Source organism: Macaca mulatta, chromosome 8 (assembly GCF_049350105.2).
Source record: "Macaca mulatta isolate MMU2019108-1 chromosome 8, T2T-MMU8v2.0, whole genome shotgun sequence".
Lineage (NCBI taxonomy): Eukaryota > Metazoa > Chordata > Mammalia > Primates > Cercopithecidae > Macaca > Macaca mulatta.
In genome coordinates, this window is record NC_133413.1 from 87,933,445 (window position 1) to 88,077,623 (window position 144,179).

Consider the following 144,179-nt stretch of genomic DNA (forward strand, 5'->3'; position numbering starts at 1 on the left):
AAGCTGGTCTTTTGCAGGCACACAAAACCATCAAAATCAAAGTGTTTAAGGTGAAGCACCTTGATGGTGTGGTCAAGAGACTGAAGCAAGTATCCAGTATACACAGGGAAAAAAGCATCTGACAAGCAATCGGCATCATCAGAGCAGCCAGAAGGAGACTTGCAGAATCTGCATGGAGCAGGGCTTTGGGAGAGGTGATAGTGCAGCCCAGATTGGGAATTAGGATGTGAATCTGTGCTTGCCTTACAGAAGAGAATTTCACATTAGGGATATATGATTAAAGGCTCAAAATAGGAAATGTGGGTCTTTTCAAGCTTTGAGGAAGATGCTGCAAAGAGTCAGCATCTTTAGGAGAACCATAAAAACAAAACTGTGAGTTGTTTCCACACACAAAGATCTTAGCAGAAAATGTTTTTAATGTTTTTTGGGTACAGAACTGCATATGTTAGCTCTTTCCCTGATGTTGCAAATCTTCATTTTATTTTAAAAAATGCTCGAAAGAAAAGGCTTATTGTATAGCGGGTTGAACAGTTCAAACTCATATCCAATCTAGAATTTTACCATTCTAGTAAAAAAGTAAATAAAAGTAGTTGAAGATATTAAAGTATTTCAGAGACAACAGTGTTTACACAGCTTAGATAAAATAAAAGGAGAATTGTTTTCATAACATAAATAAATAATCAATATTGCCTATAATTTGTGGTACATAATATTCATCCAACATTGAATTTCTATTGTTTATATCCATATGTTTCTCAAGGTTTTTTAAACAACAAATAAATGGCATAAAGCCATGGACATTATTATTATCTTTGAGCTATTGTTTGACTAAACTTTGTAGTGTAATACTTTTGTGAAATAAAATATTAATGAAATCACTGGATGCATAATAGACGGTCTTTGTCAACCCGTTAATTTTTTCTTCCTCTATTCACAACGTTGCCAGATACGTGTTTCTGGATAAAACCCCCTAGAGGCCTCCTGCAAATTCTTTTTCAATACAACCAGATCATTGCAGATAATTGTATTACACAGGGTATCGATCCAAAATCGTTGTGCACCGGAAACATCTGAAAAAACATGATTATAGCTTTCTGTTTATTGTTCGTACATCATATAAGTAGGCTTTTGTGTGAATCACCTGTAAGAAAGGCAAGGTGGAAACATCAGAGAAATTACCTCTTTACAAGAATCTATTGATCACTTTAAATCAAAGAAGTATGTTTGACATAAGATTACCTGCCAGTTTGAACATTAGGTACACTATGTTATAGCCTGGGGCAGTTGTAAGTCTGACAAAGGGATTGTAAATAAAGCATGCAGCTGTGAGCGCCTCTGGCTTGGGATCAACTCAGGCTCAAGTCCAAGGCATAGGTAAACTTAAAATAATTTACCCCTTTTTAAGCAACACGCAATGAATTAGAGTAGACTCTGAGGAGAACTGTGATGCATAAATCTCTTAGTCATTTCGAAATGGCAAACTTCATAGAAAATTCACATCATATGTAGCTGATAAAAGATCTTTTTGTGTATGTGCCACAAGTTGTCTCAAGTAATCTTGAAGTCAGTCTATTGGTATAAGTAGAGTCTTCAAAAACTAAACTTCCTGGAACATTCTGCTGTCCATAATGGTTTGTATGATACATTATTGCTCAAGGTTCTTTAAAGATCATTAACCTCTCAGTTTCAGTGTCTAAAACTTCTCTTCAAAACTCATTCAAAAAGTTTTAGTGTAGTTTTCTTCTTTTAGAAGAAATACAGATTGTGAAAGGTGAAAAAGTGTTTAAATTGCACTTGTTTATGCAGCCCTATTAACAATGCTAAAACAATATGACCATAAAATATTAATTTACTTTATTTGTTTACATTTTCTTATTGGTTAAGAGAAGCGAAGGCATTAGTGCCTTTACACATTTCTTAAGCTTAATTTTTTTTTTTTTTTTTTTTTTGAGACAGAGTCTCACTCTGTCACCATGCTGGAGTGCAGTGGTGTGATCTCGGCTCACTGCAACCCTCCGTCTCCCAGGTTCAAGCAATTCTCCTGCCTCAGCCTCCTGAGTAGCTGGGATTACAGGTGCACGCCACCATGCTCGGCTAATTTTTGTGTTTTTAGTAGAGACAGGGTTCACCATGTCGGCCAGGCTGGTCTTGAACTCCTGACCTTGTGATCCACCCACCTCTGCCTCCCAAAGTGCTGGGATTACAGGCGTGAGTCACTGCATCTGGCCAAAATATATATATATTTTTTAACTTTGAAAGCAAATCTGTAAGATCAGTATTGGATTTCTTTCTACATTTCAGCATGTGTTGAAATTGTAAGATGTCTAATTCATTTATTCAAGTGAGATTCCGATGTATTTAGAATTTAATAAAGATGAGCCCTGGATGATGCATTCTTCCCTGTTAAATATTTAGCTGTTTGTGTTAGTTCTGTGGTTTCCTGAGGCAAAAATTTAAACTGTTAATATATAGAAGATTTAAACTATAAAAATGGTAGATGCTTTAATTTCTTCTGGGGCAAAACTGGTCACTTTGAATACTTGCAAGAAAACAATGCAAATATTCATGCAGCATATATTTATTGAAAAATAAGCTCTGTGCTTAACATCTATACATGAGAAGCTGATAATCAGATAAATCTATATCTAATTTTTTAAGGGAGACATCAATAAACTTTAAAGATGAGTGACAGATGCAGAATATTTATACAAAGTTACTTCTTTATGAGACTGCCTATAAAAGTAACCTTTGATGTAAGACTATAATATCTTGGTTAACAACTTTATTGAAGCTGAACATTAACACAATTTCTTGGATATAAAATGAGAATCATTAAAAGGGAAGATAAGCTTTTTATGAAAATATGCCCTTCCCTTTTGCTGTTTCTGTTGATTTGAGAATCATACAAGTATTTATTTTTTTCTTCATTTTGTATTGTTAAATTGAAATTAATGATTTTCATAAAATATCATTTTATTTAATGCAATCGACTAGATATACAATTTAACTTCAAAACCCCTCCAACAATTGACCGTATAAGACAATGTGAATAAATATATATTAAGGCATATGATTAAAAAAATAAAATGCCTGATAGCATTCCCATTTGACGGTATATATTAGAGGCCATAGAAAAGTGATAAACACTTTTATAAAGGAGAAATATTTGAACAAAATGTACAGATATATCTCTCTAGGAGTATGGTCAACAGAGAACAAAGGAAAAATGTCTTTGTCTTAAATCACTTATTTTTTTGAGAGCTTGAACATCCCACGTCTGCTTTGGTCTAATGAAAGAGTGCCATCTATTGGATGACCTTGAAAAAGTACTTAAATTTCATAAATGTTGTATGGGAAAATAAATCAGTGGAGAACAGTTATTTTGGAAAAATTTATAATTGTATCAGTCTTTGTCTATGTGAGTGTATAAGTTACCTGAATCTTATGCTAAGAAAAGAAGAAGAATCTGCCCATCAATGTTGTTATTTTATAGTACATTTATGCAGCAATAGAAGTCTCAAAAACTCAGCAAATTTTCTGATTAAGACATGTAATTTTTTAATTCAAATGTTTTATAAACTTGAGATCACTGACATGCATCCCATATCACTCATACATACTTTTGTTTACTTGTGATTTAAATAAAGGAATCTGAGAATTGGACTCTTGAGCTTGTATTTTGACAACAAGGATCTGTTTAAATCTTTCTCAAAGTTACATTGCATTACATTTAAACTAAAAACAAAAGGAAAACAAGACACATTAGCTTGGTTTTTTAAAAATGCAATGTTCTTGTTTTATCTTTCAGCCCCAGAACTTGCCAGTCAAGATGAAAAACTTCTTCTAATGTAATCCAGCTTGAAAGCTACTCAAGAGCAGCTAACTGAGCAAATAGCAGAAACAGTTCGCCAAGAACAGAACAGTAGAAAACCCCAGGCAGAGCTGAAGACAGTGACAGAAGGGATTATTGCTTCTGAAGAAGAAAAAAATGATTACAAGTGAGTTGTTTTTTAGTATTTCAGAAAGTTTTACTTTACATACTGAGATCAAGTCAGTCCTTTTGACTTTAGTTGCTAAATGTTTAACTCTCTCTGTCTTGCAAAAGGTTATGAGTGTATGTGCTAGCTTGCATAATAAATTATTGGCTCCAAAATACGATACAGACTTATCTAAAATGGCACATGTTAAAAATTGTAACAGCTCTATTCCAGATTCTAAATAATGATGTCGTGGTCAACTTTGTTTTAAACTGTCAAGAAATGTTCAAGGTAGATGTACAAGAGAAAGAATACACTGTGTTTCTGTAACACCTATCTGCCAATGGCATTCTCGTCTTTCTCCTTTTGGAGTCCAAAGGTTACATATGGCTCTGGTTGGCTTTCTTTTTTGTAAAAGTATCTGCTCTAAGCAAGACACTATTAAATTGAGAGACATTTAGAGTAGAATTTTTGGTCAGACCATCAAGGCATGTAAGAAACTGTGAAGAAAGCAATAAAAATCTATGCTAATTTTGAAATATCCATGGAAACTTCTTAGTGAAACATCTTCTAGTATTGAATTTCTGCTTTGATCATCTAGGTATTTATGTAATGATCATACCTAATACAATGCTTTTAAATTTTATTATTTTTCAAATAAATGTTAGAGAATTTCCATTTTGAGTGTTGTCATTAAATCTTCTATACTTTCTGTCCTTCTCTTGGTTTTCTTAGTCTACTATTAAAAAAATAATGAAAATAATATAGTCAACATGAATACCTATGTCGGCCCCACTCTGTCTTTCCCTTTTACTCTGTTTGTCAAGAATTACACTTTGCTCATTGAACTTTGGTTAAATTTAGTAATCACAGTCAGAAAAAGCATACACATCTAAACTTTTTTTTCTCCTGTCACTCATACCTTTGAACACAGTCCTGAGGCCAGAACTAAAATGTGCATTTGCTATTAACTCATCTTTGGAAATGAAATTTTAAACTTACATGACTTACAGAATATGTTGATATTGTCTATCAATATCATTTCAATATATTACATATGATGAATGTTTAAGTAGCCTTGTGATTTATAATTTATAAAATTATGTTGAAATATATTTTTATATTTGACTAATTTATTTCTGTTTTTCAATCCAAAGTTTTAATATTACAGGCATTAAAAATAATTCTACAGACTAGACTGACACTTTACATGCTTCTAAATAAAGATAAACACTCAGATAAACTGTTTGCTCTTCATGTACCTTCAGCCAGATGCCTTAATTCAGACAACAAAAAAGCTACCTTTAGCAAATATTAAAAGTAGAAATTGATATTAAGAATTAAAAGCATATCAGGTGAAGTTTCTTACTGAATTACTAAGGTAATGTACTACTGTTATAAATATTATGATTTTTAAAAATAGCTAAATTATATTGGGGAATTAGATGCTTACAATACAGAGAACAAGAAATGTATAAAAATGATTATAAATATCTAAAGCTAATTATAGTGTGTGATGTTAAGTTAATGTTATAAAATAATGACACTTTTTAAAAAACTTAGATGTCAACTTAAAGGCACATTTTTAGTACACTCACAAAAATGTTTATTTTTGATCTGGAAACCGGCATGTAATGACCTGCTTCTAGGATTTGATTTTATAAGAAAATCATGTTGTGATTCATCCAGTTAAAATGCACAGAGTGATCAAACTTCAGCTTTATGTGCTTTATCTATATTTATCTATTTTATTTTCCAATATTGCTTGAGTATGAAATTAAGTAGGATATTCTTTTTCAATGTGAAAGCATTGGTGAGGTATACAAATATCAGCTACAATTTAAGAAGGGTAGAATTGCAACAGTATTTTTAAGTCTATTTGCAGCAGTTTAACAAATATGTCAAAAGTCATAAATTAAAAATATTAATATGCCCTGTTATCAGAAAATGTTACTGACTGTTAAATAGACTGAATAATGATCATAATCAAAATGATGATTTCTTTAGAGAAGCAAGATCACTTTTCCTTTAAAAAATAGCCTTAATATCATATTGTTGTAGGATATACTTACATGCGAGATGTTTGTATCTAAACATGAAAAAATACGCTACTGTGTAAGTGTGAAACAAAGTCAAATTCTTTCTGGCCTAAAAATAGATTTCCTTTTGTTTATTTTTCTCCTCTGAATAGGCAGGTGGCATGAATTGGTCAAATTAACCAATTGACTTGGTACTGGGCAGTGCCAGATACTATGGTGTTCACCAGTCGGTAAAAAGACAAGCCACATATCATAAGACATTAAAGCATTATAGTTATTTCCCTTAACCAATACTCCCCTGTTTGGCAAAGACTGGAGTTTGACAAAGCGTTGCGGGGTGATATGTATAAAGCATAAAGGTATGGTCAAAGACTTCAGTAGTTTAAGGGTTTGCAATGATAATAGAATTTTGCTGCAGAGATAAGAGGATCTCACTAGAAAATAACACTCTGGGGCAATTGTTTTTTCAAATATGAGAAACACATTTATGAATTTTTTTTATTTAAGCAAAAAAGAATACAGAAACTGAAATATGATTTTTTAAATGTGTTGGAATTAGTCATAAAAATAAGAAGCATAATTTGTATTTTAAGGGATCTACTATAACTTAAAATATATGCAGGTTTCTACATGTATTTTCCTAATAATGGTAATGAGTCTTAGGAATTTTTTTGGGGAAAATAATTACCTCAAAATAATTTCCTTCATTCATTGACTTTGAAGTAGTCATTCAGAAACACCCGTGTTTCTATACCACCAATATCTATTACTAGGCTGTAATTTCTTAACTAAATATAAAGTTCAAAAAGAAACATGTAAAAAAAATTGGTAATCAAAAGGAAGACATTTGAGTTATTAAAATGTGACCCTCAAGTTTTTGGTTCCATAAAGTTGAATTTTGAAGAACACATTGGATTTAGGTTTTATTTTTCCCTCCGCTTTTTGAACTAAATGTAGAGAACACACACCATACACTCAGTATAAGCCTGTTACACTTGAAAGATTTGTTCTGAATGTCCAGTGGGAACCTGGAAATCGTAATAATTTGTAGTATCGATTGAGTGAAGCTATGCAGCTGGGGCCTCCAGTGAATAGACAGGAATAGACATTTTATTGATTAACTTTTACAGTCATATTTTCAAGACTCCGCTGCAACATAATTTTCACTTCCCAGCTTTGTGTTGCTGCATCATGAAACTTGGATTCTTCTCCTTTAACATTTACCCACTTGAGGAAAAAAGTATGGACATGTCTTGCCAGGGTTGTATTCTGCAGAGGTGTGTAACTTTCTGGGAAATGATTTCTCTAAAGTGATACTCTACCAAAAATAGTAAAAAGAAACTATCTGGTTATAACAGTTTTGGAAATATCATTATGGCTGCTATTTGGTAATTAAATTTCTTCATATTTTTCTCATTCTTTTCTTGCTTAAGGATCTTAATTTTTCTATTTCAAATTCTTGCATGTAACCATCAAAATGAATTATTTTGTGCTGGCTTTGTTTTTAATCATTTATATGTTATATTTTATTTAATATGAGCAGCAAGAGAAAAATTATGATTATAATAGTCTATAATTTAGTATGAAATGAAAACTATTAAATACTAAATCATTTTGGCCAACATTTCAAAGTATGAAATGTGAATATATACATATTGAATATATGTGGTATTTCTATAATTCAGTGAAAGTTTTCTTTATTTATCTAAGCAAAGTATGTTGCATTTGCACAGATAAACATATTGCAAATATTTTGTGTATAATCATGTTTATTTATCTCAAGTTCTTTACTACTTTGCATTTTTGGTCACTAGAACAAATGGCATATTTTTATACCTATGTATATGGAAAAGATTTCATATAAGAGCTGATGACAAATAGACATTAAATTAGGTTTGAAAATGGAATTTTTAAAAATGTTGCATCAATTCCTTTTTAAAAACTCATATCTCTGAATATCTTATATTTCTGGCTTTGAAAAGTCTAGCAGCTTCATATTACTACACAAGTCTAGAACAGATAAAATACAATTAAATGATACCAAATTTAACAACAAGTTTTAACAGTTAAGTAAGACAATTTATATTCTATAAAGTTTATACCTGATTTAGGTAATTTCAGTTTATTTTTATTTAAGATTGATAATTAAAGTAGAATTTCGATTCTAAAATTCATAATTTAAAAAGTATTCAAAGCATTTTAAGTTAGTAATTTATTGTTCATTTAATTGAAAATGATAAATTGAGTAAAATATTCTTTCTTATTAGTAAAAATGTGAAACTGATATATTTTCTCACTTCATTGAATAACTTTTATAATATTTAATACTTTTGTAGTTGGTTGTGTATATATTTTCAAAGATACAACTATAGAGAATGTGCTGTGATTTTTCATCCGTAGAGCTTTAATTTATTGTATAATAAGTATTATCAGCACCTTTATGTACAATCTATATGTAAAGACAGCAGTTGTTGAAGTTCCACAGCTACTATAATTAATGGAGCACACTGATGTGTTGCAAAATTAGTTACTTGCATATATGTAAATATGTTTTTTACCCTAATGGAATACATATTTTTTTACATAAAGCCAAAATGACTGAATAAAATATTTCGAAATTGATTATTTCCTTCTTCACATTAAAAGAATGAATAAAATAATATATAAATAATATAGGTATTTTCATAACTTACGTGGCTTTTTAATAGAAGATTCTTACTTGCATAATGAAGTATGTTTTGACCTTATTTATCAGAATAAGAAACACATTTAAGACAGATCAAATAATAAGCATAAAATACAAAAGTCTGAATTGAGATTGATTTCAGCGTAATACTGTGGAGGAATCCCCACTTATTGATCAATTTTAAAGCCCATACATAGCACTTAGAAAGATAAAGTAAGCAAGGTCAGATAATCAAAGCATTTAAATAGTAAAAACAGCAACTGCCACTGTAGACTGCTAAAATAAATCCATAATACAAATTGCTTTAGCAAAAAGTGGATGAGCAGCTGATCTTCCTATTGAACTCGGATACTGTTCAGTGACTACACTGGGAAAAGATTGGGAGAAATGCCTTCAAGATCAATATTGAGTGAGATGTAGCAGGGATTCATTTTGAACCTGCAAGCATTACAGGTGTGAGAGTATAGACATCGTCAGGAAATGTCATCAGGGGGAGATTGTTTAATGCAGCTAAAAAGTGCCATCTATGCATGATACTGCCAAATAACAGTAGTAGAAATGCTTTCTTAATTATTTCAATAAATTGTTTAAATGGGTTTAAGACAGGCCTAGCATGTGAAAGTTTACTTTATATTAAAATAGTAATGCAAATATTACCAAAATAAATTAATATCTCTCCATCAATATATTTTACACAAAATTATATCACTAATAGTTGTTTAGGATGTCAAATAATTATGTGATGGTATTCACTGCAGAAGTATAAAACTTAATTATAAAACAGGTGATGGAAAGATCACTTTTTGGAATGTTATAGGAAGAGAATACACTTATGTTGTGACTCCTTTTTAAAACTTGTTGGAATTTGGGGAGTTCTAATTTAATGAAAGTATTTGAATTCTACTGGCTCACTTTATATTCTTGGCTTTAGTGAATTCCAGTGGGAGTTTTCAGTATGTGGATTTATGACCAGCAGAATTAGTTTTAACATTTTTAATTTCTTTTCTTACAAAGTTTGAATTTAACTTCTACTTGATGAGACATCTTCATGACTATAATGAAGTTTTGTGGGAAACAACATAATTTAGCATAAATACTTGTAGTTTTATTATGTTATATTTTAGAACAAATTGATTCTTTGGACACAATGGACAATATTGTGATTTAATTACTCCTTTCCTTTTTTCAGGGTGCCATAGGTGTCATCTTCATGTCATTATCTGTTTTCATAGCTTCTAAATTTATGTACATACTAATTAAACAAACAGTATTGTGTCTTGACAAGAGGATTTCCCACACATACCTTTCCAATGGAATATAACCATAGTCTCCTGGTAATTTCAATCTTTACAATATTACGGATTGGGAGATTTTACTTTATTTACAAAAACCTCTCTAAGTGTAACTTCTTAATTAAATGACCTAATTTAAAACATTGAATTATTTTAATCTGTTTCCTTCTAGACCAGGGAAGAAAGAAACAAAATGGAGATTGGTTACATTTAAGACAGAATTTCTTTTTTTTTTTTTTTTTTTTTTTGAGACAGAGTCTCACGCTGTTGCCCAGGCTGGAGTGCAGTGGCGCGATCTCGGCTCACTGCAAGCTCCGCCTCCCGGGTTCCCGCCATTCTCCTGCCTCAGCCTCCCGAGTAGCTGGGACTACAGGCGCCCGCCACCGCGCCCGGCTAATTTTTTTGTATTTTTAGTAGAGACGGGGTTTCACTGTGGTTTCGATCTCCTGACCTTGTGATCCGCCCGCCTCGGCCTCCCAAAGTGCTGGGATTACAGGCTTGAGCCACCGCGCCCGGCCTTAAGACAGAATTTCTATAGCAAAAGAAAATACAAAAATCAGAATTGGGGCTTAAAAGTTGTATAATCTGGCCAGGCACGGTGGCTCATGCCTGTAATCCCAGCCCTTTGGGAGGCCGAGGCAGGTGGATCATAAGGTCAGGAGATTGAGACCATCCTGGCTAACATGGTGAAACCCCATCTCTACTAAAAATACAAAAAATTATCCAGGTGTGGTGGCGCACACCTGTAGTCCCAGCTACTCGGGAGGCTGAGGCAGGAGAATCGCTTGAACCTGAGAGTCAGAGGTTGCAGTGAGCCAAGATCACGTCACTGCACTCCAGCCTGGGCGACAGTGAGACTCTGCCTCAAAAAAAAAAAAAAAGAAAAAAAAGAAGTTGTATAACTTAGGCTTAGTTTTTTTCCATTCCCTTCTTACCGTAATGAATAGTTATTTACAACTATTGTAGTCTCCATGTTTACTGTATGAAATGCTGATAGCAGCGATTTTAATGGTAAAATTGTGAAACAATATTCATAGTTGTCAGAAAAAGGTCATTCCATTTGCATTCATTAGAAACCTGGAGGACCGTGCAGTGTGTGTTTCCTTTGGGATGGTGCAGCTATTGATTTATATACAGCTGGAGGAAAAATTAATTAGGATTATATTTCACTTATTACTGCGGGCTGTGTAATAAGAAAGAAAAACACTTTTTGTTAGAAAGTTGAACAGAAAATACCTATATGGAATCATTCTTTCTTAAATCACAACTACTTCATCATACAATTTTTTTTATAACCTAGTTAAAGGCTTAGCATTTGTGGCAATTTAATTAGCACCTTGAAAAATAAGTATTTTAGCACATATATTAATAATGATAATTTAAATTAAGCAAAAGAGACATTTTCTCCTTGTTAGTTGAAACTTTCCTTCTCTAAGCTAAGTCTTTGTATATTTGTCTACAGTGAGTTTGCAGGCTTGGGAGACTTTTTGACAAAAGAGTTAAATAAAAAACAAAACAGAGACCAGAATCAGGTGAATTCTCAGGGTGAAGAAACATATCCCACAAATGAGAGTTTCAGATCTAAGTATATATTTGGCTTCTTTCCATGAACATCACGCATAGTTTTTGTATGTGACACATGTTTGAGTTTCATCAAATTGTAGCTACTTTTAATTAACAGCAGAGAATAATTTCAAAATGGGGTAGTCAGATGATAAAAGGTAATTTTTGTGTGTTCAAGACATACTTCATGAATGGAAACATCTGCCTATTGTGACATTTCTAACATTAAAATTCTATAAACTCTCCTATTGTTTTTTAGATGAGTAGCATTTAATAGAAACCCACTTCCTGGCCAGTGGTGAGCAATGAAGTGTTGAATCAGCATTTATGGGAAATACAATATCAAACAGAGGCCTTTTGATGCCACTGTAATAATCTAAAAGTAAAGTATATAAACTCATTACTACTATTAGAAGTTCGTAGGCTTTATGAAAAGAGCTTATGAAAGGTCATCAAGAAAAGAGTATAAATCTGGGTTGCTAATATATTTTATAGATTAAACATTATCTAAGAAATGATGCCTAGGATTAAAAAATACAATGCGCCCCTCTCCAAACTTTTAAATATTTTTTCTCAACTATGACCATAAAAATCTATTTCTCGGCTGGTTACAGTGGCTCATGCCTGTAATCTCAGCACTTTGGGAGGCTGAGGTGGGTGGATCACCTGAGATCAGGAGATCGAGACCAGGCTGGCCAGTATGGTGAAACCCTGTCTCTACTAAAAAAAATACAAAAATTAGCTGGGTGCGGTGGCGTGCACCTGTAATCCCAGCTACTCAGGGAGATGAGACAGGGGAATTGCTTGAACTTGGGAGGCGGAAGTTGCACTGAGTTGAGATCACGCCACTGCACTGCAACGTGGGTGACAGAGTGAGACTGTCTCAAAAAGAAAAAAAAAAAGGCCTATTTCTGAATATATCTAGTGGAATATAAATTTAGTGAACTTTTTTCCTTTTCATCTCTTTTTCAAATACTTGGAGCTCTTTCAAGAGAAAGAAGTTTTTACCTTGAGTAATTTGGGACTTTGCTTTCTAGAGTGATTCATGATATTTTCCATGATGGCACATTTTGCATTCATTTGCAAAAATCCTCTGAGATCATTATATGAGATTCATTGCAAGCCCTTGGCTTTTGTAGTGAATCTAGCTTTTCAGCTTGTTTTGGGGGTCATGCTATGTGATAAATTAATTAGATAACTACGAATTATATAAAATCATGGAAGTACAAGGCTAAAATTTTGAATTACTTTCTTCACTAAAAAAAAATGACCAGATCTATATTTCTTAGGAAAATTTATTAATCAGGCTATATATTGGTTCACAGTTTATTGAAAAGGTAATATTTTAAAGATATTGATTTCTTAGGTTGTGAGAAACACAAAAGATAACTCAGATATGGTTCTTTACCATGAAGTGCTGATAAACTAGTAGGGAAAATTTCATGGAAAAAGTGGATAATATGTAATATGGATAATATTACAAAACTGAATAATATGCAATATGTTATTTAAGCATAAAAGAAAATCATGTATAAAACAATGAGTGACATCTTCCTTTCAGAATGATTATTAAAGAAGAAATAATTGGGAATTATATTTTCAAAATGGGTAAATATTTGACAGAGTATTTTACATGGACAAAAGGCTAAAGAGCAAAATCACAATGATGAGAAAGTATCTCTTTTTTGCTCTAGAAAATGGTAGATCATTTCCTAGAGAATATTTAAATGACTAGACAGGCAAGTTGAAACCACAATAGAGGGAGTCTTCTATAGGAGATTTAGGAATTTATATTTTGCTTAGATGTAATGGAGAGATTATGAAGAGTCATGAGCATGGAAGCATATATGAGCATAGTAATTCTAGAGAAGAAACAATCTTACTTTCTCTTTTCCCCAAACATTTCACCTGGCTTTTTCCCAATCATCCTTAGAAATTGACTGTTGGTTTGGCTCCCCCCTGTGCCTGACTCCTCACCCATTCCAGAATGAACTATTATCTCACATACTCCGTGCTTGCATGGCACCAAATGAATGCTCTATTATATAGTGTGTATCCCACCTTTCTATGCCTACTGGTATAATAATAAAGCTCATTTCCCCCACTGCATGGTTTTGAGTTCTTTATTATCTTCCTGAACCATTGTAGGCACTGACATCTTTTCTTAGAAGTTAGATTAGTAGAGTATGAAGAGAATGAATTTAGCTCTGTGTCTGTTCCAATCTGTTTCTAATCACTGTAAAACATACTGAAATGCTGGCCTGACCCCTAGCATCTTTTGAGAATAGTTTCAGACAATGCTTCTATGAGTGGGAGAAATGGATTGGGTAAATGGAAGCTTTATTGAGGTAGCCAGACATGCTAGATGGCAAAAAATTCTGAAATAAGTGTGCTTACAATTCTGTTTTCAGTATTTGGTGGGAGAAAAAAGGAAGAGAGATAGAGTATAGTAGTAAATGAAAAGGCGTGAGATCTCAAAAATCTTTTGAGATTTATTGCATGGCATGGTGACTATAGTTAGTTATAATGATTATACTTTCTAAATTGCTAAGAGAGTAAATTTCAAATGTTCTTACCACAAAAATGATAAATATTTGAGGCAATAGACATGTTAATTAGGTTGATTTAATCATCCCACATTGTATACATATATTATAGCAAAACTTTGTACCCCATAATACATACAATACTAAAAGGGGTGAGAGAAGACTAGGTCCTTATGTAATGTAGACTTGAACTTGAGGGTATACAGAAGATAAAGAGCTAGTGGGCATGGGCAAGAAGTAAACTAGGTAATTAATAGAGCAAGAAATTAAAAGATGTAGCAGATATGTATGATATGTAAAGACAGATACTTAGAGGGATATCCTTTACATTTGAGAACAGGCAAGGGTGGGTGATAGGGATGTGGGAAAAACTTGAGGGCATGTCAGGAAAATGAGAATGTCATCTGAAATAAAATCTTCTAATAAAACTAGTAAGATAGGGATTTGGAGTACTTTGAGCAGGATTGTCAAAAACTGGTAAAACTGTTGAGGGAAAGATGAGAAGGCAGCATTACTAAGTTGTGCTTAAGAAAAATTACATTCTCAATATGTTGAGCATTTATTGGACAAAGATAACCAGCTTAAAATGAATTTGAAAATGTTAAATTCATTTAACAACTATTTATTTAGGTCCTACTCTGTGCCTAACGCTGATCTAACCCCTATGTATGAACATCACATAAAACAACAAAGTTCCTGCCCTCAAGGAGGTTATATTCTAGTGGGCAGTCAGATAAATAAATATATATATATATATATGAAAATATGTTATATTTAAATATACAAATCATATATTGTGTTACATAAATTATACGTGTTACACTTAAATAATATATCTACACATATACATTAGTATAGGCTACATCTTTCATAGATTTTATCATTTTTTCATCATATTAAGAGACTTGGCTATCAAAAATGTGAAAGCACTTGGATGCCACAGCTTTCTCCAGGTCTGAGAACATTTTTTGTTCTGGAATCCGTTCTCTTTTTATGATTTGCCTGCTTTCTGAAGACTGGAGAAGGGGACATTTTAATGCCTGTGATAAGAACTCTGGGAACTTTATAACAATGAATGACAATATTACTAAAATACATGTCCAAATTACAGTTGCACTTTTCCTTTCAGATACCTTACATTCTTTCTCTTCTTTTAACTTTGAGTTTTGTCTTGGGTCTTTTCTTTTGGCCCTCCTCTTGACTCTTGATCACATTCACCGCTTCACTTACAGGAATGAATGAAGTGGGAAAGTCATTGAGCTATCTAATATAGGCAGCAAAGATCCACTCCCTCCCATGTTTGTTCTGCTCCTGGAAAAGTAAAATTAATCTAATGTATATGTTAAAATCAGTCTATCCTTTATCGAGGTTGCCGTTGAATCTCTCTACTTTCCTGCAGGCATGAAGTTGAGTTAGTGTCTCTTCCACTGCCATGCCATTTGGCCATTTTCACTTTATTCCAATAACACTTAGCAGAGGTGGATTCAAACTGGTGGTGACTTCCAGACATCTGAGCTATTCTTGATTTCAGTTAAGGTAAAAGGGAAGCCCAGGCTTATGTAGCATAATTAACTGGACAACACCTCAAAAGAATTTGGAAGTATACACTCAGAGATGAATTAATTTAATTTTTTAAAGAAAAACATATTTAAAAGACTAAAGCAAGTACAAATACAGACCTGAGAAAGACTTTAGACTGAATTATCACAGTCCAAAGTAAAGATTGTTACTATGACATATTGCGTTACCCATCTACCTAATTGAAGTCATTTTTTTAGTTGCTAATATACTGACTGCTGATGGAGAAATTTGTTTCTGTTTGCTTGTGTTGAGTTTGCTTTATCCTCCTCACTCTAGAGCCTGATGTGTCCTTTTTTATGACCTTGGATATGTTCCCGATTTCATCCAATCATTCACTTAATTGAACATTATCTGATTACCTCCCCACCTGGGCGGGAGACCTCCAAACACTGTAAATATTCATATGCTTCAAATGTAAGTGAAGGTCAAACTCATACATAACTGAACACCTTTATCCAGAGCATCACAGATGTCTCGATTCTACAAAATAGATGTTGGAAACTACAAGAATGAATAAATGAACTCTCCACAGCTTACTGCCACGTAAACTTGAAAGTCTTGTGATACTCAATGGCAAATCCAAGTGTGGAGACAAGAAATATGGTGATGACACTTGAGTAATCAAATAATCAAATATTGTAAGAGAGGCTATATCTCACTGAAGCCTGAACTAATGTGAAATTATTAGAAAAAGAGAGACTCTAATGAGAATTCAAAATAGCATAATAATGAAATATATGGCTTCTCATTTAGTGAGGACTCAATGTGTGCCAGGCTTTATACTGATTGGTTACCTACATTGTTTCATTGAGTAGTCACATCAACTGATCAAAATCAATATTATTGTGATTGGTTATTAGATAAGGAAGCTAAGGACTGTAGAGATTAGAGAATTTTCTGTTATATCGGTATCTAAGATTTAACCTCCTGCGTAGCTAGGCCCTGAAATCTATATACTCAGCTATTAAATAAACTATATAAATTTAAAGCTAAAATATGCATGGAAAAAAACCTTAGTTGATTGAGGGAGAAGATTCAGTGTCTATTTAAATAGATTTTGGAGTGAGAGCACTAATTTCAACAGCTATAGATTATATCAGTAAGCAGATCATAATGCTACAGTTATAATTTGTAAATGTGGCGATAAATAAATAATGAAATTATACAAAATAAGCCTTAAACATAAATAGAAAATTATAGCATGTCTATTAAAAATATTCTAGAAGAAAGCCTTAACAACAGATCAAGTTTCTGACCAATGGGCCAGATTGTGATATAATTAAAAATGTTTTGAACCATAATGATGAAATAATCCAACTTGCTTGATATATTTATAAACAATAACTATTATTAAATGTAAACATGCATACCTCATACAACCAAAATAATATAATTTTAATAGGGGAACTAGTGCAATTTTAAAAACTGCAAAATAACAAATTTTCCTTGATAGTAGAAGTAGTTCTCTCTATATTTACTTGATATTTAACAGAAATAAGTACTCTATGGTGGGTGCTTTGAAGAAAATTCTGAATATTCACCTTCAGTGAAGTGATGTTCACAAATGCGTGTGAAGTGAGTGAAGTAATGTTCACAAATGTGTTTTCAAAACATAAAACTTACGTTAATTCATTTGTTTGGTAAATCCAAAGAAGGATTGAGGATGATTGGAAATTTAAACTCACTTTTTCCAGTAGAAATAAATGACAACAAAACAAAAAGAACAAGGCACAAGTAGAAAGAAAGCACAGTAATTATGAGTGAAGCTGGCTATGGAAATCTCTGCATTTGAGCATCTGGCATCAGTAAATTAATACTTGGACTGAAATGCAGTGTAGCTGATTATTGAATTATATATGCTAGATTTTTACTTTGAGAAGGGACCCAGGGAGAACTTGGAATATTAAAATGGGAAAAACTTTAAGAGGAGAGACTCATCCTGTTCCACCATGCTGATCAGAAAGTGTACTTCTGAGGGAGCAGTGAATACATGACCTGTTTTGGAAAAAATAGGAACTCAACTGTCAGAAAGAGCCACAGAGAGAAATTTAAGAACCCTGAATAATTGTGTCAAAATATCAGCCTTAATTATTTTGGAGAAAACAAGTAAGTAGATCTTTATATCCTTGAAGTTCAAGTAGAGTTGTGCTTCCTTTATGACCTTACACAGCTGGGTTAGTTTGTTCTCTAAAGGTGTTTTTACGTAAACTTGCTTTTAGTCTCAAACCATGCATTTAAATAAAGATGAATTTAGTCAGGATTTCAGGTCTAATTTCCCACTCTGGAAGCATTGTGTCAAGAAACAAAAAGAAAATTTTGAAATAAAATCTCCCCTGTTGGAACAAATGGATTTCTCCTCTTCATGAAGTCTCTATTGCCCTCTGACCTTCAAGATTCTTTTTGCTAGTGAGACAATCACATTAGCCTGGTGTGGCAAAGAGGAGACACTTTGGGAAAACAGTATTTTGCATGAAACAACTTTTAATTTTTTCCCTGATGAGTCTGGAAGCCTATGGCTACTTTTAAACTCAACTGTATAACTCTAGAAAAGTAAATGTGCCACGGTACTAAGCCCATTGTTAAAGGGAACTTACAGTAGTATGTAACAAATGGGCACAAAAGGAAGAAAAGGAGGAAGTAAGGCTGGAAAAAAATCAAACAAAAATGCCAACTTGTATTTCTATTGCTTTTTTGCCTCCTATATCCATTGAAATTTTAGTTTGGATTATCCAAACAGAATAGGAATATATATCAATATTCTAGGCTTGCAGGAGATCACATTGAAAATAGAGAAAGTCTGTGAACTACAAGTATAGTGGTAGATCTGGAGCAGGAATACTGATTTCCTGACTAACCTGGGTATTCTTGTAATTAAGAGTTCTATTGAATGAAATCTGAGTTTTATAAAAGTGTCTTTAGAAAACGATTCCATATTTCCATTTCACATAACTCAGTATGAACGTGAGAATTGAGGTTCAGCAGATAAGCAGCAAGAAATGTAACATGCAAAACGATTCTTACCCCCCGGTGAATATTTCATGTATGCTTTTCTGTGCTTTAGGTTAAAGTAAATTTTTGCTCATATAAGAAATAAATTTTGCTTAGGTAAAATGTAGTGTATTATTTTTCTTCCTATAATTAGTAAGTGGCCTTGAGGGATCAAAATTGCTGAGTAGTATGATAAAGCACTTGTTAATGTAGATTTGTTTATCCAAAACATATTCATTTTTTTTCTGAAATAAAAACCTCTTTAGTCAAATGGTATCACATAGTTAATTTATTTTCCCCTTTTTAAATATCAGACCATGTAAATTACACTGTAACCCTCAAAACTGAGCTTGGCAGGGCTCAGGAGAAATGCTGCTCTGCACAAAAGAAGCTTTTAGATAAGTAGGCTCAAATGTTCTTAGTTGGATTTGACTGCATCAGATAAATGAACAGAACACTTTATTTACATAGGAAGTAGACTACAGATGAACAAAGTGTTCTTTCCAATAGTAATACAGGACCTATTCTTAATATCAGACCATGTAAATTATTTCAACAGCTATAGATTATACCAGTAAGCAGATCATAATGCTACAGTTATAATTTGTAAATGTGGTGAAAATAAAAGTATATTTCATTGTATATACTTGTAAACAATATGTATGGTTATCTCCACATAAAATTCAGTTTATTAAAAAGATTTAAAATTTTAATATTGAAAAACCAGTTTGTTTTCTTTAAAAACCATGGAGTAAGCACTCTTCTAATTGAGCAACACCTCTTGATGGGCTGCTGAGACAGAGAGACCTGAGTTTGAATCCTTATAAACTATTGCCACCTTGAACAAATTATTTTACTTCTAAGACTCAGTATTTTCATCTGTAATTTGGAGATAATAATGTCTTCCTTCTAGGGATGTTAGGAGAGGGCAGACAATTTTGTAGAGGGCATGCACTCTGCCTGACACGTTATGGTTCTCAATAATTGGTAGACATTATCAACCTAGACATTTTTTATTGTCACATAAAGGATGCTACAAATTTTCTAATAACAACAACTCCACCATTACCCTCTGTTTTGGGACATGATGGATACAAGATGAAACAGATTAATATATTTAGAGAATATTGCCCTTATTTGTGCCTTGATAAATGGATATAAGTAGTACCCGGCAACTACCAAAGGGAGATTTTTGTGGTAAGTTTCAACAGCACATGGGATATTGCCTGGCTCCAGCCCTCAAGAATACAGAGGATTTCCTCCAAAGCTCAACAGCATCATATCTGGAATATTATTAGTGTCTGTAGAGAAAAGAAAAATTTGTTTTGGGGGGATTGTCTGGAAGTATTCCCTTTAAATTTGTAGTCTCTACAAATTTCATATTTTTCAAACTACATTATGCATAGTTTTAACATAATCCCTGTAAGAAAAAAAGAGATTGATTAATTTGTTACTGACAGTTACATTCTTTTTGTTTTTCTCAGAGGATGCATCTGCTTTCTATTCTGAACATGGTTCTACTTACAATCTAATTTCCCTACTCTACACTGCTCTATTCTTTTCTGAGTCTGAGTCTGCATTTTAGGCCAATCATCAAATAGTACAGGAACAGAAGACTTAGAAATTGAAGTTTACAGACATACATACTAGTCTCATTATATATATGTGTGTGTGTATGTGTGTATATACATAACATGTGTGTGTGTGAGTGTCTATACATATATACACATATGTATATCAGGATAGGTGCTTCATGTTTTTTAAGCATGCAATTCTATGGTTTAGGCTTTTCCTAATAATTTCCTGAAATAGGTATGAGTTACTGCCTCCATATGAAGTGTGATGTTTGTCATCTAGTGACAAATGGTTGAATTATTTAAGCACTATTGTTCAAACTTTGCCCCTTTCACTTGGTCTTGGACTGTATTTTACTCAGATGCATGAATGAAGACTTTGAAGAAAAAAAACCATTCAGGCTGTGTTATGTTTAACTACCAAAATGTCAATGTGAATAGTTATTAAATGAAGATATATAATAAACAATATGCCATTTAAAGAAATATTACCTATGTTAAAACTAAATTCAAGATAAGATTCCATCTTCATGTTAACGTAGTGAGTTTAAGTTATCTTGCAATGTTATCCTATTCCCTAGAAAACCACCAAGGTGGTATTCGCATCATATTCAATAATATGTATATTCTATCATAAATTGGAGTTAGAAGGCTTGGGGAGGTTTAACTCTTGGAAGCAGCTCTATTTTTGAGGTTAGTGCATTTAGTTGAAGACTCTAGTTTCTCTTCTCTTTAGAAATCAAATCTTTAATAAGGAACTTAGCAACCTATTTTTTCTTAACCGTTTAGCATAGAAAACCTTAATGAAAAGATTAGTACAAGAGATGAATCATCATACCTCAGAACAGAATCATAAACCTAAGACTTACAAAGGGCAAAATCGATTTAGACTCATTTTTAACTGATTGTTTCTGAATATTATTTTCATCTATTATATTTTATTTATTTTGAACATTTATCTATTATATTTCTAGAATCAGTGGTAACATTTTAAATATACAACATTGAACGTGTATTAACATAACTATCTAATATGTCTTAACAGAATGCTATTGGAAACTTTCATACATCATATAACACAATCTTAATGTCAGCGTCTTACAATGAAACTGAAGTTTCAGAGAGATGATTCAACTCTGCTAATGTCACATAGCTGATAAACCTCAGGTTAGAATTTTAAATCCAGGATTTCTAACTGCAAAAGCAGCATTTATCCAATTTTGTGATGTTTGAATTTTATAATATTATGACATATCTCTTTATATTATACTTTATTTTTATTATGCTTTAAAGATTTTCATTTTTTAATAAATTGAAGTTTTATGGCAATGCTGCATTGAGCAAATCTATCAGTGCCATTTTTCCAACAGCTTGCACTCAAATCATGTGTCTGGCACATTTGGGTAATCTTCACTGTATTTCAATTTTTTGTTATTATTAAATCAGCTATAGTGATCTTTCATTAGTAGTCTTAGATGTTGTTATTGTAATTGTTTGGGGGCACCAGGAACCACACACATGTGTGATGGAGGGCTTAGTCAACAAATGTTTAATGGATGGTGTTGTGACTGCTACCAACCAGTGCTTTTCCTGTCCCTCTCTTATCCTTTCCAGGCTTTCTATTTTCTGAGACACAATATTATTAAAATTAGGCCTACTAATAATGCTACAATAGACCCCAAGTGTTCAACTGAAAGACAGAGTCAAATATCTCTCACTTTAAATCAAAATTTAGAAATAATTATGCTTAGTGAGGAAGATATGTCAAAAGCTGTGATCGCCCAAAAGCCAGGCCTCTTGTGTCAAGTATCTGAGTTGTGAATGCAAAAGAAAAGCTCTTCAATGAAATTAAAAGTGATATTCCAGTGAATACATGAATAATAAAACAGTGAAACAGCTTCATTATTGATATAAAGAAAGTTTGAGTGGTCTGCATAGATCCAAGCAGCCACAACATTCCCTTATGCTAAAGCCTAATCCAGAGCAAAGCCCTAACTCTCTTCAGTTCTATGAAGGCTGAGAGGCATGGAAACTGCAGAAGGAAAAGTGTGAAACTGGCAGAGATTGGTTCATGAGTTTAAGGCAGAAAGTTGTCTCCATAACATGAAAGTAAAAGGTGAAGCAGTAAGTGCTGATGTAGAAGCGGCAGCAAGCTATCCAGAAATCCAGTTAAGATCATTGGTGAAGGTGGTTACATTACAGAGCAGATTTTTAATGTAGATAAAACAGTCTTATATTGAAAGAAGATGCAATCTAGGACTTTCAAAGCTAGAGAGGATAAATTAATAGCTAGCTTCAAAGCTGATACTCTTGTAAGGTGCTAATGATCTGGTTATTACGGTAAGTGGAAGCCAATGCTAATTTACCAATCTCAAAATCCTAAGGCTCTTAAGAATTTTGCTCACTCTACTCTGTCTGTGCTCTGGAAATGCAACAACAAAGCCTGAGTGATAGTATGTGCATTTACAGCATGGTTTACTGAATATTTTAAGCCCATGTTTGAGAACTACTGCTTATAAAAATAAAAAGGTTCTGGCCAAGTATAGTGGCTCACGCCTGTAATTCCAACATGGGAGGCCAAGGCGGGTGGATCACTTGAAGTCAGGAGTTTGAGACCAGCCTGGCCAACATGGTGAAACCCCATCTCTACTAAAAGTACAAAAATTACCTGGGCATGGTGGCATGAGCCTGTCGTTCCAGCTACTCAGGAGGCTGAGGCAGGAGAATTGCTTGAACCTGGGAGGTGAAAGTTGCAGTGAGCCAAGATCGTGCCATTGTACTCCAGCCTGAGTGACAGAATGAGACTCCATCTCAAAACAAACAAACATTCTTTTCAAAATATTACTGCTTCTTTACAATAAACCTGGTCACCTAAGAGCTCTGATAGAAATGTGCAAGGAGAATACTGTTGTTTTCATGCCTGCTAATACAACATCTATTCTGCAGCCTATAGATTAAGGAGTAATCTAAACTTTCAATTCTTCTTATTTAAGAACTACATTTCATGAGACTATAGCTGCCAGAGATAGGAATTTCTCTGATGGAACTGGGCAAAATCAATTGAAAATCTTCTGGAAAGGATTCACCATTCTAAATGTCATTAAGGATATTATGATTCATGGGATGAAGTCAAAATATTAACATGAACAGGAGTTTGAAAGAAGTTGATTCTAACCCTCATGGATGACTTTAATGGGTTCAAAACTTCAATAGAGAAAGCAACTGCAAATGTGTTGGAAATAGCAAGAGAATTAGAATTAGGAGTGGAGCCTCAAGATAAGACTGAATTGCTGCAATCTCATGATACAATTTGAACAAATGAGGACTTGCTTCTCATGATTGAGCAAATAAAGTGGTTTCTGAGATGAAATCCGCTCCTGGTGAAGACACTGTGAATATTGCTGAAATGACAACAAAGGATTTAGGATATCCCATAAATTTAGTTGCTAAATCAGGCAGATCTGAGAGTATTGACTTCAATTTTGGAAAAAGTTCTACTGTGGACAAAATGATCTCAGACAGCATCATATGCTACAGAGAAATTTTTCATGAAAGGAAGAGTTCATTGATGAGGGAAACTTCATTGTTGTTTTATTTTAAGTCATTGCCACAGCCACCCCAAAGTTCAGCAATCACCTTTCTGATCAGTCTGCAACCATTAACCTGGAGGCAAAGCCCACTACCAGCAAAAAAACTAAGACTCACTGAAGGCTGAGATGAAAGTTAGCAATTTTTAGCAATCAAGTATTTTTAAATTTGCGATACATACCTTGTATTTTTAGACATAACATTGTCTACACTTAATAGACTGAAGTATAGTGTAAACATAACTTTTACTGAAGTATAGTGTAAACATAATTTTTATAGGCATTGGGAAATCAAAACATTTATGTGACTTGCTTTTATAAAACATTTGCTTTCTTGTGGTAGTCTGGACCAAACCCACACTATCTCTGGGGTATGCATGTATAAGATTCAATTGAATATTAAAAAAAATAAAACTGGTATATTCTTCATTAATCTTGGTAATCTGTCTCAATGGCTAAAACCAATTATCCATATTGTTATTAAACTCCCCAAGGACAGAGACCATTACTTTTTTCTCTCTGTATATTCTCAGCATCTAATACAGTGTTCTGCATAATTAGGCATGGGGAACTGTTTACTCAAATGGACAGAGACAATTCTTCAAACCAAATATACGACAAATTTCTGATTGTTGTCCCATCAGGCATAGCTAATATGTCTACTTTTTCCAGAAATAGAAGTGCTTATTCATTCTATTGTAGTTTCCTGTTTCTGTTTCATTTTAATATATCAGGGTTTTTTTTTTTTTCTCTTTTTAAATGATCTCACCCAGGATATACTTCAGCCAAATATATTGGACTTACTCTAAGAAATAGTAACACCAGTCATGAAATTTTTCTTGTGAATTATAATTTCATATTTCTTTCTTTACATGTAGAGGTCAAATTAAAAATATTAATAAAGCTATAGTAAGACTTGTGACAGTCTGATAAATAATGAAGAATGTTTATTCTTTGTCCTGTATTCTATGTACTATAGTGTTGTATGTAGTAGAATCTATGAAATGGAAAATTAGAAAACTAAAACTCACAATAACTTTACAGAAAAAAAAAATCTAAGGAAACAACTGACAAGGTAATCTTTAATTTTTACAAAATATATTCATTATATAAATTCCTCATAGCATTACTTTTCAGTATACTAGTAAATCACTGAGAAGCTTTTAGGACAGATGGGTCTAACATCCACCCGAAGATACCATAGATCCTGATAATTATAAAAGAATTCAGTTCATGCATAAACTGCTAAATGCAAGTGCCTTCTACTTTGAGAAAAAGGAAAATTCTTTCTGATGATATTTCAGGAGATTGGATTTTTCTACAAATTCAGATGAATTAGATACATTCTTAAAAGTAGCTTATTCACAACAATTTTGTCTCACAGTTGATAACCATATAAACATAGTTGCATCTGTTTATCTAAATACATGTAGGAAATACATATGCTACTGGGTTGTTGACATTATTAGATAAATCATAGCATCCCAATCAAATAAAGACCAGAAATATATATGTTGGTAAGAGCTAGGCTTCCTAAAAGAGTATCTGCAAATATTTATTGCCTCTTGCTATGTAGCAGTACCTTCGAAGATCATAGAGGGATGTAGCAGAAAACTAAACAGGCAAATTTTTCTTTTCCTTATGGAGCTTACATCAAACTAAAGAGAAAGATACAATATAAAATTATGTATTTCCATATGTGATGAATTTTTCAAGGGAAAAGCATGTTGTGTAGTAAAAGTCCATATAAAAAGAGCTTAAACTTGATTGGAGAGTCTCCTTTAATTTAAAGGAAAAGTAATAATAATTCAGATATAAAGTACAAGAAGTGCTGTTTCTTCAGGGGTCATCCTGAATACTGCTAGAATGAATATTTCTTTTTTGTTTGGAAGTTGTTTGAGGGTTATTGTCTCACATCCCTGACAAATGTTTAGATATCTGTTTTTAAAAATAAACTGCATAATATCCCATGTTGGAGACTGTAAAAGTGACTTTCAAATCCCTCTCTTTTTTCCATAGGAAAATAAGTATTAGCCTCGGCATGTGGATTCTGTACAGATTTGCAAGTGTAGACCAAAGAGTATTAACACAAATGGCAAGAAATATCTAAGAAAAGCTCATGAATGTTCATTAAGAAACATGGTCAGATAGGTCTTCTCATCTTTTGAATAAATAAAGCATATGAAAAACTGATGTATTAACCATATGAGTCAACATCACTCTAACCAGAAAAACTATATATAGCCTTCACATGTACTGATTATGCAGAGGAAATACTACCAAAATTTGCATGTGACTAGTATGTAGAATAAACATTTTATCAGTTTTTATTTTTCAAATGACTTAATTACATTGTATTTTGAAACCAGATTAAAGTGTATTACCCAAGATGGTATCTTTGCAAAAACAGTTGTCTTAAATTGGATTCTGAAATAGAGAGTTGTGTGTAAGTCTGTAGGGAGTGTTCTTGGGAAATACAGGAACGTGGGACTGGGGAGGGGTGAGTCCAGCTAACTGTAATCTTGATGCTACAAAAGAATCAACTGATCCTAGAGGAGCTCTGGAGTTGTCTCAAATTGAGGAAAAGAGACCCAGCCATTATAGCTCCATGTCAGCCAGGCATTGGCTCCTGAAAGGGGTAGTAATCTTACACAATTCCCAGTGAGGAGTCTCAACTGGGAGATGTCAGCCATTTATAAATATTCCTAGCAGCTGGAGGATGGATGCTGATCCCTGCAGAGGGGATTTGGTGGAGCACTACATTCTTCTCTATAATCGCATGCCATTATGAAATATAAAATCTAATTTAGAGGAAATTCTGTCACTTCAAATGCAAATACATTGCACGTATCAACTTTTTTTTTTTAATCTTCAAAGTTCATGTCTCATTTACTTAGATTTCTACCATAAAAAGATTTGTCTAAAAATGTTAACTATTAAATACTCTCACCTATTAGTAATAAAACAACTTAGGAAATTCATATTTAAGAAATAAAACATGCTAAATGGACAAAACTGATAGCATAATAGCTAAAATTCGAAGGAGCAGACAATTTCATAAAGTGCTTTCACTTAATAAAATATTATTTCATTTGGTACTCAAACAAAATACAGAATTTATATAGTAATTTCCATTTTTATAATGAAGACATTGAAGCACAAGAAAATAAGGTGACTTAACCAAGGTAAGCGACAGGAACTTGAATAAATCACGTATTTTGATATCAGATAACCATGGGAAGTATTAATTTCCTTTGATACGTAGTATTGAGGCAGAGGCAGGGCCAGTTGTATCAGGAGCCAAGTCTCTAAGTTTGTAGGTAGTCTGTTTTAACCTGTTGAATGTGAACACATTTTTAATGAATGCATATTCAGCTTAAATGTGCAAACCATGAAATCTAAATCTATCAATATTTTAAAAATGCCTTAATATCAACTAGATAATATTAAAATTTCACATTAAGTTTGATTTTTTTCAAAATCAATAAATTTTTCCGTCCCAAATTCTTAAAGACAGTTATATCCAGTTAGCAGTAAACTGATTATTATCATAGGCTTCAAAATGCTAACAACTGCTATTTGTATCTGCTAGGTAACACTGGCTGTTATAGGCATTGGAAAAACAGTGATTAAAAAAAGGAGTACCACTTTCTCTTCTCATAGAATTTACATCCTAGTGATAAAAATAGAAATAGAGAAGCTAGCTCATGTGATGATTTGAGATGGTAGAAAGGGCTTTGAAACAGGAGTCCACAAACACTGTTGTCCATTACTGGCCCGTAGCCTGTTAGGAACCAGGCCACACAGTAGGAGGTGAGCAGTGGGCAAGAGAGCATTATCACCTGAGCTCCACCTGCTGTCAGATCAGCAGCAGCATTAGATTCTCATAGGAGTGGGAACCCTATTGTGAACTGGGCATGCGAGGGATGTAGGTTGTGTGCCACTTATGAGAATCTAATGCCTGATGATTTGATGTAAAACAGTTTCATCCCCAAACCACACCCCTCACCAATATTATCTTACATGAAACTGGTCCCTGGTGCCAAAAAGTTTGGGGATCCCTGCTTCGATGGACAAAAAGCGACAAAATAGAGTGGGCTGAGGAAGTACTTTATTTTCCCTCTGAAAAGTTCAATTGGACCCAAGTGATGAGAACTGGCCAACCATTCAGAGTTCTATGGGAAGTACACTCTAGAAAGAGGAAGCAAGTACAACTTCTTTATATGGGGATGAGGTCGATGTCATAGGAAAGTTTGATTGAATGGTTGGGACTTTTTGAATAAGAGGCTAGTGCTGGAGATGTAACTTGGGAAGTAAACAAAGGCCAAATCAGGTTGAATTTTGTGGACCATTTGAGAAAAAAAGAGTATGTTTTGCATTCCAATTCCAAAGAGAAGACATTGGACTTAAGCACAGAAATAATATAATTTGATAATTCATTTTAAAATATTACTTTACTTGCTTATTGGAGACTGGATTAAGAGAGTGCAAAACTTTTTGATATACTGATTATGTGAAATCTAAAGTCTTTTGTCAAGGATGTATTTGATTAACATTTATTTCCTGATACATTGATCAAATTTATACCAAGCAAAATAAAATTAGCATATAAACACATAAACTTATCAGTTCTACCACAACTCAAATGAGAACAAAGTTAGAGTTATGAATTTCAGATTATTGTCTCTGTCTCTATTAAATGAAAACATACTCTGTGGAACTTCTACTGGAAAACATTTCCACATTACCTGTATTTTATATACATAGAGTTTTATGAGAAATTTTATGGTATATTTGTGGCCAATATATAAACAGGGAAAAATTGTTTGCCAAAATGTATTAATAAGTTTCAAATTTCACAACAAATATTATTAACAAACTGCAAAGCACCAGGACATGTGGTGAGACTCAGATATATTAAGGTTAGTAGGTTCTTGCTATTGTTTTAACTTAGAGAATTCATCTATAAATTTTATATTGCAAGATTATTCTATAAGAATTTATCTGTGCTTTTAATTTTTTCATTTTGTGCACTGACATTAAGTTCTATGAATTCAAAATACAGATCTATTTGTTCACTTAGTATACAGTACCTACTTGAAAGATAATAGTATTTGATTAATAATTTGTAAATGAGTGAATAAATGAATAAAATGAAAGTGTAGCCTAATGGGGTAATGGTATTTTTCTTTAATCAACATATCTCAAAATCAGATTCCATTTATTGTCTCAATCTTGTATGCTAGGCTTTAAGTCTACCTTGGGGAGATAGTGTCCAGATAAGGAAGTTTATCCTCAGAGAAATTGGTATAACTATTCTGTTTAAACTTGATAATTTAGAATTTGCCACATAACACACCCTTCTTTGGGAAAATTTACAGTGCAATTTGGCTGCAACATTTATTTTTTAATCTGTAATTACCATAACATAGCTCAATGAAATTATTTCTTAGTTTAACACTCTTCCACTATATTTTTCTTTGTTTCTCATCCATTTTCATTAGATTTGTTCAATATTTTTTCTTGAAACCAATTTCAATTAATTCAAAATATTTTTCCTATGTTAAAACATTATTATTCACCAGAGCTTTTGGTCATGGTATGATAAATCAACATAAGTATACTGATTTGGTCATGATATGATAAACCAACATAAGTACACTGAATTAAATACAACCTTGGTATTATGGTTATTTTACATCAATTTAAAATGTCAGATATATTTGCATTCTTTTCAGAATATTGAAAAGAGTATAGAGTTTCTTATCTTTACCTTAGAGAATGCCTTTGAGGGTCATATTGAGAACACTTTTCAAAGTTGAATTCAGTAATTAATATCACACTGTATACTCTGCAGGGGTAGGGACTGCATTTTCTTGGGTTAGCAGTTCGCACACTTAGTAGAAGCCAAATTATAAATATTTTAGGCTTTGTAGGCCAAGAAGCAAAGTCAAGAATATTATGGAGATTTTTATATAACAGAAGATAAATAGATTTTGACAATATTCTTATTGATGACACTCAAAATATAACAACAGTAATGCATGAGGTTTTTTTTTTTTTTTGTAAGATAGGTCAACTAATGAGAATGGAGGATTTTGAGATGATATTTTCATTAATTGGGGTTCAAAGTTAGTGTTCTCTATTACTAAATGATTACAAATGTTTGTTTGTAAAAAACTTCTTAGCTTGTGGATCATACAAAAACAGAGACTGAAACGGCATGAGCTGTGGTTTGCCACCTTCTGATACATAGGAACAAGAGCAGATAGATTCAGGTAGACAAATCTCTCGTCATTACTATTGCTACATCTTGTAAGTTTTTGCATGTTTTATCTTTATTATCCAGTTCAAAATATTTTGTAAATTCTGATGTGACTCTCTTTAATCCATGGAGGTTTTTATAAAGTATATTACTTATTTTTTAATTTTAGAATTAACTTATTATTCAGTGTGATTTCATTGACATGAAATAAAATAATGTTCATTAAAACTCACATCCAATTAACTTCTTCACTGTCTTCAAGATTCCTTGTTATCAGTTTTAGGAAGTATGACTTCTGCTTTTTAAACTGATTTTTAAGATAAAATCAAATTCATTTTAATGAACCATGGGAGTGCAAGTATCTCTTTGATATCCAGTTTTCAATTATTTTGGTAAATACCCAGAAGTGGAATTGCTGGATTATATGGTTGTTCTCCTCTTAATTTTTTGAGGACCACTCATACCGCTTTTCTTAGCAACTGCAACCTTTTACATTTTCAACAACAGCACACAAGGATCCCCGTTCCTTTACATTCTTGCCAACACTTGTTTTTTTTATATTTGTTGGTAGCAGGTGTGCAGTAATATCTCATTGTGGTTTTGATTTGGATTTTCCTGATGATCGGTGATGCTGAGTACCTTTGTACTCTCATGTTCATTGCAACATTTCTCACGATAGCCATGATCCACTTTTTTCCAAAATTTTTCTTAATTTCACTGAAATTCATTATTTTTAAGTATGAGTTTTTAAAATATAATCCCCATTTGCCTTAGTCTTATATTCTAACTTTCTTGATCATGTTAAGAAAACAACAATAAAAAAGCAGTATTTGTTAGCAACAATCACCTCTTACACATAGTTCAGAGCATGCCTTTTCCTAGCACATAACTATCATTTGCTAGTTTACCATATGTTGGCATAGGACTTTGCTTACAAGTGTCACCCAGGGACTCAGATTGACAGAGCAACAACTATCTGTATAATTTTTCAACAGGGCACACAGTTATTTAAATCTTATATCTCATTTATAAAATGAAGGGTTGCAATGAGATCATTTGTAAACATTTGATCCCCGAGACATTAATTACTAGATTAATGTCATAAATTACCTGGTCTCAGGTAGCTCTTTTTAAATTCTCATTTTGTGCACTCACATTAAGTTCTCCGGATTCAAAATGCAGTGTGAAAACGGACTAATACAGAAAATTGGTACCGGAAGTGGGGCTCTCCTATGAAGATAACGGAAAGTATGGAGGCAACTTTGGAACTGGGTAACAGGCAGAGATTGGAACAATTTGGAGGGCTCAGGAGAAGACAGAAAGATGCAGGAAAGTTTGGAACTTTCTAGAGACTTGTTGAATGGTTTTGACGAAAATGCTGATCGTAATATGGAAAATGAAGTTCAGGCTGAGATGGTCTCAGATGGAGAGGAAGAATTTATTAGGAACTGGAGTAAAGGTCACTCTTGCTACGCTTTAGCAGGGAGACTGGTGGCATTGTGCCCCTGCTCTAAGGATCTGTAGAACTTTGAACTTGAGAGGCATAATTTAGGGTATCTGGTGGAAGACATTTCTAAGCAGCAAAGTGTTGAAAAGGTGTCCTGGCTGTTCATAAAATTCTATGCTCATTAGCATTAGCAAAGGGAACCTATATTTATAAATGAGGCATAGCATAAAAGTTTGGGAAATTTGCAGCCTGATTATGTGGTAGAGAGAAAAAAAAAAAAAAAAAAAAAAGCATTTTCTGTGGAGAAATTCAAGCCAGCTACAGAAATTTGCATGAGTAAAGAGGAGCCAAATGTTAACAGTCAAAACAATAGGAAAAATGCCTGCAGGGCATTTCAGAGAATTCACAGCAGTCCCTCCCATCACAGGCCCAGAGAACTAGGAGGGAAATATGGTTTCATGGGCCAGGCCTAGGGCCTTGCTGCTCTGTGCAGCTTTGAGACATGGTGCCTTGCAGTCCCAGTCCCTCTAGCTCCAGCCCTACTAAAAGGTGCCGACATAAATCTCAGGCCCGTTGCTTCAGAGGGTGCAAGCCCTAAGCCTTGGTGGTTTCCACACGGTGTTGGTCCTATGGATGCACAGAAGAGTTGAGCTTTGGGATTATCCGTGTACATTTCAGAGGATGTATGGAAACACCTGAATGTCCAGGCAGAAATCTCCTGCAGGGGCAGAGCTCTCATGGAGAACTTCTTTTAGGGGAATACAGTGTGGGGTTGCCACACAGAATCTCCACTGATGTACTGCCTAGTGGAACTGTGAGAAGAGAGCCACCATCCTCCAGACCCCAGGATGGTAGATGGACCAACAGCTTCCCATGTTCCTGGAAAAGCTGTAGGCACTCAAGGCCAGCCCATGAAAGCAGCTGTGGGGGAATATATCATGCAGAGGCATGGAAAAGAGCTGCCCGAGGCCTTGGGAGCCCACCCCGTGCATCAGCGTGACCTGGATGTGATGCGAGACATCAAGTCAAAGAAGACTGGTTTTGGAGCTTGAAGACTTAATAACTGCTCTGCTAGGTTTTGGACTTGCATGGGGCCTGTAGCCCCTTCGTTCTGGCTGATTTCTCCCTTTTGGAATAGGATTACTTACCCAATGCCTGTACCTCCATTGTAACTTGGAAGTAACTAACTTGCTTTTGATTTTACAGGCTCATAGGCAGAAGGGACTTGCCTTGTCTTAGATGAGACTTTGGACTTGAACTTTAGAGTTAATGCTGGAATGAGTTAAGCCTTTGGGGGACTATTGAGAAAGTATGATTTGTTTTGAAAAAAGAAGGACATGAGATTTGGGAGGGTCAAAGGCAGAATTATATGGTTTGGCTTTGTGTTCCCACCCAAACCTCATGTTGAACTGTAATCCCCAACTGTCAGGGACTGGAGCTATTGGGAGGTGATTGACTCATGGTGGTGGATTTTCCTCTCGTTTTTCTTGTGATAGTGAGTTAGTTCTCATGAGATCTGGTTGTTTAAATGTGTACAGCACATCCGCCTTTGCTTTTTCTCTCTCTTTCTCCTGTTCCACCATCTATAACACATACTTACTTCCCCTTCGCCTTCCGTCATGATTGTAACTTTTCTGAGGCCTCCCAGTCATAATTCCTGTTAAGCCTGTGGAATTGTGAATCAATTAAACCTCTTTTCTTTATAAATTACCCAGACTCAAATAATTCTTTATAGCAGTGTGACAACAAATTAATACATCATTCTACCACTGATGGGCATTTAGGTTGATTCCATGTTTTGCTATTGTGAATAGTGCTACAATGAAAATACATGTTCATGAGTCTTTATGACATAATGATTTACATTCCTCTGGGTATATACCCAGTAAGGGGATTGCTGCCTCGAATAGTAGTTCTGTCTTTAGCAATTTGGATAGTCATCACATTGTTTTCCACAACTGTTGAACTAATTTACACTCGCAATAAGAGTGTATAAGCATTCCCTTTTCTCTGCAACCTCTTCAGCATTGGTTACTTTTTTACTTTTTAATAACAGATTAAAATTGGACTCCTTCCTTTAAACACATACAAAAATAAACTCAATATAGATTAAAGACTTAAATGTAAAACCTAAAACTGTAAAACCCCTGCAAGACAACATAGGCAATATCATTCTGGGCATAGGAAGTGGCAAAGATTTTGACAAAAACACCAAAAGCAACTGCAACAAAAACAAAAATTGACAATTGAGATCAGATTGAATTAAAGAGTTTCTGCACAGCAAAATAAACTATTAACAGAGTAAAAAGACAGATTACAGAATGGTAGAAAATATTTGAAACTATGCATCTGACACAGGTTTACTATCCAGCATCTATAAGAATCTTAAATTCACCAGAACAGAACTTATTTTTAACTTCTTACCAGACATTATGTTAGCAAAGTTAAAGCATGTTCAAAAACCAAGTCTATGCTACTATATAGAACATACTACTGATCTGAATTTCCTTTTTCAGTTAATGGTATCACCATGCACCAAAACAAACCGTTCAAGTACTATGAGTTGTATTAGGATTCATTCTCAAATGCAAAGAGTATGACCTTGGAATCGAACACACCTGGCTTCAAATAGGGCATCTCCATTTCCTTGCCATTTGACCTTGGGCAAATTAAATAACCTGCAAGAGTTCTATTTTCTATTTGTAAAATAGAAATAAATATGTGTATCACACAAGGCTATTACCAGGATTAAATGGTGTAACATGTAAAACACCTGACAGAGTGCTGGGCATATAAAACATATATGCTTCATAAATACACAGCAACTCATTTTTTTTCCCTCTCATTTCAAATAGATTAACATATCCTTTTGATCTGTGGCTGAAATATTTTATAAGTCTTTTCTTTCTTTCCAGTCTCTTGGAATAATTATTATTAATTTTTTTCTCATAACATTTTTCCAGAACAGATCAATATCTCTTTCCTAGTTCTCTTTTAGTAATCTCTCTTATCCAATCCATTCTCTAAATTTCTACAAAATAGCTTTCTAAAACATAGGTCTGATTCTGGTTGCTCACTTTTAGTACTTTATATTTTTCCTTTATAAGTATGTAACTCCGTATCTTTTGGTTCTAATTTGCATAATATATTAATATAAGTGCATCACAAGTGGTACAAGTATCCTTCTTCACCTTCTAACCTTGCATCTTTGGGGTCCATACCTTCTTAGGTACAAAAAACTCTCATTTATTAATAGTTATGTTCATAGCACATTTCAAAATTATGCAGCAAGGTATTCTCTTTTTCTGTTGGTAAATATTTACATGTACTTTGACCATTCTAGTATATTTTTTTATATATGTGTGTATAATTATATAGATACACAAAGTTTTATAGACATTGAAGTTTTATGTATATATGTGTGTGTGTGTATATATATATAAAACTTTGTAATCACCACCCAAAACAAGGTATAGAATAGTTCCAATATTGCAGAAGGCCACTATTAACCCATTCCCTGAGAAAACAATTCTGATTTCTATCACTATATATTTATGTTCTTGAACTGCACAGATATCAACTCACTCTTTTGGATGTAGCATCTTTTCCTAACTATTGTGTCTATAAGACTCATCTATGTTCCGCACATACAGTTCTCCCACCCCATTATATAAATGAGATACTCAAGAGCAGTGAAGGGAGAATGAAATATAATTTATGTCATTTTCAAAACGTATTTATCCATTATACTCTCGAGGTACATTTTTATTATTTCCAGTTTCATGCTATTAAGAATAAAAACTTTATGAAATGAAGATTTACACTACTTTCTTTTCAGATTTTACCTAAGGGTGAAATTGCTATATCATAAAATAGTACATGTTTAATAGACACTCTCTATACCAGCTTTTTCAAAGTGGCTACTAATCTATACACTTAGCAGAAATTTATGACAGTTTCAGTTGCTTCACAACCTCGGAAATACTTGATATTCTGGTTGCCATTCTGCTAAGTCTGTAGTGACATCACATTATGGTTGCACTTTCCATTTCACTGATAACTAACATTTTAAAGTATCTTTTCATATGTGATTATTAGCATTTGAATATCCTTCTTTCAAAAGTGACTTTTCAATATTTTACCCGTAATTGTATTAGGTCTTTTTTTTTAAATTATAAGGCTTTTTATATAGTCTAGAGTGAATCATTAGTTGAATATATATTTTGCTAATATATTCACTAAATTTGTGGCTTATTTTTCCCTCTTAATGTATTATTTTATAGTTTTAAATTTTCATGAAGTACAAAAACAGTCATTAGTTTTTGTTTGTTATTTGTGGTGTTATACTGCTTAATGCATTAAGTTCATAAAATATTTTGTTTCTTTTTTTTAAGTTTTATTGGTTTAGATTTTGCATTTATTTCTATGATATGATGCATCTGGAATTAATTTCTGTATATGGTGTGATGTAGGGTCAAGGTCCATGTTTTCCATATGGTTATTTAATTGAGCCACCATCATTTATTGAAAAAACAATCATTTCCCCCACTGAATTATGGAAGTGGCTTTGTCATAAATCAGGTTACTGTATATATGTGTGTCTGTTCTGAAATCTGTATTCCCTGCCATTGAAATATTTATTTATCTTTGTGCCCATATCACAATGTACAAACTGCTATATTTTAAAAATAAGTTTCGTAACTCATAGTGTAAATAATCCAGTTTGTACTTTTTGAGATTACTTTCCCGTTATAGACTCTAGGTCTTTTGAATTTTAACATGCATGTTGAAACCAGTTTGCCAATATATTTTTAAAATCCACTGGAGTGATATTGGAATTTCATTGAAGTTAAAATAGAATTTTGTGACAATCAACTTCTTAATAATTGAGACTTCCAATCTAAAGACATTGCTATACATTTACTTAAGTCATTTAATTTATTAGTTTTCTCTGTCGAAATTTTATGCATCTTTTGTTAAAATTATTCCTTGTTACATGGAGATTATTGATGTGAATGTAAATGGCATTGTTTTTAACTTAATATTCTTGTTTTTTTTTTCCTAGTTACATAGGAATAAAATTGATTTTTCTACATTGGTATACATAGAGCTATCTAGCTAAATTTTCTTATTAATTGCAGTAATTTACCTGATAATTCATTCAGATGTTTTTATACAATCACATGCTTTTTAAAAATAATGGCAGTTTTACTTTTCCATCCCAATATTCATAATTTCTGTTACTTTTTCTTGCCTTATTGCACTGGATAGAACTCCTAAGGCAATTGTAATCATTGCTATCTCATCTCAAACTGACATACAAAGCATTTGATTAATTATAATTTTTCTCTGGTTGTATTTTTGACACTACTTATCATATTAATGGCTTTTTGTTTCTTTTTAATTGATAAATGTGTCATAAATACATTTTGAGTTTTATTAAATGGTTATTTATAGTCTATTGATAAGATTGTATTGCCTGTCTTTATTCGCTTTAATATAGTCAATAACTGCCAGGTGTGGTGGCTCATGCCTGTAATCTCATCATTTTGTGAGGCAAGCTAGGTGGATCACATGAGGTCAGCAGTTCGAGACCAGCACGGCCAACATGGTGAAACCCTGTTTCTAGTAGAAATACAAAAATTAGCTGGACATGGTGCAGCATGCCTGCAATTCCAGCTCAGGAGGCTGAGGCAGGAGAATCACTTGAACCTGGCAGATGGAGGTTGCAGTGAGCTGAGATCATGCCACTGCACTCCACCTGGGAAACAGAGTGAGATTCCATCTCAAAATAATAATAATCAATAATAATAATATAGTTAATAACATCATTGTCAAGCCAAACTTTTCATATATCACTAGGTATAATTTACTGATATGTTGTTCAGGAATTTTACATAATAGATATTGACTTATATTTGATTTTCCTGAATGGTCCTACCACGTATTGCTATCAAAATCTGAAGTCTTCATAAAAGAAATTGGGAAGATTTTTATTTGTTCCTATTCTCTAAAATAATTTGTATGTTTTGTTTTTTAATATTTGGTGGACTTTGGGTGAATTTCACCTGGGAGTAGAATTTTTCTTGGAAGGTATTTTTATTATGAATTATTTTTAGACACATAGGACTCTTTAGTTCCTCTCCTTCCCTCTGTTTTTATCAATTTATTTTTTAAGAAATACTTCTGTAAGAGGAAATAAATTCTTTCCATAAGAACTTATTCCTCTTGTCTAACTATGATTTTGTTTCCTTCACCTAAATATTAGATTTCTCAGATCAAATTATTTATTATTTGTAGTATTGTATCTTCTTAAGATGTTTTATTTATTTATTTAATGGATACTGTTACGTGGCCCTTAACAATTGTTATACATTCTGAGAAATGTGTTGTTATGTGATTTTATCATTGTGTGAATATCATAGATTGCCATACAAAAACCTAGGGGATATAGTCTCCTACACACCTATGTTATAGGTACAGCCTATTGCTCCTAGGCTAAAAACTTGTACAGCATGTTATTGTACTGAATACAGTAGACAATTGTAACACAATGGTAACTGTAAGTATATCTAAACATATTTAAACATAGAAAAGGTATAGTAAAAATATGGTATTATAATTTCATGGGACCATGTTGTATATCTGATCCATAGTTGATAGAAACATTGTTAAGTGGCCATGACTGTTCTTATTTTTTATTTATTTACTAACTTTACCAATTAACTTTGGACATGAATAATTATAACTTAATCAATTATTTTATGAGTATGGAGGCAATATTACAATAAATGTGGTCTTTTCGTCAAGTAAAAATTGTTATATTTATCATGTACAACATGATTTGACATATGTATACATTATGAAATTGCTCGTTTGAGCTAATTAACATAGTATTATCTAAAATTATTTCTCCTATTTAACTAAGATTTTGTATTCCTTGACCAGCACCCCTGCCAAATCCCTGATATGGGGATCCCCAAATTCCTGATAGCCTCTAGTACCTAGCATTCTACTCTTCAGTTCTGTGTACAGCTTTTTTAGACTCCACACATAAGTGAGATCATGAGGTATTTGTCTTTCTCTTCATGGATTACTGCACTTACCATAATGTCCTCCAGGTTCATCCATGCTGCTGCAAATGACAATAATTCCTTTTTTAAGGTGGAATAATACTTTATTGTGTATAATATCCATTCATTCATTCATGGACACTTAGGTTGATTTCATATCTTGGCTCTTGTGAATAGTGCTGCAATAAACGTGGAAGTACAGATGTTTCCTCAAGATGCAGGTTTCATTTCCTTTGGACATATACCCAGTAGTGTGATGACTGGATCCTATGGTAATTCTACTTTTAATTTATAAGGAATCTCTATACTGTTTTTCATAATAGCTGAACCAAGATATATTCTCATCAGCATTGCATGACTGTTTCCCTTTCTTCACATCCTTACCGGCATTTGTTATTTTCTATATTTTTATTATAGCCATTCTAATTAAGATGATATAGTGAAATCAGATTGTGCTTTTAATTTGCATATTTCTGATGACTAGTGATATTAAGCTCCTTTGTCATATACCAGTTGGTCATTGTATGCATTCTTTAGAGAAATGCCTATTCAGACCCATTGCTCATTTTAAAATTATGTTATGCGTATTCTTGATAATGAGTTGTTTGAGTTTCTTATGTATTTTGGATATTAAACCTTTATTGGATGTGTCATTTGTAAATATTTTCTCCCATGTGATAGGCTGTCTTTTCACTCTGCGGATTGTTTACTTTGCTGTGCAAAGGCTTTTTAGCTTGATATAATCTTATTTGCCAATTTTTGCTTTTGTTGCCTGCTTTTTGGTACCATATTCTGAAATTAGTTCCCCAAACAAATGTCATAGAGCTTTTCTTTTCTGTTTTTTCTAGTAATTTTACAATTTCAACTGGGGGTTCATCCCGAATTCCCTAGGATCATTTAAAATGTTCTTAGTATCTGCAGAAACTTCTGATTTCTATTTCTATTTTATTTTATTAAAAAAAATTGACATATAATAATTGTACATATTTATGAGGTGCATAGTGATGTTTCAATACATATAATGTACAGTGATCAGATCAATGTAATTAGCATATTTATAATCTCAAATATTTATTATTTTTTGTGTTTGAAATATCCAATGTCTTACTTTTAGCTATTTAAAACTATATAATAGATCATCGTTAACTATAGTCATTCTATATTGGTATGGAACACTAGAATTTATTCCTCCTGTCTAGCTATAGTTTCATGTCCTTTAATAAACCTCTAATTATAATTCATTGCTAATTTTATTCATACTCGTAATTTAATTTGTATTTTCTCTTTCAAACTTTTTCTTGCTAGAATTTATTGATTTATTTTTTCATAGAAAATCCTCTGTGCTGATTTTTTCTATTGCAAGTTTTAAAAAGTTATTTATTCTTGTTCCTGTATTAAATATTTTTTCATTCTTTCTTCTGTATTTAAGTTTCTATTCTCTTTATAGTCTTATTGTTTTCAAACTTTTATTATTTTCAAGCTTTTATTATTTTTAACTTTCCTCTTTTCTAGTATATATTACACATTTTCTTTAGAGAACTACCTTTGACATATTTTGACATGACATATCTTTATTATTATTCACTTTCTATGGGTTAAATAGTGTTACCCCCTCAACTCACCTCCAACGTAATGGTATTTGGAGATGAGGCCTTTGGGAGGTAATTAGATTTAGATAAGACTATGAAAGTGAAGATCTCGTGATGAGAATTGTACCCTTATAAGAAAAGAAATCAATACAATGGGGAGTCTCTCTTGGCTCTAAGGCAATCACAGCTAGCCTTTTTTCTTCCTTGTCTATGCTTCTATGCTACCATCTCTATGATTTAGAGGATCTTTATCAGTTTCTAGCTGAATTCCTGTGTTCTCTCTTAGTACTCTGTTTGGCATGTGATTATCTACTTATTGTTTTGGTCTTTCTTTGTGGAGGAGGCCAGTGGCTATTTTGATGACTTGCTCTGGGCAGCCACAGTTTGTGAAAGATGCTCTTGCTCCAGCCCCTGCATCCCCAGTATGGACTACTTTTTATAATAAAGAAAGCTCAACTCATAAAAAGGCACCAGTAGACCAAAGGGCAGACACAGAAGCAAACTTAAACGGAGTAGAATTGAATACTAATTAAGGCAAGGCAACAGGTAACTGGATTTCAGAATTACTCTATATTGGTGAAGTATAATGTGCCTCCCATTCTCCCTATCTTTGAATGAGAGTATCTATCCCTCCCTGTATCATCACTGGGGAACAGATAACTGGTCTCTTGGATAAAACTAGCTACTGATGGAATGAATACACATAGACACACATGCATACGGTTATATATAATACACAAATATATCTGTGTGTGTATATATACATACATAAATATATTGCATTATAAGTTTATGAAGATATTTCCAATTTTAACTCAGAACTAAATTGATTTATATAATAAATGTGAATACTATTATTTACATAATAAATGTTATACAATATACTAACATACTATGTTACATCAGTATTTCTTCCCTTGAACATTGTGAATATTGGTTTTATAGGTGGAGAGAACAATAGATTTAGAATGTCATTGTATTAGTCGTTTTGTTTTACACAGACAGCAAACTAATGACTGTTGGATCTTCTTTTTCTCTGTCTTATATATGTTAACTTCTGTCAAATATTTTATCTTTTTCTTCATTTCTTATGAATTTTAAATTGTGACTTCTTTTTTATGGGTTATTACCATTAAAGCATTGTCAGTTATGTTTTTTGTTCTTAGTTTCCTTCTAGTTTAATTTTCATTACTGATTTTTTCTCTTTTTTCCTTTACAACTCTTATAAAGTTATATTTCTTTAATTTTAATTCTTATAAAATTATAATTCTTTATAATTCTATAACATAAATTTTAAGTTATATTATCATATTTTGGGCTTTTTCTGGTTTTGGTTTATGTTATTTCTTTCTTATAGCACTATCTTAGCCTTTTTATTGGTTTTGGAAAAATAGTTTACCGTTTTAAAATCTGTTTTACTTTGTATGAGAAAATGGAAATAGCTAGTTTATTTTTTTTAAATTTTTTTATTTCCATAGGTTATTGGGGAACAGGTGGTGTTTGTTTACATGAGTAAGTTCTTTAGCAGTAATTTGTGAGCTTTTGGTGTAACCATCATTCTAGCTGTATACATTGCCCCCAATTTGTAGAGTTTTATCCCTCACCCTCTTCCCATGCTTTCCCCCTAAGTCCCCAAAGTCCATTGTGTCATTCTTATGCCTTTGCATCCCCATAGCTTAGCTTCCACTTATGAGTTAATATATGATGTTTGGTTTTCCATTCCTGAGTTACTTCACTTAGAATAATAGTCTCCAATCTCATCCAGGCCGCTGTAAATGGCATTAACTCATTCCTTTTTATGGCTGAGTAGTATTTCATCATATAAATATACCACAATTTCTTTATCCATGCATTGATTTATGTGCTTTTGAGTGGATTCCACATATTGGCAGTTGCGAGTTGTGCTGCTATAAACATGTGTGTGCAAGTATCTTTTTTGTATAGTGACTTATTTTCCTCTGGGTAGATACCCAGTAGTGGGACTGCTGGATCAAATGGTAGTTCTACTTTTATTTCTTTAAGGTATCTCCACACATTGTCCATATTGGTTGTACTAGTTTACATTCCCACCAACAGTGTAGACACGTTCCCTTTTCACTGCATCCACACAAGTATCTATTTTTTTTTTTTTTGATTTTTTGATTATGGCCATTCTTGCAGGCGTAAAGTGGTATTGTGTTGAGGTTTTGATTTGCATTTCACTGATCATTAATGATGCTGAGCATTTTTTCATGTTTTTTGGCCATTTGTATATCTTCTTTTGAGAATTGTCTATTCATATCCTTAGCCCATTTATAATGGGATTGTTTGTTTCTTTCCTGGCAATTTGTTTGAGTTTGTTGTAGATTCTGCATATTATTCCTTTGTCAGATGTATAGATTGTGAAGATTTTCTCCCACTCTGTGGGTTGTCTGTTTACTCTGCTGACTGTTCCTTTAGCCATGCAAAAGCTCTTTAGTTTAATTAAGTCCCAGTTATTATTCTTTGTTTTTTTTTGTTGTTGTTGTTGTTGTTTATTTGTTTGTTTGTTTGAGACGGAGTCTTGCTCTGTAGCCCAGGCTGGAGTGCAGTGGCACCATCTCTGCTCACTGCAAGCTCTGACGCCCGGGTTCATGCCATTCTCCTGCCTCAGTCTCCCAAGTAGCTGTTACTACAGGTGCCCACCACCACGCCCGGCTAATTTTTTTGTATTTTTAGTAGAGATGGGGTTTCACCATGTTAGCCAGGATGGTCTCGATCTCCTGACCTCATGATCCACCCTCCTTGGCCTCCTAAAGTGCTGGGATTACAGGCATGAGCCACCAACTGCCCCCAGCCAACTCTGTTTTTATAGCATTTGCTTTGGGATTCTTGGTCATGGTATCCTTGCCTAAGCCATTGTCTAGAAGGGTTTTCCAATGTTATCTTCTAGAATTTTTATAATTTCAGGTCTTAGATTTAAGTCCTTGATCCATCTTCAGCTGACTTTTGGTATAGGTGAGAGATGAGGATCTAGTTTTATTCTCCTACATGTGACTTGCCAATTACCCAGACATCATTTGTTGACTAGGGCATCCTTTCCTCACTTTATGTTTTTGTTTGCTTTATTGAAGATCAGTTGCTGTATTGAAGATCAAGAGCAATAAAGTTGTTTGCTTCATTGAAGATCAGTTTCTTTATTGAAGATCAGTAAGTATTTGGGTTTATTTCTGGGTTTTCTATTGATTTCTGGGCCTATTTTTATAGCTGTACCATGCTGTTTAGGTGACTATGGCTTTATATTATATTTTGAAGTTGGGTAATGTGATGCCTCCAGATTTGTTCTTTTTGCTTAGTCTTGCTTTGATTATGTAGGCTCTTTTTTAGTTCTGTATGAATTTTAAGATTGTTTTTTCTAATTCTGTGAAGAATTGTGGTGGTATTTTAATGGAATTTGCATTTAATTTGTAGACTGCTTTTGGTAGTATGGTGATTTTCACAGTATTGATTCTACCCATCCATGAGCATGGGATGTGTTTCCATTTGTTTGTGTCATCTATGATTTCTTTTAGCAGTGTGTTGTAGTTTTCCTTGTAGAGGTCTTTCAGCTCATTGGTTAGATATATTCCTAAGGTTTTTTCTTTTTTCTTTCTTTCTTTTTTTTTGCAGCTATTGTTAAAGGGGTTGAGTTCTTGTTTTGATTCTCAACTTGGTTACTGTCGGTGTATGAAAGAGCTACTGATTTGTATACACTAAATTTGTATCTGAAAACTTTGTTGAATTTTTTTTATCAGTTCTAAGAGCTTTCTGGAGGAGTCTTTAGGGTTTTCTAGGTAAACGATCATATCATCAGCAAACAGTGACAGTTTAACTCCCTTTTTACCAATTTGGATGCCCTTTATTTGTTTCCCTTGTCTGATTGCTCTGACTAGGACTTCCAGTACCATGTTGAAGAGGAGTGGTGAGAGTGGGCATCCTTGTCTTGTTCCAGTTCTCAGAGGGAATGCTTTCAACTTTTCCCTATTCAATATTATGTTGGCTGTGGGTTTGTCATAGAAGGCTTTTATTACATTGAGGTATGTCCCTTGTATCCCAATTTTGCTGAGAATTTTAATTATAAAGCAATGCTAGATTTTGTCGAATACTTCTTCTGCATCTATTGAGATGGTTGTGTGATTTTTGTTATTAATTCTGTTTATTTGTTTTATCACATTTGTTGACTCATGTATGTCAAACCATCCTTGCATCGTTGGTATGAAACCCACTTGATCATAGTGAATTATCTTTTTGATATGTTGTTGAATTTGGTTAGTTAATATTTTCTTAAATATTTTAGCATCTATGTTCATCAGGGATATTGGTCTGTAGTTATTATTATTATTATTATTATTATTATTATTTTGGTTATGTTCTTTCCTGGTTTGGGTATTAGGGTGATATCTTCATAGAATAATTTAGGGAGGATTCTGTCTTTCTCTATCTTGTGGAATAGTGTCAATAGCTTTGGTACCAATTCTTTTTTGAATGTCTGGTAGAATTCTGCTGAGGATCCTTCTGCTCCTGGACTTTGCTGGTAATTTTAAAATTCCCATTTCAATGTAGCTGCTTGTTATTGGTTGGTCTGCTCAGGGTATCTAATTCTTCCTGTCTTAAGCTAGGAGGGTTGTATCTTTCCAGGAATTTAATCCATCTCCTCTTGGTTTTTTAGTTTATGCACATAAAGGTATTCATAGTAGCCTTGAGTAATCTTTTGTATTTCTGTGGTGTCAATTGTAATATCTCTTGTTTCATTTCTAATTGAGCTTATTTAAATTTTCTATCTTCTTTTCTTGGTTAATCTTACTAATGGTCTATCAATTTTATTTATCTTTTCAAACAACTACATTTTGTGTTTCATTTGTCTTTTGCATTGTTTTGTTTGTTTATTTCAATTTCAATTAGTTTTTTGGCTGTGGTTATTTCCTTTCTTCTGCTGGATTTGGGTTTTGTTTGCTCTTATTTCTCTAGTTTCTTCAGATGTGACCTTAGGTTGTCTGTTTGTGCTCTTTCAGTCTTTTTAATGCAGGCATTTAGGGCTACCAACTTTCCTCTTAGCACCACCTTTGCTGTACCCCAGAGGTTTTGATAGGTTGTGTCACTGCTGTCGTTTAGTTCAAAAAAGTTTTTAATTTTAATCTTCATTTCATTTTTGACCCAATGATCATTCAGGAGCAGGTTATTTAATTTCCATGTATTTGCATTATTTTGAAGTTTTTTTATTTTTTATTTTTCTGAGTTGGTTTTCTGTTTTATTCCTCTGTGGTCTGAGAGAGTGCTTAATGTAATTTCAATTTTCTTAAATTTATTGAGGCTCATTCTGTGTCCTATCATATGATCTGTCTTAGAGAAAGTTCCATGCACTGTCAAACAGAAAGCATATTCTGTGGTTGTTGGGTAGAATGTTCTGTAAATATCTGTTGAGTCCATTTGTTCCAGGGTGTAGTTTCAATCCATTGTTTCTTTGTTGACTTTCTGTCTTGATGACCTGTGTAGTACTGTCAGTGGAATATTGGAGTCCCTCACTATTATTGTGGTGGGGTCTATCTCATTTCTTAGGACTATTAGTAATTGTTTTATAAATTTGAGAGCTCCAGTGTTATAAATTTGGGAGCTCCAGTGTTAGGTGCATATATATTTAGAATTGTGATATTTTCCTGTTGGACAAAGTCTTTTATCATTATATAATGTCCCGCTTTGTCTTTTTAACTACTGTTACTTTAAAGTTTGTTTTGTCTGATATAAGAAAAACTACTGTTGCTATTTGTTGCCTGTATACCTGTATACTTTGGCCTTTTTTCTTTTTCTTTCTTTTTTTTTTTTGGATTTTTGTTTTATAGGTCCTGTGAGATTTATGCTTTAAAGAAGTTCTGTTTAGATGTGTTTCTAGGATTTGTTTCAAGATTTAGAGCTCCATTTAGCAGTTCTTGTGTTGCTGGCTTGGTAGTGAAGAATTCTCTCAGCATTTGTTTATCTGAAAAAGACTATCTTTCCTTCATTTATAAAGCTTCATTTTGCTGGATACAAAATTTTTGGCTGATAATTGTTTTGTCTGAGGAGGCTGAAGATAGGGCTCCAATCCCTTTTAGCTTGTAGGGTTTCTTCTGAGAAATCTGCTGTTAATCTGACAGTTTTTTTGTTTTTGTTTTTGTTTTTTAATAGGTTACCTGGTGCTTTTGCCTCACAGCTTTTAGGATTCTTTCCTTCATCTTAACTTTATATAACCTGATGACAATGTGTCCAAGTGATGATCTTTTTGCAATGAATTTCCCAGGTGTTTTTTGAGCTTCCTGTATTTGGATGTCTAGGTCTCTAGCAAGGCTAGGGAAGTTTTCCTTGATAATTTCCCAAATATGTTTTTCAAACTTTTAGATTTATCTTCTTCCTCAGGAACACTGATTATTCTTAGGTTTGGTCATTTAACATAATTCTAGTCTTCTTGGAGGCTTTGTTCATATTTTCTTATTCTTCTTTCTTTGCCTTTGTTTAATTGGCTTAATTTAAAAACCTCGTCTTTGAGGTCTGAATTTCATTCTTCTGCTTGTTCAATTCTATTGCTGAGACTTTCCAGAGTAGTTTACATTTTTTAAGTGCATCCATTATTTCCTGAAGTTTGATTGTTTTTTGTATTTATGCTACCTCCTTCACTGAAGATTTCTCCCTTCACTTCTTGTATCATTATTTTTTAAATTTCCTTATATTGGGCTTCACCTTTCTCTGTTGTCTCCTTGATTAGCTTAATAATTAACCTTCTAAATTATTTCTCTGGTTAATCAGGGATTTCTTTTAGGTTTTTACCCATTGCTGGTGAGCTAGTGTGATGTTTTGGAGGTGTTAAAAAACTTTGTTTTGTCACATTATCAGAGTTAGGTTTCTAGTTCCTTCTTATTTGGATAGGCTCTGTCAGAGGGAAGGTTGAGGGTTCAAGGCTGTTGTTCAGATTCTTTTGTCCCATGAGCTGTTCCCTTGATGTAGTACTGAAGATAGAGCCCCAATCCCTTTTCCTAGGGATGTGGCTTCCTGAGAGCCAAGCTGTAGTGATTGTTATCTCTCTTCTGGATGTAACCTCCCAGCAAATCTATCAGGCCCCAGGCTGGCACTGGGGGTTGTCTGCACAGAGTCCTGTGATGTGAACCATCTGCGGTCTCTCAGTCATGGATACCCAGCATAGTATTCAGTGTGTCTCTCGGGTCCTGCAGGAGCAACCCACTTCCTTCAGAGGATCTGTGGGTTCCCTCAGTTTTCCTAATGTATTCCTGCAGTTGTTCTGGAGCAAAAGTTCTAAAATCTGTTTTAAAAGCATGTTCTTCTGATGTGCTTTTGTTGTCCATGGGGGTATAATTTTTGTTCTTGTTCTCTTTTATCTTATAATAACTTTGAGATTTAACCATTATGCATTTATTTGGCTCATTTTTAATAAAAGTAAGTGTTCCTAAACTTTTAAAACTTGATGGAGTTCAGTATGAACTTCACAGTTATCTTTCTTCTCTTCTTGTTTTTATATTGCTTAAATATATATTGACTTGATTTCTTAAGTCTTATCTCTCTCTGAACTCTCCTCCTTTAATTTTTGTTTCTTAATTTTTCCTATTGGTCTATCTTGCTCAATTTTTTAACAGTTGTATGAAAGTATAAGTGACATACAATAAACAACATAGAGTTAAATTGTATAAACGTGTAAGTTTTGACATATATATATATATATAACTGTGAAACCATCATTGAATCAAGAGTTTCCTTATGATCTTACATCATAATTCCTACCTGATGTTTCTTCCCATGCTTCGACCATGCCTCTACAACCACTAATCTGTTTCATGTTACTAGAGATTAATGTGAATTTTTTTGAATTTTATATAAATAAAATCATATAGGATGTACTTTTCTGTATGGCTTATTTTTTCCACATAACCTTTTGAGATTTATTTACATTATATCATGCATCACTGATTCATTCTGTATTATTGTGGATTAGTGTAGAATTAAAATACCAGATTCTTTATCCATTCATCTGTTAATGGCCCCTTAGGTGTAGTTTTGGGCTGTTATAATAGAGATGTTCTGAACATTTGAGCACAAATCTTTGCATAGTTGATAGTTTCATTTATCTTGGGTAAATAACTAGGCACAGAATAACTGAGTTCTATGGCAGGTGTATATTTAACTTAAATAAAATACCTGCCAAACTGTTTCGCAAAGTGGTTGTACCACTTTTACAATAACATCAGTAGTATATGAGTGTTCTGTTTCTTTCACATGTGCAACAGTATTTGGTGTTAGGTAACTTTACAATTTTAGGTATTCTAATGTATGTAGTAGTAATTGTGTTTTTATTTTGCAATTCCCTACTGACTAGTGGTAAGAATATTTGTATGTACTTACTAATCATCAGTATCCATTTTATGGTAAAATGCATATTGAATTATTTTGCCTAATTTTATTGGGTTTGTATATTTATTACTAAACTGTCAAGAGTTTACATGTTCTGAATACAAATCCTTTATATAATGTATGCTGTGCAAATATTTTTTCCTGCTGTGTGTCATGTCTTTTTATCTTGATACTAATATCTTTTGAGAGCAGAACATCTTAATTTTGATAAACTCCAGTATATTACTTTTTTCTTTTGTGCCTTACGCTTCTGGAAAACCAAATTCGTAAAAATTTTTTTCTACGTGTTTCATAAGTTTCATTTTTAGGTTTATTTTTATTTTAAATAATTTTTGTATATGGTGTGAGAGGTTTCTTTTACTTAATAGACAACCACTTGTTCCAGCATCATATTAAAGATAATTTTAATGTTAAAGAAATTTTAATTTTCTCCATTGAATTGCCCTTGCAATTTTCTCAAAACCAATTGATTGTACGCGCACACACACGCGCGTGCGCACACACACGCGCGTGCGCACACACACGCGCGTGCGCACACACACGCGCGTGCGCACACACACGCGCGTGCGCACACACACGCGCGTGCGCACACACACACACACACACACACATATGTTCATGTCCATTAATCCATTGTCTGTGTCTTTAGTCCAATATCATAATGTTTCTATTACTACAGTTTTGGAATTCTTTATGTTTGTCTTTAGTACCATATTACAATGTTTTCATTACTGCAGTTTTATAATTCTTTGCATTTTATTTTGACATATAATAATTGTTCATATTTAAAGGATAATGTTTTAATACATGTACACATTCTGTTTTGATTAAATCCTAAAACATTTACGGATTTTTATGATGAAAGCATAAAAACCCTCTTTCTTTTTAATATAGTTATTTTAAAATGTAATTATATTGTTAACTATAGCTATTCTACTGTAAAATATAACACTGAACTGATTCCTCTAACCTATCTGTAATTGTGTTCCTGTTGACCAATTTACCCTCCTGCCCTCTTCTCCTCTAACGTTCTGAACTCCTGGTAACTATCATTCTACTCTCTCCTTCCATGAGATCAGCTTTTAAAAATTATACAAATGAGTGAGATCATGCAATATTTGTCTTTCTGTGTCTGACATTTCATTTAACATAATTTTCTCCAGTTCCATACATGTCGTGGCAAATGACAGAATTTCATTCTGTTTTCTGACTGAGTAGTATTCCATTCTCTCTCTGTCTGTACGTGGGGGTGTGTGTGTGCGTGTGTGTGTGTAATTTTCTGTATTAATCACTTTAGTACTAGTGATGCATTAAACATGAGAACGCAGATATCTCTTGAACATACTGATTTATTTCCTTTGGATATTTCCTTTGGATATATACCTGGCAATAGGATTTCTGGGTCCTATAGTGGTTCCATTTTTAATTATTTTAGAAACATCCACACTCCTTTCTATAATGCCTGTACTAATTTACATTTTCATCAAGAGTGCATATCTTTCTGTATATCCTTAGAGACATTTGTTATTTTTTGTCTTTTTGATAATAGTAATTTTAACAGAGTAGGTGATATCTCACTTTGGGTTTGATTTGCATTTCCCTGATTATTGATGGTGTTGAACATATTTTCCTACATCTGTTGGCCATTTGTATATCAACTTTTTAGAAATGTCTATTCAGATATTTTCCTAAGTTTTTAAAAATTCGGTTGTGTATTTACTATTGAGTTGCTTGAGTTCCTTATACATTCTGGATGTTGACCGTTTTCAGATGCATAGTTAGCAAATACATTCCCTCATACTGTATATTATCTGTTTATTGAACGTTTCCTTTGCTGTGTGCAGAAACTTTTTAGTTTGATGTAATCCTATTTGTCTATTTTTGATTCTGTTTTTTGTGATTCTGAGATCTTATTTAAAAATATTCTTGCCCAGTCTAATTTCATGAAACACTTCCCCTATGTAGTCTCCTAGTAGTTTCATAGTTCTGGGTCTTATATTTAAGTCTTAAATCATTGACCTTTGTGTAAAATGAGAAAAAGGAATCTAGCTTTATTCTCCTACATGTGAATATCCAGTTTGCTCAGCCTTGATTATATGAGAGATTGTCCTTTCCCCCATGTATGTTTATGACATCTTTGTGAAAATTCAGTTGGCTGTAAATGCATAGATTTATTTCTAGCTTCTCTATTCTCTTCTATTGGTCTGCATGTCTGTTTTTATGCCAGTGACATGCAGTTTGGGTTGCTATAGCTTTTTCACATATTTTGACATCAAATAGTGTGATTCTTCCACCTTTATTCTTTATTCTCAAAACTGCTTTGGCAATCTGGGGCCTTTGTATTTCCATATGAATTTTAAGAGATTTTTTTTTTCCATTATTTTCAAATGTTAAACTAAACTTGCACTACTGGAGTAAATCCAACTTAGTATTAATGTGCAGTCACTTTATACAAATAAGTTGCCAACATTTTGTTAGAAGTTTTTGTGTCAAATTTCATGGGAAACAGTGGTCTGTGGTTTTCCGTATTTGTAATATCATCAGTTTGGTATCAGGTTAATGCTGGCCTCAGAAATATAAATTATGAAGTATTTCTCCTTCAGTTTTTCTGGAAGAGTTTTGTAGAATTGATATAGTTTCATTTTTAATTAAGTACATTTTATTAAGGAAGCCACTTATAAGTTCTTTTGTTGGTTTGTTTGACAAATATTTCAACAATTTCATTTAATAGATACATAAAAGGCTGTACAGGTTATCTATATTTTCTTGAAGGAACTTTGGTAGTGCATGTCTTTCAACAAATTTTCTTATTTCTTCTAAATTTTTGAATTTATTGGCACAACATTTTCTATACTAATTTCTTACTTTCCTTTAAGTATCTGTAGACTCTCCACAGGTATCACTTTTAAGATTCATGGTCAGGTAATTTATCTTCTCTCTATTTTTCTTATCAGTCTGGCTAGAAGTTTGTTAATTTTATTGATCTCAAATAATTGTATTTCACTTTTATTGATTTTTCTCTCTTGTTTTTACGTTATTTATTTATTTATTTATTTTTATTATTATTATTATACTTTAAGTTCTAGGGTACATGTGCATAACATGCAGGTTTGTTATGTATGTATACTTGTGCCATGTTGCTGTGCTGCGCCCATCAACTCGTCAGCACCCATCAACTCGTCATTTACATCAGGTGTAACTCCCAATGCAATCCCTCCCCCCTCCCCCCTCCCCATGATAGGCCCCGGTGTGTGATGTTCCCCTTCCTGAGTCCAAGTGATCTCATTGTTCAGTTCCCACCTATGAGTGAGAACATGCGGTGTTTGGTTTTCTGTTCTTGTGATAGTTTGCTGAGAATGATGGTTTCCAGCTGCATCCATGTCCCTACAAAGGACACAAACTCATTCTTTTTTATGGCTGCATAATATTCCATGGTGTATATGTGCCACATTTTCTTAATCCAGTCTGTCACTGATGGACATTTGGGTTGATCCCAAGTCTTTGCTATTGTGAATAGTGCTGCAATAAACATACGTGTGCATGTGTCTTTATAGCAGCATGATTTATAATCCTTTGGGTATATACCCAGTAATGGGATGGCTGGGTCATATGGTACATCTAGTCTAGATCCTTGAGGAATCGCCATACTGTTTTCCATAATGGTTGAACTAGTTTACAATCCCACCAACAGTGTAAAAGTGTTCCTATTTCTCCACATCCTCTCCAGCACCTGTTGTTTCCTGACTTTTTAATGATCGCCATTCTAACTGGTGTGAGATGGTATCTCATTGTGGTTTTGATTTGCATTTCTCTGATGGCCAGTGATGATGAGCATTTTTTCATGTGTCTGTTGGCTGTATGAATGTCTTCTTTTGAGAAATGTCTGTTCATATCCTTTGCCCACTTTTTGATGGGGTTGTTTGTTTTTTTCTTGTAAATTTGTTTGAGTTCTTTGTAGGTTCTGGATATTAGCCCTTTGTCAGATGAGTAGATTGCAAAAATTTTCTCCCATTCTGTAGGTTGCCTGTTCACTCTGATGGTAGTTTCTTTTGCTGTGCAGAAGCTCTTTAGTTTAATGAGATCCCATTTGTCAATTTTGGCTTTTGTTGCGGTTGCTTTTGGTGTTTTAGACATGAAGTCTTTGCCCATGCCTATGTCCTGAATGGTATTACCTAGGTTTTCCTATAGGGTTTTTATGGTATTAGGTCTAACATTTAAGTCTCTAATCCATCTTGAATTAATGTTCGTATAAAGAGTAAGGAAAGGATCCAGTTTCAGCTTTCTACTTATGGCTAGCCAATTTTCCCAGCACCGTTCATTAAATAGGGAATCCTTTCCCCATTTCTTGTTTCTCTCTACTTTCTAGTTTGTTGATGTCTGTTCTGCTTTTATAATCTTCTTTCTTCCAATTATTTACACTTGCATTTACTCTTCTTTTTCTAGTTCTTAAGATAGAAAATGAGGTAACTGATCTGAGAACATTTTTTTCTAACATAGCTATTTAGTGCTATAAATCTCCCTCTAAATTTGGCTATAATTGTATTCCCCAAATTTTGACACATGTTTGCACTTTTCCTGAGTAAAAAATGCTTTTAAATTTTTATGCTTCTTTCTTGAATGAATGGAATGAAGAGATAATGAAATAAAAAATATTTATATATTTAGAAAAATATTTATGTAAGTATACACCTATGGCATATATATGTATGTACATACACCTACCTATATATTTAGCAGGGTATATATACACCTACATAAATGTATATATCTGTATACCTATATATACACACCATAAATGTATATATCTCCATATAGTAGGTGTGTATATATGCAGATGTGTGTATGTATATAGGTAGATATATATGTACATAGGTAGATATATATGTAGATATGTACACATACCTACATTACCTAACTACATACATACCTATATATTTATGCCTACCATATATATATTCACACACACCTACATAAACGGATATATATATATGCCTTCATAAATACACACACACACACTCTTACATAAATGGATATACTGGGTATACAGGTAGGTATACAGAATTATGGTACATATTTATGGTATATATATGTATGTATATATACACATTTGTGTGTGTGTGTGTGTATATAAACTGTTATTTCAGTTTTGAATCCAAATGAAGCAATTCACCAATTATTTTATTTTGACTCAAAACTAAAATAGCAGTTCATATAAAAATTGTTAGCAGCTGCAAAGAAACCACTTGACAAATAATGCTTCTCTCATCAAATTTAATAAGTTTTAAATTAACCTAGAATTCTATGTATTCATCATGCTGGCATAATATTTTCAATTACATATACACTGTGGGATGGTTAAATCTAGGTATATTAACAAATGGATTACCTCTCATAATTAGCATTTTTGTAGTGAGAATACAATATTCATTCTCTTAACATTTCTCAAGAACTCAATATATCATCATTAACTATAGTCACCATACTCTACAATCTGTCTCTTGAACTTATTCCTCCTATGCAAGTATCATCGTGTGTCCTTTGACCAATGCTCCTGAATAGCACTAGATATTAATAGGAGTTTCTACTTGAATTCTAGAAATGCTGGACTTCTCTCCTAGCTCTCTGTTCCAGAGTGGCTAAATAATAACAGCAAAATTTCAGTTGAAAACTCTTTGCCAAAAATCCGTGTATTCTTGGTGGGCAGAGATGTGTTCATCTTTGATTTCCACTATACCTATTTCAGTACCTTTAACTCTATTTTTGAAATTAGTTAGGATTGTGAAGTTGTTAAACAATTATTTTTGGAAATAATAAAAATGTCTTAAAAGGCATTTAATATGTGCAGATTATTGGGTTAAATTATTTGACAAGATTATTTTATTTACTCTACAGAGTGACATTATTGTGTCAGTTTAATCCTTATTTTCAGGTGAGAAATATGAAGTTTAATTAACTCATCCTATTTCACAAGAACTTGTAAATTTTGAGGTTAGTACCATAGCTAAGCAGGATAGATTCAGAGCTTGCACACCAATGCTGTGTTTTACTCTCTCCCCAAAACACAACATACTGTTTATTTCATTCATTTGAAATCAAATCATAAATTACATATCTAATTTTTGTTATATGCTAGGAGTTAAATTAGAAAATATATCAGTGGGAGAGAATGCATATTTGAGTTAGAAGTTGCTTTTAGGCCCAAAGTGGATTTCCACCTCAGCATGCACTTTCTGTTCTCTTCCCAGTAACAGTAAACAAGTTGTTCCTTGCCTCCTGCTGTTATTAACTCATCCTTCAGCATGGCTGAATGTCTACTTGGTTTAGAGTGTATGTCTTCGTCTCTTTTGTTTTCTTGTGTGCCGTGCCTCTTCTCTGTGCTCCAGTTCCCCCACTCCGATAGCCCCAGCAAAAAGCCCTCATCTCCTTCTAGTTACCATGACCATGAACTTATTTATGGCCAGATATAGTGTTGTGCCTGCCAGACGACTCCTTCAGAAAATTAGCTTGATTCACTCCCAAAGAAGAAAATCTAGCCAAAAATTCTGTCACTTCCACTCTTTCCCAATTTGCAGATAGCACTGAGATTTTACAGCTCATTCAGGATGGACTAGAAACTGCTCCTCAAAAGAGGCAAATGACCTACTGTTTAAAAGGGCAAGCACGCAGACAGTGGCAACCCAGCGTCTGAACCTATGGCTCTTTGTTAAACTTGAACAGATTAACAGTAAGTCATAAAATATATGATTCTATGTTATTTTGTACTGTATATACTAGAAACTAATAGTTTACTTATCTGTCCAAATGTACATTATACATAAGGAACGTCTGAAAAAGAGACCCAAGTAAACGTAAAAAGATATACCATATTTTCACAATTCAAAGATTATCTTTTTAAATATTTTAATATTTTTGAGGCTTACTGTAGTAAATATGTTTACTACTATTGCATTTTAGTTTATTTGTTTTTTCTTGAAGAAATAAATTAAGTGTGCTTGTCCAGGAAATGAGTGTCTATGAATTTGTCTGGATATTTACCTTTGTAACATCATAGACTGCAGACTTTTTATCCAACTTATACTCTTAGTACATAATAAAACCATTTTCTATTGACAGTCTTTGGTTGTAGCAAAACACAAGTAAGTTTAGAATAACAATCATTCTCTTATCTTTTCTCAAATGATAAATACTTTTGCTTTTAAAATGACTTATTTACAGTAGCACCATATAACATTAATTGTGTTAATGATCTTTCTATTTTAACTAATTGTAATAATGACATTTTGATTACAAATGATATATTTTTATTACAATTATTTAAAAATTATATATGAAGCTATGTTTATTTGAGCAAAATATTGATTTTTTTTGTATGCATATTTCATTGACACAGGTAAAGTAGGTCTAAAATGGGCATAAATTACTCAGAACATTTTAATTCAGTTTTTCATTCAAAGATTTGGAGACTTCCTTTTAGCCTTTAACATGGAAATGTAAAGATTCTTAGGATAACTGGGTCAGTTACACATGATGTTATGAGGAATTTGACTTGTTTATACTTGTTTAACTTACCTCACTCTTCCTATATAGGGCCTCGTCTCAGAGCTTTGTCACTTTCACAAAAAACTTCCTTCATTGACTCTGACAATTATATTTAGGCTTAATTTTGCAACTACATAAACTCATCCTGTAGTGGTAGGCCCTAAATTGTGGGTTCTTAAATTTGGTTCATGTGATTTTATTTGCTTTGTTTTTAGTAGTTGGTATGAAATTGACAATAGAGAATAAGTTAGTACGCACTTGCATTCTCTTTTCCATATGCTAGCTTTCTGTTGATGTTTAAATACTTTAGCCTGATAAATTGAAAGTAAAAAAACCATTTCTGTAGTAAACGTGTTAGAAAGTTACAGCTTATATTTCTTTATAAGTGAAAATAGAAAGTTTCCATGCTGAAAAATTGCCATGAATCAGATATTGCAAATTTGTAGTTTCTCCCTATTAAGCGAGCCAGAAATTAAATATACATGAACATTATAGGCTCACTATCTATTTCAAAGAGAGAAGAATAAAGAATAATTATCCTGAAAGGTATGTTAGAAAATGCATGATGTATCTCATATAATCTGGCTTAAATTTCAAGATAGCCAGGAATATGAATATTTTAAAATTAAATTTGTAATGCTTTCCATGTAATGTTTAAAAATCTACTATGCCAAGGACTTACATAATATACTAAACCACATTGTTTCATGTGTTGATGTAATGTTACATACTAATGGTTTTTTTTTTTTTTTTGCAAAGTTTTAGTTGTTTCTCTAATGACGTTTTAAGCACTTAATGTAATATTTTCCTAAACGACTACTCATCTCCATTTTCTCATTTTAGTATTTCAGTAGATCGCAGGAAGAAAATTTGAGTATTATTACAAGGAAACTCTGTTTATGTGACTTTTTAACTGATAATATTATGTATAGCACCAAAAACAAATACCGGAAAAAAGTTGTACACTTGACGCTATTTTCATTGTTACATAATATTAATAGCGTCCAGCCTGGGCTATAGGGCAAGACTCAATATAAAAAAAATAGTCAAAATATTTTAGGCACTGTTTTTGGGTCTTTAAATCACAGACTATGAGAAGATTATATTGTCTTAGTCTCCAGACTATTAACAGTGCCTAACAAACACTCAGCATATGTTAGAGGAAGGTTGCCAAAATCAATTTGTTTGCCAAGCACCATCAGTACAGATATTGCAATCAGGTCTTCAACATATATATTTTTTAAACTTAAAACCTATAGAGCACTATGAAACTATTAAATTATATACAGTATGAAACATAAACAAAAAGACATGGAAAAATGAAGATAAAATCAACATAAATGAACTAGGTTTTGCTGACTTTGCTTAGTAGATGACTATGCTAGATTAATAAGACCAGTCAGGTCTTCCTGTACACATGTCGTCGAAATCCCCACTTAGCCCAGTGACAGATCTTTCAGAAAACTGTAAATAAATAAATACAATTCCCTTTGCACTTCAAAAACCAGTCATTCTATTTCATTCTATTTCTGCGTGTCTAGAAATTCTATGAGGACTCAGAGTTTCCTCTCACTCACAATATTTTACCTTCATTACCTCAACATACTTCTCTAAATCTTGGTACCCATTCCACTCAAAAGGGATCTAATAATTAAACAACTATATAATGTTATATTCCAAGCAAGGCACTGTCAATAATTAATAAGTACACTAGAATAACAGGCATAACAATATTTTTTTACTGGAAAAATAATGTCTTATTTTTATCCCAGCAATAATGGTTATTATGAGGTATAAATAAAATAACCACCCTCTCAACTGCATATCACCTGATAGCCTTTGTTTATGCAAAAGTTACCTATACATAATTGCTTAAAGTTCCTACTAATTAGTATAGCACTGTCTTTATCTCACTAAAGTTCCTACTAATTAGTATAGCACTGTCTTTATCTCACTCAAATGTTTCTCAATAGAAACATTTGGTTTTGTCATTTTATAAATATTTTCATCTTTTTGAACTTTTTAGAAAAATAATTTATTTTTAATTGACATGACTGTATATATTTATTATGTACAACAAAGTTCTGACACACAATTGCATTACATACTTATCATTTTGTGGTAAGAACAGTCAAAATCCACGGTCTTAGTAATCTTGAAGAATACATGACATTGGGATTGACTATATTCGCCCTTTTTTACAATAGATCCCTTGAACTTAAAATCTTTCACATAATAACAAAAAACATTTTGAAAATAATTGAATTAAATAGGTCTTTTAATTCCTTGCGTTTTTGAAAAGTGCCAAACAAGAATTTGTGCAGAGGAGAATTGTGGAACATTAAAACAAAAAATCTCAAAAACACACCACAATAAAATTGCTAGTAGGGACCAGTTTAGTGAATAATTGCAAGGGAAATAATTCAGTGCTTGAGAAAATGAAGATTATTATTATTTTTTTTTTACTAATTCAATTAAATGACACTATAGAAACAAAAGAACTACTTTGTTTTTTCACTTTTATTTATGCTTCAGTTGTAACAGCGTTACATATAATTTTATTAGGCCACGTTAATGGTATCTGACACTGTTTAGTGCATAATCCTTGTAGTTTGTAATGTTAACTGCATAACTTCTTGGGGTGAGACGTGTATCAGGTCAGAAGACAAGACTTGGTTGTATTGAACACACTAAACTGAAATGAATGGGTTTTGAGTTATCAAGTATTAGAATATATTTAATTTAATTAATTTAAGTTTAAATTGAGTTCATTTCTCAGCAAAATTTTTAAGTGTATAGTTAATTAGCTAAGGTCCAAATTTGCCAGTTGATTCTAATTTGATGAGGGATTTCTTCCAGGCTCTTAATTGCTATATTTGCCTTTTGAAAATTATAAATTCAAAGTCTGAAGAAAGCCGCTAGCCAATTAAATAAATGCTTTACAGAGAAAACATGTATGAACGAGAAACATTATTGGAACTCTGTGTGTTATTTTTTAAAAAATAAAAATTGTGTGTGATAACAGAACTGTAGTTATGTTTTTCAGATATCACTGGAAGTTCAGTAGGAAAAAGTCTCTGCTTATTGAAAAAGAAGACATTCTATTGAATAAAAGTGTTACAAAATAGGAACATAATTCTTTATCAGAGTGGGAAATTTAAAGGATACCTTATCATTTCAATTCATAAAATGCAACTACTGTCAAAAATATCTTGCCTATGTAAAAGTTCTTCCTGAAAGATACATGGCAGAAAGCCATTTTAAACAGTCTCTGCTGACATTTAGGGAAAATAGTGCTCTACTAAACAAGGTAGTACATCTAGCTGTTTCAGTGTATTGTCTAAATTATCATAGTAAGACTAGAAAACTTTACAATTCTTTCCATGAAAATAAATATGTACCTTTACATTTACATTTATCCAGAAATCCTGTTCATATTTCTATGGGGAAATTTTGGATGAAGAACAATTTCCTTATTTGGATTATGTGAATTTGAAGTGAACTATGATGAATTTATTAATTACAAGCAATTTCTCAAGAAAATAAATCTTAAAATGAAGTATTGCCTTATTCTGATATATTCATTATTATTAAAATTTTAGGTTTGGAGCTGTAGCTCACGCCTGTAATCCCAGCTCTTTGGGAGGCTGTGGCGGGTGGATCACCTGAGTCAGGAGTTCAAGACCATTCTTGCCCACATGGCGAAACTCCATCTCTATTAAAAAAAAATACAAAAATTAGTCAGGCATGGTGGTGTGTGCCTGTAGTCCCAGCTACTTAGGAGGCTGAGGTAGAGAATTGCTTGAACCTGGGAGGCAGAGGTTTCAGTGAGCTGAGATCCTGCCACTGCACTTGAGCCTGGGCGACAGAGAGATTCCATCTCAAAAAAAAATAAAAAAAAATTAGAGTAACGGAGCTGATGCCAAAGGCATCTGAGTTATTAAAGATTGGAGAATTTGAAATTATTGTTCAAATGCAATGAGCTAGTGTAAATTATTAGGTTCAAAGTTAAATAATTTTGTATTTAAGTATCATTATTTTATTTGTAAATACTTTCAAAACCCTTCTAATATAAATCTATATATTATAGTGGTTGCTATTCTGAAATTTTAGTGAATTTTCCCCTGGTATATAATTTGCAATAATAATCTAAAAATACATTAATTGGCTCCTTAGCTATTTAAATTAAGATATGAAAGATAGTATATAATAATGATTAAGATTTTTAATTCTTAATTCGGACAACCTTTTTTTTTCCAGAAAATCTTAAAATCTAATTCCAACAATTTAGTATCTGTGTAAACTGAGGCAAATTTCTTAACCTTTCTGAATTTAAGTTTATCAGTAAAATGGGGCTAATGATAATGCCCAACCCAAATTGTTGCTTTGAGAATTTAAAAAAAAAAAATGTACACTTAGCCTAGTGTCTGACATAAACAATTCTAATTATCTTTATGATGTTCAATTTCTTTCTTTCTTCTTTTTTTTTTTTTTTCTTCCTTGAGATGGAGTCTCACACTGTCACCCAGGCTGGAGAGCACTGGCGCAATCTCGGCTCACTGCAACCTCCGTCTCCTGGGTTCAAATGATTCTCCTGCCTCAGCCATGATGCTCAATTTCTAATACTGTAAGTGGTGTTCTAGGTTCTTCTTTCATTCCTTCCTTGCTTTCTGGTAGGATTTCACCTTTGCTATCATCAGATGACTCCACATGTTTTTTATTCTGATACATCTCTAAGCAGTCAGCTGTCCCATGATTGTTTAAAGTTGCGTTGAAAACAACTAGTCTTTTTGGTTCATGGGGTGAAGAGCTATGAAGAGACACATTTAGACATAATGCCACGGACCATGCCTTTCTTAGAGATCCTGAACTTTGAGCTGGATACAGTGACTGGACGGGAATTGAGGTTCTGTGTCTCAGGAAGAGGCTGGTTGCATTCTTTACATGGGAGAAATTCGAGACATTTCTGATACTTGGTGCCAAAAAAGAGGAATGTGGCAGAGAATGATGACTTGTTTACTATGCCCATTGCCCTTTCTGTCTCATAGCCTTTCTTACAGATGGGAGTGGCCATGGACAGAATTTTGGCCCTTTCAATCTGGGTTAAGTTATTCTTAGGCTGGACACTTCCAAGTCTGACCCATAAATAATCTCTCTCTCTTCCCACACACTGACTGAACCTGTGAGTTCAGTGGGTATTAGAATCACTATTTGGAATGAAGTAGGTCAGCAAGTCACCACACACAAAGAGTCTTCCAGAAGAACTGTCTAATCTGGAACATATATGTTGGGTGACTTCATTATGTTAATCACTGACATCTTGGGGTTGTTTGTTACAGCATTGTAACTAATACACATTCCAAATAGGGCAACATTTACTCTGTGGTCTATAAAATGAAAAGAATTATTCAAAAGATATATAAATAACATGTGTAGAAGCAGAATATATAGTTTAAGACAGAGGGAGTAGCAAGTATAGTAGGCAAGAGGAGAGAGATAGAAAGAGATAGAGAATGGGGGGGGGAGAGAGACAGAGAGAGAGAGAGAGAGAGAGATGACCTATTTCAGCAACTGCAATAAGCAGTCTCTCTATACCCATATTAAACACCTTCCTACTTTCCTCTCGTTTACTGGAATCCAACCACAACTAGCACTCTCAGTTCCCCCAAGAAACCAATCTGTTTTCTGTTGCAGGACCTTCTCAAATGTTGTCTCTCCTGCCAGAAATCTCTTCTCCTGAATGTTTGACTAACTCCTATTTACCTCATGTATCTTTAGAAAAATATTTTCTGAAAATACAATAAAATTAGACCCTTGTTCTTAAATTCTTTCATAGTATCTTGTTATTTTCTTAAGTCATCACAATTTGTATTCATTAAATACTATGTATATTAAATTTTAATATATCTGTCTACTCTATCATGCATTAAACTGAATGAAGGTTTATTTATCATTGAAAAATACTTGGAACATAACATGTACAGAAATATTTAGTGAATGGATTTATATAACATGAAAATAGAAAGTAAATAAGGGAGAGTTTTTATAACTTGTTTGTTAGCACTTTATCTTGTGGACAATTGAGTGTTCTGAGTGGTTTTAAGCGATGGGTTGATATCATCCAATTTGCCTTTCAGAAAGATTACTTCATTTGGAAAAGGATTGAGCAAGGTAGAGTAGTGTGGTGTTAGGCAAGTGTAGGGACAATTGTCTCTGTAATTTATGAGATAGATAAAGATAGTATTAATCAAAGAAGTATGAGTGAGACTCAAAAGCAAAGCATGGGACTGAAAGATGCTATGAATGCCAGCCAAATGGAGAAGACAGTACAAGCTACTGATGAAACAATGTTTGGGAGAAACACCCAACATTATTCTTGGTTCCTTATAAGCTATGTAAATTTCATCAAATAGCTTAAATTTTCCGTAGTCTCAGTTTTGTCATCCAAATAAATATGTGTTTTCTTTGTCAGTTCTCAAACTTTTATGCCAGCAGTCAATGAATGAATAAAATTATCAGCAATACTATAGCTTCTTTGATTGAATCCATGAGTGGGGGAGTTCAAAGCCTCAAACCCCTAAAGTTCTGTTCTTGTTACTTTTCCTGAGAGCTCACATTGATATCTGAGGAACTTCTGGGATTTGAGGGCCAAAATGTAAAAATAATTGTACTCCTGGAGATCTACATTTGGATGACATGGATATATCTCTAATTGAACTGTTAATCATATTTCAAATCAGTTTTTCTCTAAGACTGTGCTTTTTCAGTTATCCTATTAATTTTTTATGCTTCATTGATCCACTATTTACTAATTGCTCCTAAATCTACTATCTCCTTCTCATATATTTTGTGTATGGTGTAGCCATCACCATTAAGATGGCCCACTAGGCTGTCGTATTTAGTAAGCCCCAAATTAAACTCCACATATAATCTCCATCTGCAAACCTTTTCCCCATCTTATATTCCCTCACCTGAGTGATTTCCATTAACAACTCTCCAGCTCCCTCTTTGAAAAACTCAAGAAAGTCCTAGACTCCTTTATCTCTTTTTATATCTCTTTTATTTATATTTAAGAGGTAAGACCAAACCTTATTCTCACAAAAATATCTAGATAGTAGTTATAATGATTCAACTAATCAATTAAGTAATCTTTAATGCTGCAAAAATATATTAAACCAATCAAGTAAAATAATTTATAAGAAGATAGGAAGACAAGAAGTTTCTTGTAAATCCATTTTAAAGACTAACAAAAGAACGACAAGAAAAATCAATCAATCAATAAGACCAAAGATAAAAGAAAGCCTGAGAGAACGTTAAGCTACAAAAGTCTGGAGAAGAGAGAGCAGTCAATTCTGTAAAATATTGCAGACAATGAGGCAGGCAAGGACTGAAAGGGAAACACTAATTTAGTAACAAAGAGGAGGTAGAATTTACTAGTGAGAGAAGTTGCTAGAGTCCTGGGCATAGAACTCAGGTTTCATTGGGTTGAAAGGCAAGCAGGAGGTGAGAATGATAGGCATCGATACCTCACAGGAGTCTTGGCCACAGACGTGAGGGTAACAAGTCACCGTATTTCCGAGCCTCACTTTTCTCATCTGTTCAATTGTTGTGATAAATACCTTGTGTTCTGCACAGAGATTTTTGTAGGTTGGGAGGAAAGTGTGGGTGGCACTAGACACTTTTCAAATCACTCTTAAATCCTTGAAAATAAGTAAAATTTCTATGTGAAGTAACCAACACCTAATAATTGTCAGTTACTTATGTTATAATATCTATTTTATATTTTAAAAACAGTGGTCTATTTGAAGCCAGGGTATCTCTTATTCATTTTTACATCTCCAGTCCCTAACACAGTACCCAGTACATAGTAATGACATAATAAATATTGCTTTGTGTCCCCCAAACTGAATTTTGGCATGTAACTTAAATTCTATGCAAGTAAGGGTAAGTGGTTTTAACTCCAAAAAAGATACAGAAGAAATAGAAAAATAAAAAAAAATAGAAGATATAAAAGTGGATGCCATTCAAAAAACAATCCAGCATGTCTTTTCCTTTTTTCTCCTTTCCACAGATAGAGGCTTAGTAGTTCACTAAACCCAAAACTAGTATATGATCTGTCTAGTTTTTAGTTAATTAACATTTACTTTGTGTAAAGGTATCTACAGGAAGACACTGTTAGACAGTTTCCTCAGTCTACAAACCAATGATTACATCTAATGAACAAAATACAGTGGTAGTTGTTTAAAGAAATATTCTAAAAACCCAGAATGATATTAGCACACTACTTGCTATATGAAGAATGAGATTAAAAACTCAGAACTAACCCGCTTCTATGTAACAGCTCTAATGGAACAGAGTATAAAAAGTAATCAAATTTGGAACATATGCAAAATCCTTAGAGTTCACTGGTTTCAGACATAATAATACATGCCAAGTTATATTAATGAGAGATTAAGTATTGTGTACTTGGATTCTTTAAATTATCCTTTGCCTAATTTAGTTTATGTTTGAGTTCCATTCCCCTGCTCATATAATTTCCCTTGTGCTATGTGGAACAGAATGGCCCAGGTAGATAGTATTTTATCCATCAGTAATATCGCATTAATCCAAATGAAACCCATTTAATCCCTAGGGTAGTGAGTCAAGTTTAAGGGACCATTGTGCATTGCTCAAATTAAGAGAAATAAAGAAGAGAGGTACCATGGTGCATAAAATTTGCTGAAGTCCTAAATGTTGATGGAAACAAAATACAAAATAATATTATTTTGAATCTGCACCAGCAGACCTGGCATGGCTCCTCAGTTCACAAATGGAACTTAGGTTTTTGCAGTAGTCTGCACGGATTTTGTATTAAAATTGCGCTTCAATGTTTATAGAGAAGCATATGGAATCAGAACAATTTTCCCTCCCAAAATAGGTGAAAGACAAGTTTAGGCATAAAATGATGGGACACGTGTTCTACAAAGTTTAACAGAAAGTATGTGATTAACTTTTCACCAAGGCAATGGAATTTCAGTTTATATCTTTTATAAAAAGAATCCAAAATATTCTAAGTATTTGTATTCAGTAACAGCTACTAGTGATGCTATACTTCAGTTGTCTTTGGCCATTTCTCTGTCCCTTTCTCATGGTTCTGGATACTAATAGTCCATAATTCTACTCCTCTTTGGAAGAACTGCCCTCCTTCGACTGGAGTCACTTTCCATACATTTGCAGAGAACTGGATGTGTCTGAGTTTTCATCTCTTCATTCAAGCTCACTTGCCTGAAGATGGGACAATGGACAATGCTTAGGGATAATTTGCACTTCACAGATTCCTTGTAAGATTAGGTTAAAGGAATGATTGGCCTGAAGTCACTTTCTTGCTTGTTTTTCTTTTTCTTTCTTTATTCTGGTTCTCTTTATTTCTTACCAGTTTCTCCTGAAAACATTTCCTTAATTCGTAACTTTCATACAAATTATCTCAAACCCATTTCTGGGGAATCCAACATGAGGAAGATAATGTGCAAAAACACTTCTGCACAAAAATTAGTTTATTTTAGAGTTGTCCAATAAATAATCTGTTTGCTGAGAGAAAATGTCTATATTCAGTGAATTCATTAAAAATACATTTATTGTATCTATGTGCCATATTTTCTTTATCCATTCATCTGTTGATGAACATTTAGGTTGCTTCCAAATCTTACCTATTAAGAACAGAGCTGCAACAAACCTGGAGGTTCAGATATCTCTTTGATTTATGGAATCCTTTTCTTTTGACTATAATAAATATAGTCTATATTTATAGTCTATATATATATAGACTATAATAAATATAATAATAATTGTACAAATTAAAATAACTAAGAGTGTAATTATATCATTTGTAACACAAAGGATGAATGGTTGAGGTAATGAATACCCCATTCTCTGTGATGTGATTTTTTTCACATTGCATGCTTATATCAAAACATCTCATGTACCTCAAAAATATATATACATACTAAGAGTGTATATACCCAGAACTAACCTGCTTCTATGAAACAGCTCTAATAGAATAGCATATAAAAAGTAATCAAATTTGGAATAGATACAAAATCCTTAGAGTTCGCTGGTTTCAGATATAATAATATAACCCAGGTTATATTAATTGGAGATTAAGTATTGTATATTTAGAATCTTTAAATTACCCTTTATCTAATTTATTTTATGTTTGAGCTTCATTTGGCTGCTCATATAATTTCTCTTGTGCTATGTGGTACAGAATGGCCCAGGTAGATAGTATTTTATTCATCAGAGATATCCCATTAATCCAACTGAGACCCATTATATCCTTAGGGTAGTGAGCTATGTTTAAGGGACCATTGTGCATTGCTCGAACAGGCATGCAACATGAAAAAAAAAATCACAACATAAAAATAAAACCACAAACATAAAAAAAAAGATTTATTGAGAAGCTATTGGGTGTCAAGCATTGGAATAGGAACTTTGAACATAGAAGAGACAAAGTCTTCTCCCTACCTTCATGGAGCCTATAGTCTACTAGTAGACACAAATATTAAATGTATAATATACTTAATTCGAGATGTGAATATTTTTGTGAAGGGAAAGTTAAGGACTCATGAAAACAAAGATAGGGGAGGGGCAAACTGTATTAGGTAGTCAGAGAAATCATACACAAAGAAATGATATTTAAGCTGAATTTTGAAGATGAACAGGTGAAAACCAGCTAAGTAGTGTGGGGGCATTTCCTCATAAGAGGGAGAAGTTCAGGAGAAAGGTCCAGAGGCAGGAAAAAAGGTCAGCTTGGCTGGAGTATAATGAGCACTTCCGAGTAACTTACAATGAGGAAACCTAGAATAGTCACCCAAAAAAGGTGGGAAGGTGAGCAAGTGCCAAATCATACATGTCCTTGTATGTCACAGTAACAGTTTCTACTTTATACCAAAAACCATTAGAAGAATTAAAGAGTTTGAGGAAGGAGAAAAAAACACATTATATTTGCATTTTAACTGATTGCTTCAAGTTCCAGTTCAGTCTGGAGAGGAGCAAGATCAGGAGGTGATTTTAGTAGGTCTACGTACAGTCCAGGTGAATAATGATAGGGGTCTTGGATGATGGGTGACAGTAGAGGTGGACATAAGTAAACAGTTGAATTAAAAAGATATTTAAAAAGAGAACCAAGTGAATAATTAGAGGTGGAGCAGAAAGGAGGGAGAGGTGTCAAGATAACAGTCTCATTTCTGTCATAAACCCCGGGGTATAAAATCATGTTATGGAGATGTGGACCACAGAAAGGAAAGTAGGTTTGGAGGTGAAAGTTTCAATGATTTATCCTCATTATGTCAAATATATACTACAAATACAGATATGTGCCACTCAGCCATATGCAACCATATGGATATGTCTAAAAAATGCATTGTTAGGTGATTTTTGTCTTGTGTGAACATCATAGAATGGACTTACATAAACCTAGATGGTGCGGCCTACTACACAGCTAGGCTAGATGCTATTGCTCCTAGGCTACAAACCTGTATAGGACATTATTGTACTGAATAGTGTAGGCAATTGTAACACAATGGTAAACATTTATGTATCTAAACATATCTAAGTATGGAAAAGGTACAGTAAAAATACGGTACTGTTATCTCATGGGATGACCATTGTATATTCAGTCTGTCTTTGACTGAAATGTTATGCCACACGTGACTGTATTATCAGGGAGAAGCACAGATTATATTTAATCTGTGTAAACATATTAAATATAAACATGTGATGTATCTTCTGAGTTTCTGATAATGTATTTAGCTTGATTATGACTTTCTTATATATATAACAATTCAGAATATAAAAGCATTGTGTAATTATTGTTAGTCTCCTATAAAATGAAAAGTATATAAAGTCTTACTGATCAAGATTGTAGGACAAGAAGAAAAAAGAATAAAGGGAGACATGTAAAGAGAAAATAAGAGAAAAATAAAGTGAAAAGATTTAATAGAGGAAAGAAAGAAAGAAAACATTTGTTCATTTTTTCTCCATTAATTGTCACAGTAAGATTCAACCTTATGCCAAGGTCATTCACTTGTTTATAATGAAGACAAATGTAAAATACTGCATCCTTCCTATATCATATAAACAACTATTTTTCAACTGAGGGTTGAGACTTTTAATTTGGTGTTTCATCTTTAAAAACATCTATTAAATTGAATTTGGTGTGCTTGTAAATTTGGATTAAGTTTAGTCTGATCTATTCTATAAACAAAATACCTTATTACTCTTGCAAACCATAAGGTGAGATCAAAGCAATGCATTTCCATTAGCCAGACAGTTCCACTAAAGGTAAGTCATTTCTAGTTTCCCAAGAGAATGTCTAAGAGTAATTTAGAAAGAAAATTCTCAAATGTTGTGTGGGATGAACTAGAATAATCACGCACCTAGTGTAAATACAATAGGAAACCTTTTCCATGTTTCTATCCCTGCAGTGTGGATTTTGTAGAGTGATATGTAGAACTCTCAGCTTGGTGTTATAATTGAAACATTGTTGTGTGTTACAAGATTCCATTTTTGATCTCACCACCGTAACAGTCACTCTTTAATCTTTTTTTTTCTCTGTTGCCTCATTTTGCCTTTTCAGAGTATTACGCATGCTGAATACCATTATTGCTTTTGGTTATTAACCAGGGGTGGATTTGGAAAAAGTAATTTTGTGCTGGCTGGATGTCGCAGAATAAGCTGTCAAACATCATAGCAGGTGACAGTGTGCTGTCCTTCTGTGGAGCTGCAGCACAGTGTGTGTTATAGCTGGAAGGTTATAGGTAATCAGAGAGGATTACTGACGGCAGCTTTATTAAATATCTGTGGAGGTCTACTGTGGCTGGGGCCAGATAATATGAGCTTCCAATATGAAAACAGGAAATTATTAATAAACTGGATTGGCTGTTCTGAATGCCCTTGCAAAAGTTTATCTAATTTTATTTTCCAGGGAGATGAATGTCAAGTATTAGATTTATTATTACTTAAGGTGTAGGCCTTTTATTCTTTGAAGTGATTCTCTTTTAATTTGTTATATTTCCCTGGATGTTTGATGATATTAACATTGTTTAAACCAGAATGTTTCCATTCTCATTTTGTAGTAAGTAAATTTTGACAGTTCTGAACAGAGCAGGCTTTATGTGCATTTTCTGATACTATATGATAAAATACAGTTTACCAGGAGATTTAAGTCAGCATAGAAGTTGCGTGATGTTTTTCTACATTCTAATAAAGCGGTTTTATAAATTTCCATTAAATACAATTCTTTAAACTTTTTTGCAGATTTTTCTAAAAGCTAATAATTTGTTTTGCTCATCCTTTACTGAAGGAGAAATTGTTGATTTATTTTTAATTGCAGTACAAAATAATAAGGTAAAGTATTTTAAGAATTTCTACAACCACTTTGATGCACCTTTATCTACTCAGAGAGATGAGAAATGCAGCACTTTACGTTTAACACTGTGAAGTTTGACAAGCATTGAAACGAAAAAGGAAGTGTAAATTTTACTAATCAAAACATCTGTACTGTGCAGCCATTTACATTTTCCTATCAAGACATGAGAGAAATGTTAATTTTAGACGACTCTTTTCATGACCTATAATTACTGTCATTAAGAAAGCTCTGGAGACTTACAGGGAGCTTTGACTGAAATACAGTTTGACATGTTCTATAATTAATGCTGAATTAACGTGCTACATGAAGTGCTTAGGAAAAAAAGGGTTTCTTTTTCTCAAAGTGAAGTCAAAGAAATTGTATTACAGGAATGCCCGCCAGCACAGCAGTATTTTAACTTATATTATTGAGCCTATGAAAAGTTAACTTTTCAGGTACTTTAAATTATTGTAAAACTTTCCTTTGGTTTTCGTTAGAGTAGGACATGCATAACAAAGATCAATGTTTGTTTCTAAGATCTTTTTTTTCATATACTAGGTAAAAAGGTAACTAATGATTAAAAGTAGCTTTTGACATTCTGAGAACACTAATATTATATTAATAGAAAACTTCATTATAAAATGTATAATATATGCTTTTTAGTGTAGTCATGCTACTGTTTTCCCTTAAGGAGTATTATTGTAATTCTTGGCGAGAATATGAGTTCCATGAAGACCAGTAATTTTGTTTTTTTCTTTTTTCACTGTTAAATTCCTTGTAACTAGGAATTATTCAGGGTACATACTGGTTGCTCAGTAAGTATTTGATAAGTGAATTAAGAAAATAAGTGGTTTGATAATATTTCAATATTTCCGAAGATATTCTTTATAATACTCTGTTAGTCAAAAAAAGTTTTAATTCCACGGCAAGTAATGTGACATAAAATCTCCTTAGCGATGCACTTCTCATACATAGAACTTGTGTGTGTGGTATGGAAAGAGATCAGTGCTTTTGAAGAATAATATTCTATAAAAAATTTGCTCAAAGAGAAAAATCTTACTTTTTCTGTAGGAGCACCTTTAAGTTTTATGTTGGTTATAATACTTTTATATTAGTCATTTTTAAAAGAGTGAAACTGAAAAGTCTTTGAAGTCATTTCCAGAAGATATACTGAGCAGCTACAATTCTCATATGTGTCAATAAAAAAATAAATATCTTTGCAATCAAAGAAAATACTGAACATTATTTCCCTTATAATTTTAATTGTATTATTGTTAAAATTTTTGTTTAATGTTAATTATTATTAATTAGAAAACAGATATTCTGAGGAAGACTTAGAAATAATGTGTCTTCTACCATATTCCATTTCTATCTTTAAGACCCAGGGTAAGCCTCAGGGAGCAGCTAGTAAGCAAAACACTAAAATACTTGTAGGTCAGTTTTCTAATATTTAATATTTATGGTTTGGAAATTTAGACATCTCAGATAATTTAGTTCAGAATTTTCCAGACTATCTCAGCACCTGAACTGATAGCTCCTTATAGCAGAAGCAACATCTTGAAGTTCTATTTATTTGCTTAAGAACATTTCTGTGAATTAAAAAAGAAAACAAAAACAAAAACTATAAGTCATATAAATGCCCATAGGCTCAGTGAAAGCAAGAGAGGCTGATGGATCTTAACCTAAAATGCCTATGATGGACTGGTTCAGGTAATTCTTCCTTAATTTTGAGAAATTCCTATTATTGTTTCTGTGTACAAACATATTTTGATTAACATTGTTTTAGGAAAACTGACATAATAAATATGTATACTTATATTGGTTAGAGCATTATTACTCTCAATTTGGAAAGTAGGCATCATATGAATTCCTAAAATATCTGTAATCAATTTAATTAATCTATGAACATCCAAGGAAATTTGCGAGTATGCAAAATTTAGAATAAAATTAAAGTATAAGCAATCAAAACCAAGGATCTTGTCATAGTGCTTTTAGATCTCGATTTTGCTTATCACTAACTGCCAAAGTGATTTAACTCTTCGAGGAAAAATTCCTATTGGAACTTAAATTGTTATTGGAGCTAAACAATATTTTAGAAGAAGATTTTTCAGGAAGTGGGATAATAATATGGATTTTTCAGCTATGTTAGATGTGTCTTAATTTTATTCTACCTCGATCTTTTGTGAGAAATTGAGCTTAATTTTTTTCTTTTTGGTTCATCTATGTTTGAGAGGAGAAAAAAAAAATTCCAATACAAATAACCACAATGAAATGAAGTTAAACATAGTATGGCTTTGTTTTTTCTAGACATTTTGGTTACCCATTTTGGGGGAAATTGCAAAATCAAAAAGTTAAAATTGAATGCTTTCTTCTCCTGAGCCTCTTTGATTTTTATTTTACAAGCATCTCCCATTTCACTGTGAGTCTCTTCGAGGAGAAGACCATGTATTACTCCTTTCAGCATCCTAATGAAGTAAAGGCTTTGGTGTAGCCATGCTCCAAGTTTTCAGTGAATGCTCATGACACAGAGACTAAGCCTTATGGAAAGTAAAGGTTCCTCATAAGGGAAGTGAGGATACAGATGGGTTTTGGAAGCACTCTGACACCATAAGAGATCTTCTCTGAAGTCAGTAAAGAGTATATATTGGAGGACAGTGGTAGAAAGAATAGAAATGCATTACGTATTTTCTTTTTTTATTTACTTATTATTATTATTATACTGTAAGTTCTAGGGTACATGTGCATAACGTGCAGGTTTGTTACATATGTATACTTGTGCCATGTTGCTGTGCTGCACCCATCAACTCATCAGCACCCATCAACTCGTCATTTACATCAGGTATAACTCCCAGTGCAATCCCTCCCCCCTCCCCCCTCCGAATGATAGGCCCCGGTGTGTGATGTTCCGCTTCCCGAGTCCAAGTGATCTCATTGTTCAGTTCCCACCTATGAGTGAGAACATGCGGTGTTTGGTTAAAAGGTGAGAGATATGTGAATATGAATGTGTGTGACAGAAGCACATTTTGGATAAATGATATATGAAATACATGGCTTATGAGCTATGATCAAAATACAATGTTCTTCGAATTTGTTACTCGGTCTTCAGCAAAAGATAATCATAAAAGGATCTTAAGTTCTAAAATAAAGCCCCAATTCAGAAATTAGAATTTGTTAAGTCCAAGATATCAATCAATATATTTATCCTTAACATAAAGCTTTTTCTCCCTCTAAGCCATGATAAGTTCTGTAAATGGAAGTGTGTTCCTGGAAGAAGATAGGGTATTCCTGTCCATGCTCCCCAATTACTTCTTTTGTTTTTTGTAGCAGGGTTGAAGTGGCAGAAGGCAGGAGAGGTTGAGGGATAGAACAGATGGTTTTATTTTCTGGGTGATTTCATACTCCCTGAGACTAAGACTTGGTTAATGTGACCTGTCCCTTTATGAGGGCATTTGTGGGAAATTCAGAGCCCATCTCTAAGGAACACGCTCTGCAACACTCTTGCCTGTAACTCAGTTTCACTCTTGGTTTACTTTGCAATTCTCTTCATAGCCTAGGCTTTCTTCCAAGGAAGAACATAAGTGTAGAGTACGGGCCATTAATGCCACCGCCTCTATCTTACTGCTTTCTCTGGGGTGAGTCGGGCACCAGTCCACTTTTCCTGGATCCACTTAGTTTTAGAGAGCACTTACCAGGTATTTTCCACAAGCCTGAAGACACCCCCTCACAGGGTGCGATAATTAATTTTGTGTGCCAACTTGACTGGGCTCAGGAATTCCCAGGTGGCTGGTAAAACATTATTTCTAGGTATGTCTTGAGCATTTTTCCAGAATCAATTAGCATTTGAATCAATAGATCAATAGGCTTTGGAAAGAAGATTTTCCCTCATCATTGTGAGTGGACATCATCTAACACAATGAAGGCTGAATAGAAAAAAAAAAAGGCAGAAAAAAAGTGAATTAAGTCTTTCTCTTTGTTAGCCTGGATAGTCATCTTCTCCTGCCCTAACACATAGGTGTTCCTAAATCTTGAGCCTTCGAACTCAGATTGAATTACACCACCAGCCTTTCTGGTTCTCCAGCTTGCAGGTTGCAGATCATGATGCTTCTTGGCCTCCACAATTGCATAAGCCAATTCTCTTACTAAATTTCTTAATAAAATTATTCTTTTATATATATATATAATCATACATATATGTATGTATATTATATATGTGTGTGTGTATATATACACGTATATATACACACTATATATATGTAATAGTTAGGGTTCATATATATGTGTGTGGGTTCACAGATATATATTCATACAAATATATACATATATTGGTTCAGTTTCAGTTTAATACACACATACACACACACATACTACATGTGTATATATGAAATATATGTATTAGGGTTCTAATATATATATCCTATTTTTTCAGTTTTAAATTGATGTATATGTACACACACACATTATGTATATTAGAAATATATATGAGTTAGGGTTTATATTTTATATCTATATCTGTTTACCTATCTGTCTATCTATTTATCTATCTATCTATCTATCTATCTATCTATCTATCTATCTATCTATCCTATTGATTCAGTTTCTGAGGAAAACCCTAACTAATAAACAAGGCATTAAGGTAAAAGGTATAGTACCCTTGACTGCTTCCAATTGTTGAGAGGAGAATAGCAGCATTCTTCATTTCTCTCTAAAAGTGTTCCTTCATATTTCTCACTCTCAACAATAACTTTTTCTTATTTCCCTGATCTGGCCAATAGTCCCATTTACTAAGTGGGCAATTATGCAAAGCCTAAATTGACTACGTATTTTTTCTCTTCACAGAATTGCCTATTTTACCGTCTGTTACAGCTTCATTGTAGGAGGTGTGAAAGAGGAGGGAAATTGTGTTGGTAAGTACTTTGAAGCCAGAATGAAATATTTGGCCAAGTTTCTAAGGATTGAAAGTATTTCAAAGGAAATCTTACTTCCATGTCCAAAAAATAAAATAAGAAGAATGTTACTCACTGAAGTACAGTCAGTAAGCTCAGAAGCCAGAACGTTTTCCCTCCTCTAACTCCATGTCTTAGAGTGCCCCGACAGAAAGCACTGGATATGAAAAACTCATTTTCAAAAACTTCTCCTAAAGGTCATGTGATGAAGAACCAGAAGACTTAAAACATGAAAAAAACAAAAAATAAGATCTGTGTTGGAGAGACAATGAAGGCTATGAGATCAATTATGAAATAAGAGAGTGGTGGCAGAAAAGGTAGAGGAAGGGAAGAATTTAAACACAATTTAAGAAAAAAAAAATGTGTAGATAGTGTGTGAGCAAAAAGGAAAAAAAACTAAGCAAGTGAACCTTATTGTAATAAGATATTTAACCCAAAGTATCAAAAGCTGGTTATTTTAAAACATAACCAACATAAAAATTATAAATGAGACATTGAAATCTTTTAGACTAAATCTTTAAAATCTGGTGTATATTTTATACTTATAGCACATCTCAATTTGGACTAGCCAAATTTAAGTGCTCAGTGGCCAGGGCAATTCTGCACAGGAGTTGGCCAAACTTGGTTCACAGGTTCACTGGCCAAGTCCAGCCCAATACCTGTTTTGGTATGGCTTGGAAGCTAAGAAGAATTTTTACGTTTTTAAGTGGTTGAAACAATCATAATAGGAATAGTGTTTATCGACACCTGGTAATTACATGAAATTTAATTTTTTGTATCTGTAAATAAAGATTTCTTGGGGCATAGCCATGATCATTTATTTACATATTTTCTGTGCCAAATTTCTTGCTAAAAACAAGAGAGCTAATTAGTTTTGGGAAACTCTATGACCCAGAAAAGTATTTACTCTCTGGCTCCATACAAAAAAAGTTTCTGACCTCTCCTCTGTAGGGCTAGCTCTCCAAGGACCTTGACCGCATCTTTGCCATCCTTGTTAGCCTTCAGAACATGGCCGACACCAATGGAACTCAATAATTTCAGAACACAATATATTTTATAAATTAAATTGAACAAGCATTTTTTGAAAACAAAAATGCAATCCTAAAATACACACTCTTTATCTAGATATCTTATCTTAAGATTCTCCTAGTCATAGACACTATGTCACCAGAACAGAAAGGTGATAAAATATATAAATATTTAAGACCATAGGATTCTCAATTCAGATAGACCTGGGTCCATGTTCCAGCTTTGTCCCATCTTTAAAACTGGATAATTCTAAGCCCCTCTAACCATTACTCCATTTTAAAGTATGTAAAATGGAGCAAAATACTGCTTATTTCACAAAGATTTTGCATCAATTAAATAAAGTAATGTATGTAATTTAGTATAGTGACTGAAGTCAGCCAATATTTTAATGTTAGATATTTCTACTACATATATACAAAGTTTTTAACTTAATTTATTCCTTTCAGCTGTTTTAGTCACTTCTTTTGAAGGATGTGATACATTAATTAATATGCTTTATAAAGCTGTCTTTTGAGTATTTGTTCATTTTGACAAATCTTAGCACAGCTATATAAGTTAGTTGAAAATATTTTGGACACCAAAACACATTACTAGAACATTATAATTGCATGAGGCTTATAAGTAAATGCACATACATACACTATTTACATGGAAATGAAGAAAATATTCAAAGAAAAAAAGGTATTCATGTATAAGGGACATATTTATGTCTAAGAAATATCACTTAGAAAGCTGTAAGTATTTTGAGAATTATAAGCACACATGTTTAAGTAATATACTATACAACTTTACCCTATGCCCATAAAATATTTTTTAACCACAACTTTAATATTAATAATTTAAATAATTTAAAATTAATAATTTAATAAGTAAATATTTTAAATGAATAATGTTAAATTAAGGATGTTTAAATGTTATATTACATTATTATATTTAATATTATGATAATACTCAAATCACAATGCTCCATTTATTTCTCTTGTTGAAATGTTAACATTACGGAAAATAATTCTTTGGACAGTCATGTTTAATTTAGGTTTTATGACTCCTCAGAGTGAAGAGAGGAAGAGTGTTGTAATTTTCGGGACATGGAGAATCATTTGCTATGGTAAACTGGATAAATGCTCGTGCTACCTCATGGGAGTAGATAGAAAAGAGTAGCTGGATCTATTCTGCTGAGATGCCAAGGTCTCCATATTCTTTCAAAATCAATGGCCTTAGAGGGATCATGAATTGCTGAGGTAGAACAATCCTTGCTCCTCTTTATCTCTCATCTACTGCCTTTGAAATCAACTGGAGCTGCGTACTTGGAAGCAGCACAAAGGGTTAGGCTGGAAATAAAAATATGGCCTAGGATTTGTGATGCTCAAGTGATTCAGACTCATTTCTCCAATAGCTGTGGTTTTGAAATATGCTAGACTTATTGCTGATATATTACAGTTCATAGTGTTCTAATTCATTTTGCAGAAGTAATCCTGCCCAGCTTGACCATTACTCTTTAAAGTAGAGCTTACACTTTGGTTCCATTTGAAATAACTCATTGTTAAGTTCATAATACCTGATTTTATCAAATTATGCAGATACAAAAGGTGTCCATGCCTATTTTGTGGACAAAAACAAAGTAAGTAAAAACTCCCATGATAAGTAATGCTTATGTGTGATATAAAATGTACCTCCAATCTGCCGAAGCTTTCTCTTCCTTCACTGATGTGGTTTTCGTAATTCCACATATTTCTTTCCTGACTAATTAAAAATGAGGATAATAAAGTCCCTTAGCTTCTTTACTTAGCATATAACAAAGTACACTTATTCTTTGGTATGTATAAAATCGATATTTAAAAAATCATATTCTTAGTCTCTATTCAATTTTGTGGATTCACTGCACATGTTAGACTTTTATCTCTTAGAGCAGGGTCTGTATTTACTTAATCTGTTTCATATTACTATATATTAATTTTGTCTTACATTCATAGGCTGTTTATCATCAGTTATGAGAATTTTGTTTCTACCTTTTCAGAAAAACCCATAATATGTGTTATATACTGTGGGAAAAATATGTAATAAATCTAAAAATAATTACCACTTTGTAGTATTTCACAGTGAAATGTTATTTGATTATTACTGAAATTATGCTGATATTAATATTTTTCTTAATGTATAACAATGTTTCCACCTTTGTTAGCTTCATTTTGTGCATCAAAAGCAAGGTTAAAGGGTCCTGTGTGGTGGATCATGCCTGAAATCCCAGCATTTTGGGAGGTCGAGGTGGGTAGATCATTTGAGCCCAGAAGTTTGAGACCAGCCTGGCCAACCTGGCAAAACCCTCTCTCTACTAAAAATTCAAAAATTAGCCAGGCCTGTGGGCCTTCTCCTGTAATCCTAACTATTCATGTGGCTGAGGCTGGAGAATCGCTTGAACCCGGGATGGGGAGGTTGCAGCGAGCCAAGATCGCACCACTACATCTCAGCCTGGATGACAGAGCAAGACTCCCTCTCAGAAAAATAAAAAATAAAAAAAGAAGGTTTAAAATGTTTAAACATTATCATTATGAAATGCTCACTAAAAACAATAATAACATAATTATATTACCCTCAAATTATTTGGATTTAATGATTTTTTTTTTCCTGAAATAAAAATTTCGGATAGATTTAAATGAGGGAAGCTAACCATTTAAGGAAAAGAGAGATATAACAAAGGGCCTAAATTTAACTTTAATACTTCTTATAAACAAATAAGGACTGTTATATTTCATAAATAATATCAGATTTAAAGGATATTCTAAAATGATCATCATGCAAAGTGATGTTTTATTTATGTAGGTAACTGTTAATAAGCATCAGTTCAAACAATATAATAATTTGGTTTCTTGAGACTATCATCACACATTGAGTACTTTCTCATTTTAACTTAAACTACTATCACTAATCACGAAGGAACAAAGATGTGTCCAAATTTTGAAGGAACATGGGTGTCCCAAACCTCAGATAATGAATTTTAGCTCTCTCTGGAGAAAAGCCTTTCCTGGATGTAGTCTGGCAATATTCCAAGATTTCTTTTTAAAAGTAACTCCATATGTGTACTGAAAATAAGCTAGTGATGTTTTAAATCAACTGGAAAGAAAGGCTGTTCTTTTCAATATTTTTTCCTGAGCAAAACTTTGAAGTGCAGCATTTGGGGATTATGAAGGTTTGGGTTACCTGCTGAATGAAGGCATGGAAAATTATTTGAAAAAGTACTCTTTTTTAAAAAAATGTGCTTTAAACTTATGAAATATCACCTGTGGTTCAGAGAAGGTATGCAACTCAAGCATTTTTTTTTCAATGTAAAGAGAAAGAGTTAATTTTAAATTGAGATTATATTTTCCAAATTTTCTATGGCTACAAGATTATAATCAAAAGTTTGTGGTTCACTTATTTCAAAGGCAGGGGATGATGGGGATGAGTAAATGTTATTAAATTAAAGGAAATGTGAGTAAATTTATAGTGAGTTAGGTATTGTGAGCAAAACTGAACCAAAGAATACAGCTCAAAATACTCTAATGATTGTTTCACAGCAGGCATTTTAAGTTATTTCATTTCCAAATAAATTCAACTTGTGTGTATTTTCTTGTAATCTGTTTTGAATTTACTTGATGCATTCAAAGGCTTGATACGTATGTGTGTGTGTAAAATGCACACACACATACACATACACATACATATATATAGATTCCATTGGCAACATTTTAGCTAGAAAAAAAGTTGCTAGTATTGCTAAATTTGTATTATGTAACTATAAAGTAAAATATATTTGAATAAGCATACTTTTTTTGGAAAGCAAAAGAACTGTAATAATACATGTCTTATTTACATCATGAGAGATATTTTTTTACATACAATATCACAGACACACCTGCTACAGTGAGATATTGTCAACGAACATTTTAGAAGGTTTGAATGCCTATATAGTTAAATATTCACTTTAGTATGCAAAACATTTAATAATAGCCAAACAGGAAGATGATTAAATCTTATATTTAACACTGATATTTCAATGATTATAAAATATCAAAGCTTCTGATATTTATCAATGTAAATAGCAATTGTATTAAAAGTCATACTTCATTACAAATATAAAGAAATTTCTTCAGATACTCACTTCCAAATTAAGTTAACTTTTATAAACAGGTGAATTAATTTTAATTTGTACAATTTAAGTGTAAATGTGGTGTGGTTTATAACTTACCATAAACCTGTAACTTTCACTAGAATATATGTTTTATTAAATGAAGAAATATTCACTGTCTGCGCCTTCCAGGGAGCAGGTGCTGTGCTAAGGACTGAGAAGCCAGTGAAATTGAAATATAGTACATATTTTTATTGATAAGAGTTAAATGCAGAGAAGGAGATTATAATACTTTGAGTGTGTTGTATGTGGTGGGTTGTTGAAATTTTTTATATGGAGGCTAGAAAGCATCTCTGAAGTGACTTTTGAGTAAAGAGCTATGGGGCTTAAAAAAGTGGACATTACAGGTATTGGTAGTTAGAGTGTTCCCATCCAAGGCTGACACACAGGAACGTCTCCATTGTGTTCTGTGAACAATGAGGAGACCAACATCACTGTAGCTTAATGAAAAACAGTGAAGGAAGTTATAGGAGATTTCTGACAGTTATGAGGTCAAGATCAGGTAAGACCTTGATGACCATACAATAGTTTTGAATTTTAAATAGAGTGAGTTGGAGGATTTTGATTAGGGGAGTGAGGTCAAGATCAGGTCAGTTATGAGGTCAAGATCAGGTAGGACCTTGAAGGCCATACAATAACTTTGGATTTTAAATAGAGTGAGTTGGAGGATTTTGAGCAGAGGAGTGAAATGATGTGAACTAGGTTTCAGCAGATGACTCTGGTTAGAACAGATCGTAAGTGGGCAAGGGTGGTGGCAGCCAGATCGTTTGGGAGCCCATTGCAACAATCAGGGAAGAGGTGATGTTTTCTTGAACAGTGGATTGTGACAGTGGTGATGACAGTGGATGTGACAGATATTAGGAAGTGGCTGATATAGTATTTTGATAGCAGAGCCAACAGGGTTTGATATACAGTGTGATATGGAATATAAGAGAAAAAGAGGAGTGAGTCAAGGTGGGCAGGAGACGAGATTGGAAGGATGAGGTGGTCATTGACGGCGACGGAGATGACTGTTAGAGCAGAAGGTTTGGGGAGAAAACATTTGGAACTGTGTTTTGGACACTCTATTAATAGTAGGCAATTGTTTATACAAGGCTAGAATCAATGTGGCAGCCCAGAAGCCCAGGTTTAAGATACACATTTGAAAGTCATTAGAATATAGTTTGTATTTAAAACCAGTAAACTAAATGAGATCACCCCATGAAATATGCAGTTCCTGATAGATAAATATGCAATTCTTTATTAAAAAATATACATAGTGCTTGTTACTTCCTTTCTATATGTTGCAGCTGTAATACACGCACACATACACACGCACATACATATATATATATATAAAACTTAGTAGACAAAACTAGACAACGACATCTCAAGAAAAAAAAAATAGGAAGATGTTGACAAGAAAAGAAAAGGAGAACTGGTAAAATTGCTACAAATAATCCCAAGAGCAATTTACTACTGTGTATATAGCTGAAAATATGTATGCCCAATGACTTAAAATGTCCACCCATGGACATAAGAAAATGTTATAAATTTTATCATATATCCCCAAAACACTTACATTAGAATTTTTATTAAACCATTGCAACTCACTATCTAGCAGAAGAGAAATGGAACAATACAAGTTAGCATACCTGAACAATGGAATATTATACAACTGCCAACTATATAAACTAGAACTGTATAAATCAACATAGATTGGTGAACAGACATAACATTGAGTCAACAAGCAAAGTGTATATATATTATACAGTTTTGAAAATATTTTATGTCAATTAAAAAGAAAAAATGTTGCACCATATATATATACACATATATACTGTACTAAATATAAAAGCATTCATAGCTTCAAAAGTAATTATAATTAATGTTACTGGGCATAACACTGGAAAGAGGAACACAGATGATTACAATATTATTTATATTGATTTGTTTCTCAAAAATATATAAAATAATAAGATGCAACTGTAACAGAATAGTTTTATTTCTTCTTTGTGGGTGTGTTATGCTATGTTCTTTTCTACATTATTTTATCTTTTTGAAGAGATTATGAAATTGTGTGTTTGTGTGTATGGGTGTGTGAAAATTGGGTTAGGAACTCTCCCAGATTTTGAGTCATTATGCTACAGAGCTAGGTTGCTACTAGAACTATTAGATCAATTGTAATATGCTTGGCTCTTAGTGAAATATTTTACTAAACTCTATTATTAACTTCTCTCAATGAAAAATAATTTTCCTTCTGCTAGTTTCCATAGTCAAATATAAAATTATAGCATTACACAGCCCAAATGCAAAGAATGGAAACAAGATACCTCTTAAAATAAAAACACTCCCCCCTCTCCAATTTTGGAAACTGACATAAACATAATGGGGAGAAAACTCACAAACAACAGATGTTGTGGTTCACTTTTCGGTTGTTGATACTAAACAAGAACACCTCCGAGATTCCACAGTCTGTGTTTATGTATCACAATTGAAATGGTAAGATGGTATATTCTGGTATTGTACTTCTAAATATTGTAGGATAGAAGGCATTTATCGCAGAGAATCATTTTCCTCACAAAATGTTAGGTATCCTCTAATATTTTATTTATTTTGACTCGAAAGAATACTACCCCCTTATCCTGTACTGCGATGAAAATTAATAAACGTTCTGTGACACAGAATTTTGTGAAAAGTAAATGATTTCATTTTCAGAGAGGTAAATGTTCAATAAAACATATGGATATGATTAACTTTTAGTATTGCACACATAGTAAGATTCTCAAAATATAGTTCATTAATATAATTAATAAACAAATATGAAAAATATTCAAATTTAGTAATTTGAACATTAGAAACATTTTTTTAAAATTCTATATTACAAACATGAATCATTACTAATGAACATTTTAAAACAATTTCTGGAACTTATGTTAATTTTCCTTTGGGTCTAATTAGGTTGCATTACGGATACTTTTGTATTTATATGAAACAAATTACTTCTCTAGCTTCTTTGTTTAATTCTTCATAGCCAACTTGCAAATGCCTGTTGTTGATTACAAGGATGTGAGAGAGTAAAAGTTTACATTGCAGTGATTTTTCTTTTACCTAATTCAAAATAGTGCATTTACTGAGCATGTGAGCTATGCACATTGCCTAGGTTTAAACTTTCTAATTTCTCATTTTCCCTGCCTTTAAAACAAGGCTAATTATTTTGCGATATTTCAGTGGGATAATACATAAAAGTATTAGGCGTTTGGCACCTGGTAAGCACTTCGATCTCATCTATCAACAGCTTAATTATTACTGGGTATTTTCTGTTGCTGAAAAGGAGCTCATTTTCTAAATAGTCTCTGGTTTCTCAGCATGCACCTTGGACCCACTTCAATCGATTTTCCTTATTTAACAGTTATTTAGGTCATTTAGAAAAATCACACCTGATTAAGTCCCTTCTGTAATTAAAACCCTGAAGAATTTTCAATTACTTTTAGGTCACAGACCAAAAATCCTTAACATATTCTTTAAGGTCCTGCCTAACATGGTCCTGCCTTCCTCAACCAGCTTCATCCTCATAATTTTTCCCACTGCTTTTGCCTTCCGGTCACACATTGTCCTCTTTAAGGTACTCAGAAACCATCGACCTTCTCCCTACTTTAGGACAATCACATACACCTGCAACCCTTCTCTCCAGTTAATTCCCACTTGCACTTTAGATCCATCTTCTAAATTCAATTTCTATGAATCTTCCTGACAATCCATGATGGCTCCTGCTCAAGTCAGCACTGCTCTATAATACCCACTTCTTAATTTTTCCTTGTTATTAGTTTTATTGTGAGGTAGTATTTTAATATATTAACAGAATGAGTTTTCCACATAGAAAGCATATGATGAGTTACAGCAAGCATCATTACACCCCCTCCAATTACCCATGACTATACAAAGCTCTCCTAGACTGGAGTGGGGAGAGGGGGAATCCTAGAGGAAACAAGAGAGCACAGAACGTATTGGTTCCCACAGAGAAGGTAGGTGGGGAGAGCAGGCAACAGGAAGAGCACAAAGTTTGGGAACGTAAGAGTTTAGGAAATTTCGGAGCTTAAGAAACCTACTAGGTCCATAGACAAAGTCGCAGAAGTAGTCAAATCCTAAAGTATCTCACCCTGCAGAGTGTTGTGTAAGCAGGAGAAAAGGCCCAATGATGTTTCTTGATGTTTGACTCTGAAACATCAGACTTCTTTGCAGTCCTAGAAAACTGCGGGTAGGTTTCAAACAATTTTCAGCAAAGGTGGGCATAAATTATGAAGAACCTTTGTTGTCATCACCACTATGTCAATGATGTTGGCCGCCATGTCCGGGTCTGGTGCCGAGCAATCTCCAAAACTTGGGCAAATCCTCAGAGAAAATGTTTCCACTAATAAATTAGGGGCCATAATACAATTGAAATTCAAATAGAAGATGATAATAGGGTTACTTTGTTATAATATAGGTTTATCGAATACATTTTTTTGGCTCTTTAAAATTATTTAACTCCATGGTACACTGTAAACTCTGTAAAGATAGGAACTTTGTCTCTCTTATGCATCTACCTTCAGAACTCAGTACAATCTTTGGCACAATGAATGAATACATATTATAGGCTTGGATAAATAGATGATGATGAATGAATGAAAAGTGCATGGCCTATTGGTTGTAGATAACAGTCAATATCTTATGGAATATATATTTGAGTAAAAACTTAGATATTCTTAAAAGATTGCTAGGCTTATTGGGAAAGATGTTGCCACCTGAGGCTAGACCACTTAACTCATCTGGTCCCCAGTTCTCACATTGGTAAAATGGGGGTAATAACACTTATATCGCTTAGTGTTCTGACATTTAATACGAAATAATGTATGTACATGTATTAGGCCATTTCTTCATCACTATAAAGAAATGCCTGAGTTTGGGTAATTTATAATGAAAAGAGGTTTAATTGGCTCACAGCTCTGCAGGCTGTACAAGCATAGCTCCAGCATTTGCTGGGCTTCAGCAGATTGGGTAAGGGCCTCAGGAAGTTCACAATCATGAAGGAAGGCAAAGCAGAGGCAGGCACATTACAGGGTTGAGAGCAGGCGCAGGAGAGCTAAGAAGGGGATTTTTAACAACCAAACCTTGCATGAACTAAGTTGAGCTAGAACCACTTATCACTGAAGGGATGATACTAAGTCGTTCTTGAGGAATCTGCCCTCATGATTCAATCACCAGGCCCCATCACCTGCCAGGCCCCATCTCCAACACTGGTAATCACATTTCAACATGAGATTTGCGGGGGACAAACATCTAGACCATATCAGCACACTGTAGATGGAGTTTATTTATTTAAGCTCTTTTTTTCTTTTAAAATGTATTTTTTCTAAGCTACTTTAAAATCAGAAAACATTTATTGACTTTATACTGTAGGAAATAAAACAACACCTATAATTTTATATAGCAGTGTATAAAAGTTCTTTAGAATTGGAAACATCTTTACACATATTTATAGATATATGTATCTAAAGAAATTATACTCTTCTTATTGGTCACTTAGTCAAATACGCACTGCACTTAAGTTATTTTCTGAAATATTTTAAGAAATACTACATCTATTTAGATTTGTGGACTAATATTTAGGGAATCTTTCTTGTCTGAGTCAATGGATTTTTGCAGACATTAAAAAAAGTTTGGCAGTCAGATTATCTGACTTAGCTACTGTTATGAACTGAACTGTGCTCCCCAAAAACTCATATATTGAAGCCTTAACTTCCATATTTCAGATTGTGACTGTATTTCAAAATAGGACCTTTAGAGATAATTAAGTTAAAATGAGGCCATTAGGCTTGGCCCCAAGTCAACATAACTGGTGTCCTTACAGGAAGAGGAGATTAGGACATCAAGAGACACCAGGAGTACCCATGCACAGAGAAAAACATCACATGAAGACACAGCAAGAAGGTGGCCATCTGTAAGCCAAAGAGAGGCCTCAGAAGAAACCAAATCTGCTAACACAATCATGGACTTTCAGCCTTCAGGACTGTGTGAAAATAAATTTCTGTTGTTTATGTCACCCAGTGTGTGGAATTCTATGGCAGCCCTAGCAAATAAATACAACCACTATCAGTATTATTTGTCTTTTTATATACTCTACGGTGTCAAGCCAAATTTAATTTTTTAAATAATGATATCTAGTATCCACTAAAGCTAAATATGGCCCAAGATTTCATTCTTGGGCATATACCTAAGAAAAATATATGCTGATATTCACTATAAATATATTCATACCAGCTTTACTCATAATAACACCAAACTGGAAACAGCTGACATGCCCATCATGAAACAGGAAAAATAAATTGTGGTATATTCACACAGTGGAATATAACACAGCTCTAATGGAAAAACAAAAGCTGATACATGCAAGAAACAGAATGAATCTCAAAATAGATTGTTTTTTAAATTTTTAACTTTTGTGGGTAATAGTAGGTATGTGTATTTATGGGGTACATGAGATATTTTGATATAGGCATACAATGTGTAATAGTCACATCAGGGTAAATGGGGTGTCAATTGCCCCAAGCATTTATCCTTTCCTTGTGTTACAAGTGATTCAATTATACTCTTTTAGTTAATTTAAAATGTACAAGAAATACAATTTTTATTGATGGAAACTAGACACAACAGAATAGATGTCATATGTATTTATTTAAGTTACCTTCAGAAACAACACCAACTAATTTATTACGATACAAGTCAGAATAATGATTACACTGGGTAGGTGGTAATTGAGTGGAAGAGGGGGCATAAGAGGTGAACGTGCTGGAAATTTCGTGCATATAATCTGGTTCATAGTTACATGAGTGACGATGTAAGTTTTTTTTTATCATTGAGGTGAAAATTTAATATTCACATGATTTACGTATGCTGTATTTCATTTTAAAAAGAAAAAGTCACCCATTTAATTCCATTTCAAAAATATACATATTCCATGATAAATAGGTGACTGTGCTTACATCCCATCTCTAGTACTTCTTTAATTTGGGATTTGTAATTTGGGTGGGAACCTGAAAGGCATACATTTTGCTTAGGTAGCACTTTCTTGAAAATGATACCAGTTTTTAAAGTCTGGTAGAACTTTCCTAAACACCTGATCTTTCACATTCTTTCCTTGCACATGTTGCTCCTAGTTGGCACAAAATGTATTCTTAGTCCATCCTCCCCTCCGGACTCTACCACCAAGGTGGAAAATTACTTGTTTTTCAGCGACTGTTCAAATGTCACTTCAGAGTCCTCTTTCTATAGCCACAGGCAGTGAGTTAACTCTCTATATTCTTAAAATTTGCATAGTGTATTGTAATATGTTTGTATGTGTGTCTCCCATACACAAAAGATTCCCAGATTGTTGATTGAGTAAATAAATGAATGGAATAAATTGCATATGGAGTCAACCATAGGGTAAGAATGGGATTGGCTCTTTGAATTATGTAAGAGAACATTATTATTATTTTTTTGACCAGGAATGAGCTATCCTTTTTATTGCTCACATGGTAATTTGTACATTTCTTCTGATAGCTTGAATAAAAGTGTAATTTATATGTCAATCTCTGCTACATGCTATAAAATGCCACAAGTGCAGCACTGTGCTTTATTTATTCTTATTTTCCCATTATTGCACTTAGTTCTATTATAGGCAGTAGCTGGCACTTCATGAGTGTTTGTTATGTGATTATGAATCAATGAATTTAGAAACAGTCAGTTAAACAATTAATGCAAAATCTGTCATACTTACCCATTCATGAAATTTACCATACTATCAGTTAACATTTTCTGAGCTGAGTTGAGATTTTCTGAAAGTCTTTACTACCAGATTGCAATTTGCATCAGAAAAATGTAAAAGCCACTCGATGAACATCAAAAATTTTCTAGTAAATACTGAAAAATAAAAAGTTGAATTGGAAACTGGTTCTAAAAAATAAAATCAAAATTATAAAAATGAGTTTACTTAGCCTTTATTTAACAAAAATTTTCAATGTTAAATCTTAGAAAAAAGAATTAATAAGACAGTGGTTTGAAAATATATACGTCTTTCCTAATTAAATTGTATAAAGTACTATATAGCCTCTTTCACTTTATTTTTGATTTGAATGTGCTGAAGATAATAATAAATAAGGTCATTTAAAGAATGTTAAAGGGCTTTATTCATTTCCTCAATTATCTCCTTTGAGAGTTATCTCTTATCATCATCCTTGTCCTAATTTTATTGTATGTTGACCAGTATAAATAGGTCAGATTTTTATTTGTGAATGATTTAATCTGTAAATTGAACATCCCTTCCAACATTATTCATCACCTGCAAGAAGTTCTACAACATTTTCAAGGTTTATGATTTAAATTGCTGGACATCGTCTCCAGAAACTTTAGGAATACACTCTTTTTAAGTTTATTCCTAATACATTGTCTTTATAAGTGTATTCCTAATACACTGTCTTTATAGTGTATTCCTAGAGTTTCTGGACATATTGTCTGGCAAATATAATGACTTAATTATAATGGATGCAGTAAGTTATTTTAAAAAGACAGCAAATTCTAAATGACCAATCTTATAAAAATCCTGTTAGTAAAAATGATTTTATAATGACTAGTTTTGCTACTCTTTGCAATCTTGTAACTCTGAACAAAAATTATATGAGTAATATATTTTCATATATTAAATATTTACCTGAAGAGAATATGGCATAACTACATAAAGTACAAGTAAGAAAATGTGTGCACGTGCATGTGTGTGTTATTTAATGTTTATTAATTTCTCACTAATTTCAATTAGTACTCTATATTCTTTACATACATCACAATTTTTAGAACAAATATGTAATAGGTAATTTTACCACCATTATGCAGAAAAAAAAAACAAAAATAAAAACTTACATCCCTTAAGATTACAGACTTAGCTCAAGAGATAGAAACAGGATTGAAACCAGAATTCTGAATTGACACAAAAATGTATAGATATCCTTTTATTCTTTCGATTGCTCTAGCAAATCCTCTCTCAGACCAGTTTCAATTGATGAGGTTTTAGGAAGTTGGGATAAGCAACTTCAGGAAACTTTCTATCTCTAGAACGCTTAATGATAAATGATGTTCAATGGAACTATTAATTTTTATAACTAAAGAATAATTCTAATTTTTTTCCTCAATGTATAGCAGAAATTTCCATTTTAGTATCTAAACAGTTTAGAAACCCCCTTTCCACAGGACAGTAATGAGTACCTCGTAAGATGCAGTTTGGAAAATATTGGATAAAAACAGCATGTCATCCTGAAATCGTTTTACTCTTCCTTTGTCAAAAGTCATTCATTTGGAATATAACCGTATTCAGAATAAACTGGATTGTTCACTTCCTATTTATTTATCTAAAACAAATAGATAATTATTTTCTTCATATAATGCATTTTCTTCTATATTAATAAAACAAATTTATCCTTAAAACAGATTTGTACTAAAAATTTTTATAGAAGTCAAAGGAAAATTGAAATGATATTCAATAAATTCAGTCTGATTGCAACAGTTTCCTCAAAGCATGAAAGCTATAGGAACGTTTATTAAAATGTTTTTCTTCTATTCAGGCAAAATGTAATGGCAAGAAGTTTTTCGTAAGTGCGATAAAAGTAAATGTAAGTTTGCTTACCGTAGAATGGTTGAACAAAAAACAAATATTGTGATATCAATGTCCCCTCTTTTAAAAGACGTTGTCTTTACAGCCACTGTGATCTACAGTGCCAAATATAACCCGAAGATAGACTCTCTAAGATTTATGTCCAATATGTTAGAAACAAACCACATTTACAGTCTAAAAGAAAAATAAATTCATCATTTTGTTCTAAAACAGAACAATTAGCCGGAAACACCTGAATGTCTACTTTAAACTATAATCTCAAAATTAGGATGTGACAGATAAAAAGAGTTACATATTTCATCAAGCTTTAGTATCTTCACAATTTCATTCAAGTTTGATCTAACTCTATAGAAAGTGAAACAAGCTTTCTCTCTCTCTCTCTCTCTCTCTCTCTCTCTATATATATATATATATCATTTCCAGATTAGACAGAAATTTCAATAAAACAAAGTAATACAATATATGTAGGAAAGCACATTGGCTACTGCTTCATTTTTCCGCTTCCTCTCTGTGGTACCAGGAAGTGGTATAAAGCCCTATAAAAACACAGCATAGCTGGTGAAACTAATAGGTTGATGTAAGTGGAAATTCAATATAAGCGGGCTTGACAAATGTGGGGAAATTTAACATTGAGCCTGTGGGATTTGGGGCTAGACTTTTAAATTTGATTGATAGGTTTAAGAATTATATATATATGGATTCAATACAAGTGGGTATCATGGTATCATAAAAGCAATGTTATCAACTAAAAAAGTTACAAACTCTATCTCCCAGGCATTGGATATGTGATGTCTTTTTAGCTCCTAAAGTTAACTGTTGGAATTGACTTGTTTTTACTTAGTTTTGATGTGCTTTTTTCAATTTAACATATTTCCTGAGCTGCTTCTTAGAAGCCCATTTTTTTTGTTGTTGTTCAGTTGGCATTTGACAATGTAACCTGAAGGAAATATTTTGCATAACTTTTTGTTTGATTAAAGTTTTGTTTTTAAGTGCCATTTTAGAATTCAGTTAAATAAAACATTTTTAAATTTAGTTTCCTAAAGAAACTTTATTCAAACCTTGTATATATTCTTGCAGATATTCTAATCTTCAATTTAATGGAAAGAAAAACTCCCACTAAACTACATTTACAAAAGCAACACCTTAAATGAGGCTAGTTTTCTTTGTCGTTGCCACCTTGGGAAATATCTACAAATACTTTGAAATTTTAAGGGCAGAAACTATTAAAAAACAAAGTTAGTAGCCATGAATGTGGCTTCAAACTACAACTTAAAATATGTTAAAACAAAGATCCTAATTCCACTTAATCCTTTAGTTATCTACACTTTATAAGCATATGAATATACAAGAGACAGTGTTAAGTTTGTGATATAATTTTCTATTATAGCAAATTGCTTCTATGAAAATAGTTTAGTATTTCATACTAAATAATATGAATTAATGAATGCCAGTAATGGCAAAATATGTTGGAAGTGGTGGATTCTGAATAATTTTTCTCAGTGCAACAAATAAGTTAAAAAAAATGATTAGCCAACCTAGTTCAATATTTTTTTTCTTTTTCTTTTTTTGAGACAGGATCTCACTCTGTCATCCAGGCTGGGGTGCAGTGGTGCGATCTTGGCTCACCGCAGCCTCCAGCTCTTGAGTTCAAGCTATTCTCATGTCTCAGCCTCCCAAGTAGCTGGGATTACAAGCGCAGACCATGACTCTAGGCTAATTTTTGTATTTTTAGTAGATATGGGGTTTCACCATGCTGTCCAGGCTGGACTCAAACTCCTGACCTCAAGCAATCCGCCTACCTCGGCCTCCTAAAATGTTAGGATTACAGGCATGAGCCACCACGCCTGGCTTGATTTCTTAATTACCAAACAAAATATAGGTATGAACTAGATTAACTTTAGAGAATCAGATTAATTAATGATAGGCTGGATATTATGTAGATAGAAGGAATGTGTGGAAAAGATATATGAAGAGGGAGGGGGGAATGTTTTTCTTTTAGATTTACATTTACCCAAATATTGAAATAGCAATTATGCAGTTAGTATGTAGTTAAATATTTGAAGTGCTGAAACATATATACAGATTTAATAGAAAAAGATTTTAACTTCATTGAAAAAAATTTTTTTTCAGTCTCTACTGTTCTGAAAGCAATCCATAGAAATTAGTCTTTAATTGACATTTCTGTTTCAATAAGATATACTAAATATCTACATAAATTATTATAAAAATTGCATAAGACAACATTCAATATTTTAAAATACATTTTCTAAAATATTTTATAAATATTTCAAAAATAAATCAAATGTGATTACTAGGTTCCATGAGATCCTTAAGAGCAGGATCACATCTCACAAGAATTTGTTAATATTTTATAGAATTAAAACTAGAGATTATGATGTTTAAACAAAAACTATTGCATATTATTTACAAGTATGTTATCCGTTATTTAATTTAAGTAATTGTCTTGCAATTAGTTGTATAACAATTAGGAAATAGAGTTTGAGCCATAATACATGCTTATCAATTGCTTTTTCAAATATATCATCAAAACAAATATAATTGTGTATTTTATATATTTTCTCTAGGAAGGCTTTTTGTTTTTGCTAGTTAAATATAATAACAAGAAAAGTGGCAAAAATTCACAGATTTTTAAATACACTTTTCACCAGCATAACAATTGTACACTGATCTAAACTGGGAATTTAATATGATTTTTTTACAAAAATGGAAGACAAGAAATAAAGATGTGAATTCTAGATGTACTCATTCCTGCTGAGTGTATTACTTCTAGGCCTTCTTCAGAGGATAATGCTAGGACATTCATGAATGTATTCTAAACCATACACAACACACCTATACCTATTTATATGTTTGATTCTCAAGGGTTCTTCAAGTATACTGTTTTATCAATTCCTAATAGAGATATTTTTTAATCAATTATTTCTCCAATAGATTTGTCTAACTTCAATGTCAATAGCTATAACGGCATATATAGTTTAAACATTTAATGAACAAATTCTTTTTTCAAACTATATAGTTATTATTAAAAATGCAAACGCTTTCTGGTACAAACGTTTTCCTCTATTAAATTTTATGGAAAATACCAGCATTAAGTTTTACATTGAACATCATAAATTCATTCAGAGCAAGTGTATTTTGTTTTGTTTTGTTTGTTTTTGAGACAGTCTCGTCACCCTGGCTGGAGTGCAATGGCACGATCTTGGCTCACTACAACCTCCGCTTCCCGGGTTCATGTGATTCTCGTGAGTTGGCTTCCCAAGTAGCTGGGACTATAGGCCTGTGTCATCATGCCTGAGTAATTTTTGTATTTTTAGTAGAAATGAGTTTTTACCATGTTGACCAGGCTGCTCTCAAACTTCTGGCCTCAAGTGATCCACCCACCTCGGCCTCCCAGAGTGCTGGGATTACAGGAGTGAGATACCACACCTGGCCAAGCTTTTCTAACTTCAAGAAGTAGAGGAAGGACACATTGTCATTATTCTTTAAGTTGTAGACACATCTGCTTCCATCCAAAGTCCATTAGAATTGTGTTTGTCTTTTCATTGTAACAAACTGGATGCTAGTGAAGATGAACTGTAGTACACAAAATTAGCATGATGTAATTCAACCAAATTACAATTACTTTCTGTTACATTGTTATTTGTAGAGGAATAATAAAGATAGATTTCTAGTCTCTGAAGACAAAGCTCTTCCTCCCTTTCTCAGTTTGACTCCAACGCCCATTTTGTCTCAGGCATACAGTAAACAATCAGTAAGTTAAAACTTACCATAAATCAACATGAACTCACTAATTTTGTATTCTCAGATTCTGGTTCCAGTGTGATCAAAACATCGCTATTTCTGGATCATGTGCAGACTAAATATCAAGAGAAGTGATTCTCTTTCTCTTTCTCCTGCTTGCTGTAATGGCCATTCACCCTCATTTGCATTCCCTGCAGACAGCCAAAAGGGAAATGAGAAGATGGCCTTTGGGTCACTCAGCTTGGCTAACACCCTATTAAGTCTCAGAAATGACAGAGTATGGGAAAGGCTTTACATTACAGGTTATATGAGGTTTTCAGATTATGTATACCAGTGCTATCTCAGTTCTTCATGACCACAGATAATTAAAGTGAAGTCTGCATTCAATCTGCTGCGTTTCTATGGTTGGCTGAACATTAGGGAAATTTAGATGTATGGGAAAATATGAAAATATTTTCTACTACTTGAAAAACTCTTTTACAAAATTGAAAATGATATAGTCTTTTCTTTTTATGACAGGGAAAATGATATTGGTTATGTTGAGAAAAACGGGAATGTGTCAGGGAAAAAACCAAAAATTTTTAATGTAATTTTTGAATTGAAATCATTTCTGTTTTTATTAGTAATATTTACTCTGATGTGTAAGCAAAGAGACTTCCAGCTAAAGGCAAGAAGCTGAGAAAAGGAAATCTTATTTTCTAAGATTCCCAGTTCTTAGATGTGACAGACTATTAGTGAGAGTAAGACTGATGTTAATACCCTGGGCCTAGGCCAAAAATACCATGCATCTGTAACTTGTCCCAAGACCTACAAAGTAAAAAGATACAACAGAAACTTGCTGGAGTGTCCTATGAATGCACATGTGATTATTGAGCCACTTTAAATGTATTATGTACCATATAATTATAATGTGTATTATATGAACATTATCATAAATATTAACAACACTGAAAAAGAAACTTTTTTCCTTTTTTTTTCTTTTGAGATGGAGTCTCACTCTGTCACCCAGGCAACCTCTGACTCCTGGGATCAAGTGATTCTTCTGTCTCAGCGTCCTGAGTAGCTGGGACTACAGGCATGCACCACAATGCCCAGCTAATTTTTGTATTTTTAGTAGAGACAAGGTTTTGCCATGTTGGCCAGGCTGGTCTTGAACCCCTGAACTGAGATGATCCACCAGCCTTGGTCTGCCAAAGTGCTAGGATTACAGATGTGAGCCACCATGCCTAGCATAAAAAGAAAATATTAAAGACTACTTTTCCCATGTCATCAGACGTTTACCATAACCTAAACAGTCTCCTGATTTTAATCATCTCAGGCAGAATTGCTATGAAATTGTTATTAAATTGAACATATGCTTTTGTGCTTTAACATGGTTTTATTTAACATAAAAATCTCCACTAATTTATTAATTATTATTTAAAAGGAAAAGCACATTTCAATAATTTATTTCACCTTAATTTTTAAGAATATTAATATATTGACATATGTCCTCTTTTTTGCCTTTAATTCCTTATTTGGTAACAAATAATTCTTTTTTCATTTAGAATTATAATCTTGTAAGGATTTCATGACTAAAAACCCAAAAGCAAATGCAATCAAAACAGATAAATATCTTGGACTTAATTAAACTAAAGAACTGCACAGCAAAAGGAACAGTCAACAGAGTAAATAGACAACCCGCAGAGTGGGAGACAATCTTCACAATCTGTACATCTGACAAAGGACTAATATCCAGACTCTACAACTAACGTGAACAAATCAGCAAGAAAAAAAAAAATGTCATCAAATAGTGGGCTAAGGACATAAATAGACAATTCTCAAAAGAAGATATACAAATGGCCAACAAACACTTAAAATGTTCAACATCACTAATGATCAGGGAAATGCAAACTAAAACCACAGTGCAACACCACCTTAGGCCTGCAAGAATGGCCATAATCGACAGATAAAAAATAACAGATGTTGAAATGGATGCAGTGAAAAGGGAACACTTCTACACTTTTGGTAGGAATGTAAACTAGTACAACCACTATAGAAAACAGTGTGGAGATTCCTTAAATAACTAAAAGTAGAATTACCATTTGATCCAGTGATCCAGTACTGGGTATTTATCTAGAAGAAAAGAAGTCATTATACATAAAAGATACTTGCACATGCATGTTATGGCAGCATAATTTGCAATTGCAAAAAATGTGGAACCAGCCCAAATGCCCATCAGTCAATGAGTGGATAAAGAAACTGTGGTCTATATATATATATAGTGTGTGTGTATATATATATACACACACACACATATATATTCAGTTGTTGATAAAGAAACAAGCATATATAATATACATTTATATACTCAAATGTACCACTAATTGATAAATAAATGAGCATATAGACACACTTGAATGTACCAGGTATCAATGGCATATCTATATATATGTATATAGATATGTAGATATGATGGACTACTACTCAGCCATAAAAGGAATGAATTAATGGCATTCGCAGCAACCTGGATGGAATTGGAGACTATTATTCTAAGTGAAGTAACTCAGGAATGGAGAACTAAACATCATATGTTGTCACTCATAAGTGGGAGCTAAGCTATGAAAGCTTTGAAGATGCAAAGTTATAAGAATGGCACAATGAATTTGGGGACACAGGAAGAAAGTGTGGGAAGGGGGTGAGGGATAAAAGACTATGGATTGGGTTCAGTGTATACTGCTCAGGTGATGGGTGCACCAAAATCTCTCAAATCACCATTAAAGAACTTAGTCATGTAGCCAAGTACTACCTGTTCCTCAAGAACTTATGAAAATAAAACAAAATTAAACAATCTTGGTAAATGTAACCAAAGTGGAATAACTATATAAAAAGTTTTCTGTCTCCTCTTACCTATTACCTTTTCCTCTCCAGAAAGACTGTAGTATATTTTTTGACAATTCTCAAAAGAAGATATACAAATGGCCAAAAAAAAAATGAAGAAATTACATTTTTGGTTTTCATCCCTATCACATTCCAGTTTTTATTAATACAACCAATATCATTAATACAACCAATATCATACAACCAATGTCATAAAAAGAAAAGACTATATAATTTTCAATTATTGTAGAAGAGGTTTTCAAGTACTAGAAAATATTTTCATATTTTAACTTTATGTATAAAGTTTGTTTGAAAGCCAAATATTGTCTGTTTTTCTTTTGTAGTTTAATAAATAGTATTTTATAGCATTTATGAATATGAATAGTTGTTAACTTTTTTGCTTTCTTTTTGATTTTTCTTTGATATTTTTCATTGTACATTCACTACATCTTTAATTTCAAAGTATTGAATGTACCAAGTGTCAGTGGAATTTTACATGCACAGTTTTCTTGGCGTCATCATTCATTCTTCCATTCCATAAGTATATGTTGATACCTTTGTGCATTACACTGTGTGAAGCACCAGACATTGTGGATATTTATTGTTTTGCCACAATCATCACATCTTCCTTTTATGGTAACCAGTTTGTGGTTTGGGTTTAGATGATCTACCCTCCTTCCACTCAGCCCATCTGTGTTAGGTAACACTGATTCTCCATCCCTCACCCCTCAGCTCCGCTAGTAGAACCTCTTTTCCTCCTTGAGGTACTCTAGTAATGAATTTAGTACTGATGATGATATAAAGAATAAGTTATTCTCTATATACTAAAAGGGAAATCAATTATTAGTTTATTCATTTTATGTTATAATTTCTAATATTTAAAATTATAAGAATAATATTGAAATCGAATAAAATATAATTTTTCTAATAAACATGAAATCACCTATTTTCTCTTTATAAATATTTTAAGTTTGTGTATTTTCTTCCAACTTTCTTAGATATATAAATGTATTGCTTTCTGTGACTTTAACAAAATCAAACACTTCTTATTTTCCATTTGGTATGACCCATTTGTTTCTTTAGCATATCTTTCACTTCAGTGACTATGTAACATCTCATTCGTCTTCCACAATATACATATTTATCTTCTTAGCTGACAACTTATTTCCAAATTTTCACCATCGTAGATAGTTCTGTGACAAATCATTTTTTGTATTTTATGTATTTACCATTTGGGTAGTTTATTTTTTATTTATGTATTTATGTATTTATGTATGTATGTATGTATGTATGTATGTATTTATTTATTTATTTATTTATTTATTTATTGAGACAGCGTGTTGTTCTGTCGCTTGGGCTGAAATGCAGTGGTGTGATCTCCACTCACTGCAAGCTCCGCCTCCCGGGCTCAAGCAATTCTGCTTCAGCCTCCCGAGTAGCTGGGATTACAGGCACATGCCACCACACCTGGCTAATTTTTGTATTTTCACTAGAGACGGGGTTTCACCATTTGGGCAGGCTGGTTTCGACCTCCTGACCTCAAGTGATCCACCTGCCTTGGCCTCCCAAAGTGCTGGGATGACAGGCGTAAGCCACTGCGCCTAGTGTGGGTAGTTTATTTTGTGTTGGGGGGTCATACAGTTTTACAGAATGGTGAATTTTTGTACTAATTTTGTCACAGTTTCTCCAGGGTGGTGAAACGCTTATTATTATGCTTTTCTTTCACTTTTAACAGACAAATTATGTTTGTACATATTTATGGGTTACAGAGTGAGATTTTGAAGCATGCATACAATGTGTAATGATCAAATCAGATTGATTAGTATATTCATCATCTCAAACATTTATCATTTCTTTGTTGTGAACATTCAAGATCCATTTTTCCAGCTTTTTGAAAATATACACTAAATTATGTTAACCATATTCACCTGAAAATGCTACAGAACACTATAACTTATTCCATCCATCTAGTTGTAACTTTGTATCCATTAACCAACCTCTTCCTATACCAGCCCATAATTTTTCCTCAAAAATCTGTGGTTTAGGCCAGGCATGGTGGCTCACGCCTGCAATCCCAGCACTTTGGGAGGCCGAGGCTGGTGGATCACCTGAGGTTGGGAGTTCAAGACCAGCTTGACCAAAATGGAGAAAGCCTATCTCTACTAAAAATATAAAACTAGCCGGGTGTGATGGCATATGCCTGTGGTCCCGGCTACTCGGGAGGCTGAGGCGGGAGAATCATTTGAACCTGGGAGGCAGAGGTGGTGGTGAGCCAAGATCGCGCCACTGCCCTCCAGTCTGGGCAACAAGAGCAAAACTGTCTCAAAAAATTAAAAAAATAAAAACACGCAGTTTCAAAGTCCACAGCATTATTTCAAAAATATGACATGTTCATTGTTTGAAAAGTATGACATGTTCATTGTTCTTAAAGATCTAAAAATAGAAAGACAATACTGAAGACATACTAGTATTAATCTTTTATTCCTCCAGTACAGTTATTATTTTTTACAAATTGAAAGGTAAATGCTTGCTTAACTTTTTTTTTTGTCAATTTCTTAATATTCTGGGATCTAAACTAGTAAAAATGTACTATATCTGCATTTATACACATATGCATTTAAAGATTTAGAGTAATTTAGAAAAAATTACATTTAAAAGGTCTCTCTGTTCTTCATTGCACCATGATCATGCTTAATCATGGATAGATTCCTCTCTCACATCCTAGCCACAAAGTGAGGATTGTTGTATTTTGTTTCTTTCATATTGATCTTGTGATGTCCAACAGAGAAATATGCAACGTGGGTCCCTATTTCTTTTCGGTTGCAGAATAACAAAAATAGCAAATTTGCATTGCATCCTTTCAGAATAGTGGCATAATGAATGAAAATCATTCAGACTCCAGAATTGTAGCTCTTTTACTCTCAAGTTAAACATCATAGGTAGACTTGCATTTTGGTGTAAAGTGTTCCCATCTGCCAAATTGATGTTATTTTAAGGATTATTTTAAACTTTTGAGTTAATTGTATGTTATTTCTTTCTAACATAGTCAACATTTTATAGCAAAACAAAAGAAAAAACACACATATTGTCATAATTAAATGCTAACCAAGTAGATAGCATTCTGGAGTCAAACTCTGTCTGTCAACTAAAGCCTCAGAGCTGGAAATGAGAAATTTGTAGTGAGAAGAGTCAACATCATTAGAAATGATGAAGTAAGATTTTCTCATTGCATTTTTCATGGCATATAAATTTGTTAGACCTCTAAGCTACAGTTGTTCATAACACCTGAACAAATAATTCAAGAGTTGAAAGGTAGACTGAAGGTGGTGGGAGGAGGTGGAAGGAGCAGAGGTAATATGGTTTGACTTTGTGTCCCCACCCAAATATCATCTTGAATTGTAATCCCCTTCCATCAGGGGAGGTGCCATGTGAGAAGTGATTGGATCAAAGAGATGGTTTACCCCATGCTGTTCTTGTGACAGTGAGTGAGTTCTCACAAGATCTGTTTGCTTAAATGTGTGGCAATTTCTCCCATCCTCTCTCTCCTGCCACCATGTAAAATGTGCCTTGCTTCCCCTTTACCTTTGGTCATGACGGTAAGTTTCTTAAGGCCTCCCTAGCCATGCAGAACTGAGTCAATTAAACCTCCTTTCTTTATAAATTACCCAATCTCAGGTAGCTCTTTTTTTATTATTATTATACTTTATGTTCTAGGGTACATGGATGCAGCTGGAAACCATCATTTTCAGCAAACTACCACAAGAACAGTTAGTTCTTTATAGTAGTGTGAAAACGGATGAATACAGGAGGTAATGGAAGGGAGAGGTCTTAATAGAGCCAGTTTAGGGATCTTGCATTTCCCAAATAAGCCATTGAAGTTCAAATTACCCTTAGTAGAGTCATGCCATCAATGAAAGAGACCAACAAAGTTATTGTTGTGGTGACATATAGTCACTAACTACTAAAATGACTACATATTAAGCTGAATATGGGTAACGTTAAAATATAGTTAAAAGGAGTTTGAGGAGGAGAGTTTCAGTTGACAGAGGGGTTCTCATGGGAGAAGTAGAGTCAAATAGAGAGAAGTCAAATAGAAAGAAATAGAAAAATCATTTCCATTCTAGGAGTCTGGGAATTAATTCCATTCAAAACAAGAAGCCAGGAAGCACTTCCAGCACAGGAGGTACCTTTCAAAAGAAGCCTGAGACTCCAACCCAGCTTCAGAGAGTGTATTTAAAATCATAAGAATCAAAATCTGTCCCTGCCATTCTTCAAGGACTGTTCTTGTGAGCATAGAATCAGGAGTTGGCCTTAAAAATAGATCTCTGATCAATCATCCAGGAGCAAAGACAAAGGTGCACACTTGAATTCTGAATCTTATTCTTTATGTCATAGACATCAAAACTGTTAAAGAAAAAGAAATTACTTGTAACACTTGTTAAAGATGGTAACGAAGACTTTATTCAAGAGAGACTACTGCAAGAGGGGCTTTGCAGTAGATTCAATCTTAATACAACAATGACAAGTGGAGATTTATAGTCAAGGAGTAGAGTTAGGGGTCAGTGAATGGAAAGTTACGAAGAGAAAATATAAAGGCTTAACAGGATATTTGCTGTAGGCAGGCCATGATGATAAAATATTGAGAATGAGGATAAGAAATTCGATCAGATGTAGAGGGTGACTAGATACTAAAGGTGGAGTTTTTCCACTAAATTGACTCACCAGAATTCTTGCTAAACTGGACTAAGCAAGCCAAAGACAAGGTCCAAAGTCCAGGCCTTGTTAAAAAAAAAAATGTTTGGTCAAGAATAGAATGTTTGTAATGCCCAAGACAGAAGCTTCCCTTCACTTAATGGCATATAGAAAATTTAAAGGACACTATTCTGTCTACTCTGAGTGTATATAAATAATGATCACATAGGGACTTTTGAGCAGCTTTACAAACCACCTGAGAAAAGTGAAGTCAACTATGTGAGGAAAGAGATTTTGTTGTTATACATATTTTATTTTATGTACTGCCTGTATCATTATCATACAGCTTTTATACATCTGAAGTATACAATACATGCTTATTTGGCTAGAAATTGGAAGTGTTGGTACTTATGTTTTTACCTTCAGAAGACATAAGGAATGCATCGTGACTGTGGGTGCATCTTCCATGCTCCAGAGTCTTAAAACAATCAAGCTATAGAAACTATTGCCTGGGTAAAAAATGTCCAAAGTTCCCTGACTAGAGAATAAGCCATTGAGAGGCAAAAGGTGAATCTGGAATAAAATAAAAACAAACATCTACTGTCCCATATAAAACAAACAAACAAAAAGACCTCAGTTTTTCATAGTGTGATAAGCTTAAACACAATTACCAGTTATTGGAGAGTTCTTTGAACTAGAGGTTTCAAAATCTCAAGTAGGTTCTCATAGGACCAAGCAATCTTCATAAAGTATTCATAGTAAAACTTTCAATATTTATAAAAGTACATAATGAAATTCTACCAAAAACAAGTTAAGCAGTATCAAAATTGCATAGGGTAGACACCTGCACATACACAAACAATTATAAAACATAAGAAAATGCATAGCATATAAAGCTAAACATAACGAGTTTTACCCACTCCATTTTTATGAAAAAAATAACAACCTGATTTGAATTAAAACAACCTCTGGAGGTGGACTAATGTATATTATAAAAAACGAGTAAGTATAAGGCGTGGGAAAAGTTCAGACATTCCTTCTGCATATTGAATCAATTAATAGCATGTACAAGGAAACCCTGATTATTTGAAGGAGTGGAGAAAAATGACTTGATTCTTTACATGTAGTACAGACTATTATTAGTATTCCAGATAGACTGTGTTGTAGAGAGTCCATCATATGCTTTGATCTGTCTACATCCACAGCTGGAAACTTTGTACTGGGCCCTGGAAGCAGCACGATCTGACAGTTGGCTCCATCAGGAAAGTGAGTTAGTGGTTGCAAATGTTAATCAGTGGATCAAAGCATAAAATGGGATAAAATTGGGTCCTTTTAAAAATCTGGTTTCATATCCTATAGACCTAAACAATTAAAACATTCATAAATTTTTCCCAACTTATTCCATACTTCTTACCTACTACTCCTTGGGCGGCCTGCCTCCCTCCCTCCCTCCCTTCCTCCCTTCCTTCCTTCCTTCCTCACTCCCTTCCTCCCTCCCTTCCTCCCTCCCTCCCTCCTTCCCTCTCTCTTTCCTTTTCTCCTTTCCCTCTCTCTCTCACTTTCTCTCTTCTTCTTTTATTCCATTTGAAAATTTGTCTTTTAGCTTAAACAATAAACAGTGTTTCAAATGATCAGAAAGATCAAAAAGTTGTTTAAAATATACATATAATTTTAATACATGTACCAGACACATACACTCATGCCATACTACACAAACACACACACACATCCCTTCACAATGTGAGTAAAAACTCTTAAATAATAGACACAACAAGTACATAACTGAATTAGAAATATACTGGTTTGGATCATCAAACATCTGACAATGACAATGATACCAAGGCAAACAAGCCAAAACAAGGAACTAACCTGTTTATCTTAATTCTTATGTCTCCAGACATGCACTTTCAGAACTACCTGATTTTCAGATTCTAATTTTTCTCCTGCATAAAATTCTATATACAAAAAGATATGGTCAAGACCAATAGAGTTTCTAAAATGTGCTGTAGTTCTATAGTTTTGCAGATGAAATTAATTCCTCTTCCACAGAATATTCATTCTATTTAAGTAGTTGAAAGCTGGTTTTTATAATAAAAAGTATTTCATGGTGAATGGCAAAAACATGCTGTAACAGCAGTACAGAGAATTTGGTGAAGTCAGATAATCTATGTTTTGACAATTTGAACAGAAAAAGAATGAAAATCGCCTTTCTTTAAAATTCCATGCCTTTGCATGCAGCACTCCAATAATTCATGATGGTAATCAAGTTAAAATGACCACATATTAAGCTGAACATGGGTAACTTTAAATTTTTTATTGAAAAATTAAGGAAACATTACTGCAATTAATTGACTTGCTCAAATTCACAGAAGATATTTTAGAAATCATCCTTCACAAATATTACTCCACTTCCTCCTACTATGATTCTTACACTCTGCCCTTCTGTACGTCTTCCTCCACAATTGTCTTCACATATGCAATACGTTGTATTTCCCAAGGTTTTTCACCTGCATTGCTTCAAATATCTTGATAAATATTTCATTTCTTGGAGAACTAGCCTTATCTATACAAGAAGTATTAATATCCTCTAACCTATAGCATTTGAAATTTGTCATGTTTGTTATTAAGCACATAAAAATAGAGACTAATTTCTAGTGGTGATACATTATGGCACTTTGTGTAATGGACATTATACCTTTAATTATGTTTCAGTGTTCATTTTAATGTTAGCTTGATTACTTAAAATTTAAGATGAAAATTTGAAATGTAAGAATGCATTATTGAAAAGAATAATGTGCTTTAGTGTTACTTTCATCCTTTCGAATTCTCAAATTGGTGAATGTAGAGAATATAATTCTGCCTTGTCTCAGAATCAAAGCACCGTGATCAGTTAGCTACCATTTAACCAAACCATCCTAGCATTCCAAGAGAGTTAAACTCCAATTGTTTAGAAGCCTTAATGTCTAAACTCTCTGGGAAATATTTTGCCCCCCAAAATTATATGTCACTGAAATCAGTACCTCAGAGCTTTCCACTAATCATTCATTTAATTTATTATCAATTATAGATATATATGTATTTATGCCATTTGTTTTGCTGTGACTAGTGCATCACATTGACTTTATATTTTTATCAATAAAATGACAGACTTAAAGATAATTTAAATATCCCCTAAATCAGTTAATTGGGCTAAGTTTTAGCTCTGTTTTTTCTTCTGAGAATACACAATTGAGTAATAAAAAATTTATTCCAATATGCCTAACCCCTTTAAGATTATTGGAATTCTTTCTGAATTGTTATTATATTTTTTTAAATCATTGAGGGTGACCATATTTTGTTAACATCATTATTATTTGCTTTTCTCTTCTATCTGATGTCTCCAGGTTATCAAACTGCCTTCTTAGTCACTTTTATTTGGGGTCCCTTATTTTGTAATTTGAAATTCTTGCACATATTTGATAAAAGAAAGTATTTTATCATGTTTAATGGAAATTATTTGTCTTAGCAGTGGTCTCTTAGAAGACTTTTCAGTAGATTTAGGGTAGTTCCAACAAGTTTTAAGCAGCAGATTCTCATTTGCCTTTGATTTTATCAACATGATATACATGGGAGATTTGCTTTTTGGGGTTACTCTGAAAGATGATTTGTGAAAATCTTACTTATTAAATACTGAAGTTGAAAATTTATTTGTATCAGTTTGCTTTTTCTGTGTAACATATCATTCCAAAATGTAGTATCTTTCAGCAACAATGATTTGTTTACCTGATGATTCTATTGTTCTGCTGGATATATATTATTTTCCAGGTTAACTTGTTTGATACTGGCTTGGCTGGCTCTTATGCATACAAACACAGCTGTGAGTAGATGGAATGTTGATTATTGGCTGAATGATGTAGACTATGCTCACTCATACATGAGGTGTTTAGCAGGCTATTGGCCAAGGTGATAAAGACATTTGGGATACATGACTCTAATCATCATGCGTGTTATCCTATTCTTACCAGGGTTCCAAGAGCAGCAAGAGAGCAAGCCTCAATGCACACACATTTTTAAAGCATCTACTTGCATGGTTGTTAATGTAACAGTGGTCGAAAGCAATTAACATTAGGCCGCCACATATACAAGGCATGGAAAAATAGGCTCTACTTCTTAATGAGAGGGAAAGACTGGATGGACATTTTTGTAAACTGTCCCACATTAAACAGAGTTTTGAGTTTCAATCTTTGCTCTGTTCTGTGCCTGTAATCCCAGCTACTCGGGAGGTTGAAGCAAAAGAATCACTTGAACCCTGGAGGTGGAGGTTGCAGTGCTGAGACCACGTCACTGCACTCCAACCTGGGTGACAGAGTGATAGAGTGAGACTCTGTCTCAAAACAATAACAACAACAACAACAACAACAACAACAGAATTAACAATTTTTCTGGAATCTTGTTTTTAAACCTCCAATGCCCTGAGAGATTTGACTAGGTTGAATAAATGAGTAGTTACCCGAGTCTAGCCTATTTTTCCTAAGGATAAATAATCTACCAAGGACTTCTAATACATTGGTAGCATTATTTTAGTATTGATTACTACAGTTGAGTAGTTTTTAATTTTGTGTTTTTAGTGCATATTGCCAATTAATAATTCTAGTGATACTATTAGTGCCGTAAATACAGTGTTGTTATTTTTATGGTCATTTTTTCTCCCTAAATTAGTTTAGTAGCCATCATATTTTTGTATCAGTATTTCTAGAGTTTTGAATGACCAAGTGTTAAAATTAATGACATTGTCTATTAGGAGCATTCCTATTGATAATCTTATCACGTATTCTGAGTTATTTTAGAGAGAACATTTGTCAAAACCACACATATTTCGGGGTGAAAAGAACTGCACTGTAGACTATGACAGCTGTGAATGGAAACTACATCAAATGAGGACACAGTTTCACTAAGCTGGGTGGGACACCTAGGAAAGCTTTCAAGACAGAACCTTATTCCATGAACACCTCTTTTTGAGCTTTGTAAACTTTGTTTCCCAGAACCATCTTGTTCATGTTCATCCAAGGGACATGAACTATAAAGGCCCAAAGTAATATTCAAAGATTTTTGCATAGCCTTTTCCAGGTTTATTTCATTTTTTGATATGGAGACAAAATTCTACCTCTATATATTGTTTAAAAATACAGCCAAATTCTCCAGATTCAGTTTTAGGTCATGAATTCCTTGAATTTTTTTTCTTTGGATGAGTTCTTGCATAGAGACCACTTTTAAAACATTCTGAGGAAACAATTTGCACTTATGTCTTCATTCAGTGACACTAAATGTCACCAGCCCATATTATGGCAATCTGCCCCATGAGTCACAAAAACCTTGGAAATGTTGTCATTCTGAACTTTGGACACAATACTGACAAGCATAATTTGGAATCAGAATTGATTCTGTGAATATTATTAAGGGAGTTTCCAAATGTATTAGGACAAATATTTCTTAGCAATGTGCTATAGAAGTTGTATACTTTTTTTTTTTTTTTTTTTTTTAACATTCTTGCAATAGAAAAAAACTGACAACCAATTGTTTGAGCCAGATCATCTCTCAGGAAAATTTGTGAAGACTTTCATGGTAGCACACATAACTTTTGTCCTACAGACTTAAAACAAAAGATTTTTCCAACTCTCTCAAGGAATCCTAATTTTTTATGAGATGAAAATAAATTATGTAATAATAAAAAAGAGGGAAACAGTGTTAGTTAATTCACCAAGCAGAGAAATATTTGACAGAAATATTTTTCCTCTTATCACCAAGACCTGTATATATGAGGATTTCCTCTTCACTGAAAAGCAAATTTATACTAATTTGACCTTATTAGCATATTAGTTTCTACATAGTCTTTCTATTTTTACTGTTTAATATACTTACTAGATAGCTAGCATAATAACACTAGCTTCTTCTACTTTTTTCTAGGAAGTAGCAAAAGTACACAGATTTGTAATGCTTCAAATTCTCAACTTTGGTTATAGGAATATTTGTAAACTTAATTTAGAAAAGACATTTTTAGAAAAATGTTCAGAAGAATATGTTGCATCCAATGGCTTTTATAATTGTTAAAAGAGGCAGAATGATTATTTCCGTTTCTTCCAAGAAACTTTACAATACCAGTGAGAGTATGGAAATTAAGATATTCCTATTGGCAACAGAAATTGTTCTTAATATAAAAATCATGTAGGGGTCTTTGTTATTCTCAAAACACTTGTGAAAATATGCAAATGTCTTAGGTCTCAAAGTATTAAGGTTCTCCTTTTCCCCCTATTTCTCAAATGCCTACTTATTTATTTAATGTATGGATAGCACTGTAAACCTTGGTTTGTTATCAAAGTAAATTAGCATCAGGGTCATTTTCCCCTTTTTTTCATATTCAGAATCCTATTACAGTTTGTTCAAACTTAGGATCTGCATTTTTAAGAAGAGAAACTTAATAATATATCATTTATGCTTAAGTGTCTTAGAAAAATACATTTTCAAAAGATAGCACTGCCTGAATTAATTAATACTGTATTGTTCACTTGTATTGTTTGTATTTCCACAAAGTTATTTTGTAAAAATCAGTTTTATGTATATGTTGTTATAAATTAACTTTGTATATACCATATTTAAGCTTTGCACTGAGATGGCTACAACCTGTAATTTTTAAAAAACTACAAAAATAATCACATTTTATTATAATCATAACAGCTGAAACAAAACTGTAATTATCATATGAATGCCTTAAGAATTTTTTTCTAACAAAACTGGTAGAAAAGCCATCATTGAAGCACTTAGTCATTAAGAGATGCTTGGTTTATTTTTTCCACATTTTAATACATGTAAAAAATTATGTTTGGCAAACAAAGGAAACAAAAGAAAATTATGACATTACCCTTTGCCTGACTGTAACATGTGGCTCATTAAATAGACTGAAATGACTTGCTCCACAATGTGGCTTGTATGTTGTCTTAGTCTTTAATAATTTATTTAATTTTAAATATACTTTATACTGTACCAAAATTTTCACATTTACTATTATTCATTATTACAAACTTCTAGTGAAATAAATGAGTCATGATAACCTTATTTTTTGATGAGGATATTGAGATTCAAAAAAGTTAATTTTATCTGAGGTTATGTAGTTATTAAATGAGGAGCCATTAAATGAACTTGAACCGTGATCTTTTAAGAGGAAAATTTAAGAAATGGGTAAAATTGATCACTGGAGAAGAAATGAAAGCAGTTTAATGATCATGAAAGGCAGCAAGAGACTCATAAATATTAATAATAAAACCAACCAGTTCAATATAAATAGAGCATTGAAAGTTAAACTTTATAAAACTAACATATGAGCAGAGTCGGGAAGTAAGAAAAGGTCCCTGCCCTATGCAAGACTTGCTGATGGTATTCACATATATAAATGTGTGTGGGGGGGTGGGAGGGTGGGGTCTGTGTGTGTGTGTGTGTGTGTGTGTGTGTGTGTATGTGTGAAAGAGAGAGAGAGAAAGAAAGAAATGTCTCTGTCTCTCATCTGTCTTTTCACCCATCACGCTATTATCTAAATACCCATCAACCTCCAAATTCATCAAGGCTTTTAATAAATTGTTAGATCCATTAGTTTCACTATTTCTCCACTTTGCCAGACCATCACCTGACTTAGTAACAAATAATGAAAAAAGTAGTGTAAAACAGAGGACTAAAGGGAGAAAGAGTTGAGGCTGTAGTCTTGGAAATTGAAAACAAGATAATCAGAATCTTAATAATAGGGGAGAATGAATGCTAATTTTACAAATAGACTCATAAATTCCATTCAGTGTGAAGCAAATTGGAAAAAAATGTGGTACTTTTAATGGCTTAACCAGCTGTGAATTGAAGGATATGCAATACACATGGAATTTATTTTTTATATTTTTTCAGCATATGCAAAGACTTAGTTTCCCATCATCACTCATGGCAGTTGTTCAGTTAATTTTTGGCAGATTGTAGAAACAATGTCTCCATAGTCACCAAGTGGCTCATTTCGTTTATATAATGAACACCATTTAGCATTCAAAAATAAAAACACATATCAAATCTATTGCAAAAATACAAAGAATGCATGATGAAGTGGGAAGCCACTAAATTACTATACACCAGCTTTTCCATTTTATCGCCCATGTGAAATAAACTGAACAATTCCAGATGTTCCAAGACTTCTGAAAGATATGAGATAACCTTCTGCTCTATCACTCACCCTGGTCAAATCGTTTCTCATTTCCTATCATTGCTACTACTTGCTATTGTAGAGAAAAGAAAAGGCTGGTCAACAGTAGCTGCTGAAGACACCGAAAGTCCCACATCCTGGCCTACTAACATTTTTCTGTACTTGATCGTTTCAAAAATTATTAATAAAAAGGCCCTCAATCAAGGCAGCAGAGTAGAAGTTCTCAATTATAACATATTTCAGGCGGCTCTGCCTATGGAGTAGCCTTTCTTTTATTCCTTTACTTTCTTAATAAACAATACAATTTTCAATATTTTTAAGGCTTGAGTGATTCTTGCTTTGACTCATTCCTCCTATAATTTTATGTATATAACTAGAGACTTAAAGTAGCTTTTGTTTATTTGCTTGACAGTTTGGAGGGAGAGGATGTCATTGCAATCTGACTTTAGTAATCTTTACGGAAAACAACGTTCCTTTACATTGATTTGAGTTGTTGACTTTCAAATAGAAGAATTTTGGCTTTCTAACTCACATACTTTTAAAGCTGTGGTTAGGTAGCTTACTTGATTTTCTAATTACCTTCTCATATTTTTAGGGCTTCCTTTGCTTTGATAAGTAAATTGGGATAAATAAACATTCTAAGTATTAATTTTTAAATGCATGTACCCAAAGTGTTACTTACTGGCAGCATAAAAGTAAAAACTTAATTTTCAGATAATACTGACATAGATTCTCTATGTTCCTCAAGAAAAAAGAAAACATTAGCATAACTAAAAGTAGTGATCATTCCTTTTTAATTATTTACATTAATAATTGTAATTTAGGTTATAAATATATGTTGAAAGATGCCATTCATTCCCTATTTAAATGCACAAGTTTAATGTATTTTGTTCAATCTTAAATGCACTATTTATAAACATTTTAATGCTTGGTCATCAAAGTGGGTGACTGCTTTGAAGAGGACTAAATTTCAGAAAGTATATTATATGCTAACTTTATTTTTTCTGCAGCTCCATTTAAATATTTTACATATCCAAGTGCAATAGATCAAGAAAATAAAGTATGTACTTAACCCAGTATTATATATATATATAATATGTACATATATAATGTGTGTGTATGTGTGTGTATGTGTGTGTGTGTGTGTGTGTGTGTGTATATATATATATATTAAACTCCTGGGAGCTTGGTTCTCATGGTTATCTTTGGTGAGGGGAACTATCATTTAAATGCCTAATATCTGACTCTCTATGAGCATTGTGCCATTTACAAATCATGACAACTCTACAATGTGGGTATGAGTAATACCCTTAAAAGATAGTAAATATACATTGAAAAACATTTGACTTATTCAAGGTCTTACACCCGAGAGAGATGAAATTTTACTCTTATAAAGATATTTCTTTGTAAAAAGCTCATTAAAAAAGGTAATAAAGGATTGGAAGAGAGAGGTTTTAGGAGACACAAATACAGTAGCCAATTAATGTATCAGTCCAACCAGGATATCTTGAGAATAAAGGGAGTGGTATTAATAATTACATAGGCACCAAAATATGAACTGTGACTACTTGGGGGCACTATAATATACTACTTTAATTCTAGACATAAAAGAGCTTACTAGATTTTGTGTTGCTATAAAAGAATACCTGAGACTAGGTAACTTACAAAAAAAAGTGGTTTATTTAGCTCGTGGTTCTGCAGGCTGAGAAGTTCAAGGGCATGACACTTGCTTCTGGTGAGAGCTTTCATGCTGAGTCGTGACATGGCTGAGAGGGTCAAAAGGGAAGTAGACATGTGTGAAGAGAGGACCTGGGGGATGTCTTGGCTTTATACCAGCTCCTTCTCATTGGAACTTATCCATTCCCAAGGGAACTAGTCCAGCTTCATGAGAGCAGTAACTCATTAACTACCTAGAAGAGGAGCAAGTTATTCATGAGAGATCTGCTCCAACATCCCAAACACCTCCCACTGAGCCCCACCTTCCAACACCACCTTACCTGGAGGTGGGTATTAATTTAAAACAAGAGCTTAAGTGGGGACAGACAAATCATATCCAAGCAATAGCTGCAGCCAAGACAGACAAGACATGCCATTGTTTAAATTCAAATAGGGCAAAAATAACACACTTCAGTTCTGATCAAATAAATAATTAATTCACAATATTTTATTAAAAACAAAATATATTTATTGAGAGCTTACCATAATCTGGACACTTTCCTAATTGTGGAAGTTTTGACAGTGATCAAGAAAAAAGACATATCCTGCCTCCTTTTGTGAGCCTTCATCCAAATAGGGGCAATAGACAAATATGAGCAAAAAAAATGAATAAAATAATTATAAACAGTAATGCCTACTATAAAGAAACAATGAGCACAATTCATGCATTTTAGAAGGAGAGACAATTATTCTTTTTGTATCCTAGTCAACAAGTTATGGATTCAAGTCTGAGGGAGAGTATAGCTCAGTAGAAGGAAATAGCTGCCAGATAGAGGAGGCTCTTGCTTGGCTCAAAGTAATTTTCAGATAAAAGAGTGGTCATGACTTGTTATTAGTGAACACAGAATCTAGGGAAGGATTCATTATGTGAAATGTGAAATAAAAACTTTCAGGCAAAGGGAAAAGTAAGTATACCCAAGGTTGCAAAAGTTTTGCAGTTCATGAGGACTTAAAAATGACTCAATTGAACTATGGGAGAGGCAGGAGTGGAATAGAGGAGTCAGGACATGAGGTCAGAGTTAGGTGGGAGTGAAATCACTTTGAGACCATGCAGAGTATGGGGAACTGATAGGTTTAAGCCCCAAGGCTCAGAGACGCTACTGACGGCTTAAAGGAAGACAAGTAACATGATTTGATACTAGTTTTAAGAAATATTACTCTGGCTTTCTTACTCATCCCTTTACCTTTTTCCCTTTCTTTATCCATCTGCAATTCCAGTAACATTGTTCATATTATCCAGATTACAAAAAATTTAAACACTTGCCATTTGTATAACTGTTTTCCCTCTTCTTTCAGATTTCTACTTTCTTTCTCTCAAGGGATTGTGAAACCACGTTAGGGTATACATCTGGTTAGACTACAAGTTTCCAATGCTCTTGGGAAACATTTGTTACAAAGTAGTAGTTGGGTGACATGGTTTCATTGTTTTAATGAAAGTGAAATGGAATTAACACAGTTTTGTATTAAAATGGCTCTTTAGAGATCTGACTACTAGGGAAAACAACAATTTTTTGTTTGACTATGTTATGAAGACTTCAAACGTAGTTCCCAATAAACCTCACTTTCTGGTATTCATGTCCTTGTGTATTCCACTCCTTGCAAGTATAAACTAATCCTAGAGATCAATAAACTACAGTAAGTTGATGAGATGTCAATCATGTAATAACTTACAAAAGTTTATGAATTCCATATTGCTAAACCATCCTCTCCATTGCTTTTTTGACTTGCACATTTTGATGGAGAGACCCAAATTAACAAAGAACTGTGGAAGATTTCTAGTCAAAAGTCAACGGGGAACTGATTCTTGCCAACAACCACTAAACTTGGAAGTAGATCCATCAGCAACTGGACCTTCAGATGAGAGTCATGTATGACACCTTGATTGCAATCCTGTGAGAGACCCTTAGGCAGAGCACCTAGTTAAGTCAAACTCAGATTGCTGACTCCCAGAAATTGTAAGGTAAGAAATGTGTGTTATTTTAAGTCGATATGTTTTGTGGTAATTTGTAACCACCCTCTCTAGAGAGGCCTTACCTAATTATTTTCTATTTCATCTTCGACTCCATTTCTTCAAGAGTAAACTTGAGATTGACCTGGAGGTTTGGTGACAAGTATGCAGGAGAGTGCTGTGAAAGCAACAATGTGGTCAGCCATGAAATCCCTGCTGAGTATGGAAAAATATGAGGCCAGAAGCAAAGAGAGAAAAAATGGTGCACAGATACTCACAAGTTAGTTTTTAACTATTTACCCACTGGGACAGATATTTTGGTTTCTTAAGTATTTACAGATTAATGAACTATAGATTATGAATTATCAATTTGATGCACCATACTGTGATCAATTCACCATATTCAATGCTATTGTCAGAATAAAATTAGTCAATATATGTAAACTTCAAAGATCAAGCTGTTAAACTAAAATGATACTATTTATCTCTTCACATTCAGAATTTCAAATGACCAAAAATATGTATTTCTATGAGGGTGGATTCTGCTCTGTTTATAGAATGATTATCTAAAGTGTCATTGAAGACTTAAAACAGCTCAGTTTTGTACAAATATTAAAAGGTAAGGCATATATGAGATTAAAATTGTGAATGATTCTTCGTAGTTAAATTCTTCAAATTTTAAAATGTAGTTGTCTGAGATTTAGAAAAAGAGAAATATCTGAAAAAAATTACTCTTTGAACTCAATATGTTCCCCTTCATTGTTAACACTGTGGTAACTTCATTGTTAAAATTGTTAACACATTTCAAAGAAGTGTGTCTTTTGTCAGGGTCTTTTAGCTCTTTTACATTATAGAATGTACAAAAAAAGCATAGTGTTTATTTAATTAATACGTAGGATCCTTGCCTACATGATGGTAAATTTTATTAGGAACTTTTCCTAAATTAAGGAAGAAACATGACCTAAAACAATAGGCTATAAGTTATTAATATAAATTGATGCAATAAAATTTGATATGAAAATATTAAAAAGAAAAATAATATTTTGGTAACAAAGAAAACCTGGAGTCAAATGCAAAAACCAAATACTACCAACCAGAATCCATAAATTTATACAATTATAAACTTAAATTCAGACTCATTACACGATGCAACCAATAGACATTCATGCTTTGGAAAAGTGTGATATGAACTATGAGTGACTGCCTTGAAAATTCTCATGTGGAAGAAATAACCTGAGGCTGATTACCAATGCTGCTGTGGCTCTCGTTGAATGATCCCTAATTTGACTCTAAAGTGACAATTTCACCAAAGAACCACAATGAGGAATATATGAAGACAGCCATTTCAACACAATGTTTTCAGAGGTGGGCTGACCTAATATTAGTGTCAAAATAGGAAGAAATTGAATGCATTTCCTAAGGAGTGAAAATCCAGAAGCATTTGTCCCATTATTGTACTGCTTAATGTAATGGCCGACCCTTGGTATCTGCCTTGGAAAGTTGTGAAGATTTTCTTTGAGTTTTTAAGCAGATAGATGACATCATAATTTTCTCTTAAATTTACTTTTTTCTGTAATTTCTATTCTGTGTTGATATTTGAAAGATGGATAAAACAAAGTCAACATTTTTTGAGAATAATGAAATTTCATCTTTCACATGACAATAATGAGAAAATATCCTGGATAATTAATACATTTAGTCACAAAGTGTATCATTCCTTACAGTAACAGCATAACACATAATTTCTCATATTCTCATTTTTCTCATTCTAGCTATAAAAATCTGTTGTCTGGACTTTTGTCTCACACACTTAATTTTTAATTATATTTACTTCTCTGAATTTGCTAACATTACATCTTTCAAATGGATAAATGCAACACATTTCCAGAAAATAGGAAAATAAAATAACACAGAAGATAAGTCAAAGTCGAGCACATTTTTTTAAATTTTATTTTTCTATCCCCAGATTTAGGACCAATCTGGAGATAGAAAATGCTCTTCATTTCCTTGGTTAACAGTAGTTTTCAAAATCTGTAGGACACCCCAAATGTGACAATAGTTATATACTACTAATTAGAAAATGTGTTTATCAGTTGAATGAGTGAATCTAAATTGTTACTCTTTCCATATGACATTGAAAATATATGAATATTGAGTATGGCTGTGGTGTTGCTACTAATAATTACCTTCTGTATATTATAAGTGCTTTTCAAAGTTACATTTTCCTTGGGAATAAATGTTATTAGACAAGAACCTTAGTCTTACATTCCACTGTCTCATTCAGGGATTTAGCATAGAGGACAGCATAGAAACATCACTCCCTGTTTCAAACCCATAGCAGAGTTAGATGCATGTAGAAGATGCATGCCCTCTGACTTTTTATAATTTCTATCTTTTTCATGGTGGCAAAGTCATCACGTATGAATCTATAACATATTCAGGGAGTTTTGTTTGGCTGATTTAAAAGCATTTTCTTCCAAACTCCCATAAAAATAGAGACTATAAATTGGTTAGCATAGATTGCCCATGGCAGCACATTTTTCAAATGAAAATTTTCATTGTCAATGGATTTTATGCAGAGCCTTTAGAGGTTGTTCAAATCGCCAGCAGTCAATTTAACCATGCTAATCTTTATACCTGAGGGCCTAATTCTTAGAAAAGCTTTTGGCATGTTTTCAGAGACTACTCATAATAATTATATAGATGAACTGTGAATTCTAGTTGTCTGTATTATAATCACCTCACTTTATGATTTGGAAAATGGAAAGAAATGTCACTTTCCCCCCAATTACATACATGTACCCACACACAAATGTCTGTAATCTTTTGGAATAGGGTTCTGAACATCCATCTGAAGTGAATAAATATTTCTTTGTAAAGATAATATTAAAAATTGAATGTATATATTTGAACTGAACTAGTCCAGCTATAAACATGTGCTCTATTTGACCACTTTACACAATTGTTTACAGTTTGCAAGACATACATAGTTACCATAGCAACACCTCAACATAAGCCTGGTATAAAACTTATTCTACTCCAGGAAAGAAAACCACTTCAACAAAGTGTTTGGCACACATTATAGGTTGAAGCCAAGTTATCTTATTTTTATTGAGAATTATCTTCTCCAAATCATAGCTGGTCTATTACAATTTATTATCTTGAAAAAAATATATAGTCCAATGTTCAAATATTCTAACCAAAAAGACCGTACCTAAAGTATTCTATACAAATCCTTCGCAGATAGCTGGGACTCCTTATCAGGGAAGTTGTTATAATCTGTATGCTTGTTTTATTGTACCAGTCCCTAATTCTTACAAAGAAAAATTTATTTGATTCAGTCCAAATTTATGATTCTATAATTACTTCTGTTTATTTTATAGGATACATAAAAATAGATTCATTATTTAATTCTTTAAATCCATAAAATGCTGTCAAGCATTTATATTGACCAACGTACTATTCAAAGCATGGAAATTCAGAGAAAAAGAAAATCACATATAACCTTTAGTAAGGTTAGAATATGATACATCATTTTTCATTTTTTATTTTTTAATATAGAAAACAAATAGTAATATCATCTTGGATTTGTTTCTTCTTTTATTTTTAAAACTTTTATTGTTAATTCTTCCTTGGAAGTTGATACACACACATCTCTAAATATTAATACTTATGTGTACGTATTTAAGAGTACACCCTTTATTTGATTAACAATTCCTGATAAATTATATGTGAAGATTGTAGAACAAGTATATTTAATTTTATGGGATCAGAATATATTTAGTTGTGGATAATACATTAGTTTACACTAACGTAACAAAACTTTACTTAGCATATGAAGTACACAAGGCACAGCACCAAACAAAGATGTATAAACCATAATGTCTGACCATAAGAATCTATAAGAAAGGAAGAAAAATATGGCAATATAATATGCCCCAAAATAACCAAAGTATTAAATCACTATTTAAGAGGCTCTTCAACAGTATATTGACAACTATATGAGTAGGATGGTGCGTAAGTGCTAACGGTTGAAAGGAAAATTATTTTTTTTTCTGAAGGTGTGTTATAGAAAGCAACAAACCTACAGGTGTCACTTGTCCTGTATCTCCAAGAGTGTTTAAGGCGGGTTTCTAGTGGTTCATAACTTTGACTAAACATTATAATTAGTGAACTTGAAAACAATTCCCGACCTATCCCTAAGCAATGAAATAATAAAATAAATCTGCAGTCCTCAAAGATGGTTGTCAAGGTCCTTTAGGTAACCCAAATATGCAGCTCACACTGAGAACCACAGAGGTAAACATTCTAGTGTTTACCTTTGCGTACAATGTGTTCTAATGTATGCAAACACATTCTAGAAAGAAGAAATACTTTTTGCAAAGAACAGAGAGGGGAAAATAAATGCAACCCACACACAGTAACAGAATACATACAGTCAAATTTTAAGTATTCTAAGAAAAGACAGATTAGTTTTGAGGCTAAGGATGGGGAACTAAAATAAATTTATTCAAAAGACCATAGATTTTAAGAGAATGGAGCAAATGAAAGGGGGAAGAAGAAGAAGAAGTAGGAGAAGAAGGAGAAAATAAATATAAGTCATACTTCATATCAAGTCTAACATTTTGATTATTATTTTATATAATAAATTGGATCCCAGTGAAATAATGCTTTGATTTAGCATTTTAGATTTAACATTACCATGACATTTTATAGAATAAGAATTCTTTCACAGGATGTACTTATAAGTGTCTTAACTGGATTTTAAAGTTTTACAGTTTGACCTTGCGATGAACTGGACAGCTACATTAGGCATTCATAGTGTGTGTTTTTTTTAGAGTTCTCCTTTATTGAAGAAACTGTAACACAGCTATGCAGCAGGGTCCTCTTAAGAAAGGGCATGTTCGCTCCTGTTTGAGAGCCTCTTGGCAATGCGCAATTCTGATCAAGAGTCTCTCAGTGATTAGTTAGCATACAGTCTACTTCTGTTGATTAGTTTTTTAAACCTCTTGTGAGTGTAAAATATTCAATCTAATAGATATCATTCAGTTCTGATACTAAAAAGACACCCAATCCAAGTAGGTGAACCATTTAAATGGGTCCTAATAATCTTCAATGAATTTAAGCTAATTTTCAGGGATAACAAAGCACTTCAGATTGAAGTCAATTCATGTATACTTATTTACTCAGGAACTTTTAATTTTTCCTATCACATACATGCTGTTGCTGTGTTTCTTATTTGTTAAAAGATATTTCATTCCCTACCGTGTTTACCCTTTGTTAGCAAAGTAGGTTTAGAGTGACATAGCCAAATGAAAACCATAAAACAGCCATAAATTACTCTTGTAGGAGATAAAACAATATTTGAACACTATATTTCTTAAAAATATACTCGCTCATATTGGGTGGTTACAAGTGATCTTCTGATCTTCACATCATGTGTGTGTGTGTGAGATATAATATGAAAGACTTTTAAAGGTACCTTTAAAAAATACATATTTTTATATACATGTTCTCATATATATTTACATACATTTTCTGTTTTCAATTCAGCTAGGTTTACATTAGACTATGTTCTTAATTTGAGTGTTAAAAACTATAAAAAGAGAATAAAGTTACAGCAGAATTAATTGCCAAGGATATGACAGTTTAAGCACTACAGTAAAAAATTGGGACACAGGTTTATAAAAAAATTTAAATTCTGAATTTTTGCTTTCTTTGGTTTCTCTGTCAGTAATAGATAAATGTTAGTATGAAACATTTTAAAAGGTTATATAATTTGATCGGTTAATTGATTTTAAGGATCTTTAATTTCAAATTTATCCTTACTCTTTCATAGATTACCTTCACGTTGTATAAATTTCAACAGCACATAAAAAGGCAATCTGTTACTTACTTTAAAGACAATTATTTCAGTAGAGCAGTGTTAAAGCTTCGCCAATCCAGAATCTAACCCACATGGTATCACTTTGAATCCAATTTAGACAAGTTTGACTAATCTCACCTTGCCTAAAACTACTATAAATATTAAGCTCTCACTAAAAGCTCTTTGTGATATTTCTGTCTCCTCTTCAACTCCTGGCTCCTTTTCGGTTAATTTGCAACAGCTTCTACATCTGGTAGGTGACTAGATCCACGATCTACCAAATAATTCCTAATTCTTCAAACTCGATTCAGTATTTTTTGTACATAGTTTGTATTTATCGTTGTTTCTCCCAAATATCAAGCCTTTTAAAATATGATTTATGTTCCAGGTCCATTAATTTTATTTTTATTATATAAATTTGATTCTCTTCATTATACAGATAATGAAATGCCAATATAAGAATTGAATGTCAGCTGCGGTGCTCAGAAGAGTAAGGTAAGGGGAGTGACTTTTGCCCCTTAAGAGGAACGTTGAGTAATTTTGTCTTGGTTGTGCATATGGCAAAAATAAGTAACTGGATATCAGAGAAAGTGAGAATGGCCTCCAAGAATCAAAAAGCCATTTAGCTTATGGTTTCTGGTAGAATGCATTCTTCTTTAGGCTACAAAATTGGTAAAATACAGTTTGTAAAAATTAAGTTACATTTTATTTAAAAAACCTTAAAATTAAGTTTACATTTAAAAAAAATTATTACAGTAAAAATTCCCATCTCTGTTTTGAAAGTGGCATTAATTTATAGTATAGGCACCCTGGATGATTTTGAAATTTGCTATAACCATCATTATCACAAAAAATAAAGATGTTAAGTTATCACATTTATCAAACTGTTTTCTACAAACTGTGCAGTACACAATTTTGCCAAAGTAAATTTATTATACATTTGTAGCATTTAGCTTTAAGATGTATACTTGCAAAATACCCTTATGTTTACTTGTCAGTTCAATTATTTCTCCCTTTCAAAGTTGATGCAACCAAAATCCAAACAGGTAAGTATTTTTACTTTATTTCCCTAAAATTGTGATACATCAAGAGTCTCAAATGTCTCAGTAACTCCTAGCAACATAGATAAGTTAATTCTGAAATGCACTGCTGATTCCGGTAGGCACAGGCTTCATCATTTGACCTAAAGAATTATGATCATTTACCCACTTTTTCAGAAAAAAGAATGAGTTAGTGAGTATAAGTATAACATGTTAATATAGGTAGTTTCTTTGGTCTTTCTACCAAATGTTAAAAGAGGTACAGGATTTGCTTAGTGGTGAGAATATAATTTGACAGTAAAACTTTAATCATCTTGGGTTTTCTTTGTGATATCATTCTACCGTTTTGGAGAAGGTCTCCTTTGATCTATTTCTAGCAATGAAGACATCTAGATCAGTAGCTCTTGAGGAACACCCACGTTTTTCGGATCATCAAAAGCCATGCATCAGTGTGGTGAATGCATCCCCTACTGAAGAAGAAAGGGAGAGTTGTACAGAGAGCACCTGGTTGTAGCGGATCAGAAAGACTGTGTTTGACCCTGCTTGAAAAGAACAGAAAAAAGCAAAGACAAAAGTTGAATAAATAAAAATATGATGACCAACCTGCAAACTGTTATCGATCAATGGATGCATTCACCGAGTATTTGTTTCGGTATGTGTGTGATGTATGACGTATCCTGAAAGGAACAGGAACTATCGAAAGTTTATCTTTAAGCTACATGCTTTTGTGACTGCCATAAAGTTTCACTTGTGTCGCTAAATTACTGAAAGTGTTGAAGGAAAGAAAACTGGGGATAGCCACAGATGCTTGCAGTTTTCAATTTGCTGACTTGAATATTTGCAACTGGTTATTTAACACATATATGAATTTAGTTGATTATTTTCATATATACTTTCAATCAGTATTTCCCATAATTAAAAAGACCTTCGCATTTTTTTCTATTATCTGTTTTGGGTTAAGTTAAGTACTAATACCCTATATTTCCATTGCTGACCTTTATATTAAAAATATTTTCTCCTGCAATTTTCTCTGCAATTTTATTTTTCCTTTCTCATTAGTCCCTGAGTGTCAACCTTAGTTAATATCATTGCTTTGGGGGAATCATCCTAATTATCTAATACACAGAACATATTGAATATGTTGACATTTCAGGAACAGTCATAACAGACAGTAGTATGTATGAAAACACGTTTAATTGCATTAAAAAGCTTAAAATCAGCCCTTACATATATTGATATTTTAGTGAATCTCATTTGAGACATTGTGAAAGATTAGGTGCAAATATTTTATGTTTTGACATAGGAGCTTCCTCTAAGTATAAAACAAGCCTATTAGAAGAAACACATAAAACTTAAAAACAAAGAGGGAAAATGCCTAATACTGAATTTTTTAATGAGAATATTACAGAACTATTCAATATTAATTAATTTACCAAAGTGATTAATTCTTAACATATACAGAAATTGATTTTAGGAATTCAAATTATTAACTGATAGATAGTAGTTTAGCCTTGCATATTCAAGTTGGTGATTTATTTCAGTGACTTTCTTATTTGAATTCACTGGAAACAATTGATTTGAATGAGGCGAGCCAATAGATATTTAATGACTCTTCTTATAATCAGAGAATAAGATTTCCAAATGTCTAGTCAGGGATAAAATTAATTTCCTTAACGTATATTTTTATTTTAAGGTTTATTATATTACATTATGAAAAAAAAAACTCACAAAATAGGTAACCTCTAATATTTTTTATTTTTAATTTTAAACTGTGACCTTATGAATGAAAAATAGTTTTAGTACTAAATTTGTGGCATCAGTAAAATAACTTGCAAGAACAATGAGGATGGAAACTTGAAACCTTGAGAACTGAGAAATACAACCAGGGAGTATGTGTTTGACAAAAATCCGTAGGAACTGGGGGTTTCATGTTTCACTCAATTCCATTATATTCAATTCAACAAACCTTTGTGAAACATTATACTGTGGGAGATGCAAAGGTGGTTGTCAGAGTCAACATTTTTGAAATGTAGCTCTTGAGGGTGATATTTAAAGGGGGAGGCACTAGGATTGTTCACTGCATCGTTCATTGAAATTAAGACGTAAAAGATTCTACTGTCTCTTTTACATTACTACTATGTTAGAAAGTCAGTTTTGCATTTCTACAGTATGAAACAGGATAAATATTTTGAGTTATTGCAATAGGTGGCTGCCTACCTGGAATCCCCAAGTCAATGTATTTGGGAGTAAGGAAAATAACACATATGTGTAAAGTAGCCCAGTGGAATGTAATAGTGAGTATATGGAAAAATAAATATCTGGTTTCTGGACTAGCCTCCCAGTTTAACCCAACATTTGACTTTTGGGCAAATTATTTAAGCCCTTTAAACTTCAGCTTTCTCATGTATAACCTTTAAAATACAAAATATTGCTAGTATTCAATTGTGTTTTACTCACAAAATATGCAGTTACATTTGGTTCAACCTAGGAGAATGAAGAGTTTTAAATTCAAGATTATCTTCAAGATGATCTTCAGGTTCTCGTTGAGATTGCATTTGGAAGAGTTGAGAGAGCATTAGGTTGAGAAATCATTGAACATGGTTGAAGAATGAAAATGAGAGAGGAGCTTGGAGAAAACAGCCAGTGAAAATGGAAACCTGGGGTCTGGAAAAATTGAGTCCCAATTCCATAGTTTGGACTCATCGGGCTGTCTCAGGCCTATATAAATGAGATTCATCTAAAAGAAAAACAGGTTAATTGTAAAACAAAAATAATCCAAATCACTTTCTACCAGTTCGAATGAGGATAAGAAAATCTGAATGCTAGTAATGTGAATACATAACACATGATAACTTGGAGGTAAAGTTAACAGGACGGGACATGAAGAGAGAAAATTTTTGAAAGGATGTATATGTCATTTCTTACAATATGAATATCTCATTGGGGACTTTAAAAATGCAAATTCTAGTAAACCAGAGTTACTCATACAACTTTATACAAGCAAGTTAATGAATTCTTTAAAAGGGCACTTTTAAAGAATTGAAATGTGTATAAACACACACACACACACATATGCATACATATATATGTAAATTAAAAGGAGGCACTTTTTTCTCAGTTGGATGATTTTTATAAGAGCCAGCCCTAATTAGGAAATAATTAGATGTCCCTTGCATATAGCTTAAATAGCAACAGAGGTTCTTCAGTGATAAATAAGTTTTGTTTGCCTTGTTCTTTTTTCGTGTTTATAATTTCATCAATTTCTAAAACACCTTATTTCCTGACAATGAGAACAAGACTGTTGAAAATGGCAATGAAACTCCACTCTCTTTCATTATCAGTATAGAGTTGAATACTACCTCTACCTAAAACACCGAGCAGACACTGCATATAGACAGTTGCTTGAGACACATTACGCACTGAAACATTTGTTTTTGGTAACCTTGCTTTCAGATACACATGTCTGAAAGGTTTTTACAGTGAAGAAACTAAAAGAAAAGGCCTGAATAAAAACAAAGCCTACTATTTCTATTCTGGGGGCTTTTAATAGTACGTTACATCTGGAATTGCAGTTTAAGGCTTATATGAGTGTTAAAAACAAAACAATTTAGTAGATAATCTGATTTCCAGATTCATTAATTGCATAAACAAAATTAGTTGCTCAGAAAGAGTAAAACTTCTAATATATCAGATACACAGTATTCTTCTCAGTGCTCCAATGAACAGATTGTTATGTTTGTTTTATGCATGCAGTGCATAAAACCACTAAGTATAACTTTTGTCTCAACCACAATTGATATTTTTATTGTCTTATTTAGTGAGAGTAAGTCACAACACATAAATAAAAGGATAAACATTTAGTAATAAAAAATGTCCATATTTGAAGCAGATACCTCTTGATATTTGTGTCAACAAAATACAAAATAACATCATTAATTCTGAGTCAGTTCAGACCTAAATAAAATATCTGTTAAGGCTACAGAAGCTAGTACATTAACTTTAACAATTTGTGATCGCTGTGCAGATTCTCAAAGTGTTCCTCACTCCATCTAATCATTTATGCATCACATCTTACTGAATTCTTACTATTAGCCAGATAATGTTCTAGGTACTGAAGTTGCAAAGGTATACAAGAGCCTCAAATTTTTGTCTATATGGTTCCCATACAGTAAGAGAGATAGAATATAAATAGAAAACAACAAGGCCGGGCGTGGTGGCTCATGCCTGTAATCCCAGCACTTTGGGAGGCCGAGGCAGGTGGATCACGAGGTCAGGAAATCAAGGCCATCCTGGCTAACATGGTGAAACCCCATCTCTACTAAAAATACAAAAAAAATTAGCTGGGAGTGGTGGCGGGCGCCTGCAGTCCCAGCTACTCGGGAGGCTGAGGCAGGAGAATGGCATGAACCTGGGAGGCAGAGATTGCAGTGAGCTGAGATGCGCCACTGCACTCCAGCTTGGGCAACAGAGCAAGACTCCGTCTAAAAAAAAAAAAAGAAAAAGGAAAAAAGAAAACAACAATACGTACGTGTATATCAATTAAGAATTTCAATCAAAACCAAAGAATAGCTATGCTAACAAATACATCCTGAAATAAAGTTAACTTGGCTATTTTAAAAAAATATTTTTTAAAAAAGTGCTACCTTGACATTATATCACATTTAGTGTCCATTAAATATGTAGATTAATTGGAGACTATAGTCTGCTACTCAGAACTCCTCTTTGGGATTGAGAAGTTCATTCCCTCAGTTACCTGGCTGCTGATGGCTCACAGTAAACTCATTTTTCAAGGAATTGCCTTCAAAAACGGAACTTCCAAGCCCAAGGTTATTGTCCTTCTTCGGAGGCAGCTTGTAAACAGTGACTGGTAGAAGTGTGTATACAATGGCTTAGCTCCTGTACTAGTCGGTTCTCACACCGCCATAAGGACATACCTGAGAGTGGGTAATTTATGGAGAAAAGAGGTTTAATTAACTCACAGTTCCACAGGCTGTACAAAAGGCATGGCTAGGGAAGCCCCAGGAAATCTTCAATCATGGCAGAAGATGAAGGTGAAGCAGGCATACTCTTCACATACCAGAACAGGAGAGTGAGAGAGAGAGAGAGAGAGAGAGAGGCAGAGAGAGAGAGAAAGAGAAGGGTGAAATGCTACACACTTTAAAACAACCAGATCTCATGAGAACTCACTCACTGTCAGGAGAACAGCAAGGGGACAATCCACCCTGTAATCCAGTCACCTCCTAAGAGGTCCCTCTTCGAACACTGAGAATTACAATTCAGCATGAGATTTGGTTGGTAACACAGAGCCAAACCGTATCATTCTGCCCTGGCCTCTCCCAAATCTCATGTCCTTCTCATATTTCAAAACCAATCATGCCTTCCAAACAGTCCCCCAAGGTCTTAACTCATTCCAGCATTAACTAAATGTCTGTTGTCTTGGCTATTAACATTTGGTTCTTCTTTATTTATTCAAATTTCTGCAGCCTTGAATTTCTCCCTAGAATATGATTTTCTTTTTTCTACCACATGATTAGGGTGTGAATTTTCCAAACTTTTATATTACGGTTCCTTTTTAAATATAAGTTCTAGTTTCAGGTCATTTCTTTGTTTATGCAAATGAGCATAGGCTTTTAGAAGCAGCCAGCTCATATCTCGTATGCTTTGCTACTTAGAAATTTCTTCCATCAGATACCCTGTATCATATCTCCCAGGTTCAACATTCATCAGATACCCTGTATCATATCTCCCAGGTTCAACATTCCACACATCTCTAGAGCAGGGGCACAATGCCACCAATATCTTTGCTAAATCATATCAAGAGTGACTTTTACTCCAGTTCCCAATAAGTTACTAATCTCCATCTGAGACCACCTCAGCCCGAACTTCACCGTCCATATCAGTATCAGCATTTTAGTCACAAGCATTCAACAACTCTTTGGGAAATTCCAAACTTTCCCTCATGTTTCCATCTTCTTTTGAGAGCTCCAAATTTTCCAACCACTGCCCATTACCAAAGTTCCAAAGTCATGTCCACATTTTCAGGTATCTTTATAGCAATGCCCCACTTTTCTGGTACCAATTTTCTGAATAAGTCCATTCTAGCATTGCTATAAAGACCTACATAAGACTAGGTTATTTATGGAGAAAAGAGGTTTAATTGACTCACGGTTCCACAGGCTGTACATGAGACATGGCTGGGGAGACCTCAGAAAAGTTACAATCATGAAGGAAGGTGAAGTGGAAGCAGGCACAATCTTCACATACCAGAGCAGGAGAGAGAGAGAATAAACGGGGATATGCTATGTGCTTTTAAACAGCCAGATCTCATGAGAACTCACTATCACGAGAACAGGAAGGGGGAAATCTGTCCCCACGACCCAGTCATCTCCCACCAGGTCCCTCTCCAGCACTGGAGATTACAACTCAACATGAGATTAGTGTGGGGATACGGAGCCAAACCGTATCAGCTCCCTTGCTTTAAGTGAAACAGTTGAGATTGCATTTCAGTTTTAGAAGGTGATGGCTCTTTGATCGACAAGGTGTTTGTTGCAACTACAATGCAGCTCACCTTTCCCTCTGCCCAGTCCTGCTTCCTTCATTCCCTTACACATGCCAATTCATAGAGAGCATCTAGTGAATTTTTAAAACTGAAGAAAGCTCACTATCTCAGAATCTATTTCCCAGAGATCTTATCCTTATGTGATAGGAGTAGGGGGAGGTACTTTGGGAGGTGCCAGTATTTGCAGAATATATTTTGTGTAAGTAAGTATGAAGTTGAAGCTGAGTACGGTGATTTGCCTCAGTAATACGTAAAGGTACCTTTTACAATATTTGTTGATGAGAACTCTTGCCTCATATTTTCTTCAAGATTGCTGAGTTTGATATAGACTGATAAAGTAAAACAACAAAACATAGAACTTCAGATGGAAATTTCGAGCTCCAGTTCTAATCTTGAATGCATTCAGGGAGCTTCTTGGCACTGACTCAAGTGATGACCATTCAAAGAAGAATAAATACAGACCCCAATTTCAAGAAGACACTCAATAGTTGTATGCAGAACAATACCTATGATTATTAGTTCCAAGTATGAAGGGGTGATAATATTAATGCCTACATTATACAGTTGTAAAAACAATCAAATGCTATAATTTAAAATAATATTTAACATAAAAAATTTACAAAATAAGTTTTATTTTAAAAATTAATATGATACAAACACTATATATAATATAAATATTATTGTTGTAAATACTGTTAGGTAGTTGATGTGAAGAACTCACTGTTGTACAGTTGGGTAGTTGGTGTTAGGAGCTTGTAACATGTGACTTGTTCAAGCAGCAGTTTTTACCAGTGAGCAGCAATGTATAATTGTAGGGAGAAAAATTATTATTTCTATAGATATTAGTGTTTTCTAAGAAGTTCATACTATTCCAAATAAAATGCCTTGTCAACAGAATACTCAAAAAATCATCTGAGAAAATAGAGACATAAAAAAGAAGTGCTAAAAGTTAATACAGATAAAACCTTTATATTGGCTAATTTGAAAGGTAGGAATATACTTAAAGCTCTCAAAAGAAAAACAGGAAAACACTGACGAGCTCAAATATGCAACTGCATGAGGTCTACATCTCCAAGAGGCAGTCACGGATAGATGGCTTATCTTTCATTATCCTTCCATAATCTCTAGGGTGCTTACTATGTGCCATGTACTGAAACAGACACTGGAAATGTGGTAAAGAAAAAGGCATTATTTTATTACCTTTCAAGAGATTATAATGAGTGGTTAAGACTTATGATAAAGGTAAGTTTATGGAATACATAAGGAAACTCAACAGAACCTTGGAAGGGCTGGCTAAGCTGTAACCTGAATTATGAGTAGGAGCTAGTCAGTCAGGTAAGAATGGGTTAGCCAGTGTATGTGTGTGGTGGAAGGTGGAAGGGATGGTCAAAAGAGGTGTTCCAGGTGAAAGCAACCAAGAGTTCAAGGCCTTAAAAATGTATTCTTTGTTTTGGCCATTGAGAAGGGCTAGGGATGTGACCTGTAAGAAACTGTGGGCTTTGTACACTTATAAAAATTTAAAATGCACTCCAAAGGCAATAATGAGAAACCTTGGTGAAGAGAGGGTCATTAAAGATGTTAAGTGAAGTAGTGGCATAATTGTAATTGTTTTCTAGGAGGATCACTGCAGCCATATGAAGATCACTGCTGTTATATGAACAATGATTTGTATTCAAACAAGAATGGAGCCATTGAAACTAGTAAAAGTTTTTCTTCATTATTCCAATAACTATGGCTGAGTTTAGCCTAATGAAGTGAAACTCATTAGCCACACTGTAAATAAATAGGACCCCTCCCTGGGTTGTGAAATGAATAAATGCCTTGCCCACCTTGCTACAGGGGATTGAAAACATTTTTTTCTAACAAAAAATGTGATCCCTAGGACATTAGTTATACAAATGTTAATAGCAGCTCTATGAGTAAATACCCTGATAAAAGACTAAGTTAAACAAAGTTAGCATGTTTTATAATGGAAGTATTTATCAGGAACTTTTTTATATTGTATGAATGGTGTAAATGTTTAAGATAATAGTATACAATGTCTTGTTTCACAAAATCATTTGACCAAGAAATCCTTCTCTATGCTCAACCTGAAACATCAATCAAATATTCAATGAAAATTTATCATGAACTGAGGCTATATCAGTGGAGAAACAATAAACAATGGCAATTGGATGAAAAGTCTTAAAATGTTGCATGAAGTTTACAGAGCGTAGAGACAATAAATAACTAATTTGACTGTGTTCTACACTAGATTGTGATAAATGTTCTGGAGGGAAATAGAAAGAAGGCTGTGGTTTGGAATGTCTCAACAAGGTTCCAATCATGCAAAACTTGAGGGAATGAGGGAAGATTGATTTTAAAAAATCATAAAAATATTGATGTGTCAAATTATAATCCAATAACAAATATTTATTCAGCACAATATTAGCTGTGATGATTCAGTGGCAGGGAATACAGAAAGTCATGGGCTTCATGGAGCTTGTATTCTAGTGGTAAAGAAAGAAAAATCATAAGCAAATAGCTCAATCAAGAAAATAAATACAGATTATACTATGTATTTGAAAGAGGCATACTGAGGGTTCATATTGGGATTAATATTGGGGAATTTATTTCAAGTGAATCATCTGGAAAGATTTCTTTGGAGAAATTGCACTTAAAATCAGACCAAAGGAAAAGAGAAAGACAGTCATCTGAAGAGCTGTAGAAAGAATTTAACTACAGGAAATAGATTCAGCATTGTTGAGGAATTGAGAAAAACTATGGCTGAAGTATATTGACTACAGAGAAGAATGCCAGGCAGTGATACAGAATAAGAAGCACTTAATGCAGAACCTTGCAAAGAGTTTTGAATTTTATTCTATCCGCAACAGAAAGCCATGAAAGGAATTCACCATCTCATTTAGGTTAAGAGAAAAAGATACCCCTTTCTCAGTAGAAGATGGGAGAGTCCATAGATGGGAGTCTGAGGGAAACAGAAGGCCGTTTAGAAGGATGTTCATTGCAGATATGATAATGGCTCGAAGGCAATCCCGATGAAACATAGCACTTATAATCCACATAGAATACCAAGAGCAGTTCAGAGAAGAAATATTAAAAGGTGACATGTAGTCAATGAGGTAGATGAAAAACCAGTAGAAAACGGGATGGTGGACACAGGCTGAAGAAAGATGCTATAGGAAGACAGTGATTAACAAAAGGTCTCCTTTTCTATTTGATTCTTAAAATGTTTTATTTTATTATTAACATTTAGCCTATATCTGAAAGGCACTGTACATGAATCTTTCAATCATAACATTTATTTGTGACAATATAATCATAGGATTTCAGAGCATAATCATATAGAAAACATGAAGCTTAATAGCAGTAGTTTAAGCACAAGATTGACTCAAACACTTCCCCATTTCTTAATGTCTTACCATAATTAGCTATACTTCTTTAAATCAAATTTTTTTCAGAAGCACTATATTTTAAAATATGGGGGATTGATACAGCTCAGATCAGCTATGGAAACTGGTGAATCTAGTCCTAAAGTCATACTTCTTCTCTCTTAGGAATGGAGATGCAGCCCTCCATCTGCAGTCTCTCTACCAAACTGCCATCTCTCAGGGAAGAATTTCAGTCTCTATGGAGACTGCCTCCATTTCAGTCAGTCAATTAGAGGTGAAAGGTATTCCATTTGCTGTCACCTAAACCATAGAGTCCATCTATTTTTCTCTTCATTCTTTCAGTCAAATGATATCTTCTTATCTAAGAGCGGAAAAAAATCTCAGTATCATGGTCATTTAATTTGAGCTTGTTCTGTCCTAGTTACTCTGTTTCCTTTGTTTCAAATGGCAGCATGCTCCGTAAATCAGATAAAGAACTGTATCATTATGCTATCATCTTTGAAAGCTCCATAATTGTATCTTTTCTACCCAAATCCCTGAAATAAAACATCCATTTTTACACTAAATATTAATTTATTTCCTGTTGGACTTACTACATTATTTACTTAGGTGATAGTACTTCCAACCTTTTTCAGGGGTAACCTGGTACTGTAGAGAACTAGTTTCTAAATAACACACATTTTCACAAAAGAAAATGAAAACTGTTCAGATTAGAAGTTATTCTTATTAACACATCCGTCTTTTTCCTAAGAAGCTAAAAGATTTCTGTTATTTCTTTTTTTTAAAATTTAGTCTTATTGGCTGAAAAACATTACATTGAATGTGATTAGAACTAATTAATTTAATAACCTCATCAGAGCAGTTAAGATTTGTGTAAAATGAAGAGAGATAAACAAGAATAATAAATGACAGGAAAATATTTACCAGGAATAGTCTGCTGCTGAGCTTCTGTTATCGTATTTTCTTCCTATCCTTGTTCCTTAAGAAAGGAAAAACGTGGTGGTTGTTACTTAAAATTAGAAACTTTTGTGGTTGCAAACAACAGAAGTTCAATTTAAATAGTATGTACTGAATAAAGGCATTTAAGTAGAATTTAACTGGAAAGTCCAGTTATAGACTCTAGTTTCAGGTGTGGCAGCATCAAGGGGCTCTTATATCATAGGTCTTAAGTTTCCTTTTTCCATTTATTCTATGCTTTTCCCTGAATCTGGCTTCATTCTAAGGCAGTTTATCCCCTTGAGATATCATTTTACTTAAAAGCACTTTCAGGCTTACATTTTAAACTTTGAGTGACCGCAAATATTTTTTGAAGTCCTCGAACTGGACTGGTTTGTATTATATGTTTAGACAGTCCTGAACTAACTATTATGGCCATGTTCATGTTGCTTTGATTGCCGACATGGGTTTCATAACCACCCATGGGCTGGAGTATTTAACGGCAGATTACACCTGAATCACATGAACTTATAATATTGGAGGAATATTTCCTTAAGAAAAATTGGGTTATTCTTGCTAAAAGAAGAGTGAATGGGTGATAGGCCGCCAAAAACTAGATAGGTACATGCCAAACTCTCAATTCCTTGAGGCTGTCATTCTTTTAACTTTCTTTTCCACTTGACGTCATCTATTTTTGACATCACCACAACTGTTTATTCCCTAGAAGAACTCTCTATATGTTTTGCACTTCAAATATTCAATCTCTAAACAGAAGCTACTGTCTTTCTACCTTTCCAAACTTCTCATCCTTAATATATCTACTTCCATTTCCCCATCCCCTCACTGTCCTTTTCACCAGCTCCCTCTGACCACATGTACACTTTCCTGGACTTCAATTTCTATTCTTTCAGTTATTATCTTACTGACATTTTTGGTCCCATTGCCCTGTGTTCTTTCACAATTCTTCCCTGCCAATATCAAATCAGGATTCTGAAAACATTAACTTTTCCTGTTTCTCTTCCTGGATGCTAATCATTGCTCAGCTGGAGAAGGTGTAAAACAGCACTAATTTTCCTAGACATGCACGCCAGTCAACGCCAGTCCTCTTTTTGATGTAGCTGTTCTTGTTTAAGGCTTTTGTTTAGATGCTACTCTAAACGATGTTTTTATCTTCAAGCCCGCTCCCATGAGCATGCAACTTAAACTAAATTACATTACAGTCATACAATTCTTTTTTTTTTTTTTTTTTTTTTTTGGGTGGGGGGGAAGGAGTCTTGCTCTGTCGCCCAGGCTAGAGTGCAGTGACGCGATCTCGGCTCACTGCAAGCTCCGCCTCCTGGGTTCACGCCATTCTCCTGCCTCAACCTCCTGAGTAGCTGGGACTACAGGCGCCTGCCACCACATTTCTTTCAATTCAAGCTCCCTCAATCTTTTCCTGCTTACTTATTAAGCCATTTTCTAGCAAAAGAAGTATTTTTTCATCTTCCAAAGATTTACTTCACAAAATATTTTTCTTTTCATTTTTACTCTCTTAATGTCAAAACTTTCCATATATTCTAAGATCAATTATCTTCTTTGAGTCTTCAAATCTATCCTCTGATTTATCTTCTTTCCATTATCCAGTGGTCCTGTGATGAATTGTTTGTATTCAATATCTTATTGTCTTCTCAAATCCTTAATAATTTGCACCTGTTTTCTGTATTTTTTCCTGAAATTATGTCCTGAAACTACTATTTTGGTGCTCCCCAATAATTTTTAATGACACCAGCATTTTCCAGTCTGAAAAATTTGAAACACCAATGATATCATGACTTCACCAGATAAATTATATATAGTATCAAATAACATAAAATTTCTTGTTATTTATACATTTTAAATGTATAAATATTTAAATTTTCCATCTATCTTATCCTGTCAAAAAATGACATGACTTTTTTTTTTTTTTGATATTTGGATTTTTACATCAAAGGAAGTCATAGCTCTTGCAGAGTGAGAAATGGGGCAGCCAGAGGACTTCTTCAGGGTGTAGGAATGTTCTCCGTCAGGGAGAAGGCAAGTGATTCTGGGTTATTTCATGGGGAAATTTGACTTAGTAAGATTAATATGAAGAAACATTAGAAGGGAGACCAATTATCGGAAACTTAGTAGTCTAAGCAAGAGTTAATAAAGGTTAATAATGAATTAAGTTAATAAGGATATAATCATACCACTTTTATGTTCACCTTTTCTCATCTCATTTTGCATTTTCTGCAGGTTCAGTTCTAAGCCCTTTATTTGTCAAACAAGGCACATCTTGGTATGCCTTGTACCTATCCTGGTACTCTTTTTCAGAGTGTTAAAACACTTTCTGTTTACATACTAAATAACTGCTTGTACATCCATGATCATATCAAGCTCACAATTCTAGTACTTACATATTTTATGAGAAAAAAAAACTTATATATTCATTTTTTTCTGACTAAAATGCCCAAACAACTCTGATTTTTCCTTCACATACCCTGCGTTTGTGAGTGATATCACCACCTTTACAGGTTGACCACAAGTAGTACGTGTTCGGTACTTACCCTGAATATTAGTCTCCTCTCTATTTCAGCTATATTTATGTGGGGCTTTCTAGTAAAAGACAAATCTCTCTTTCAGAGAATGGAAATGGAGTGGAAGGAGATGGCTTAGGGAGCACTTTGTGTTTAACACAGAAAATCCTACTTTCTGACTCATTCTAGTATCTTGTCATGACTTTGGGAAAATGACTTCATATCTATAGCAAACAAAACGGTTCGGAGGCAAACATAGTTGCATCTTCTTTTTCCTTAAGGCTAGACCTGAGCATCCACTATAAAGAATGAAGATGTCAGAAACTCATTTTTAATCATTATAATTAGGGCATAGACAAGCGATCCACCTCTGGCCAATAGAATAATATAGTTGTTTTGTTCTTTATATTCATATTCTTTAAGCACTTTATTAGTTTTAATTTTCTTTTTACTTTTCAAACTTTCTGTCAAAAACTAAGACACAAACACACACATTAGCGTAGGGCTACACAGGGTCAGAATTATCAGCAACACTGTCGTCATTGATACAGTGATCAATATCACTGATTACCATAAAATTATGCCACTGGAAGGTCTTCAGGAGCTGTAACATACGTGCAGCCATCATCTCCTATGATCACAATGCCTTCTTCTGGAAAACCTGCCGAAAAACCTGCCTGAGACTGTTTTACACGTAACTTTTTTTTTTTTTTGAGACGGAATTTCACTCATGTTGCCCAGGCTACAGTACAGTGGCACAATCTCGGTTCACTGCAACCTCTGCCTCCTGGGTTCAAGAGATTCTTCTGCTTCAGTTTCCCACATAGCTGGGATTACAGGCACCCACCACCACTGTTTAAAATAACAATAAAAGGTATAGTATAGTAAATACGTAAACCAGAAACATAGCCATTATCATTATCAAGTATAATATACTGTACATAATTGTATGTGCTTTCCTTTTATACAACTGGCAGAGCATTAAATTTGTTTACACCAGCGTCACCACCAACACATGAGTAATCTGTTGAGCTATGTCGGTACCGTAGCTATGACATCTATAGGTGATAGGAATTTTTCAGCTCCATTATAATCCTATGGGACCACCATCATATATAAAATCTGTTATAGACAAAAATGTGTTATGTAGAGCATGACTGTACATTTTTTTTTAATTTTTGCCCTAAGACAGAAGCTTTGAAACTGATAAGAGTTCTGAGTCATAAGAGGGAAACATAAAACTATGGAATTTGGACTGACAAAGTTGATGACACTGATGGAAAGAGTTGCTCTTCCCTCTGTACATCCTCATTGTGAGATCTAAACAATTAAGGCAGAACCAGTTCCAGTACAGCGTCTTGATAATGAGAGAGATTTCTATGTCGGGAACAGCAGATAGCTTTCAAGTCTCTATGGCTCAGCTGCAGTGCATTCCTCTATCATTGAAAATCATTAAGCAATAAGAAAAAAACTATGCCAGAGCAGCAGAAACGCTTATTCTCAGCAGCCAGACTGTGAGGTGATATAAACAACAGTCAAAGAGAAACAGGATTCTTCATTAATCTGAAGATTCTTTTAATTTTACCTATCTTGAAGAAATAATAATCAGGTCTCATTTTTAAATCACAGGTGTGGTAGCTTGGACCTCATGGCAAAATGACAATTTTATTACAATTAATTCATTAAAATTTCTTATTGAGAACCAATTATGTGATAAGCTTTGCACTAGATATGATGGATACACAAGTGAAGAAGACAAGAAAATCCCATTTCTGGTCCTTTTGGAAGAAATATGCTGGGTGACAGGAATGACCATGGACAAAACTCAATTTTAACTTGTGATGATTATAAAGAAATCAAAACATGGTAAAGGAATGGAGAAGTTAAGCTAGAGTTAAGAACTGTGAATTTACAAAACACACACACACACACACACACACACACATACACAACAAACAGGAAAAAAAAATTCTGGGCAAGGAAAGGAGTAAATGCCAAGACCCTATGGCAAGATTTACTCAGAGTGTTAAAGGACTGGAAAGCTGGTGAAGGTGGTCAAAATGTACTAAATAAAATGAAAATTGTATCGCATTAGAAAAATAAACATGAACCATCAATTTTCAGTTTCCTAAAGCTAAGCCATAATGAGAGGTTTAAATTATACTCTAATTGCATGAGATGCCACTGTACAGTGTTAAGCAGAAGTGAGAATATTCTGATTTAGGCTTGAAAAGATCCCTTGGGCTGCTCTATGGAAAATAAACTTGAAGGTACTTTTGAGAGTGGGTGACACAAAATGGAAGCACTTAGGAAACATTGCTGTGGTCTAGTGGAGGAATGATGTTGATTTGAACTTAGGTAATAAATAGTGTAACTATTAAGAAGTCATTGGATAATTGGGATAAAACTAAAAAACTGGAACAGGAGATTCTAATTTTGCTTCAGGAGTTTTAACTGAGCAACATGTGATATTATTTGAAATAAGTGGAATAGAGATGTCAAGAATTCTGTTTAGTCGTATTAAATTAGATATATATTTAGGAATGACTAGTTACAAATTGTCTATTAAAATCTCGTCTTCTATTGAGAGTTTAAGTTTGGAGTATCCAAGATACAAAATTGGAAGCATTCAGCTCAAGAATGAATAAACTTTGTTAATAAATATATTTAGAAAAATTTTAACTTTTACAATTTAGTTCTAACCTTTTTCCACTTTAGAATATATTATTTGGTCTTAGTCATGCGTATGCAAATAATTATTTATTAAACTCCTGAATTTTTATTTTCAAATAATGGTTATGTACTAAAACAGAATGATTACTAAAAATACTAGGATTTGAAGTATGATGAGTACAGAAAAATGTTTAAAAAGTAATTCTGAAGAGAGCTTTTACTTAATTTTTGACTGTAAATATAAAAATGAAAAGGCAAATTACTTTAGATATAGACCTTATATTTCAGGAACTGAACAGTATTAGCCTTTACTTTGTTTTGTGTCTGAGGGTCTGTATTTCTTCAGTTCTATAAATGTAAGCAATGTAATATTTCCCATGTTGCTAATGGAGCTTGAAATTAGGGTAGCTGCTTGAGTTTTGGCATCATGATGATATCAGCATCTCCCATGAAAAATGAAAGATACTCAATATAACTTCTACAGCCACAAAAATATTCAGCTTTCCATATTTGAAACTGGCTGACTGCATACAATAATAGATGGTTCAGGAAAAGGAAACACTCTTTTTTTCTCTAGGTTTGGCCAAACCTATAACTACTTTGTTGATGAACAATTCTGTAAAGCTGTATAACTAGTAAAACATTTACATTTAACTCCAACATCTGTATTGCAAAATACAAATATGGATCCTATATTCTTATAGGAAGTGGAGTTTGATAAATACTGGTATTTGATAAATCTCATTTGTAAAATCATCAATTATTTTTAACTAAAATTACTTGGTACATTGTGAATTATTCAATTGTTCTATATTTAATTCCTAAAAATACATGTGAGAATTTAGTCTCATACAAATCTATACTATTAGGACAAAAACAACAAAAATACTAATATAGAATGTCCAAATTCTAAGAATTAACCAGCTATTTCAAAGCCAAAAAGATTCCTGTTCAGCATAAATTGAGTATATAACCTTACATTAATATTTTCCTAATTTTTAAAGAAAACTTTAGTGAATGTAAGAACATTTATTTTTATTTTTTGGTAGTAAAGTAAATCTGTAAATGAAAACCAACCATACTTGATTTAGAGGCTCATCATTAATGATCATTAGTTAGAGGCTGATCATCAAACTCTAACATATGTGAAATGTGACTGCGCAGCTATGCAGTTGATAATTTATTATTACAAGAGAGAAGGAAGGACTTGGAAAACAAAGAAATTATTTCCCATATTTTGCAAACTGGTCTCGAGTGAAACTTGAGCAAGTAGTATACATTGCAGCAGATATTTATCCATTGAATATGAATTTAAAGTTTGGAAAATGTGCAAAGAATTTAGAGTCAGGAGTGTGCATACAATGATAGAACTATAGATATCATTCATCAGATATGAAGTATGACTTTGAGTTATTTAAATTGAGTTTGAGTTTTCAAGATAATTTATAAACCTCAAAACTTTGTAGGCATATTAAGACTTCTTTTCTGATGCTGTATTTCAAAAACATTGAAGTCGCTGTATTAATTTTAAATCTCTCTCTCTCTCACTTTCTCTCTCTCTGCCTCCCCTTCCCTGTCAGATCACCAAGATAAAATTTGAGAAAAATTCAGATTACTTGGCATTGCAGGATACTATTTCTTATGCACAAAACAATTCTCTCGTTCCCTAGACAATTTGGTGTCCCGGAAAACTACGACGCTTTAAATGGTCTGTACATCTAATGGTTCTACTTGTAAATAAATCCAACAGTAAATTCACATGCTCAGTTTATATCAAATGCATATATGCAAAGCTGTTTTACTTAAATTTAGACTTCAGAATATCTATTTTTAAAAGCTGTGACAGATACTATATGACAGAAATTTAAAAAGAAGCAAAAATATATAGTAAATATTGCTCAAAGAAATGTTTCAAACTCTGAAGCAATTGGTGAAGCAAACATTTTAGAAATGCTAGAGGGAAAATAACTCTTTTATTGAGAGATTTAGTACTAACGTATTTGTAAGGAGAATGAGATTGAGAGGTTTCTAAGTCTCCTAGTGAAATAAAGTAACCGATGAGCATTTCACTGGACAATAATTTGACAGCTGTCTTTTTCTTTACTCGGGGGATCTTTCTTTACTATTCTTGGCTTCTGTTGTTTCACTTAGACTGGGTTCTGCATACTTCTTGCACTTTAGTCACTATATACATTTAGTTATTGTAGACTGTATTAGAATTTAGTCTTTTTCTTTGGCCTGATTTGGCTGCTCACCAATAATGTTTAGCAGGACTTTCTATTGGCTTAATGAAAATGATTTTCCACTGGCTCTTTTGTGTGGCCCATTTTTCTTTTCTCTTCTACTACCTCTAAATACCTTGACAATGGAAAATGTGTTTTTAAAATTTCTTTACTTAATTTTTTTCTTTCCATTTCTCCAGGTTAGCTATTTAGCCGATGTTTAATAGATTCTTTTGATTTGAGTTGAATTAGCCCCATATGAAAGTGTCAGACATATAATGCATATGCTACACAGCAGAGCTAGTGTGAGCAATTCTTAATGATCAATCTGCCCAGTATCTCCAGATGCAGGTTATTCAAACTGATTAACTGATGATTCAGGTGGAATCACATTATAGCCAAAGTTATAAAGAAAATAATTATATTACAGCATATCATTTTAACTGATATGATATGCTGTAATATAATTATTTTACTTTATGAAAACTTGGCTAAAGGCTTTATGAGACTGTTAACCTTTTTCATTACATTTTTCATCATTGTTTTTCAAGTTAGGTTAAAACAATATTTCAATACACATTTTATAAAGTATTTACAACAAAATTTGCTCATAAGTGGGGAAGTGTTCTTTTTCTAAAATGCTATTTTGTTAAGCTATCTTTTCCATTCTGTACCATTTTTTAATGTAGTTGTCACTCAAAACAATTATATATATATATTTATATATATATACACACACATATATACACACACACATGCACATATTTATATTTGTATGTTTTAGTAGAAGAAGAAAACAAAATTGAAATTGCACCCTTTAAACTGAAATTATGGCAATTACTCTTTGATTGCCTATACTATCTTAAATCCTAAAATATTGTCACATAAGCCAAATCTTAAAGCTCAAAACCATTATTTTCTTTTCCTTGAACAGTAAAATGATAAAATCTAAGAGCAATAAGAATGAGAGTATGGAGTTCATTAAACATCTTCTTATGTCCCTTAATCAGGCCAAAAGCACTTTGTCAACTTACTAATTCATATTATAGAAATCGATTTTCAATGCCTCTTAATATCCTATTGTTTTACATTGATAATGAAATTTCTAGCCCTGCAACTATTCAAGGAAAATTTGATTGTAGACTTTTTTTTGTTCCATGTGTAATTTTTATGTATTTTACTGTTTTTTTCTTCTTCATTGACATACAGCTTAACTTTTCTCTCTGTAATTATCATTTAATTTTAGTATTTTAATTTTTTTAAATGGTCTTAATTCCTTCTTACCCAAAGTATGTGATATATATTTTTTTCACGGATATTTTTCAAATTCTTATATTCCTCACGTTTTGTACTGCTGCCTTATTTTATTCAGTGTTTCTCATTAGTGACCTTTTCTTCCTCAAAGTTTGCCTAGATTTCTTCTCCACCTTTTTTTAGAAGAAGTCATTTTGCCTACTGCTGTGATTATATCTCCCTGAAAATATGTAATTTTGAAAATAATGTGAAATGAAGAGGTGGAGTTCTCTCCAGTGCTTGGATTATTGCAGTGGTTGGAAGGGCTTAGTCCTTATTGTAAATATCTTACCCAGAAAGAATCTTAAAATGCAAGGTGGACTGTTCTATCAGAAAGCCTAACCTCACATAGGATGCTAAGTGAGAACGTTAAAAATGCAGAGTGAGCCCATCACATAGAAAATAGAATTACTTAACTTAATTTGAATTATCCATTCACTTTTGTTTTCACAAGTGTCCTATTAGCTAATAGCAGGTTTTGATATACTGTCTGTGAGTGATTCCCATCACTCACTTCATTCAACAGCAATAGATCTATCATGCAGCTTTACAGATTTATGCTGTCTAAATTTTAAGGCAGACACTTGGTTATTCAGTATGCTGTAGATAGGGTTTTATCAGTCTACCATATCCAAGGTCATTCATGATTAATAGCATAATAAGAGGCAGAATTTGAATGTTTTGAAATCTTCTGCCAACTCATGTGCATTTTTGAGAATACATTGCTGATCACTTTTCCATTTCCTTTCATTTTCCTGCCACCCCTGGTTTCTGTTCTTTAAGGACATTCTGACAACATATGTACTCATCAAGTCTTAATGGTCTAACTGAAAATGAGATAATGATTCTCTTTTACCCTCTCTCACATGAATGATCAATATCTACACTTTACACACACACACACACACACACACACACACAAAATACCTGTCACAAGAATGTTACTTGTTTCTTACGTCAGAAGTCATTGTTTTTATGTACATTTTTTTTCTGTATGCCATAATTATGCATCTACACAACACATATCCTCATTTTCACTTTATTTTCAATCTCAAAAAGAGATGGGAAGAAGTCAATGTCACATGAATAAGACTGTGGAAAACTGGTTCTTACAATCAGTGGACAGACAGGCTTAGAGAGTTAACCTGTAAAATCTGATAGATAAAGATCATGAAAAGGACAACCAGGTTAGAGAAGGTCTACCTTCTTTAATTGAAGCTAACAACTCATTACTGATATGATTAAGGTGCCTCCCAGAAGTCATTAATACATGTAAATGAAGAAGGAAATTTTTAAATTTTAATATGAAAAGGGAGTATGTTGAAATGAGAAAGAATGATATAATAACATGTACAAACTCAATGATCATCAAAGAGCCTGGGGCACAAGGGGAAAACAGGAGTTGAGGAAATAAGAACATAGTATTTTGAGCATAGTCCTTAGGATGAGTATACTCTAATTCCAAATAATCAGAAGTACCCCCCAAATTTTAGTATAACTCATTAGGCTATCATGGTTGATAGATTTAACTTCGTAAAATTTCTCAGTTTTCATAAAATGATTCTGTATTAATCAAGCAACTCTCTGTTTTTGGGGGGAATCTTGAAATGACCTATCCAAAAAGAAATGGTCGTGACTCATTTTGATTTTTTACAATATATATTTAAATTTATATTTATTAGTAATTAATATCACTAATTACTGTGCTTCATCCTTACAAATCTGACCCTTGAATAAGTGAATATGTGCTTGTTTGTAACAAATTTATCAGGACCCAAAGAGACCACATAAATGGTAAGTAGAGATTGAGTGTGGAACAGTCAAATTTTTCTCTCGGCTTTATCAGCATTAACTCCTTACTTGGAATCATTAGGCTCTCTAATGCCTTGATTACCTTACATTTTTATTATTAAATACTTCCTTATGTCAAATAATGTTATGAATAGCAATACCAAAGATAATATTTTTAAGTATAAGAAAAACTATATTAAAACAAGGAATTGTACTTGGTCACAAAATTAACATCGAAAATAGAATAAAACCAAATCTCTCACTCTGCAAATGTGTGCAATGATACAAACATTTAAATATGCAACCTTCTTAAATCTTCCTGAGAATAGCAAAGCTTGGCACTTTTGAAGCTTGATAACATCACAACATGGAAGAAAAGTGGAAGAAAGGTAAGGAATTTTTCAGGGAAAAAAAAAAGGAAGACGACTGCCAATTCTTGTATAAGAGAAAACCAAAGAGGCAAGAACTAGGGAAATTAGGATTCTCACTAACAAAATATTTACCAAGGATTGCAAAACCTTTCCTTTGCTTCCTGTGCTCTCTGAATTCATCAAAAGTCATAACACTTCCTTTCAACTTTTCTGTCAGATCTTAGGGACCATCTACAAGGTATGGTTCACAATACAATTAATTTCTTACTCATTGCTACATCTGCAGAATCTATTAAGTTTTTAAAAATAGCACAATGTTTGATAAATATTTTTTATTCAATGGCTGAATTAAATTAAGTCACAGTGCTGAAACCAACGTCTTCCATCCTAGTCCTTTGCAATTACCGTGGAAGGTTGAAAAAATAATGTAAACATGGGTTTGCACAGCAATTGAGAGAGAACATGTTGATATTGTAGAAAATGAATGTTCATTCATTTCTGTTATTTTCATTCCTTTTAAATCTTCATTACTGCAAAAGAAATAAACTAAACAAGATAATTTGGTAATACCACTTACAGATATATCTGCAATACTACAATTTGCATTTGTAGTAAATGAATAAGAATAAAATTGTGAATTAGAATAGCATAGTTTATATGATACCACTTTCTTTGAAAAAAGAGAGCAAGAAAGACAACAATATAGCTATACAATTTTATAGCCATCCCTATTACTCTATTCTCTAGCTGCTTGACATTGGGCATGATATTAATTTCTACATTGCCTTGGTATCATCATCTATAAATTCAGGGTATTAATATTACCTATTTTTCTTTGACAAGTATACAATAATGAGATGAATACACAACAGAAGGCACAGATTAAGAGCTTAAGAAAGATTTACTACTAGAATTATTGTTTCCATTTATTTTCTAGAATAAGATAAGGTGGGTGAAGGGATGACCTGTATCTTCTGAGTACTTTGATGAGCTATTCTGCATTGTATAACTGCACAAAAGTGTTCAGAAATAAAAGCTATTTTAATTTTGAGACAAATGACTGTTGAGATATGCTTTGGAATACCGCATAATTGTAAGATTTCATATGAATCAAGACTCAATTTTCTTCAGTCATTGCCACTTCGATATTTAAGCCTTTTCTATGTAAAACTTGTTTATGTTATCTGGTTTGTCTCATTCAACTTTTCACTTTAAAATTGTTTTCAAAACATCTAAGTCCATCAATTTCTACTGAAAACTTTTTCTGTAGATATGTAAATTCTACGGGATCATTCTTCTCTTCTGTTCTTTATTATTGTCAAACATTATAATTATGAAATTCATACCTCATAGAAGAGGATTCATTTATGTACAGTATCACAAACTATTAGAGAACAGTGGGTCTAATTACTAAGTTATTTCAAATTCTTCAAGTTACATAGTGAAAATGATTGCAGGTCTTTTGGGGGCCAGGGCTCTTCATTATTCATCTTTATATTCTCAGCCTCTAGCATTGTGCATGATAAATTAAGTATTTAAATAGAATTAGCCAAGAAAGTTCTAATTTCTATGGTTCCTTACAGCAAAATAAGATTTGATGATTCAGAGGAAAAGGCATGTCAAAAGTGAAGCAATTCATTCATTTCCAAAACATGCCTTAAACATCTTCATTGTGCCAAAGTGAAAGATGGAATATAAGTTAAAATATCAAAAATAAAATGCCATGTGGCTAAGTTTTGTTATTATTATTGAAGTGTCTATTGTATAAATTAATAAATAAAATTTTCCCCTGAAAATTTTAAAATTACTTTCTTTGTAATCAATGCTTCCATTTCTCTGTAAAAAAACAAAACAAAACAAAACAAACAAACAAACAAACAAACCCACAAAAGGCAGAATTTAACCCACACATGTAGATGAGTTCAGAAATTGATGGAATAACTAGATTTGTACAAAAACCTGTGATGTTATTTCTATGTGTGACTATTTTATCAGGATGGGCCTTATAAGGTATTAAGAATTCACAACATAGATTTAAGAGCTTATACATCTGGGGAATATAAAGAAGGGGAAAAAAATAAACCTTGTCTCTATTGTGATGGCTACTGTTATGCCAACAACATCAAACAACAAGGCATTTGCTAACTCATAAATGCGGTGAAAGCTGCCTAACTAGCAGTATTGTTTCTTCATGATAAATTCACTCTATCTTTCCTACATGAGCTTGGAAACATTACCAAACTCAAAAGGAACATGGGTGGAAGGATCACTCCTGAGAGCTTTCACCTGTTTCCTGTTGCTAAGGAAACCATTTCCTTTGTACATCTTCAGAATAGCAGGTTCCTTTGAATTCTGCCTTTCAAACTCTATTTTTTAAAGCAAACATATAGATGTATAACCCATATTTTGAGATGTACATCCTCTTATTGTTTCTAGTATGTGATCAAAAAGTTTCATCCGATTAAAGGTAATATATATTTTTTGCAGATAAAAATATTGGAGACAGAAAATTCCTTTTTGTTGTTTTATATTTTGTAAAATCTACAGTGCTTTCCAACTCACAAAAGAGTCACTAAATCTAAGATATCTCTATGGCCTCTGAATATGCATCTCTCAACATTGGCTGAAATATTTTACAATTTTTGGTGTTTGATATGATTGGAAACAGTCCTGTTTAGTTGCTCTATAGTGACAGAGTTATCACACGCTAACTTAATTGCTTAGCAATCACTTATTGAGACTGCAGGGGAAAAATAACACATTTTTATTTGACATAGTTCTTAGTTGGAAGGAAACCAAGTAACAAGAGGCAAATTAACAAGAGAAAAACAGAAGTTTATTAACATGTATATTTCATATATACATGAATATACCCAAGAAATAAGTCATTCCCTCTCTATGAGATGGCTTTGAATTCCAGATTATATAGCATGTTCAACAAAGAACAGTAAATGTTTAGAGAAATGACAAAACAAAGTGAAAGAACTTTGAGTCTCTAGGGGTGCAATC

At 33.2% G+C, this 144,179-nt stretch overlaps 1 long non-coding RNA gene across 1 annotated transcript; it reads left to right on the forward strand.

Annotated features, from left to right (window-relative positions):
• Nucleotides 1-3,895: 3,895 nt before the first annotated feature.
• LOC106999822 (uncharacterized) lies at nucleotides 3,896-119,939 on the forward strand. Its single transcript, XR_001446729.3, has 8 exons — nucleotides 3,896-3,998; nucleotides 43,300-43,375; nucleotides 55,165-55,316; nucleotides 60,637-60,758; nucleotides 74,352-74,419; nucleotides 112,291-112,508; nucleotides 118,802-118,857; nucleotides 119,780-119,939. It is a non-coding gene; the product is annotated as an uncharacterized LOC106999822 (long non-coding RNA).
• Nucleotides 119,940-144,179: the final 24,240 nt, after the last annotated feature.